Genomic DNA, 144,179 nt, shown 5'->3' on the forward strand with positions numbered 1-144,179 from the left:
TTCCACTAAGTCAGGAACACCATGAGCCTATGCCACCTGTGATTAGTACCACTAAGTCAGGAACACCATGAGCCTATGCTACCTGTGATTAGTACCACTAAGTCAGGAACACCATGAGCCTATGCTACCTGTGATTAGTACCACTAAGTCAGGAACACCATGAGCCTATGTTGCCCGTGATTAGTACCACTAAGTCAGGAACACCATGTGCCTATGTTGCCCGTGATTAGTACCACTAAGTCAGGAACACCATGAGCCTATCTTAACCGTGATTTGTATCACTAAGTATGGACCACCATGACTCTGCGTTGCCTGTGAGTAGTGTCATTTTTTGAGGAACACCACGGATCTGTGTTACCTGTGGGAGGTACTATAAAGTGTGATAAAACGTGGGTCTACATTACCTATGATTTGTGCCACTATGTGAGCAAAACAATGGATATACGTGGCCCGTGATTAGTGCCACTAAGTCAGGAACACCATGAGCCTATGTTGCCTGTGATTAGTACCACTAAGTCAGGAACACCATGAGCCTATGTTGCCCGTGATTAGTACCACTAAGTCAGGAACACCATGAGCCTATGTTGCCCGTGATTAGTACCACTAAGTCAGGAACACCATGTGCCTATGTTGCCCGTGATTAGTACCACTAAGTCAGGAACACCATGAGCCTATGTAGCCCGTGATTAGTACCACTATAGGAGGAGCACCATGGTTCTGCGTTACCAGTGATAAGTACAATTATTAGGTGCCGGTGACCTGCATATTGGACCCCTTTGGACAACAAGCATCATCCCATAATATGAGGCATTATGAATCGGATCCACTGATGGTTTTGGATTCATAGTAATTTTTTCATCACCATTTATTTTAGATTTTAGTCAGTTATTTTTGTTATAATTATCGTTTCATTTCGTTTCACCTTGTGCCGATAGGGGCCGATGACCTACCTGTTAGGGCCCTTCTAACATCATCATCATCATCATCATGATCACCACCGAAAGCGGGCTTGAAGTCATACAAAATATATGGAAATGAAATGTCGTTTGACTTTTAGTGCCGGGATATCCCAGGACGGGTTCGGCTCGCCAGGTGCAGGTCTTTCTATTTGACTCCTGTAGGCGACCTGCGCGTCGTGATGAGGATGAAATGATGATGAAGACAACACATACACCCAGCCCCCGGGCCATCGGAATCAACCAATTAAGGTTAAAATCCCCGACCCGGCCGGGAATCGAACCCGGGACCCTCCGAACCGAAGGCCAGTACGCTGACCGTTCAGCCAACGAGTCGGACAAAATATATGGAGTTAAAGAATGAAGGAGCCCTACAATGTGAAGCGAGATTGAGATTGTCGATGGTTCCAGATTCTTCTTACATTCTGATCTGAGAATTTCACAGCAGTATGATTTAATATAGAGGAGTGGTTTCATCACTCAGGATACGTCAACTAAGAAAACGGGTAGTACTGGGCTCACCAAAATCCCCATGTTATCTATGAAATACTCCAGCACTCTGGGAAGGTTGTAGTATTGTGCGCAGTGGCTATCTGAAACATAGATTATCCATTTCTCTCTGATTACACAGTCATCTATTAGTTTGTAATTATTAAAAATCAATATTGTTCAGATGTCGTTCTACTGAAAATAAGTCGTTGCATCGATTTGTGGAACATCGACCTGGTGGAAGGCTATTCCAAGGGTGATAGAACTACAAGACATGCATTGAACGAATCGATGAATTCAATCAAGAACACATACCGTTGTTCTAAATAGCTTATGGCCTCCAAGGTAACCGGACATGAGCTCCCCAGATGTTTTCCTTGGTATCCATCTTAAGGACATACTGTAGTATACAATAAACGTCTAAGGACACTTTCTAACCTCAGAGAGGATTTCGGGAATGAAAACAATGATATTGACGTGCAACAGGGTCAGCTAGAACCACAGAAGATGGTACGACTTGTGCATTTATGTTTGGGTGCGGATGGAGAAGGGTTCCGACAGCACTATGGCATGTGCCTGAATATCGTATTATTAAAGCGAGAATGCGTGACTCAGGCGGCAGCGTGCCGACCTCTCCGCTCGGTTCCGTGGTTCAAATCCCGGTTACTCCATGTGAGTTTTGTGCTGGACAAAGTGGAGACGAGGCAGGCTTTCCTCTGGGTACTCCGGTTTTTCCGTGTCATCTTCCATCCGAGCAACACTGTTTAATATAATTTCACTTCATCTGCCTCAGGGGAGTGCGATAGGCTTAGGCAGGCGGCACAATTCCTATCTTCGCCGCTAGATGGGGACTTAATTCATTCCATTCCTGACACGGCTGAATGTCTGGAAACGGGCTGTGGATATTAACTCTGTATTATTCAAAAGTTATTGTTGGCCTGATGGTTTGCTGTTTTCGTTCGAAAGTATGGAGGTACTAGGATCACCTGCGGCTGGGGTGGCTTCGCTTTCAAGAGCACCACACGTTTTACACTGCACAACATTTTCGAAAAGTTTTAACCAGCCTATATTCGTGATAAACTCCTCTTCACAAATCATAGTACCTTGTATTTATTCCTTCCTGTACATATAATAACAGCCTACGCTAAATCATTCACTGTTACAGCATCCCGACAATGGAATCTATTACCAGTGGACGTTAAAGTCATAGCTCACAATTCAGATTTTAGACATGCCTGTGTAGAAATAATAGGAAAGCAAGAATGAATCATCTATTTGTGACCATAAACTCCCGTTACTCTTGCTGCTCCTCTTCCTCTTCCTCCTCCTCCTCCTCCTCCTCCTCCTCCTCCTCCTCCTCCTCCTCCTCCTCCTCCTCCTCCTCCTCCTCCTCCTCCTCCTCTCTTCATCATTCATGGATTTTAAACCCCTTTGGAGAACAAGCATAATCTCAGACATTGTGAAGTGGATCCACTGATTGCTTTGGATTGATGGACCCTTTTTTTTCATCATCATTCGTATTATATTCTAGTCAGAGGATACATTTTGAAGTTTTAATTATCGTCCCATTTCATTTCACTTCGCACCATTAGGGGCGATGACCTAGCTTTTTGGTATCATCTTAAAGTTATTTAGGATATCTGTTCTCCCATGATGGTAGTATAGTAAGTGAGATTGAATTAGGGCGCAGGAAATGTAATGCAGTGAGCTCGCAGTTGCAATCAACAGTACTCTGTAAGAAAGAAGTCAGCTCCCGGACGAAACTGTCTTCACACCGGTCTCTTTTGAGACTGGCTTTGTGGTACGGTAGTGAAAGCTTGGTGGACTCTGTAAGTTAGAAGTAACAGGCATGAAAGTAGCGAGAATGTTCGCTGGTACAAGTAGGTGGGGACAATGGCAGAAGGGTACTCGGAATGAGGAGATAAAGGCTAAATTAGGGATGAACTCGACGGATGAAGCGGTGTGCTTACACCGGTTTCGGCGGTACGGTCATGTGAGGTGAATTGAGGATGATAGTGGAATAGCTCGCTTGGTCGTGGAGGGTAAGAAAAGTAGAGGAAGACCAATACGATGATAGTTTCAGTTTGTAGTGGTTTAAGGTGTATGGCACTAAACAAGTCGGCATGGAGGCGTTTAGTAAATTCACAGAGGCTTACAGACTGAAAGCTGAAAGACATAAATCTATATGGAGATACCATATATTATGTAGTGACTATTTTTTAATTTTTTTTTTACAATTTGCTTTACGTCGCACCGACACAGATAGGTCTCATGGCGACGATGGGATAGGAAAGGGCTAGGAATGGGAAGGAAGCGGCTGCGGCCTTAATTAGGGTACATCCCCAGCATTTGCCTGGCGTGAACATGGGAAACTAGGGAAAACCATTTTCAGGGCTGCCGGCAGTGGGGATCGAACCCACTATTTCCCGGACGCAAGCTCACAGAAGGGCGGCCCTAACCTCACGAATAACTCGCCCGGTGTGACTAATTTAATATTCTGAATGATGTATGTAACTTACGCTACATAATGATACGATTCTATTTTCACATCATTCTTCTTCTTTTTTTCGCCGGCCCCACAGTGTAGGGTAGCGTGCCTGCCTCTTACCCGGAGGCCCCGGTTTCGATTCCCGGGCAGGTCATTTTTACCTGCATCTGAGGACTGGTTCAAGGTTCACTCAGCCCACGTGATTACAATTGAAGAACTATCTGACGGTGAGATGGCGGCCCCGGTCTAGAAAGCCAAGAATAACGGCCGAGAGGATCCGTCATGCTGATCACACGAAACCACGTAATCTGCAGGCCTTCGGGTTGAGCAGCGGTTTCTTGGTAAGCCATGGCCTTCGGGCCTGTTGCGCCATGGGGTTTGGTTTTGGTTCCTCCTCCTTTTTCTACCGCTTTTCGCACACCTGTGGTGTCGCGGGTGCGATCTGTGTCGCACATGTGGATTTGGCCCTGTTTTACTACCGGATGCCCTTCCTGACAATCCTATATAGACGACCGTAAACACTATTGCTTGTTTGTGTGGTGGATGGTGGTGTAGTCTGGTGTCTGAATTTGAAAAGGAAAGTGTCGATACAAATACGAACATACAGCCCCCGGACCAGAAGAATTAATCCGAGGCGATTAAAATCCCCGACCCGTCCGGGAATCGAATCCGGGACCTTCTGAACCGAAGGCCACAACGGTGACCATTCAGCCAATGAGTGGGACTCTATTTTCATATCATTAAGGTACATTATTTTTTGATGATGATTACTCTTATCACCAGACATCGGATTTATATTCTGTATCAGTCATCAATATAGGCATGCAACTATTCTGAAAAGTCGTGAAATATGCATTTTTTGCCATGCTATTAAACTCTTGTTAGAAACGCAAACGTAGTATTCCTTTACTAGACTCTCGCGATTCACCCACACAATATATAAAATCATGATCCTGAATAAAACATTGAATGAAGAATTAAAAAAATCAGGTTACTTTCCGCGCATAGTTTGTGAGACGTATCTCAGTATTCACTGTAAAAAAAAAATGCACTCCACTGCTAGATAAGACGCAGTGTGTTAATGAACACACGTGATAAAACAATTAGTAAAGTTGTAAGAAAACCATGTAAAAACCCAAAAAACCTGAAGAAACACTCTTAAATACACATGCCTCTTTCATATTTTACGGCACATCCTACTTTTTCTGCCCATAATTTCCTTTGCAGAACACTAGAACAGTCTTCTACAAGTTTTCTGTTATAAATTTCCTGCATCTGTCTGTTAATGATCTTTCTACATCTAGGGATATAAGACAATACTTGAATTCGGGAGCGAGTGTAGGTGTTAAACATTGTGGTAGGAGCACATTATCAGTAGCAGTCAAATGTTTGTTTAGAGCTGTCATGATTTCGTAGGCCGGATTTCGTTTAAGAACATCACGACATTTTGTCTGCAGACTGGGTCCGAGGATTCCTGGGATCCTTCCAGTTCACGCTTCACGTTCCCCGTAAAGTCCAGCGAATAATCAAGACATAACACACGTGTTTCTAGCTTCTTGACTGATTCTGGTATGATACTGAAGTTTCTTGATAAGTGTCAGTTACCTTTGAACCGCTTCATTCCCGAAAGAGTTAACGGCAATTTTCTTGAAGACTGCTTGTAAAACATGTTAAAATATACATATTAACAGTCTTACTAATAATTTTATACACCGTTTATGTGCATTTTGTTACTAATAGACCATGTGTAAGCTTCCTGTGTATACATCTGTTATAGTTATTCTCTGAATTCGTTATACATTTGTATAAGCGTTGTATACCAGCGAGTGACAAAAAAGAAAAGCGTGATCAGTTTATTTTTGTGGCATTTACTGTCTGCAGTAATATAAAAGCGTTAACATACCCGACTTATCCATTAAGTATCCATTGAGAGAATGGAAAATAATGTTGATGATCGCAAAGATATTAGAAACAAAGAAGGAATAGAACATTTACAGATTATGGAGGCTGGACATTTCGTAAAAACACATTAAGAGACGGAGTGACACACTTGCCCTAGATGACAAAAGTTTTAAAATGAAGTACATATTTACGAAGGACTATGCTTGAATTATCAATACCACAGGCAGAAATGACTTAAAGAAAGATCCAAGAAGTGGCTCTATGTCTCGCGAACTTCTTGTTCGCACTGCAGTACGGACGTGAGCGTGGAATGTGGTTAGTAGTTATTAACAGTGACATAATTATTGCTAGTGAGAATAATATATCGCTGAAATATGTGCATTACTGTTCTGTTCTTGTTTATTTGAGTATTCTATTATATTCATGCTACTGCGCGGTTTCTTGAAAGGTTTTTCTCCTAGATAACCAGCAAAAGCGACCATAAAGACGGTGAACGTGAAGAAATACGCCAGTGAACTGCAGGTACAGGAAGAGATTCCTACAGCTTGGAATGACTGCACATGTGTAGTATAGTAATACAATCCGTATACAACGTTTATTACTCAGAAAAATATGCAACGATCATGCGAGAATTATTCATTGTATAACAATACATATGTTAAACAACTGTATAAGTACTTTTTATTAGTAAGGCTGTGGTTGCTGTTGTTGTTTGAGTGATCCGTCCATAGATTGGTTTGATGCAGCCCTCCACACCACCCTATCCTGTACTAAACTTTTTATTTATACATAACTGCTGCATCCTACATCTGCTCTAATCTGCTTGTCATATTCATACCTTGGTTTACCCCTACCGTTTCTACCCCCTTAACTTTCCTCAAAAACCAACTGCACAAGTCCTGAGTGTCTTAAGATGTGTCCTATCACTATATCTCTCCTTCTCGTCAAATTTAGCCACAACGATCTCGCGTCACCAATCCGATTCAGTACACTTCATTCGTGATTCGATCTATCCATATCACCTTCAGCATTCTTCTGTAACATCACATTTAAAAATCTTCTATTCTCTTTCTTTCTGAGCGACTTATCGTCCATGTTTCACTTCCATACAATGCCACGCTCCTAACGAAAGTCTTCAAAAATATTTTTCTAATTCCTATATCAATGTTCGAAGTGAGCAAATTTCTTTTCTATAGAAATTCCTTGCATGTGCTAATCTGCACTTTATGTCCTTATTACTTCTGCCATCGTTAGTTATTTTACTTCCCAAGTAACAATATTTATCTACTTCCTTTTAAGACTTCATTTCCTTATCTAACATTTACTGCATCACCTTACTTCGTACGACTGCACTCCATTACTTTTGTTTTGGAATTATTTATTTTCATCTGGTACTCCTCATCCAAGACTGCGTCCATACCATTCAGCAACTTCTCCAGAACTTCTGCAGTCTCAAGTAAAATAACAATATCATCTGCAAATCTCAAGGTCTTCATTTCCTCTCCATGGATTGTGATTCGCTTTCCAAATTCTTCTTTGATTTCATTTACTGCCTGTTCTATGTAAACATTGAAAAGGATGGGGGACAAACTGCAGCCTTGCCTCACCCCTTTCTGGATTGCTGATTCCTTTTCATAGCCCTCGATTCTTATCTCTGCAGACTGATTTTTATATAGACTGTAGATGTTTCCTCTTTCTCGGTACCTGATCCCGTTCACCTTCAGAATATCAAACAGCTTGATCCAATCAACATTATGAAATGCCCTTTCTAGTTCTACGAACGCCATATATGTGGATTTATCCTTATTAATTCGATCCTCTAACATCAGACGTAAAGTCAAGATTGTTTCACGTGTTCCTACATTTCTTCTGAAGCCAAATTTATCTTCTGTAAGTAAGACTGTAATAGTAAAAAATATGCCCAATAAATCCTAAATTTGAAATATACATACAAATCTCAAATAGGCTATATACACTATTGAACTTAATAATTCGTCCAATTACGCCATTAAGTGCACTTTGTTGTCGGTTTTGTAGGTATACATATTGGCATACAAAATTTGCATTTGCGAACAAGTGCGATCATAATCACCACCACCACCAATTTATCACATTTATTTTTCTTGTTCTTACTGGTAATAGTTTACTTGGTTAGTAGAGGTTTCGTGTAAGAAATGGAATACTTCCCTAACTGTTCCAGAATAAATGAAGGAAATTATTTTATATAATCATTTCTATGAAGGTCTGATTTAACTGGTAAAGATTTCAACAGACACCCTTCAGTTGTAGTTTGCTTGCATCTTTTAGGAAGAATGTGTGCTGTCAAAATGATAGTTGTGAATAATTCAGTCTTGAAGTGCACAAGAAGGCAATCACAGTGACAGTCTGCGAGGGCGTTCCGTCTTGCTGCTACAGGTCGATACTACACTGTCACCCGCGCTCATCTTCACGTTTGCCTGCAATTAGGTAGAGCAGGCCGCGACCCCTATATCTACCAGCCGTAATGTAATTTGCTCACTTACTGATCAAGTTAAGCAGTTAACATTGCCTTCCTTGTCGACTTGTATGAAGAAAGGAATGAGGCTGCTTGTGAACCCTCCAGAACAAAGTTGATTTTCTGATTTTTCTGCATCGTCTTAGTGTGATTCCAGCAGACACGCCCTCCAGAGGCGAAGATCTACTTTTGGAAGTTATGCATTCACGCCGCCACACACAAAGATTAGAATAGGGAAAGCGCAACTACTTTATATATTCCACACTAGCAGTTGTACCGGAACTGGAATGCATTATGCAATGGAATATACAGGGTGTATCAGAACTCTGCCGACAGAAAAGAATAAGGGATTCTCTTCGTGTTATGTCAAGAACGATGGCGCAGTCTGATTGGGGAGAAAACGAGGTTAGTTTGTTACTTCCGGGCGCGCGATTCAAATTGACAAACTCGCCGTATTTGATACGCCGGAGCACAGGCCGTAGCTGTGCTTTAGGGAAGAGAAGGGGAGGGAGGGGAAGTGGGGTGTATGATGAAGACAGAGATAATGCTCTGCGCGTATACGCAAGTTTCCTCGTTTCACTCTTACGGACAATATCCACAGTTCGTTTATCAAACAGCCGTAACTACACACAGAGGTCAAAAACACACTGTAATTTAGACACACTTATCAGTCAAAGAATGCACCAGATCTTTTCTCCTCTCGTCTGTTGGTCGGAGCAACGTTCTATAATATTTAAAGTGCTGAAAAATGCAAACTTGCCACTCCACGATTGTGTATTACTTCACTCACAACATCGTAAATGGAATGCAACACTGAACGAAGGAGACGAAACGCCCGATGGTTTTATTTACAGTAGATGTTCAATATGCTTCCCTCCTACTTCGATTCAGAGTTTACAATGGTGTAGTAGTGTCCTTTTAAACCGTACCATAGGTGCAAGATCCAACTAGGTCCATCTCTCCATTTCCTGTCGTAAAATTCCGACTAAGCTCAAGTGGGTAGAGAGTAGGTTAGGCTGCCATAGGGTAAAATATAAGTCAAAATACACATATACAACTAAGTAAAATGACAGGAATAATGGAGGTTTGCTGAATGAGAAATACAGTTAAGGGGTAAGATAGATTTATTATCCGAAAAATAACTGATCCATACTAACAAATATCAACAAAATAAATTAAATAAGCCTCAAAACGGCTCGAAAAATGTGACATGCCCATATCAAATGAAAATGAAATTGAAATAAAACTACACAAATGAACACAAATTTGGGCACCGTCCCAATATAAATGATACAATATTAAAATATGTATATAGACATGGAGACACGACACTAAGTTTGCGAGTTCGTAAGTGTGTGTAAGTGCATCGGTTAAGTGTGATGTCAAGAGGCTTAACGACCACGTTTCAGATATGTCCAAACATGAATTAATGATATGCGAAAGTACTAGTGAAACACTGACTACCCTATATTTACATCCGTTAATACGGTTACAAAATCATATAATACACATCGGTACAAGGTTGGCTACTATCCCATCCAAAAAGCATATAATCTACTTGTGAGACGCAGCTCACAGCAAAGTTCCAGTCAGAACTGGAAAACCACCATCATCTAACAGCATACGGGCTGTATCCCCAAATTAAACAACACAAGGTATATACAACACACACAGCATAAATAAAACAATAACATAACCAAATAAAATAATGCAGGCAATCGGAAACATTCCCATATCATTCAGCTGCATATGATCGTGTCACAAACCACACAATCGTCTCCTCATGCCACGTGCTTGCCTGTCAGCTGTAAATGACAAATACGGATCAATACATTAGACTTGGTTTGCTGTTTGGGGACAGGTCTTTGAGCGGAAACATACTTTCACGTTCAAAGGGCTAACAGTATCTCAGCTGACTGCACTGCTCTCTCGGGAGCTCGTCATACATCGGCCTATACTGGGCTTCCTTTAAACACAGCAGGGAGACAAGTATATCTCCCGTATACACAATGTTCCCATTGGCCTAGCATATCATGCACAGCTTAAGCTTCATTCACATTCCAATAAATATCAGTTCATGACTCTCTCTGGCCTTTCATATATAAATCATATTTATCAAACGTGCAACGGCACGAGCCCTTCAATTCAAATATAAATCACCTATATCAAACATTCAACGGTACGGGACCTTTAATTCACATCCATTGGTTCGATTCCCTGTTCGCCCTTTCCACAAACAAGCCTCGAATCCATATCAATAACCCTGTACTAAATCAAAGGCGCACATGTGACACTGAAGATCTCGTAAACACTGAAAATACACATGCAGATATAACATTCTTCCTGAAATTATCTAATCTTGAATTGAAATTTATTTCAACGCAGTAAGCGTATTGATTGTAAGTTATTTGATGAACGCAGCTAGAAAAACCTTTCACTCGTATCACAAAGAATACGAATACACTACCCAACACAAAGCACACAGAAAAATACACCATAAACCTACTCTTCCCTTGTATTACATGTAGCTAATTGTATACAGAAAAACTAAATACGCATTCCAACCCTATCCATATTTACATTAAATCAAGATTCAAAATAAGCAAGTGCTAATCTGGCCTATATTTGCATTTAAATAAAATATTCTATTCCTCACTAGCATTTTTCGTATACCAAGAATCATGCATGAAAAGACATCATTGCACTTCACTTTCAGCAGCTTACACGGCACCACCCAGCGAGTCACATCTATGCTGCGTCACGCCTCCTTAAGCCATCATTATCACAGGTATCACACGCAGATAGGTCCTGGCTTCACCTTCTGGTGTTGAAAACTTCTTCTGCGTCTCTTTCCTGTTGATATCTGCAAGATATGTAATATGTGAGTTCACTCTTCACCGCTTAGCGTGCTTTATGGATTTCACATGTCTCAGTGCAGTGTCGAGGAACTATTACTTGTTGTAAAATAAAATAGAAAATAAACAACTGTGAAGGTGAAGTGCAAGGAAAACATATGAAATATACAAACACAATTAGAATGTTGTTTATAGTCAGCGTAGTAAAAAGCAACTAATGACACTCAGTATACCGAATGATAAGACCTTTGTAAGGTGTAAGGAAATATTTAATAAGTAACACAAATTTAACTCACAATTAATAAAAGTGGGACATGTTTCAAATACTCACAGTGTTTAGCAAAGATGAAACATATTTATTGATTACAGAAAACGATACTCATATAAATCTCAAATACTGGCCAGTCATTAACATAATTAACATAGTTCCTTTTGATAGTTACAATTAAGTTACTTGGGTCCAATTGTAAATAAATATTAGATAGTGAAATTAATGAACTTTGTTTCAAACTAATTAACCTTCATATTGAATGATTAAATATAAAATCATAGTAAAATATTCCCCGATATAATCACATAATGTTAAACTATGAGTTTTCCACCAAAATCTCAGAATAAAATCACACAAGAAAGGGAATGATGCTGACCAAGCCAAGCTACTACTAACAACAGACAAGGCCTGCTTAATCAAAGAGTACTAAAAATAGAGGAAAATCTACTCTAGTAATAATGGAAAGGAAGATGACAGATGTGGATCAGATTGGTGAGTGGTTAGGTCAAGAAGAAAGTAAGAATTAGGAGAACCAAATTTCAACTCACTACATACCACGGTGAAGATAATAATGATAAGAGGAATTATATCAGATTGATTGATTTACATTTCATTGCATATCATCATTTAATTTAGCGGAGGAAAAAATCTTAGTGAATTTAATGTAAGGTGGCCTTGGAAGCGACATGATGGACTTATGAGGTAGAACTTGAACACCCAACACGAGAAGAACAAAAGAACGATCCCATTACGAGAAAATACCTAACACAGGCAAAACACAAAATATAATAATAATAATAATAATAAATGGAGTTCATTTTACAAGCATAGGAGTATTAGGTAAAATAAAATACACCATAATATGAATAAGAAGAAAGATATCCCAAAAGAAAGTTAGGAGAAAATCTCAAACACAAAAAGAATCCCAATTAAATAAAAAGACTTATATAATAACCTTTACACTCATAGGCCCACACACCGCGATTCCAAATCCCCTCAGTTGCACATTACAATATGACTGGTATTAAACAAATTTATAATTTAATTTGTTTAAACATTTCTGAAAAGAGGATACGAATAGTTCATCCACATACACATTCTGGGAATTAATTTCGAGTTAAAATCGCCGGCGGAAGTCTTCTTAGGAGATATGAAATCAACAATCACTTCTTCGCCTATTAAAAGCTTGAGTAGACACCATAAGGGTTTTCCTTAAGTTGACTCAAACGTGAGGTAAAATGCCCCTGCATTAATCAACCGGGCTGTAGAACAGGTTAGTTTATGAACATTTTTGAATTTACTTACATCAGCCGAGACGAAAATAAAAAAGGTAATCCACACCTTGTGGTATCATTCTCACCAGGATCGGCACACAGCCGTTTGTAAATTTTCAACACATCATCCTTCTATCCACACCCAAAAATAATCAAAACTAGATTTACATATATAAATTAAGTCTGAGAGCTTAGGTCAGTCTATCCTGGAGTATCAAACTCCATTCCGTCGACCACAGGACTTGTCCCAAACGAACACGTACAAATGCACATCCATCTTGGACCCCAGACACAAGGCAAAGTTAACAGTAACGAACTCGCTCAAACAAGAAGCTTTCAGCGCATGAGCGCCAGTATTGATTTTTCTTAGAGGCCAATCGCTGCATCTCATCAAGGATTCAACAATTACACACCACATATTTTAAATAATTAGGAACCGTAGAATTACACCAATTGATCAGGCGTACCAAAGAATGGATGGTTAAACAGGAATAATTTTCCAATACACGGGTTGAATATGCTCCAAGTAATAGTATTTCACTTATGCACGTTACAAAACACACTGCTGAAGTCTAGGACAATGAGCACGGTCACTTAACTTTCATCCACTGCTTTTCTTACGTCATCCGTAATTTTTATAAGAGCAGTAGATGTACTATGTCCTTTCTAAAATGCAGATTGCAAGTGATCAAGTAACGAATGGTGCGTCAAATAGTGGAGTTCATGCATGAGTTTTTCTAAGACCTTCGAAAGTGAAGAAAGTATACAGAGAGGCCGATAGTCAGATGGAGAATTTGCTAGAGATTTTCTTGGTACTGGGAAAAGTAAAGCATCCTTCCAAATAGTTGGGCAGTAGCATTCTGAAAGACACGAGTTACATATGTGGGTTAGAATTACCAATATTACATATATCAAGGTAACGACGAAGGATATGGGGATGTCGTCCACTCCGATTACTTGCCAGTTGTTTGTCATTAGTTTTCTCCTCACATCAGTTAGTTGGTGTCCGGTTAGTTCTTTTCACTTGTCGACTGGGCGTTTGTGTCTTTCTCCAAATACTCCTCTTCATGTACACGCATTATAGTGATTATGTCCATTCACATACGTTTGGCGTTAGGAAAGGCGTCCGGCTGTAAAAGGCAAGACCCCACCAGAGTGAATAAAAGAGTTGTAAGAAGAAGAAGGCATGATGATTTAGTATCTTTGCCCTGCACGTCATTTTCCATTCTCGGATTTAGCAAGTGATCATTCTTCTAACGCCTACCACAGGAAGCGGTATGTGATAACGGCCGGCGGAGATAATCAATGTATCGGCCAGGTAGTATCACAGCCACGAAGGAAGGGAAATCTCTTGGGAATGAGGACCAGGATTGATTTAGACGGGGAATTGGAAGGTACAGGCTATGGTGTATGACGAATACATCAGTAAAACAATCTCCCAACAGTGAAGGAACTGACCGAGTGACACTCAACTTTACAAACTATGCAGGGTGATTCAAAAATATGTTTACAAACTTTGAGGGTGGGTTCCTCGCACCAAAACAAGAACAAGTTCATATAAACGTATGTCCCAAAATCCTTCGTTTCGCTTTCGCGTTATTAATTAATTTAATGAAAGTTTTATATTTACGTTGAACGGCTTGCCAGGTCCAACCCAATAACTTCATTTCTCTCAGCATGTCTTACAGGTTTATTCAGAACACTCTCCCAGACTTACTAGAAGATGTGCCCCTGCAAATAAGAAGAAACACGTGGTTCATGCATGATGGGGCTCCAGCACATTTTACTCTCGTTGTTTGAGATCCATTCGCTGGTATCTACAATGACATGTTGATAAGTAGGAGAGGACCAGTTATCCGTCGGAGTATCCACCTGGAATTGCTCCTTTATTTACGCAAAAGCTATCTTCACCTGTTGTCTCTTCTGCATGGAGTTCTAAATTTATGTATGTATGTTCAGTCCGTCAGCGATGCCGCTGGTGGGATCCTCAACAGCTCTGCCATCAGCTGTCATAGATGGCCTAGGCATCACTGAAGAGGCGTACTAGGGAAATGAGGAGTGAGGTAGTTTCCCGTTGCTTTCATCACTGAGCCAGAGTTGCTGTTACATATCAGGTGCCAAGCCCTCTGAAATGCATACACTAACCAACCCTATGAGCAACATTTTCACACCATTCATAGCAGGGACTGGCTGCGTAAGGATTGGCATTACTAGCATTGCTCATACCTCAGTCACTTTCATATTTTAAAAACCAAGGGTAAGGCAGAGACAGATCTATGAAAGTAAAAATAATGCTCTAGCCTATACCAGAAGACATAGTGCACTGTATACACTAGGTCTTGCCAGCAAAGGCATGTTCTGAATGTAAGTACACCGAATTATATATATTGTGTCGGGCTCTATGGCTAATGCATCCTAAGCAATTAGCGTTGTCCTAGGAATTCAAAATGGATTGTCGAATTGTCTTTCTGACTGTATCCAGCTGACTTGTGTACTGTTGTTACGTTTACCTCGGTCCTTCACAACCCCGTGCGGGTGGGGGTCTCAGATGAAGAATACACCCATGGTATCCCCTTCCTGTCGTAAGGGGCGACTAAGGGATAATATTAGGATCATGAGACTACTTGTAACTAGTACCATTGCGTGCGGAACAACGTTACTTGTGACTTGTACTATCTTGCGAGGAAAACTATTGGTCTACGTTACACAGGAGCAGTACCATTATACGGGTCTGGGCGTTGCTTGTGATAGTGTCATCGTGAGCATTCCACTGTGTTCAGAACTGGACCGCGTTACCTGTGAGTAGTAGCATTTTATGACAAACACCATGGGTTTACGTAGTTTGTGGTTGGCACCACTATGTGAGAAAAACCATGGGTTTGGTTTGCGGCCGTGATTAGTACCAGTATGTGAGCAATTCCATGAGTATACGTGGCCTGTGATTAGTTACACTAAGTGAGGAACACCATGCACCTGCGCTGCTTGTGAGTTGTACTCTTATGTGCGAAACACCATGGGTTTGCGTTAGCTGTGAGTGGTGCCATTGTGTGTGACATACCATGAGTCTACAATACCTCTGATTAGTACCACTATAGGAGGAACACCATGGTTCTGCTTTACCAGTGATTAGTACTGTTAGGTGGGGCCGGGAACCTGGATTTTCGACCCCTTTAGATAATGAGTATCTTCCCAGTAATTAAGGCATCATGAACTGATTGTTGTTTACGACCATATTTTCATCATCGTTCGTTTTAGTTTCTAGTCAGTGGATACAATTTGAAGTTTTAATTTTCATCTCTTTCACCTCGTACCATTAGGGGCGGATGCCATAGGTGTTAGGCTCCTTTAAACAACAAACATCACCACCATCACCAACATCGGTCCTCGACACGCTGTCTGGACACCATCCACCTTATACGTGATGTTAAAATGACCTACACTACAAATGCAAGTATCGTACCTGATCTAGGTTTTATGTCACTCTATGTCCCAGACATAAGCGAACGCAGCGTATTGAGCCAAACCTCATTACTTTCGTATCTAATTTTAAAATTTTTATAAGATATCACATTCTTTACGATGTCATAGATCAGTCTTTTATGGCTGTTTACTGCTCTCTATACCTGACCTAACGTGTAGTTCGTCCGGATTAGACAGATGGCACCTCGTGGAACGCAGGATAGCCAAAGCATTTCTTTCTAGCTTATCTCTAATTCGAGTTGAATGAATGAATACTGATCTACATTTAGGGCAGTCGCCCAGGTGGCAGATTCCCTATCTGTTGTTTTCCTATCCTTTTCTTAAATGATTTCAAAGAAATTGGAAATTTATTGAACGTCCCCTTTGGTAAGTTATTCCAATCCCTAACTCCTCCCTATAAATGAATATTTGTCCCAGTTTGTCCCCTCTAATTCTAACTTTATCTTCATATTGTGATCTTTCCTACTTTTATAAACGCCATTCAAACTTATTCGTCTACTAATGTCATTCCACGCCATCTCTCCGCTGACAGCTCGGAACATACCACTTAGTCGAACAGCTCTTCTTCTTTCTCTCAATTCTTCCCAACCCAAACTTTGCAACATTTTTGTAACGCTACTCTTTTGTCGGAAAACACCCAGAACAAATCAAGCTGCTTTTCTTTGGATTTTTTCCAGTTCTTGAATCAGGTAATCCTGGTGAGGGTCCCATAAACTGGAACCATACTCTAGTTGGGGTCTTACCAGAGACTTATATGCACTCTCCTTTACACCCTTACTACAACCCCTAAACACCCTCATAACCATGTGCAGAGATCTGTTCCCTTTATTTACAATCCCATTTATGTGATTACCCCAATGAAGATATTTCCGTATATTAACACCCAGATACTTACAATGATCCCCAAAAGTAACTTTCACCCCATCAACGCAGTAATTAAAACTGAGAGGACTTTTCCTATTTGTGAAACTCACAACTCACAACCTGACTTTTATCAACATACCATTGCCTGCTGTCCATCTCACAACATTTTCGAGGTCACGTTGCAGTTGCTCACAATCTTGTACGTTATTTATCACTCTATAGAGAATAACATCATCCGCAAAACCCTTACCTCCGATTCCACTCCTTTACATATATCATTGATATATATAACAAAACATAAAGGTCCGATAATACTGCCTTGAGGAATTTCCCTCTTAATTATTACAGGGTCAGATAAAGCTTCATCTACTCTAATTCTCTGAGATCTATTTTCTAGAAATATAGCCACCCATTCGGTCACTCTTTTGTCTAGTCCAATTGCACTCATTTTTGCCAGTAGTCTCCCTTGATCCACCCTATCAAACGCTTTATACAGGTCAATCTCGATACAGTCCATTTGACCTCCAGAAGCCAAGATATCTGCTATATCTTGCTGGAATCCTACAAGTTGAGCTTCAGTGAAATAACCTTTCCTAAAACCGAACTGCCTTCTATCGAACCAGTTATTAATTTCACAAACATGTCTAATATAATCAGAAAGAATGCCTTCCCTAAGCTCACATACAATGCATGTCAAACTTACTGGCCTGTAATTTTCAGCTTTATGTCTATCACCCTTTCCTTTATACACAGGGGCTACAATAGCAACTCTCCATTCATCTGGTAAAGCTCCTCCGATCAAACAATAATCAAATAAGTACTTCAGATATGGTACTATAACCCAACCCATTGTCTTTAGTATATCCCCAGAAATCTGATCAATTCCAGCCGCTTTTCTAGTTTTCAACTTTTGTATCTTACTGTAAATGTCATTGTTATCATATGTAAATTTTATTACTTCTTTGGCCTTAGTCTCCTCCTCTATCTCGACATTATCCTTGTAACCAACAATCATTACATACTGCTGACTGAATACTTCTGCCTTTTGAAGATCCTCACATACACACTCCCCTGTTCATTAATTATTCCTGGAATGTCCTTCTTGGAACCTGTTTCTGCCTTAAAATACCTATACATACCATTCCATTTTTCACTAAAATTTGTATGACTGCCAATTATGCTTCCCATCATGTTATCCTTAGCTGCCTTCTTTGCTAGATTCAATTTTTTAGTAAGTTCCTTCAATTTCTCCTTATTTCCACAGCCATTTCTAACTCTATTTCTTTCCAGTCTGCACCTCCTTCTTAGTGTCTCTATTTCTCTATTATAATAAGGTGGGTCTTTACCATTCCTTACCACCCTTAATGGTACAAACCTGCTTTCGCATTCCTCAACAATTTCTTTAAAACCATCTCAGAGTCTGTTTACATTTTTATTTACCGTTTTCCACCGATCATAGTTACTTTTTAGAAACTGCCTCATGCCTGCTTTATCAGCCATATGGTACTGCCTAACAGTCCTACTTTTAAGACCTTCTTTCTAACCCATTTATTTTTAACTACCACAAAAACAGCTTCATGATCACTAATACCATCTATTACTTCAGTTTCCCTATAGAGCTCATCTGGTTTTATCAGCACCACATCCAGGATATTTTTCCCTCTGGTTGGTTCCATCACTTTCTGAATCAGCTGTCCTTCCCATATGAACTTATTTGCCATTTTTTTGGTCATGCTTCCTGTCGTTCTCATTTCCTTCCCAATTGACATCTGGCAAATTCAGATCTCCCGCTACAATCACATTTCTTTCCATGTCATTTCCGACATAGCTGACTATCCTATCAAATAATTTCCAATCCGCGTCAGTGCTACCCTTTCCCGATCTGTACACTCCAGATATATCAAGTTGCCTATTATCTTTAGAAATGAGCCTTACACCTAGAATTTCATGTGTCTCATCTTATACTTTTTCGTAGCTTACAAATTCTTCTTTCACCAGATTGAACACTCCCCCTCCCACCATTCCTATCCTATCTCTACGATACACACTCCAGTGCGGTGAGTTATCTGTGGTCTTCGGATAATAATGGCTTTAAAAAGAAAAGATGGACACGTTGGTATGCGAGATGAACTTCATCTCGTACAAATCGCTCTACAAAAGTATTCAATCATCAGCTTGTTTAGTTGATCTTAGTTTAGAGTCCATGAATATGATTACTTAGTGTCAGTAAATATGACTTCTCCAATCTCAAGGTATTTATCCTACTATTCCTTTCTTAACTTGCCATAGTTATGCTAGTTTGTTTTCTGAGAGATCACTATTTAGTGTATTATCTATATTAATATATAAAGAGGAAAAGTTTGTTAGTACGTAGGTGGATCAAAAGGTTAGTTGCACTAACGCGCTGCAGCAGCGCGCTGTGTGTCGCAAACTTGGGCACAGCGGAGAAAGGGACAGACATTGGCCACACGTCTGTTAGGCAGGTCGCTGTGGTGTCTCGTCTCGTATTGTGTGAATGGCGGCCAAATGCAATGGCGCGTCAACTGGACGTTCACTCCAAATATGAGGTGCGTGCGACAATCTGATTCCTATGGGCCAAAAAGAAGAATTACACGGACATTCATCGTAAAATTAGTGCTGTGTATGGGGAGCAGGCCATTTCCCGTAAATTGGTGTCAGCAAATCTAAGCCGGACGCACGGATATCACGGACAATCATCGCGAAAGCAGGCCCGCAACATCCAGGACCCGTGCAAAGGTCAACAGTGTGAATGCGATCATTAGACAGAACCGGCGTATTAAACTGAGAGAAATCGCGACGCAGCTGAACATGTCGTATGGCAGTGTGTTCCCCATTGTTCACGAGGACCTTGGATATCGTAAGCTGTGTCAAAGATGGGTCCCACGTCTTCTCACCGATGAGCACAAGGGACAACGTTTCCAATCCTCCCTGGCATTTTTGCAACGCTATGCCGCAGACGGTAACGGGTTTCTGCGGCGAATCGTCACAGGCGACGAAACGTGGGTCCACCACTTCACCCCCGAAACGAAGCGAACATCAATAGAATGGGTGCACCCCTCATCACCACAACGAAAGAAGGCCAAGGTTCAACCTTCAGCCGGTAAGATTATGGTGACAGTGTTCTTTGACATGGAGGGTTTCCTGCACGTGGAATTCATGCCGAAAGGAACGACGATCAACGTGGCGTCGCATTGTCAAACGTTTCACCGGTTGCTTAAAGCGATTAAAGAGAAGCGCCGGGGAGAAATTGAGCGCCGGTGTGATTTTGTTGTACGATAACGCAACACCCCACAAGGCCCGCCAAACGAGAGAACTGCTGCAGCGTTTCAAGTGGGAGGTCTGGCAACATCCACCCTACAGTCCCGACCTAGTGCCATGTGACTTTCATCTGTTCGGTAAGCTCAAAACGGAGCTCAGTGGTCGACGTTTCCAGACCGATGAGGAGGTGAAGGCCGCTGTCTCCGAGTGGTTGCAGAACGCTGGAGGTAATTTCTATGCATACGGCATCGACAAGTTGGTTGTGGGTTCGCAGAAATATTTGGAGTCTCTTGGAAACTATGTGGAAAAGTGACGTTACAGTGTATGTCGTTATAGTCGTGTTGCTGTTGTATAGGTGGTGTAATAAATGGCCATAACTGGGAAGTGCAACATATTTTCTGATCTGCCCTCGCAGGTAATGGCTATTCTCTGGAAGTACAGGACCGATTCAAAAATTACTTTACTAATATAAATATTCATTATCCCTGAGGGACAGGGGCTGTATTTTATTTTCAAAACAATTCGAGGGGGAGGGCGCGGGGGGATATATAAAATATTAGGCTATTACAGGCGAAATATGGAATTTGTCGTACAAGGACGAGACAAAGCTCAATTTAAGCCCCTTAACGCAAAGAACAAAACTAGGTAAGCCCTACTGCCCAAAACCCATGTTTTAAGGCCCTATAACTAACCGTTATGGAGATATTGGCACCACAGTACCCCTGCTCTAGAAATCGGATAAAGAAATAAACTGCCGTAACCATGCCAACGTCAGCTCCAGTATTCTTACAGCTGCGAGATCATCTGCAATATATCACAAAAACCTAACATGTTACAGACATGAAAATTGGTAATTGGAATCTCTTTTAAAAATAAAAGAACACACATTTGTGTTTTCAAAAATTCGACTTACGGGGCGAGAGGGGGGGTGAGGTGAAAAATGTGAGAAAGGGGTTGAATTCCTTATATGAGGATACATATAGCTCAGAAACTGAAGATGTTACAGACGTTAAAACTGGAAGGTGGAAAATCTTTTAAAAACAAATGAACACACTTTATTTGGAAAATCCAGTTAAAGGGGTGAAATATAAAAAAAGCGGGTGAATTTTTAAAATGAGTACCTTCTTCTTCTACCACTTTTCCCACACCTGTGAAGTCGCGGTTGCAAACTGTGTCACACATGTGGATTATACTCTGTTTTACAGCTGGATGCCCTTGCTGACGCCTACCCCGTGTGTAGGGATGTAATTACTATTGCGTGTTCCTGTTGTGGTTGGTAATGTGGAGTGTTGAGTGAACATGAAGAGGAGAGTGATTAAAATCCCTGAACCCACCTGGAATCGAACCCGAAAACTTGAAAACCGTAAGCCTCAACGCTGACCTTTCAGCCAAGGAGTGGGGTAGATTTTAAAATGAGTATACCTACAGTATATCTCATAAACTTAACATGTTACAGACGTGAAAGCTGATATTCCTAATCCCCTTTAAAAAAAGAAACACTTTTTTCGGAAAAAAACAACTTAAGCTGGAAATCGAAAATCAGTGAAGGAGGAGTTGAATTATCTTTATGAGAATACTTATATCTCAAAAACTAAGACGTTTCACAGGTGAAAATCTGTATTTGGAATCTCCTTTAGAAATAAAGAAACCCCCTCTTCGAGACTTAAAAGAGGACTGTTTCTCACACGTAGAGTTCCATGTCGCATGTTCCAGATTTAGCTCCACCAATAGCCTGATCATCTTTTCCGCAAAAGGCAATGCCACAAACGTGGTTTTCAAAGATGATCTGGTGTAAATGAAATGCAATTTTTCGTTGAGCTTTTATACTTTAGGGATAGATAATGTCTTATTGCAGTACTGAGGAACAATTAATTTTATCAACTTACCTAATCCTCGCGAACGAAGCTGTGGATAACAGCTAGTTTCTTTTATAATTTTGCTGCGGACTTATTTCTTTGTCCTCCTTTTCCCTTCGTGTCTGCTTGTTATGTAATCGTTCCTACATTGAGCGAAAGGTAGCACCGATTATTATTATTATTCGTGTGTGATGAGTTTGTTTGTGGTCTTGATTGGAGACCTTTTGTTTCTCTACGTCTTCGACGTTGGCTAGGGCTTATGTTCTGCAGTATGGTTTAACGTGAATACTGTACAATTCATGTTCACCTTGGTGTGCGATATGAATACGTGTCGTGCGGCGTGTAAGTTATTTACGTTATGTGTTTTGACTGGGTGAGCCAGACCTCTTTGCGGTGTCCCAGGTATCTGATATGTCCTCTCAGGTCAAGCTCATTAGCCGTTGATTGATTCACGTCATGCTGTTACGATTCTTGTCGTAACGTGTCTTGATATTATACTTTTATACACTTTGCTTCGCATGTTTGGTATCTGTGTGTGAGTGTGGAGTGGTTATCGGCCCTGTATTACTTTTCACTATCTTATGTATATTTGATTTTGTTATTATTCTTATTTTATCTCGTTATTGTTTCCGGCTTCCTCAGCCGATCAATATGTTCATTTCGGGATTTTTCTCTCATTTTACTTGCTTTATGGCTCATGTTTGTTTCCGTAACTATGGCAACTCCTTTTCTTACCTCCTTGTGTTTCATATTTGTTTACGTTCCTGCCAGCCTTGGTTCACTGGCGTCTTTGATTTCTCGGGATGCAGTCTCTATGGAGATTGTTGGGTGACATGTTTCTTTTTTGGACAAAAAGCCTAGACTTTTTCCGGGGAGCCGTGATAATTTTACTATGTGAAACCTGTTTCTTTCACCTCATGATTGCTAATTGTCCTTAAGGAAGAAATACTTTTGATCGCGTTTTAATTGCCACTGTCTGGTAATAAATAAAAATAATCGTATCACAGTTTATGATGCCCCTTTTGCGACGGTGTAAGATTTTCTAAGCTTCAGATTGATAAGTCAAGCGATTTGATTGTGATTGGAGTATATATGTATTTGACTCCCTGTATTCTCCATTTATATTTTATGCCTATAATCAAACCTTTTCTCTCTAGTTATGTTAATAAACCTAATTCATTTAAACTGACCTCAGCTCTTCGTTAGTGTCCCTACTTACGAGACATGCCTTTTATACTTCGGTTCTGTAGTCTAAGAGCCCCTGATTGAACTCCTGGCAGTTTTTAGCCAGTTTCGATCGATCCAGAGTAGGTAGGTCTTTTAGTAATATAAACATGAATGAGGTACAGTAATATATACAGAGTGAAATCGTACTATGCAAAACTTTCTTTGAGTATTTTGTATGGCGCTGGTGCCCTGTTCACTGCGCTGTCGTGCCCAGAGGGGTTCGAGGTTGGTTGGTTTACTGTGGTGACTTGTGGTTGCTGAGCTGTGTTTCTCTTGGCTGTTTCCTACCCCTGCGTGCGTTTAACATATTTATCTACGCCCTGAGATTAGTACCACTATGTGAGGAACACCATCGGACTGTGTTACCTGTGTTTAGTGCCATTATGTGATAACACCTCAGGTCTGCGTTACCTGTGATTAATACAATTAAGTGAGAAAAAGCACGGGTCTGGGCTTTGCATGTGAATAGTACCGCTATATGAGTAACACCGTGGGTTCATGTTGCCTATGATTTGTTCCACTATGTGAAAAACATAACAGTTCTTAGCTGGTCCTGTGATTAGTACCACTATGTGAGGAACACCGTGAGTCTACATTACTTGCGATTAGTACCAATATGTGATGAACACCATGGTTCTACTTTACTAGATATAAGTACCATTGTAAGGGGCCGGTGACCTGGATTTTGGACCCCTTTAGACATCAAGCATCACCGATTTAGGATTTTGATTTGGAAATAGTCCCTTGTTCAGTTTATACCATTGTTTTACATTATTTTTGGGTAAGGTGGGGCAATGCGGGTTGGACCTACTGATTGTTTGAAGTTCATATTCATTGTTCATCGTCTCGTTTTATTTTCTAGTCAATGGATGGATATTGGTATTATTTTAACTATCAATATTGTGATTTGGATGCGCTGATTATTTTAAATTCACATTCATTCATTCATTCTTCATCGCCATATTTTGATTTTTGGTCAGTGAATGAATCTGGGAATTTTAATTGCCATTACATTTCATCGCATCTCGTATCATTGGTGGCCGACGACTTAGATGTTAGGTTCCTTTAAACAACAATCATAATCATGATTGTTTTAAGTACGGATATCCAGGTTCTGCTTGCCCGTTGCTTTCTTACTTCCTGTTCTAATTGTTTGTGTTTGACAATTTATGTTGCTTCCCGTTGTAACAAAACGTGGTACTGTAATGAGGTTGAGAGTATGCCTATGCTTTCGTTGAAGTATTTCGTACCTGTCAAGTACGGAGTGTGGAGCCACAGATGACTTGTCAGTCTGTACTAGTCGGCTGTCTTTATAGTTTTTCTTGAGTCTGTCAGCGATGCTGTGCCTCGTAGTGCCCATAGAGGGTGGACGGAAATAACGCGAACTGGCTGTATGTGCGTTCAAGGATTGACCGTACTAAATAATAATTTAAAAATCTATATCTTGCGCCGTTGATATTTTATATGCTTCTGAAGTTATCCAATCAGATCGTTGGCGCAGGGGCGAATATGCAATATGGCTGCTATACATGGGCTCTTATGGGACCCACTCCCCGAGAGCTTGGACAGGGCTTATAGGGCATGCAGTAGGGTGGTCGAACGGTTTAACATGGCCTGTTATGACGCTAACTCCCGAGAGCTGGTCCAGAGTAGAATGACTGTTGGGATCTAACTGGGCTCTAGGAGATGGCCTAGGGGCTAATGCGGCACTCGATAACCACTAGACGCTTACCTGAGTCCTGGTAACTACTACGAGCTAATGCAGTGGTCGATAACCATGAGGCTCGGAGTTGAGTCTTGGTAACCCTGGCGTAGTGGCTAATGGGCAAGATGGTGACCGATAGCTTATATGGGCTCCTCCTCTTCCTCCTGAAGTAGGTTCTTATTGTCTTCCTCCTCCTCCTCTTCAGTGTATTATGGTTACATAGTACGCTTCAAGGCAATCAGGACACCAGAAGGTCTTACAGAAGTGTAGCCAGTACTTTACTCCCCCGCGAGAGCTCTATCATGGACCGATTAAAGCTTGGGAGGTTTGCTGGTGGTGATGTTGCTAGATCTGCACGTGGATTAATACCGGCTTGAGAGCCATGACAAGATAAATAACATCAAACTCAAACATACCATGACTTTCAGCCAGTGTCAGCGTAGAGCACTTGCTACGGCGCGATACTGCCTGCTCGAATGCACGTGCTTCAATTCCTCTCCGGGCGAAGATTTTTCTTTCATTGGTGCTCTCCTCCCAGTCTTAAGCTACGTTCAGATTGAGCAACGCCGCCTCACAAATACCATTTGAATTCGTCCGCGAAACGACCTGATTTGCTCACTTCAGCAGCTGATAAAGCGACAAAGGCGCTAAATACCAAACTTTTTTCAAATTATTTATCAGCATGACCAACGCTCTACTTCTCATAAACCCGCTTCACGTTGTTCCACCCCCTGCGGGTGGGGACGCAGGTATCCCCTGCCTGTCATAAGAGGCGACTGAAAGGGGTGAACAAGGGATGATTGTGTTAGAACAATGACACTACACGTTGGAACACCATGAGTCACTTTTACTTGCGAGTAGTACCACTCTGTTACGTACACAATAGCTTTGTGGTTAGTAGCAGCAGAGAATGGTTCACTGCGAGTTTCCAGCACCCGTGATTAGTACCACTATATGAGCGACACCGTGGGGTCTGCGTGTCCTATGAAATGAAATGGCGTATGGCTTTTAGTGCTGGGAGATTCCAAGACGGGTTCAGCTCGCCCGGTGCTGGTCTTTTGATTTGACTCCTTTAGGCGTCCTGCGCGTCGTGAAGAAGATGATGATGAAAACAACACATGCACCTAGCCCCCGTGTCAGGGAAATTAACCAATGATGGTTAAAATTACCAACCATGCCAGGAATCGAACCCAGGACCCCTGTGACCAAAGGCCAGCACACAACCATTTATCCGGACTACGTTGCCTATGATTAGTACACCTAGGTGAGGAACGCCATGCGTTGCCTACGTGTGGTGCTGTTATGTGAGAAAGACCATAGGTCTACGTTACCTGTGCGACGTGCAGTACTTGTGAGTAGTAGCATAATGTGTGCACCATCATTAGTCTACGCTAGTACCGCAACATGACGAATACCATGATTCTACTTTACTAGCGATAAGTACCCTTGTGACGGGCCGATGATCTGGATTTTGGACCCCTTTAGACAACAAGCATCATCCATTCAGGATTATACTTTAGAAGCAGTCTCTTGCTCAGTAATACTATTGTTTATGCTTGTTGCTGGGTCGGATCCACTGATTGTTTTAAATTCATATCCATCCATTCATTCTGCATATTTTTTATTCTGGTCAGTGGACGATTTCGAACTTTTATATTGTCATTAAATTTCGTACCATTAGGGGCCGATGACCCAGATGTTATACCCGTTTAAACAACAAGCATCATCATCACGTTCTTCCCGACCACCCTGTGTAGACTCAGACACAGTTGTATGTTATGCTGTGGACTCCCCTGGCTGCAATAGGAACCTGTGGTCGCCAACTGTCCGTCCTAAGTTGTGTACCCCGTAAAATCCATTTTAGGCGGCTCTTACTACAGACACGGTGTATCCTGGATGAACTCTACCATTCCCACCCACAGGGAGAATCTATCTCTCTGTCTAGATAGCTATCAAGGTACCCTATCTATGTATGTATCTGTCTATCTATCTATCTACCTATTTCTAACAAAAAACTACTGTTTTATTCTTGTTAAGAACTGTCCAGAACGTGCAACTGTGGTGTTACAAACAGACCTCGAGCTCTCTGCTATAGTTCTCTCGTGACGTCAGATTTGTTTGTCCGTCCCATCAGAGAGTGTAAGTATCTGCAGGTTAAGTGAAAGTGTCGTTAATGTGCCCTCGTCCCAAGTGGCTCAGCTGAGGTGACTGTCATACAAGTGAGCTACCCCCACCGCCGCTTGAGGGCGTCCCTGGATCAATACCAAGTGGGAGCAGCTGAGACGCTCGCCTCTGCTCTTGTTGCCTGCAACACTGACTAATCTCCTCTTGAGAGCCCTCTTTTGATTACACAGGCACAGACATTGTATAATAATAATAATAATAATAATAATAATAATAATAATAATAATAATAATAATAATAATAATAATAATAATAATAATAATAATAATAATAATAATAATAATAATAATAATAATAATAATAATAATAATAATCTTCTACGGCTTTTTCCCACACCTGCGGGGTCGCACATGTGGATTTGGCCCCGTTTTACGATAGGATGCCCTTCCTGACACTAACCCTATATGGAGGGATTTGCGTGTTACAGTGGTAGTTGGTAGTGTGGTATGTTGTCTCAATAAATAATAATACATAGACAGAGCGACACTTTTCCGTGTACTGGAAGAATTTAAAGTGGACAGAAAAACCAGAGAATTAATCATGCAAACATTAACAGGCACCACTTCGAAGTTTAAAACAGGTTCCGTCAAGGAGTTAGGTTGTCCTTTTATAGTTTAATCTTGTTTTGGTAAAAGTGATTAGGACTTGCGAAAAAGAAGTTAAATGAGTAATCCTTGGCAGATTACGTGAAAGCAAAATTAACTTACAGTGTTTGGCTTTCGCTGATGACTTAGCAGTGTTCTCCAACAACAGATAGGAATCGATTACATCCTTTGAAAAATTCCTTGAAATTTCACCCGGAACAGAACTCCAGATCTCATAACAGAAAACTCACTCCATGGAAGGATCTCGTCGATACCTAGATGGACAACCAATGAAAACCCAATATGGCAAAATATCCGAAGTGTCTAAATTCAAATACCTAGGGGAAGTCATCCAACCTTCAGGACTCAATCGTGAAGTAAACAAAGAAAAGGTTTCTGAAATACTCAGACTCACTTGGAGCAGATATAATAAAACAATCTATATCCCGAAATGCAATATTAAGACATTATAACACTGTAATCAAGCGTGAAGCACTATGTGCGTCTGAAACACTGATCATTGGGTCAGATCATTTATTAAAAGTATAGAAGGGCAAGAAAGAAAAATCTTAAGGAACATTTTTGGACCAGTCTGAACAGGGGGATTCTGGATGATAATGAAATATCACGAGCGGTACCAATACTCAGAGAATATCTCAGGCACATTTAGGAAAAGACGTTTGACATGATGTGGACATATTATCAGAATGAGTAATCGAGATCGACCAAGAGAATGAATTCAGAACCTTGCCCTATCATGAAAATAAAGGAAAACAATTGGCTGCTTGAAGTTGGAAAAGATCTTCAGGAATTAGGCATCATAGATGACATTGTGTTAGACAGACGTAAGTTCAGAAAATTAGTCGACAGTCACCGCTTTAAACATAATCCAAGCACTACCACCAACAATACCTGGTCAGGAGATCGCAAGAAAAGTCACAGCGAGAAGATTAAGAGATTTTTGGAGAAGAAAAAGGCAACGACAAGTTCAATCACACTCCTTAATTGGGCATAACGAAGAAAGAAAGAAAGAAAGAAAGAAAGAAAGAAAGAAGAAGAATTCATTTGCATTATAGACTAACTGGTTAATGAATTTCAGCGTTCAGTCTGCAAGTCTCTGTGAATTAATTAAATGCCCCCACAATTCTCTATGTGTAGCTAGCTGTGTGACCTCGTTGTGTTCTATACCTCTTATTATTAAATCGTTAGAAACTGAGTCTAACCATCGCCGTCTTCGTCTCCTACTTCTCTTACCGAATCCATTATTCTCCTACCCTCCTCCATACGCCTCGTATGACTCCATCACTGAAACCGGTTTATGGGTACAGCTTCATTAATTGAGTTAACTTCTAACTTGGCTTGTATCTCCTCGTTCCGAGTATACTCCTGCCATTGTTCTCACCTGTTTGTACCACCAATCAGTCTCGCTACTTTCATGTCTATTACTTCTAACCCATGAATAAGCTACCCTGTGTCCACCGTAAATCAAAGTTGGCCTGAAAAAAGACCGGTGTTAAGATAGTTTCGTCCGGAAGCTGACTTCTTTATTATAGAATACTGTTGAACGCAACTGCGATCTCGCTGTATTACCTTTGTTGCACCTAACTATCATCCTGGGAGAATGCACAACCTAAATACTTCAAACAAAAAACTGAAGTGAAGTGACGTATGACTTTCAGTGCTGGGAGTGTCCGAAGACCTGTTCGGCTCGCCAGGTGCAGGTCTTTTGGTTTGACACCTGTAGGCAACCTGCGCGTCGTGATGAGGATGAAATGATGATGAAGACGACACACACCTCCATCCCCCGTGCCAGCGAAATTAACCAATGGGGGTTAAATTTCCCGACCCTGCCTGGAATCGAACCCGGGACACCTGTGACCAAAGTCCAGCACGCTAACCATTTATCCATGGAGCCGGACTACTTGAAATGATCAACCTGTTTCAGCTTTCTATTCCCAACTTAAATTTTTTACGATTTGCTTTATATCGCACCGACACAGATAGGTCTTATGGCGACGATGGGATAGGAAAGGGCTAGGAGTGGGATGGATGCGGCCGTGGCCTCAATCGAGGTGCAGCCCCAGCATTTGCCTAGTGTAAAAATGGGAAATCACGGTAAACCCTCTTCGGCCTGCTGATAGTGGGGTTCGAACCCACTACCTGCCTGATGCAAACACACAGCTGCGCGCCTGCAACCGCACGGCCAACTCGCCCGGTGACATTTAATTCTCTTAGGTTTCTTACCTACAGTCATCACTTTGATCTTGGAAATGGTAACTTTCATACCATACTCATTGCACGTATTTGCAAGTACCGAGATGGTAGATTGCAGGGTTTCAGCAGAATCTGCCATTAAGACTAAGTCGTTGGCACAGGCCAAACAGCTTACTACATTTTCTCCTAACTGAATCCCTCCCTGGTAAATTTTACATTTCAGTAGATGATCCATGTAAAGTATGAACAAAAGTGAAAGATTACAACCTTGTCTAATCCCGGTAAGCACCTTGAACCAAGAACTTACTCTAGCATAAATTCTCACTGTAGCCCAGTACTGTCATAATAAATACCTTTGATTGCTTTTAATATATATGTGAATTGTCCACAATTATATTCTATGTGGATAAACTAATTATATTATATATCACGGGTTCTTATACCAACTCGCTTGCTGCAGGAAATGTCTGCTCTACGGATGGTCCATCTAGTTTATTTTCTCTGTCTACCGTCACTATGAGCCTTATGTTACGCGGCACCCGATACTGATATTATCATCCCCCTAGTCCAGATTTGTCACTCTCGCCTCGCAACGTCAGGCCTTCCCTTCATGACAGGAGTCGTTCGTCATCCCTCGATCCGCAGTATCCGGTTCCTCGCTATCGTCTCACCAATCTGCAAGGACTGAGGATCGCCTTTTACCGGACACAGTCAACTTTCGGCTTTCGTAACCCACCCCTGCGGGTGTGGACAGTAGAATTCATCCGCTGTATCTCCTACTTGTAAGTTGTGAGTGTGGGTTTGCCACCACGAGGTTCTGGCTGAGTCTAGCATTTATGCCAGGTTTTTCACTTTCACCTGTAATATCCGACCTCTCTTCGTTAACACCTGTTATCTTCTGACCTCGATGGTATTTGGTTTGCGAGACCTAGGGCCTCTCAGAGTGCTTTGCGCGGTGCAAGGTCCATAAGACGGCTTCACTAGGTTGACCAGAGTGCAGATCCCCGCACGCCTCGAGTTTGAGCAATAGCGCTGTCTCTCTCTTTACCTACGCCTGTCTCTCTCCTCTGCCTGTTTCCCCCTTCCTCACTCGCTCTACCGCGCCCAACATCCGAGCCGAGTTGAGCCGAGCTTAGCTGAGTCTTCCCGAGACAGAGCACTGGTCCGAACATAGCCGAGTAGGACCGATGCACTGTGCACAGAACCTCTGCGCCTTGGTTTGCACGCGTGAGATTTTTGGCGTTTGAGAGGCCGTGTTCTACGCTCTTCGTACCTCTCTCATTGCTTTTGCCGATACCTTCATCCTTCGAAGGGTTTGTATGTCCAGAGGATGGTCGTACAGTTGCAATTCCTCTTGAAACAATAATTACCACTACCATCGTAACCCAAATAATTATTACATATTTATAAAATATTGCTATGTTTCTTCAGCTTGAAATGGAACATAGTGAATCAGACGTAGACTGGATTGACATACAGCATGTCACACGAGGAATGATCAGTATTCAAGAATGACAGGAACGATCATTGGAAACGAAAAAGTTCATATGGACATATGCCCTATTCCGAATGGTTTCAGAGACAGAACCCATTAAATGTTTGTACATTTGTTTATGGACTAGGGGTACACACGCACCCACCAAACCTCTTTAACATTTTGAAATAGGTACAAGTTTTCTGCATGTAATGTTCGCCATACACGTGTTCATAGGATATTGATATGTGCAGAAAGTCGCCGCGTACTGGCAGTAGGACTACGCTTCACCATTCCCACAATGTGTTGCTGTTCCTCCGCAGGTTGTTGAACTACACGTTCAGAAAAAAACGGGAACTGAAAAGAATACCTGTTTCACGCAATGTGCTGAAAAGTGTACGATCAGGAATCCGACGGGTCGCAAAGCGACGATTGTATCCTCGACGGCATCAGGGGCACTACCATCGCACAAGTCGTAAACGCATAATCTGTATATTCTTCATTAGTGTAGATGTGTGGTACGTCTACAAACACAGCTAACCGACGCTTCTCTCTGGTACACTCTCACTCACAACACACCATGAACAACTGCACGTTCAACGGGGCTAGTTTAATGGCAGAAACACATCCCGAGCAAAGAGGTTGAAAGAAGTGAGGTAGGCTGTGCTGGAATGAAACGGCAATGAGGTTGAGTGCATAAGACGTGCCACTAGCCCCAGAAACAAATGTACATTAAATGTGTTCTATCCTGGAATAGAGCATATGTCCATATGAAATTTCTTGCTTCAAATGATCGTTCCTGTCTTATCCCTCAATATTGACCATTCCTCCTGGGACACACTGTATAGGTGGGCAATGAGAGCTGACTGTATGAGCGCGGGAAAGCCGAGAGCAGACGACGTCTATCTAATAGTTTGTATTGTAAATACAATATGGCGATATGCTGAGTCCAGGTACAAGCAAAGCCACAGCATTGTACCTGGCTAAGTTTATGATGTTTACGCAATACAGTTCGTTTATCATTCACTATGTCGTATTTATAAACAAGCTTTTATATTGGCCTAAAGTATTTCTATGAGTACAGGTAGTAATCAAGCGAGTATTTAGTTATCACATGTCAAAATAAATAATCTTATTTCTTACTGATAATCTAATGAAATGAATATAATTAAACGAGTTTAATTAGCACAAGGCGTTTGTATATATAATAATTTAGTTTCCTCACCATAATATAATGCACTGAATAGAACGAGACATTAGGCACAATGGAACTTTTAAAAGTTGAAATCCGTTTAGATACGCCTCTCTTCAATAGTTGTAATCGAGACATGTGCAAGCAGCTGCTAGGCTGCACTTTCCGCCAAAGCGCATACTCTGCTCCTTCACCTGCCCAAACTGGAGCGCTGCCCATTAAACCGAATATTGCCCGCCTATTGATTGCTGATACATAGGCTGTCCATAGCATAACCAAATTAGCTACTCTGAACAGCAATCCGGAAGTTTACTCGTTTGTGATAATAAGAGACTATACAGGCTGGTCGGAAACAATTAGAACTGGGAACATGAGTGTTAGAGGGTTGGTCACACTGATAAAAACTTTGAAAGAAATTATTCGATATCCCGCACTCTTGTCATTTTATCAGCTGCTGAAGTTAGCCAATCAGATCACTTTGCGGGCTCTGAGAAGCATTGCTGCACGTGGCCTAAGATCAGCTGGGGAGCCATGCCGAGACATCGGCATCAAACCAAACACACCGGATTTTCAAACTGGTGACTCCGTAACATACTTGGTATGGCGCGAACCTGTAAGCTCGAAGGTCCGTATTTAAATCCCTCCGCTGGTGAAGATTTCCCCCCCTAGATTGTTCTCAAGGCACTAGACTAGACAAGCTGCTTTTAGAGGCATGATAGACCCTCTCTAACTTGGTGCACCTGGCGTCTATGGCCAAAGTTTCGCTCTCGTTTACTGAGATCCTTTCTTCTAAGTACTTGACTGCGGGAACTTTACTTATGGTGTTGTCTCCTAGTGGGATTGTACTTTGTTTTTGTTTTTTGCCTCTTAGATATAGTCGGATTGTTCGGTCAGCTTCCGCTTCGAACGCTAGCGCTGTGCCACGTCCGGGGAACCATCTGGTGTCGAATGAACGTACCATTTCCACTTCTATTATAACGTCTAAATTTCAAAAAGTCATTGTTTAAAAATCCTTTCTCGCGGACAGTCGAGATTTTCTTCTGATGACGCAGAACACAGTTCTCTGCGAAACGTAAAGAATTTCACCTTATTTTCTTGACACGGCATAAGCCCAAAAGCCTATACAGTATCGTGTTTATAATGTTCATTGTTTCCTTGAACAGACTATTATTATTATTATTATTATTATTATTATTATTATTATTATTATAATTTGGTTTTGTTCTCTAATTCTTCGAGACTAGCTCTTTATAAATAGTCGTTTACCCTCCTTACGAAGCACTGATCTCACAACATTGTTGGTCAAGCCTGGATTGATAAGCGTTGGAGCCAGAACTAACAAGTGGATGATAGAGCATTTTCCTGTCCAGATTAAGTGACTCCTTTTATAGCCAGTTCGTTCCCTTCTGTTTTTACTATCCGGCTTACACAAGATGCAGCGAACTTTAGTTGAGCCAAGTTGTAATCCAAGTAGGAGAGCTATCACTTTCATATCCCTCGCATGTGCCAAGAATACTTCTCATAATGGAGAGCAAAAATATCGTGTATTCGTATAATTCATTGACACTTTCTTGGTAGAAGTTTAACATTGCGATAACACACTGAAGGTTTCCTGAACGAAGGTATGGGAAGGAAGCGGCCGTGGCCTTAATTAAAATACAGCCCCAGAATTTGCCAGGTGAGAAAATTGGAAACATGGAAAACCATCTTCGGAACTGCCGACGGTCGTATTCCAAACCACCATCTCTCACATGCAAATTTATACCTACGCGACCCTAACTTCATGGCCAATTCGCTCGTTCTTCACGCATCTTCATGGCAATCTAGAATTCCTCACTTCATAGTAGAAAAACTTGAACTCATTACACAATGGCAACAAAGTAAGTTATGTTCGTTAATATGAAAAGTATTCCCAGTTATGTTTTGTGAAACGGTGGTCGTAGATTTCTGGAACAATGTCAAATCGCTTGGAATTATTCGAGATGTAGTTTAAATCTGAAGATTGGCGTCTGTGTTCAGATTCCTCAAGAGCAAGTTTGAAAGCGGATATCTACGCGTTCCACGATTTCTTACGGTGGTGGTGGTGATTAATGTTTTAAAGGGAAGTACAACTGGGCAACCATCGTCTATATAACACAAATAAGAGAGAAAAAATAGAAGGGATCCGACACTTCGAAAAATGAAGGTATCGGGCAAAGAAAGGCAAGGGTCACGAAGGGTGTGAAAATAAAATACTCCCTAGGTCTCGTAAAGATAATACCGTCGGGGTCGCAAAAGAACAAGAGTTGACCAAGGGAGGTCGGATAGGATAGATGAAAGTGAGGAGCCTGGCACAAGTAAGTGGAAGCAATGTCAAGACTCAGCTGAGGGCCGCTTTTAGTTGCCTCTTGCGATAGGTGGGGATACTGCGGATGTTATTCTACCGCCTCCACCCATAGGGGGAGGCCTTAATTAAAATACAGCTTGGTGTGAAAATGGGACACCACGAAAACCATATTCATGGCTTGCTACGGTGGAATTCAAATCCACCATCTTCCGAATGCAAGCAAAAGCAAAATATATAGCGTTTGCCTTCTTCATTGTACCTATTTACACTACATCAAAACTACTCCAGCCTGTCAATAATTTCTGGTTTATTCAGTCTGTTATTGGCTAAATGGAACGACGCCGCCGAACTCTCAACTTCCGCTCAACTTCCATCTGCAATTCCATTCACGGGAAGGAAATGAGAGTTCAGACCTGTCTATTGATGGACGACAAAGGGCATAGATATCATCAGGCACTGTTACAGCAAGCGCTCTCTATCTGTCTGGCGTAGTACAAAATTAGCTTCACTGGAGGAATGACATCAGGTCATTTTCTTAATCAACAAGATAAACGTCAGGTACTTGATACAATGTTTTAATGAATCGTAAACTGCTACATTAATGTTTACTTGTTAATAATGCTAATGATTTTGCGTCCCACTAACTATTTTTCCTGTTTTCCGAAACACCCAGGTGCTGGAATTTTGTCACGCAGGAGTTCTTCATTCCGCCTCGGTGGTGTAGTGGTTAGTGTGATTACCTGCCACACCCGGAGTCTCGGGTTCGATTCCTGGCTCTTCCATGAAATTTGAAACGTGGTATGAGTGCTGGAACGTGGTCCACTCAGGGTCAGGAGGTCAACTGATTAGAGGAGGATTCGAGTCACCCTCAGCCATCCTCGAAGTGATTGTCCGGGGTTTCCCAGTTCTCCACCAGGCAAATGGCGGGATGGTACCTAACCTAAGTCCACGGTCACTTCCATCCCTCTTCTTTGTCCATCTCATCCGATCTTCCCATTCCGCCCACAACCCCTGTTCAGCATAGCAGGTGTGGCCGCCTGGGCGAGTTACTTGCTCTCTTCCCCAGTGGTATACCCCCGACCCAAAGTCTCACGCTCCAGGACACTGCCCTTGAGGTGGTAGAGGTGGGATCCCTCGCTGAGTCTGAGGAATAAACCATGGACGATGAACGGATTAAGAAAGAAAGAAAGAAATAAATAAATAAAGAAAGAAAGAAAGAAGAGAGTTCCTTGACGTGACAGTAAATCTGTCGACACGGGTCTCACGTATTTGAGGACCTTAAAATATCACGTAACTCGCCAAGTGTTACGACCAGATTTGCCAAAAACATCGCTCTGTGAAAGAGCGAGCACGAGTTTCGGCTTATCCGTAGACCCCCGACCGTTTCCAACAAAAACACGTTGCAAGTTCACCCGGGCGGTGGCGCAATGGCTTTCAGTGCGACGTGGTACATTTGCACCCCGTATTAAAAATCCCGGTAATTTGTAATTTTTTTAGTTTCATTTATTTACTTTCGTCCATTGCCGATTATAACACGAATGGTTTTGTTCAATGTATTTTAAAATATCGCTGTCCTTTTTCGCCTATTAATGTTCTGCCTGGTAAATGGATTTTAAAACATCAATTGTTCTACACTCATTGCACAGCAAAGGGTTATCGCGACTAGATTGGGTGCAATAAAATTCCACGCATTGATTCATAATCAACTTCAAGCGCCAGTTTGTGGGGAAATGATCCCTTATGGGTGGTTTGTCATAAACTTATTGCCAACTCATGAAATCTTGAGTAATATTAACGACGTTTCTTTCCCGAGTGACGTTCCCATCCAGAAATGTAACTCTGGAAAACCTGCCCCCGCGCGATTCTCGTGGTGTGCGAAATTTCTATGTCATTAATATTTCTACGATGGGTATTGAAAATTGAAATCCACATCCTGTTTCCAGTCATTCAGCTGGGTCAGGAATGGGGTGAATGAAGCCCCCATCTAGCGGCTAGGATACGAATTGTGTCGGCTGCCGAAGCCTGTCGCACTCCTCTGGGGCAATGATTAATGACCGACAGATGAAATGAAATTATATTCGAGAGTGTTGTTGGAATGAAAGATGACAGGGAAAATCGAGGTATGCGGAGAAAAACCTGTCACTCCTCCGCTTTGTCCAGCACAAATCTCACATGGAGTGACCGGGATTTGAACCGCGGAACCCAGCGCTGAAGGGCCAGCGCACTGCCGTATGAGCCACGGAGGATTTTCTACGGTCGGTATCATTCAAGGAAATGCGCCGGATCTCTCTGCAGCGTTAATATTAGAAACCCAATTGCAATTTTACAATCAACACTAACTTCATAAGAAACAATCAAGTAGTAATCGTCAATGGACATAAGAAGATAAATGAAACAAAAAATCATCGGGTTTTGAATGTGGAGCGCGGTGAAAGCAAATGCGCCACCCCGTCGGTTCAATTTGTTACGCTCTAAATGGCAGGTAACGTACGTCGGAAATTACCACCGTCATTTTCTCTGAAATTGTCGAGTGTCTACGGATAAGTCGAAGCATCCGTTCGCTTATTTCGACCCCTTTCACTGAGCGAAGTTTCTGGTAAATCCGTTTGTTACACTCGTGAGCCAGGATCGAACCTGCCAAGTTGGGCTCAGATGGCCAGGATTCTACCGTCTGAGCTACTCACCCCGGCTCTTTTTACTTGTTTTCATTAATACATCATTACTCGTAAAATGTGCCTTCCATCGCTGCTCAGTCAGTGATGGTATTTGAATGTGTTCAAATATACCAGACTCGTGTTTACTGGCACATAAATTAACTTCTGCAGGTCAAAATTCCTTCGTGCTGGGCATCAGTTGTTTTATAGACGAAAGCCCACCACCGCTGTAAAGCCATTGGTCTGGTTTGGAACAGTCATGAGAAATAGAAAAATAATTTTTTAAGTTCAGTTTGTTATGAGCAGAATTAGAAACAGCAATTTAATCTGCTTCATCAAACTTCCTAACGAGATGACAATTTTTCTTTATTTTCCTATTATTATGGGACACAGAGGTTTGAGGAATGTTCATTCAGTATGTGACTCGTCCGTAGATTGCGAACAAAGAAACCAACCAACCCCATTTAGCTACCTTGGCCTACCAAGCGGCCACTGTTCTGTCCGAAATCCTACAGGTTATGTGGTGACGCATACTCACTGCGAGGAGTCCTCTCAGCTGTTATTCTTGATTTTCTTAACCGGGGTCGCCATCTTACTGTCGGATAGCTCCTTAATTGTAATCACGCAGCCTAAGTAGACCTCGAGCCAACCTTGAGGTCAAGGTGAAAATCCCTGATCTGGCCGGGAATCGAACCCGGATTCTCCGGATGAGAGGCAGGCACTCTCGCCTTAAACCGCAGGGCCGGCGTAAATTGGGAATAGTGCAACTATTTTCAGCTTGATCAGTATCATTTATGGGGATGGAAGCCTAGGAAATACATCGTTTTTGCGCATCGAAATATAGGCATATGACAGTGTTGAGGGGAGGAATACTGACCCGCAGCACATGTATCACTTCTGAAAGGAGAAATACTGACCCGCAGTACATGTATCACTTCTGAGGGGGAAATACTGACCCGCAGCACATGTTTCACTTCTGAGGGGAAAATACTGACCCGCAGCACACGTTTCACTTCGGAGGGAAGAAATACCGACCCTCAGCACGTGTTCCACTTCTGAGGGGAGAAATACACCCGGAACTCATGTATGACTTCTGAGGGGAGAAATACTGACCTGCAGCACGTGTAGCATTCTGAGGGGAAAAATACTGACCCGCAGCGCATGTACCACTTCTGAGGGGAGAAATACACCCGCAGCACATGTAACACTTCTGAGGGGAGAAATACTGACCCGCAGCACACGTATCTCTTCAGAGGGAAGAAATACTGACCGCAGCACACGTATCACTTCTGAGGGGAGAAATACTGAACCGAAGCACATGTATCGCTTAGAACGATATAGTTCCTGCAAGATTGAATCTCAGACGACAGAACATTTCTAGTCAGAGTTCTAAGCTTAAATATTATCATATAGCGGTCTTTATAGACGAAAGGACGATATACAGTCTACTTGGGAGTTGCATGTATTAACGTAAAAAGTGGTCCTGTTACTTTATTTATGAACCGCCCTCGCATTTGGTGACACATTGGGTGTTCACTAGAAGAAAGTAAATTAAAACTCAAGAATAGGTTCGCCTGGGGTAGAATGTAACATCCAAACTGACCCTATGTAGCCAAAATGTTGCCAAATAAAAATATTTGCACACGGTACCTAAACTATTATTATTATTTCGTTTCGTCCAAATATGGACCACATACTTTAAACTGTTTTCTTTGAGCTTTAATTTTGGTCCAGTATTTCTTCATTCGTATACGGTGTTGCTCCTTTCGCTCCTTCGTCCATGCCTCTCTAGTTTTCAGCTTCGGCTTTGGTTGGAAACTCTGATACCGGGTGAGTTGGCCGTGCGGTTAGGGGCGCACAGCAGTGAGCTCGCATCCGGGAGATAATGGGTTCGAACTCCACTGTCGGCAGCCCTGAAGATGGTTTTCCGTTGTTTCCCATTTTACATCAGTCAAATGCTGGGGCTGTACCTTAATTAAGGCCACGGCCGCTTCCTTCCCATTCCTAGGCCTCTCCTATCACATAGTCGCCATAAGACCTATCTTTGTCGGTGCTACGTAAAGAAAAAAGCAAAAAAGTGAGATTGCAATCTCCTGCAGATCTTTCTGTACTCCACTGAACCATGCCCCCTTTGCCTTTTTCTGTTGGAAGAAAGTGAAAATGCGGTTGGTTAACCGCGTCGACTTCATTCGCGCCATGTGTCCATTAAAGGTAATCCTCCTTTTCCGTATCATGACGGTTATTTTCTCCACATGCGAGTACAATTCTTCTTCTTCTGCTTCTTCTTGCCATTTGGGGATTACTCCAAACATTTTTGTGGTTTTTACATAAAGCCGTCCTTTACCATGGTAGCACTGAACAGTTACTTAGAAAAGTAGCCGTGGCAGAATGATCGCACCGGACATTTAAATTTGTTATGGTACTTCAGATGCGATTACAACAATGACACTTTTGGAACTTGCCGTAAATGAATTCTACTACTAAATAATTTTGAAGCTTGACATTTGCGTCAATTTTAAGCACTCACTCCCCAATAATGCGATTTCACGCGAATTTCTGCTGGATCCTGCATAACTCTGCACAAGACTGGTTTCTTAAATTCTGTTTTCTTGATTAGAAATCTCATGATTGTCTTCGTTTTGAAATATGCAGATGTAATAAGATAGTTAGCGCTGACCTGACAATACCAGTGGTGATTTTGAATAACAACAGTAATAACTGAGTGAAAGAATTGTTCAAATATTAGCGCTCGTGCTGAGCTTTTGTACCTCTTTGACGTCAGGGGCTCTGCGATAAAAGACGAGCGGGAGAAGGCTCTCTTGCCGTAGGGAAGGAGAAACGGAAGAAATATAACTGAAACGAAAGCAATGAAATGGTTTAGAAGAGCAATTGATGAGAAAGCTTCTGGATTTGATTGGTAATATGAAAAGAAATATATTTTAAGTTATCGACGTCAGCAACAAGAGACTTCTCCAAGATAGGTCGAGAAGTTGGTGCTGTTGAATCGTGTATTGTTCTATTCTCTCATTTTTCTTCTTTCACTGGTCAATTACTCTTCTCACAAGTCATTCTACGCGGTCAGTAAATTTTATACAATGATCAGCTGTCGGTTATAATTGTTATAATTGAAGCATTAGGAGACACTGAATTGAATTAAACTACATCATGGTGGACCGATCTTCGCTCGTAGGAAGATGTTGATAACCGTGGACAATGAAGATATTATTTCTTTCTGTGCGTCAGTGTGAGAGAGTCGATCTCTGAATTCCAAAGTCGCTGGTTCAAACCTGGCAGAGGCTATCAGATTTTAGAAGGATGGGACAAAGACACTATACGTCGTAAGTTGTCAGCATGTAAGCGATCTCCGGTGAGAAATTTGTTGTGTAACAGATTAAATTAATTAAATCTCAGTCATGGATCGTCGAACGGAGATTGGTTTAGTCTGTCATATGGCAAACTAAAACGAAACGTCATAACTGAAGCACCGGTAGCCTGAATGGTGACAGATTAAAGTGCCTGCACATGGTAGCTTAGGTACAATAATAATGTCCGCTTCTCTGGTGTAATGGTTAGTGTGATTAGCTGCAACCCCCGGAGGCCCGAATTCGATTTTCGGCTCTGCCACTAAATTCATAAGTGGTACGATGACTGGAACAGGACCCACTCAGCCTCACAAGATTAACTCAGTGGAGGGGTGTTCAGTTCCCTGATCGGACATTCTCGAAGTGGTTTTCCGTGGTTCCCCACTTCTCCTCCAGGCAAATTTCTGGATAGTACCTAACGTACGGCCACCACCGCTTCCTTCTCTCTCCTTTCCTATCCCTTCCTATGCTACACAAAGGCCCTAATCAGCACAGCAAGTGAGGCCACCTGGGCGAGGTACTGGTCCTCCTCCACCGTTTTATCCCACATCAATACACTTCAGGAACTCACTGCCTTGTAGTAGTAGAAGTGGGATCCCTCGCTGATTCCGAGAGAAAAAGAACAACCTTGGAGGGTGAACGGAATAAATAAATAAATTAATAAATTAATTAATTAAACAAATAAATAAATAATACTTTCGTATCAATCACATTTTGGTTGCTATAATTATATATATATATATCTGAAACCTCAGACAGGAACGAAAGAGAAGAATCTCTTTCAGCTTACAGGTTGTAGTATGGTAATTAGAACTTCCAACTATGTTTTATTGTAACCCGACGGTCCTTGTGCATTTGGCATCTAAGGTACTGTATATTTTATTTACCCACCTTTCATAGCCATCTAATTTAAAAGTTGACCTCTTCCTCCTTCCTTTTATATGGATTCTAAAACACTCTGCCTGTGTTAAGGAAACTTATATCTAGAGCGACAGGATGCTTCTAACACACTACCGGCAGCGCTAAGTGGCCAACGCCCTTTGGGAATCGGGGTTACTGATATTCCGGACCAAAGTCAGCCATACTTCGAGTTGTTATGATAGAGAGCACTTGAGCTTTAATATCATTGACCAAACCAACAAAGGATAAGTTTTGTGTCTGTAATAGCTAGGCTTGCACTCTGCATAGCTTTGCATCACACGCCATTGCAGCTAAATCACAGCTGGATATCTGCTACGTAGACATTTCGAAAGCTTTCGACTCTGTAGACCATACTCTGTTGCTCCATAAACTCTCCGAACGATTTAATATACATGGCAGTCTTCTGACCCTTCTTGCTGGCTTCCTACATAACCGTTGGCAGAGAGTGGTAATATCAGGCACTTCATCCTCATGGTTACCGGTCACCTCCGGTGTCCCACAAGGCAGTACTCTTGGCCCCTTGCTGTTTTCTTTGTTTATGGACGATCTGCCGTCCGAACTCAACGAAACAGCGAATACCCTACACTTTGCTGACGACTGAAAGGTATTTAGGGAGATCAGGAATCCAGCAGATGCAGCTGTGCTACAGTCATCGCTTAATACCCTCTCGAACTGGTGCCGTACTTGGAAACTCATCCCCAATCCACAAAAATGCAGCCACATGACCATAACACTGCGTAAATCTCCTCTACCGACATCATATTACCTACTCGACAAGCCCATCACCGTGGTTACGCAACAGCGTGACGTAGGTGTAATATTCGATACAAAATTACAATTTAAGACCCACATAGAAACATACACAACCAAGGCTATGAAATTACTAGGCATTCTCTATCGCTTCACAGAAATTTCTGACCCCATTGCTCTTCGTCACTTCTTCCTCACGATCGTTCAACCTCTCTTAAACTACTGCTCTCCAAACAGTTAGACAGAGCAGTGTCCTTCCTTGCTGCAATTGTAAGGAACAGAAACCCCAAGCTCAGAAATCTGTCTACGCAACAGGTATTAAGGCAATTAATGTGTCACCGCTGCACATCAGGCGACAGGTAACTGACCTGAGTTTCCTCCACGAGATCTTAAATGGACATTACCGCTCGGAACATCTTGTTTCTCTCTTCTCTCTCCGCGTTCCTTCCCGCACCACCAGAACCAAAGATCTTCTCCACATTCCCCCCACTCAGCACTCAATACTTCAACGATCTTTCCTAATCCGCCTCCCAACACTCTTTAACAAAATTAATAGGAGACAAGAGCTTGATACAGCATCAAATAAAAGTGTATTCGAGAGGTGTGTAATAGTATCTTAAAGATAAGTTGATGTGAAGGGATTATACCGCCATCTTGACCCACGACGACTTGGCTATGAACATGGACATTCTCATGGTTTTCGATTTGGACAATTATCAGTAGGATGTGTACCTGATCTTGTTATATTTTGTTATGTTTGTTATATTTTATTATGAAAGTTTACGTTTGTTAAATAGTCTGTTGACAGTGCAAGTGAAATTTGCTCAGTGTAGCTGTATCTTGTGCTTCGTGAATAAATAAATAAATAAATAAATAAATAAATAAATAAATAAATAAATAAATAAATAAATAAATAAATAAATAAATAAATAAATAAATAAATAAATAAATAATAATAATAATAATAATAATAATAATAATAATAATATACAAACCTGAATGCCTCTATGTAGCAGAGACAATTGCCAGAAAGGGGTTTACCGAAATGGAAAAGAAAGAGCGAAAATTTCTGAGGAAAATTCCTGGACACAAGAAAGCAGCAGGAAATGAGTTTACCTTCCTTTTGAAATCAAATCAAGAACCGTATGAGAAATGCGAGAACATTTCAACCTCGATAAGAAAAGGACGACGGAATGTCTATGGTCACCTGAGAACAATAGGACCGGAACGCCTAGCAAATAAGATCCTCATCATCCAGGAAAGAAGAAAAACCCAAGTACCATGGCTGAAAGAAGTTCATCAGGATCATAAATAATGTGGCATTGAAGAGGAAGATATTACTAACAGAAGGAAAATTGCGGAGGTGACGGATTTGTTCGTAGGGAAACCCAGGAGAACAAGAAGGGTGTTCCCGGATGAGGAACGAGCAAAATAGAGCCAGAGAATGAACGAGTATTGGCGTAAAAAGAAAAAACATCAACAGTCAAGGAAGTTTAAGGAGAGGGACAGATGTCTTTCAGAATTATAGTAAATGTGAAGAGATGCATAAAATCGGATCGCAAGGGGTTGGTGGACCACCCGGTATACAGCTATTGTCCAAACTCCTTAATTCTTTTAATCCATCCACATAGACTTCCTGGGTTTGCTTATGGAGCGCTGACAGTAGTTGACTAGTGGCGCGATCTGTTGACGAGAACGGAACATGGAATTTTCACGAAGTCGCGCGGATGCAACAACTCAGATATTATTATTATTATTATTATTATTATTATTATTATTATTATTATTATTATTATTTTCAGTCAAGTCGATTGTGTTCCACTTTGGACCACGTTAATAAATCTTTATGATTACAGTTTTCTTTGGCGCTGGTATTACTTCATTCTCTTGCTTGCATTTTCTTCTCTTTTTGTTTATCCGTCCAATGTCTTTTCTTCCTGATCGCTATTTCTAGTTCCTGAAACCCCTCAAATGTCCGTACCTTATTTATGCATGTGGTTCTATCGTGGATGTCATTTTCCATGATGTCCATTTCCTGCTGGCTTCTTGATGTTAATTATTATTATTATTATTATTATTATTATTATTATTATTATTATTATTATTATTATTATTATTATTATTTAGTTTTGCCCATTCAGAGCGCGTTGGAACTTGTTCATTGGCTTAATGAGTTTCACCTTTCTATTTCTCCAAACTCTGCATGAATTCACTGCGTTGCCTTTTCCGTTCTTCCGACCACTTTGTACCAGTCCTTCTGCTAGTTTTCACCATAAATAATGTATATTTACTGAATTCCTGAAGATTTCTCATTATCTCTTCCTCGGTGTTCAATTCATTCAGGTTCCCGCTTGTTTCCTTTAGCAGACATTTCCCATCCAATCGTCTTCTGACCTGTGTCGGTGTCACGTAAAACAAATTTTAAACTCCTCGAGTCAATTTATTCTCCTGTTTTGGGAATTTATTACATTGAATAATCTTCGTGATAATCTATTATTATCCTTCCTAAAATATTTCCAAACATTCCAAAGGTCTCCTCTCTACAGTATGAGGAAATTATGTATGTAATTATCGAGGTCTGCAGTTCACCTTTTGGTCCAAATTCCATTTTCTTGTGTGGGACCACAAATATCCCCTACGAATTTTACGTTCTTGCTTTTCAGTATCTGCAGTTTTAGAATTAGATTTGTGATGCATTTAGAGCTTCCGATATGAGATTTCTTTTGTAATGTCTCATTTTTAGCATTACGTGACGTTACTCGTGCATTGTAGTGATCCCCTGTTAGTACCCCTCTGCACTTTTGAGACCCATTCTGTATTGTATCATTAATATTAATATTATTATCTTAATGAGAAACCAGCTTGGCATAACAGAATAAATAAGTTAAACAAAGCAAATTATATCACCAAGACTACATACAATAAAGAAAGCTTATCGATAGCAGCAAAATTAAGATATTATAAAACAGTCATACAGCCAGAAATAACTGATGCTAGTGAAACCATTTTTAAAACCACTAATACACCTGAAACAGAAAAAATACTCAACACAGAAAGAAGAATATTTAGAACACGCATAAATAAACAATATCAAGTTAATGGACAATCGAGAATAGCATCAAATACAATAGTTTTTAAGTAAATTGAACTAGTATTGAGCACGATAAGGAAGAACGTATATCATTCTTTGGACATCTTATCAGAACACCTGACACCAGAATCAGCAGAAGAAGAATTGAAAAATTATGGAATAACAACAGCAAGATTAAATAGATCACGGAAATTAAGAAGGATATTAAAGAAGTGCAAATAACAATAAACGATCTCAAAAACTAGACAGAAAAAATTAAAATTAAAATTAAGGTACAGCCCCAGCATTTGCCTGGCGTGAAAATTGGAAACCATGGAAAACCATTTTCAGGGCTAATGGGAGGGTATTTTCAACAGAACAAAGGAAGGAAGCATCTCTCAGAATGAAAAAATATTGGGCTGATAGTAAATCAAGAAATCCTTCGTATAATTCACTAGAGTGGTCCAATGCCGGCCATAAAATGTGTAATAAAATTATTATTATTATTATTATTATTATTATTATTATTATTATTATTATTATTATTATTATTATTATTATTATAGCAGGTCGTTTTGGCCATTTTATTGACTCAATAAGTATCTTTCTCTGAAAATGAATACATCATATAAAGTCAAGAATTCTCAATTCGGTTGATGAGTGTATCGCGGGTCAGTATCCTTATCTTTGTAATCGGCGCAAGAACTGTAAGTGCATATGCCTCATCCTCCAAACTTCTACACACCAGAGGCTATCAACCAACCGGAAAATACACCAGTGAAGATAACCGTGATATATTTCTCAAGAAATGTTGGTCACAGAGGAAAAAGCTATTCCAGATTTATCGCCAGCGAATTTGATGATGGTGAAGGAAATGTGTGCATAACATTGTCCCGCATGGAGAAGATGTGAGACGAGGCTTGCAGGAGAAAACATTCAGCTAATGGGGAACTGTCTGCGGTCTAAAGCGAGCCTCCCTGACCATCAATCGTGAACTTTTTACAGTCTTCCACTGTAGAGCGGTCTTTGCACGAGGATAAAATCGATGTACTTCTTACGCGGTCTTCAGTTTTTCTCCTTAACCGTAAGATAATTTGCGTCATTTCATCACCATCAATAACAAACTTAGTAGAGATGTGACAACAGTGTATCCGTTTTCCTCGGTTCTTCCCTGTGAGCAGATAAAACAATTGTTAGATTACGGACGTTCGTTGAATACCGCCAGTTGTCTGAAGGAACGCTGCTCTACGTTATCTGGTAACGAAGGATCTCGTCTTGTCCTAATTGAATACAATGCATTTCATTTAAGGAGAGTTAGGACTCTAAAAATAAAATATTTTGGTAATTTTCATCCTACGTAAAATGATGATAAATAACATATTTAATACGTTACTTAAAGAATCTTGATAAGTTGGTAGATTTTTTTTTTGCCAGTTGCTTTACGTCGCACCGACACAGATAGGTCTTACGGCGACGATGGGACAGGGAAAGCCTAGGAATGGGAAGGAAGCAGCCGTGGCCTTAATTAAGGTACAGCATTTGCCTGGCGTGAAAATGGGGAACCACGGAAACGCATTTTCAGGGCTGCCGATAGTGGGGTTCGAACCCACTATCTCCCGGATGCGAGCTCACAGCTGCGTGCTCCTAACCGCACGGTCAACTCGCCCGGTAGTTGGTAGATCAAAGCTGTGAACGGAGCAATGCGTGCGTCAGGACATCAGGACCTAAGAACTGGAAGATAGTGAAAATGAACAGGAAAGACTCTCAGGAATACCTGAGGAAGGCCAAAGACCAGTGGTATTAATGATCCTGGTGATGTGTGGAAAACAAACTTAAATTATTTTATATGTATTCTTCCAACTACTCCAGGGTCGAAACACATCTATTATTTTTAGGATAATATACATGTATGACGGTACTGAAAAGTCAGCCACTCCTAAATTCAGCGAACAACGTGTGAAGAATATCCCTACATAATGGGCGGGAAGTTATAGAGAGAACCAGCTTCAAGAAAAAAAGTTGCCAACTGTCGCAAGGCTACAGTGCTACTAAAAAAGGACGATTTCGTTAGTTCTATCCCAGAGAACACTGGAAAAGGAAATCCAGAAGGAGATCAAAATGTCACTGTCGATACAAGTCACTTTACAAACTACAATTAAAATTCCCATTATTATTATTATTATTATTATTATTATTATTATTATTATTATTATTATTTATTATTATATTTACTGTACATACTCTCTACATGAGTAATACTACATGCACTTACAATACATTTCCTTACATTTGATTACATTTGAATAATTACATTTCTAGATGACTTAATCTTACCAATATAAGTCAATATCAGTCTTCCTTTTTTCCTGAGAGCTTGAAAGTCCAGAGCATTAACAAGTTTGTAAAATTCCTTTAAATACTTTTTTAATAGCACAGATTTCTGCATTGGCCAATTATCACTTCTATTAACACTATTTATCAAGAATTGCCTAATATTTTTCACTTCACTGGACTCGAAAATTATATGATCTATTGTCTGAGGGCTGCTGTTAAAGGAACACTCGGAGTTACGTATAATTTTAAGTCTGCATAAGTACGAAGCAATATTTCCATGTCCAGTCAGTATTGTAGTCATATTTGGTGTTAAGTTGATTTTGGATTTTAATCTGCCTGCAACTGTTGGAAAGAATTTCTTTGTAGGTGTGCCTTTTGAAGTTTGTTCCCATTTTTGCTGCCATTCATGAATTGATTCTTCTCTGAGATTTTTCTTTAATGTAGAGATGGGTATCCTATCGAAACAGATTTCACTTAATTTTGCAGCCTCCTTTGCAATTTTATCAGCCAGTTCATTGCCTTGAACTCCTATATGTGCCTTAACCCATTCAAATTTTATTCTCCCATTATTCCTTTTGAATAGCTGTAGTCTTTCTTATATTCTCAATCAGTTGGTTATGATTTCTGAAGTCCGCAATGGAGTCAATTGCTATCTTACTATCTGTGTAAATAATTGCTTTCTTATCTTCGTCATCCTCTGTCCTAGTAGTTACTAAGAATTCCAGAGATTTTAATATGGCTACTTGCTCCGCCTGATTATTCGAACAGTTGCCTTGCAATTTCAATTTCAATTGATCTATTAATTCATGAGATCTGTATATAGCTATGCCAGCTCCCACTCCTTCTTCGCTTTTGCTTCCATCTTTGTCTTGATATCTATTGGAGTAATTCCTGTGATGATGCACAGTGCCTCATCTTGCTATTCTCGATAGAATAAGTCTTTGCACTCTCACGTATTTAATCAGATTGCATTTCTTTTCCAGGGATTCTATCCAGATCGGTGCAGCATATATAAGCATTGGTAATATTGCTCCTTTATATATTATTTCCGAAGCCTGGTGTTTTAGACCCTATCTTATTCCTGCCGATTTTGATAATGCGTTTATTAATTTAATACATTTTTCACTGACTTTATTGATGTGGTCATTGAACTTGAAGCGAGAGTCTATAGTTATTCCTAAATATTCCACCTTGTCTACTTGTTCAAGACGTTTCCAATTCATAAAGATGTCAAAAAGGTGTCAATTGTCTTCTTTGCTTTCCTTCGTCTTGAAATTAACATAACTTTTGACTTACTTTCATTGAAACGGGTTTTGTTGTCTGCTGACCACTTAGTAACTTCCCGTAACTCCATATTCACAATATTTTCTGCTTCAATTTCAGTTTCAGCCCTGACTGCAATTATAAGGTCATCAGAAAATGCTATAGCTTTGGTATTTTTCCCGTATTCCAAAGTTAGCAGTGCATTATACTGTACATTCCAGTACCCCGGTCCACAACATGAACCTTGAGGACATCCTTGATCAACTACTGTTTCGACTTGGTTACTATTGGAATTCATGAATGCTGTTCTACCCTTAAAGTAGCTCTTAGTAAGGTAGTACAAATTTCTCGGGCATTTAAAATCTTTTAGGGCCTTTAGGACACATGGCCACCACGCAGAGTCAAAAGCTCCTTTTATATCAAGACTAACAATAGTGGTTATTTGACCATTTTTGAACGCTTCAGTTATAAATTCCGTAAGTGCCATAGCTGGATCAGGAGTACACTTTTGAGCTGTGAAGCCATATTGATTTTCTTTCAGTAGTTTACTGGTATGAAGGTAGTGATTAATTCTATTTATTAGAAGTTTCTCTAGTACTTTGCCTGCCACATTTAGCAGGCTTATTGGTCGGAATTTGGATGGATCCTGAAACTTCTCTTTCCCTGATTTTGTGATTGGTATGATTCTCGCATTTTTCCATCGCGTCGAGAAACAAGCATTCTTCAAGCAACCATTATATAAAGATGTCATAGTTTTAGGGATACTTTCATACGTCCACCATAATATTTTGCTCGTGATTCCATCTTCACCTGGTGTCTTTTAAAGACCTATATCGGCAGCCCTGAAAATGGTTTTCCGTGGTTTCCCATTTTCACACCAGGCAAATGCTGGGGCTGTACCTTAATTAAGGCCACGGCCGCTTCCTTCCAACTCCTAGGCCTTTCCTATCCCATCGTCGCCATAAGACCTATCTGTGTCGGCGCGACGTAAAGCCCCTAGCAAAAAAAGACCTATAACTTTGATTGCAGATTTTATTTCTTCTTCTGTAAATTCCCAGTCGTCCGTAGTGTCTATTGGTTCCTCTACTTCCTTCCTTATTTGCCTTTGCTGAACAGTATCTTCCATTTCATCATCTTTCTGAATGAGATGGTTCAATATGCACTGCATCGTTTCCTTTAAATCTCTTGTGTAGTGACCTTCATAGTTCATAAGAGTTGATACAATTTGAGTGTTATTAATTTTACCTGACGGTGATTTATAGACTATGTCCCAGGGATTTGAAGATATAATACTACAGTATTCTTTCCAAGACAGTATCTTTGCGTTTCTGATTTTTGCTTGGTATTTGGCTTTTTCAGCAAAGTATTCGGTTTTGCGCTGATCTCGGAGGACATCGTTATTTAACGTTCTCTGGAATTTTCTTCTAAATGCATTTACTTTCTTCCGCATTATCGTCAGTTCTTCATTCCACCAAGGCACTGTTCTGTGTTTTGGGCTAATAGTTTTTTCAGATCGTCTACTAACTTTGAAAGCCTGCATACAAGCTTTTATTTGGGCAGTACTAAATTTATTTACTATGCCCTCCATATCTTCAGAATTATTTATGTGCACTGATGGTCTATTGACAAGATCTTCAGTAAGTTCTTCGTGACTTGTTCCCCAGAACTGTCGTACTATTTATTTATTTAATATTTCTTGATACAATTCTCGATCCTCTTCTCTCGTTATATATTTTATACCAGTGAATGTGGTTTCTGTTGAATCATAACACAAGTTTTGTGCTACTGAGAATTGTAAGATTCTGTGATCTGAACAGCTCTCTTCTTCGCTTATCCTCCAGTTATATATTTCATTAAGAAGTTTATTATTGCTGATGGTCAAGTCCACATTACTTTTCCCCCTACTACTTTGGAAAGTGGTTAAATTACTGCTTTCGTTATGTACAAACAGCTTATTTATTATTAGGAACACCTCTAGATTCTTTCCCCTTTCATTGGTGAGTATATCGTGCCCTGCTGTAGATCTGGAATTACTGTCCATTGCAATGAGTAGCCCTTGTCCACTTGTATACTTCAAGATGTTGATTTTGTTAAGGTCCCTTTCTATTGTTACTTGACTATCAAAATACATGTTAACAGAATAAAATTTTAAACCCCTGTATGTTAATTCTACAACTATTGAGTCTTTGTCAGTCAGTTCATTTTTAAGTAGAGCATCTATTTGTGGGTTTGTCTCCAACGTTACTGTTCGACATCGACCTTCACTTGCCGCAAACTTCCTGTATCTGTTTGTGATACCAATAGGCCTATTGCTGATAATTCGTGGCTCTTGTATAAATACCACGTCTATTCCTCCATGTACTATCAGATTCATCAAGATATCAGTTGCTGCTATCGAGTGTTGTTAATGTATCTGTACCGAGCTTGATAGCTGCAGTCGCTTAAGTGCGGCCAGTATCCAGTATTCGGGAGATAGTAGGTTCGAACCCCACTGTCGGCAGCCCTGAAAATGGTTTTCCGTGGTTTTCCCAACTTCACACCAGGCAAATGCTGGGGCTGTACCTTAATTAAAGCCACGGCCGCTTCCTTCCACTTCCTAGTCCTTCCCTGTCCCATCGTCGCCATAAGACCTATCTGTGTCGGTGCGACGTAAAGCAACTAGCAAAAAAAAAAAAATCTCTAGACAGTTGATATTATCATAATTATTTCAGTTTTTAAGACCCGTTAATTTCTTGGTCTTGGTTGCTGTATCCATATTAGTAGTCTGTATTCCGAATTTGCTTCATAATTTCAGTTTGCAAGCTTGGGCAATTCTTGTCAAGGGACGTGTGATTTATGCACGTTGTGTGATTAGGGTTATATTTATTGTAGGTTAAGCAGTTGATGCACTTGTATTCTTCTTCTGAAACTTTGCATTCCTTTAAACTAGGAGGGCCTGTACATATGGGGCAAGTTACTTCTCCTTGACAATCTGTATGTCTATGATTGTATTTACTAAACTTAAAGCAACGATTAATTCGAAAATAATCTTCAACATTCCAAATCAACCATCCTATTTTCATCTTTATTGTCTGGATCAACATTCGGGTTTGGGAGTTAACTTCAGTCACCAAATTCCTTTTATTTCGCTTAGTGTTAAATATGAATTTTGGCGTGATCCTAACCTCTTCCGATTGTAATTCAGGGTTTTGATTTATTATTATATTATATGCGTTTTCCGTTGTAATTTCTTCAGGGATATTATATATAACTAGTCGTGGCTGAAGTAATTCCTGTACCTTAGCTTCCAGTTCTCTCCCACACTTTTCTTCTACAGATATACTTATTTTCTCTATCTCTTCCTTACTATATGTTTCTATTAATATTCTTCCGTCTTTAAGAGTTTTGAATGCGCTGATGCCGACTTTCATCTCAACTGGATTAAGGTTCGTTTTTAGAACATTCTTAATTGTTTCCGCAGAATGAATTTCCTTTAGTAATTACTGTAAGCCTAAACTTACTCTCTTTCCATTTATTGGCAACAACGTCTGCGAATGATTTCTTGTTTATGTCACCAGATGGACTCTTACTCTCCCTGCTTGCATCAGCATTATTATTATTACACTTAAGAAAATGGAAATAGCAACACCATGAAGGCATTAGTCGTTTGTGTTTATTTTCAAGATATGGAACGATGCCATGTAGGTATGTAAACGATCAAAGTTTCAGACCCATTGGATTGTTGCTACAGGTCTCCCCACGTGGTTGGCCGCGGAGGAATCAACTCCAGTATACGGACTCTGGTGTAGCGTAGCTGACTTGCAGTCTGTGCAGTGAAGTGTTCCCCGTCAAACATGCCTCGACGACAGAGAAGAGCACACTATCCACAATTGTCACCGTTTGAGAGGGCTCGGATAATTGGTCTGTGTGAGGCTGGATTATCGCTAAGGACTGTCGCTGCACGTGTTGGCCGACAGGCATCTACGATACAACGTGTATGGCAGCAGTGGTCAAATGAAGGTACCCACACTCGTAGACCTGGCACAGGCCCAGTGCGACAGACAACTGTTAGAGAGGATCGCCGCATCCTTCAGATGGCCCGGATGGAACCCCATGCAACAGCAGCGCAAATTCGAGCAGCTGTGGCACACCACGTTACACAATAAGCAGTTGGTAAACGCCTGCGTGCAGCTGGCTTACGACCTCGTGTCCCTGCAGAAGGTGTTCCATTGACCCCACAACAGCGACGTGTAAGGCTGGCCTGCTGTCGAGAAAGATCGACCTGGGTCGACGAAAGGCATAGGGTCGTCTTTAGTGATGAATCGCGCTTCTGTCTTGCCCGCAGTGATCTCTAGAATCGTGTGCGCCGACATACCGGGGAGAGGGGCCGCCGAAATCTTATTGTCGAGAGGCACACAGGGCCAACGCCAAGCATTATGGTCTGGGGAGCTATTGGCTTAAATGCGAAATCACAATTAGTGCTCGTTGAGGGCACTGTGACTGCTCGACAGTACGTTGATAGGGTACTCAATCCAGTGGTTGTCCCTGTGACGGCGAACATTGCTAATGGGATGTTTCAGCAGGACAATCCTCGGGTTCACACTGCACTCATCTCCAGAGAAGCTCTGCACGACATCACAACCTTAGAATGGCCCGCCAGATCCCCGGACCTCAGTCCTATTGAGCATGTGTGGGACATGATGGGCCGACAACTGGCCAACCGTCCTCAGCCACCGACAACTCTGGAACAACAGACCCGTGCTGTTCAGTAAGCATGGGCCACAATTCCTCAGGAATAGATCCAGGTCCTTATTGACTCCATGCCTCGACGAATTCATCAATGTATTGCAGCTCGTGGTGGGCACATCCTGTATTGATTGTTGTCCAAACTTGCAGTCAGAGGGACTTGAAAGTGTAATCATCGAAGCACAACCAAACACTCGTCCTGCATGTTCAATTGCAGCAATGTAGCGCCATTCCTTCTGGATGTTGCAATTTCCATTTTCTTCAGTGTATTATTATTATTATTATTATTATTATTATTATTATTATTATTATTATTATTATTTCCGTCTTTGTTGAGTCCATTCAAAGAGTGCACTTGAACTTGTTCGTTGGCCTGATGGTATTCGCCTTTTTGTCCTCCCAAAATCTCTACATGAATGCACTGTGTTGCATCATGCGTTCAGTGGACCACTTCCTAGTTTTCTTTCTAGATTTCCCCATTTTACGTGGTTTCCCATTTTCACACCAGGCAAATGCTGGGGCTGTACCTGAATTAAGGCCACGGCTGCTTCCTTCCAACTCCTAGGCCTTTCCTGTCCCATCGTCGCCATAAGACCTACCTGTGTCGGAGCGACGTAAAGCCCCTAGCAAAAAAAAAAAAAAGATTTCTCCACGAATTTGTGCTTGGCTACTACTGTGCTAAAAGCTCCACAATGTCGCCCGTGATGTTCATTTATTAGAAGTCGGCCTTAATTTCTTCCAGCCAGTTTAATTTTCACCTTCTTTGAGTCGATAACTGTAAATAACATTTTGGTGAGTCTGTTGCTGTCCATTCTATAGATATGGCCATATAATTTCACGCGTCTCTTGTGTGCGGAATCAGTGAAGCCCTATTATGATGATGATTATTATTATTATTATTATTATTATTATTATTATTATTATTATTATTATTATTATTATTATTATTATTATTACCGGTAGCGTCGTCAATGTTGAACTTGCCAGAGGAGTAAACCAACGAATATCGCGATAGTGTAAATATGTGTAGTAACTCCGGCACTAAATCACGTGATCGATCACAGGAAGCAAGGGACGGCCGCTCAGAAACAAGAGTGACACGCAAAGCGTCAAACTAATGGCGTCCTGTTCTCTGCTGTTACTGTCATGAGTGTTGCTAATATACCACACCAGGGGTGTCCCTCATGATCATGTACCACAGTAAACCTCTTCAATCAATATTCACACTTCAGATGGTTGGGAATTTATCCTTAGCAGGTTATATCTAAAGAATGGGACACAAAGAGATTAAACTACATTTAGTACACATTTCACGCCTAACCAAAATTTGTATTGTATCATCTTTGCGGCAGCCTGCAGATGCTGTAGGAAGAATTTAAAATAATAATAATAATAATAATAATAATAATAATAATAATAATAATAATAATAATAATAATAATAATTGTTGTTGTTGTTTTAATGTCCAAATAGGTACTTTTTGACAGTTTTCAGGGACGCCGAGGTGCCGGAATGTTGTCCCGTAGGAGTTCTCTTACGTGTCAGTAAATCTACCGACACAAGGCTGACGTATTTGAGCACGTTCAAATACCACCGGACTGAGCCAGGATCGAACCTGCCACGTTGGGACATAAGGCCAGAACCTAAACTGTCTGAGCCAATCAGACCGGCATTATTATTATTATTATTATTATTATTATTATTATTATTATTATTATTATTATTATTATTATTATTATTATTATTATTATTATTGTACCAGGCGGTACACCTCCACGCCGTTAATTTAAAATGTGCGCCAATTGAAACTCCTCTGCTGGAGGAAGTCTGAACTTTATTGACGGTATTAATTTTCTACTTTCTCAGAAGATGTCACCACGTGGAAAAGTTTGAGTTTTTGAACTGTGTCATTTTTGATGTGTTTTTGTTTCACTTGTAGTTAGAAGTGTGAACTTTCTCTTCTAGAGGACACTACTGAAGATCAACAACGGTGCACTCTAGTGCGAAGTGAAAGAACTGTTTTTTGGAGAAAATTTAATTTCAAGAGTTTGTTCTTTGTTAAATTTCTTTCAGTCATTGTTTAAGTTGGCAATATTCACCCCTTCTTTCCCCTTGTGTTGAACCTAACCAATCCCGAATTTCTTAAATTAATTTCTATCCAATCAGATGTATCTTCCCCCAACTTGAATATGTTGCTGTGTCCTACCCAATAAAGTGTTTGTGGGAGGGTGTTTTCATTCCCCTAACGCCTAGAAACTTCCGCGAGAGTATTTAAACTGCTGATTTTTGGGTCTCTGCGCCACTTCTGTTCCATCTTTCAGTGTATTAAGTACATAGCAGGAGGCGGGAAGCGCCTCTTTCCTCGGCAGCGGTCAGCAACAAGGTAATGGCCGATTAATAAATTCTTTCCTTGCTAGCTCAGCAGTTTAACTTTCGGGGCGGGTTCTAAGCGTTCCACTATGTAACCTTTTCCTAAAATGTAACTTCTCTTTTCATCTATTCTCTTGTAAAGCTACATACTGGGATAGAGAGTGCTAACCCTCTCGAGCTCCCACTCACATTGTCTTGAGGTGAACTTATTTTCTCAACCAATTTTTCCGTAATGTAATGTAAATTGTTATTTTCTTAAGTCACCTCTGTAGTATGGGATTAGCCCTTGCACTAACGGCCTAAGGTCAAGTAGGTTTTAAACAAAGTGTATTAGGAGTGCAAGTTCGCCTCCCCTCAAATTGTATTTTAGAGGTCATGTATTAACCTTCTTGTCATTTAATAGACCTCAGTAGGTTGGGTATTTTACCCCTGTGTATATGTCCTTTGAGGACAGCTTAAAGGTGGAGTTTGGTGTGGCCTGGGAGAGGCTTAAATTTGAGAGCGAGTGGCTCTTTTGAAAATTGTATGTTGTATGCCTCGAGGAGGCTTTTCAGTGTAATGTGGAGCAAGGGCTCCTAGGTATGAATGGGGTTTTCTGCCCCTCTGTTAAAATTGTGTTTGGGGTAAAACTGAGCTGATTGCCCAAGAATTATGTTTCTGACTTTTGAAGCCCCAAATGGGGTACCTATGTAAATGTATTTTTTTTCAATCGTGTTTCGGCTACTAAGTACCTGTTCTATTTGTTGTTACCTAATTTTGCAAAGAAAATATAACCTTGTTAAATTTTAAAATTAATTTCACTTTAGTAGCTTGAGACCTATTCACCACCCAGCACCTTCTTTCATGCATAACTACCACCAAAACACGGTAACAAGTGGTAGCAGAGCGTGGTTGAATGGGTCTCAATTTAGCCCCTTTTGACGGCTAGACATTGTTTAGATCCGAACTCTAACCATTTTCTCAGTTGCTGGAATTTTTTTTTGATTTTTCAAAATTGTTCGGTCATCATGCCCGGCCCTCGCGATGTTCTCCTTCTTAACTACTTGCGCAAGGAGGAGTTGATCTATGAATTAACTATCAGAAATGTGCAATCTGGAGGCACGGTTGCAGTAGACACTAACAAGCTTAGAGAGTCCCTTGATTTGCCCATTTCCATCCCCAATTTGGGAGAGAAAGAAATTGACGACTCTCTTTCCACGATCACGGAGAATGTTACTGGGCTAGCTTCTGTAGTTTGTTTTTTTGATGAAAATGATCCGTCTCCGAATCAAATTAAGCGTGTGCAAGGCAGGCTATATCATTTTTCGAATAGGGTTAACGATCTGTTGTCTCTAAAACTGAATGACGTTCAGAGGAAGGAAGCTAGTACGCTCCTGGAAAATATTTCCGAATTATCTAGTAAGGTCACTCAATTGTTAACTGGGGAAGTTCCTCCCAAATCTGATCAACCCACCATAGTGAATACTGGTAGTGAGGAAGCGCCTCCCAAGGGAGAAGTTAATAGGGTAACCGTTGCTGCTCAAACTATCCCTGCCCCATTGGACAATGAATCTGAACGTCGCGCATCATTGAGTAACATCCGTTCTGAATTAACTTCTTTGCCATTGAAGCCTTTACCTACTATGTCACCCGGGTTTAGCAGCTTGCCTCATCCATTGGCAATGTTGCTCAGAGGTATTTCTAAGTTTTCTGTTAATACCACCAGTGATGTAATTTCATTTTTAAGATTTCTAGTGGAATTTCAGGATCATGCCCTTGTGTTTTCTCTGTCTCCATGTCAAATTTTGCAAATTATCTATCCGTATGCTATTGGTATTCTCTCTGATAAAATCGTAAGAGCCATTGCCGAGCAATAATCTATTGAGGATTTCCATGCCCACTTGCTAGCTAACTTCATCCCTGCTAGGGCCAGGTCCTCCCTTATTCAGAAGTACTATTATCGTGTACAGCGCTTGGATGAAAACTTGGCTGATTTCATACAGGACATTAAGTTTTATACTAGGGTGTTTGCCCTTCATTTTCCTGAAGATCAGATTGTACAGGCTATTGTAGAGGGAATTTCACCTCCCTATAGGTCATATTTGTGTTTCGCGGCGTGCCCGCAAACTTTCTCGGAACTTGAAGCCTTGGCCGTCTCAGCGGAAGGAGTTAGATACGCCGATTCTTTGCGTGTCGCGAAAGAACCCCCACCTTCCTTTAGTAACACTCGGCCTCCACCTCGCCGACCAGTCAATCCCCGTAAATGTTATGCTTGCGGGTCGCCTGACCATCTGCGCGACAAGTGTCCACTGATCAAGTCAAGTGGGACAAGGAATGGAGCCGGGTCATCACAAGGCTGTTTTAAGTGTGGGGCCTTCTCACATATCGCCAAGAATTGCCCAAACTCAAATAGCACCCCCTCCTGCTCAACTTCTGGTGCAAATTCCAGCTATGCCAATAATAAAAAGTGACTAGTGGCTTCGGCTGAGTCGACTAATCCATCTTCCCGAGACCCAGCCCCTAGTAAACAGGTTGTAAATGCAGAGGACGATCAGCCTTCAAATTCATCTTTTGAATGCCCTAAAGAATGTCTTAGGATTGCGGCGGATACCCCCGCACCTGTTCCTTTTCTTAAGATTGAGTTAAATAACGAGCCTATAACAGCTCTCTTAGATTCAGGCAGTGTTTGTTCGATTATTTCGGCTGAATGGTATTCTAAATTGAAATCGGTTTGTAAACTTCCTGACTATGTCTCTTCTCCTGTTCAATACGTTTCGGCTAATTCATCTCCATTAGAAATTCTAGGTTCCTTACTGGTCAAGATTCGTATTTTTAAGTTTACATGGAAAATTAAATTGTTTGTGGCCAAGCAATTGTCTTGCCCCATTATATTGGGAGCTGACTTTATTTCTCACACAGGTCTTGTGCTCGATCTCCAGTCTAGGTCGTGCACATTCGAATTTGCTTCTAGTTGTAAAATACCACTATTAAAGTGTAATTCTGTGTCATGTTCTTCTATTTCGCCTACCCAGGATGAGATGTTGTTAGACCTTAGACATCTACCTGAGGAGCAGGCTGATAGTATTCGCAAACTGTGTCAGTCGTTTCCCGAGGTGTTCTCTGATACTCTTGGTGTTACTGACCTTATTGAATACAAAATTGAGGTCACGGATTCGATTCCTGTCCGTTTTCCACCTTATAGGCTATCTCCACCTAAAATGAAGGCTCTGAAAGAAATTATCGATCAGATGTTGAAGGATGGTATTATTAGGCCCTCTAAGTCGGCGTATTCATCGCCTATGTTTCTAGTCCCGAAACCCCAAGGAGGCTTCAGGCCTGTCATTGATTACAGGGCTCTCAATCGGAAGGTGGTGTTGCAATCTGTGCCCCTTCCTGACCTTCATTCTTGTTTTTCGTGGTTTCGTAAGGCCAAGTTCTTCACTATCTTGGACTTGAATCAGGCCTATAATCAAATTCCCCTTGCCGAAGAGTCTAAACACCTTACAGCGTTTGCCACGGACTGGAATTTATACGAATACAACCGCGTGCCTTTCGGGCTCCCCACCGGAGCAGCTGTACTCACTAGGCTACTAGATAGGGTCTTCTCCGACATCAAATTTGAGTACTTATATCACTACTTGGATGATGTCGTCGTATTTTCAGAGACTTTTGAAGAACATCTAGATCATCTGCGAGAAGTTCTCGATCGCCTTCGTAAGGCTGGGTTAACTGTTAAGTTGTCCAAGGTTGCCTTTGCTAAGCCCTCTATGTCATTCCTAGGGCATATTGTGTCACCCGATGGTGTAGCAGTCGGTCATTCTAGAACACAGGCCATCCGTGATTTTAAACCTCCCAAGGACATTAAAGGTATCGCCAGGTTCATTGGTATGGTGAATTTCTTCAGAAAGTTCATTCCTAACTTTGCTAATAGAGCGGCGCCCTTAAACCTTCTTCGTAGGAAAGGCATCAAATTCGAGTGGGGACCTTCTCAACAAGCCGCTTTTGAAGATCTGAAATTAGCTCTCTGTAATGCCCCTGTCCTTGCTATGCCTGATTTCTCAAAGAAATTCATCGTCCAAACGGACGCGTCATCGTCAGCTGTAGCTGCAGTCCTTCTTCAAGAGACTGAACTAGGGAGGCGACCCATCGCCTATGCATCTAGGGCTCTATCGGCTCAAGAAGCCAAGTATTCCATCTACGAGCTCGAAGGTTTGGCAGTCTTATTCGCCTTAGAAAAGTTCCGTCTCTATCTGGAACACGTCAAATTCGACCTGGAGACAGATAATCAAGCCTTAAGCTGGGTCTTAGGTAGGCCGCGTCGTACTGGTCGTATAGCCCGTTGGGCCATCCGTATTTCTGCCTTCCAATTCAATGTCAGGCATATCCGAGGTACCGAAAATGTTGTCGCTGATGGACTCAGCCGTATGTTTTCAGACGACGTTGAGAACCATGAACAGGTCGACAGTTCATCACCTCCCGAGTCCACGCTATCTGAGGTTAATGCCATCCTAACAGATGCTCCCATGCTTTTTAGGGATATCGAGAAATACCAACGTGAAGATCCGACGCTGGCTCCGATAATGGAAACCCTTTCTTCTGGGGAACATGTTGTCCCTTATGTTCTGAGGAATGGTGTTTTATGTTGCCCTTCGAGGCATGACAAGATGATGAAAGTTGTCGTTCCAGCTGTTCTGGTACCTATGATCTTCATGTATTATCATGAGACCCCACTAGGAGGGCATCTGGGTATCTTTAAAACTCGTGAAAAGATTCGTGAAATGTTCATCTGGAAAGGTATGGACGGTGAAATCCGTGAACTTGTAAAAGCTTGTAAATCTTGTTTGCTCAGTAAACCCACCATGTCCACCAAGGTAGGCCTTTTGTCTTCGCATCAAGCGTCGCGCCCCATGGAACGCCTGTATATCGATTATGTAGGACCCTTCCCCCAGTCAAAGGGTAATGCCAACAAGTTCATCTTTGTATGCGTAGATGGTTTTACAAGATTTTCGTGGTTATTTCCGACTAAGCTGCCTACCGCTCAGTCTATAATTACTTGCTTAAATTCTATTTTTGCTTCTTTTGGTCCGTGCCAATATGTTGTATCTGATAATGCTAAGGCTTTTACATCTAATCTTTTTCGTAAATTCTGTTTTGACTTGTCCATCTCTCATGTAACTACTTCTGCTTATTACCCTCAACCATCCCTGGCTGAACGGGTTAACCGTAATCTCAGGTCCGCACTTATTGCCTATCATCATGAAGATCATTCCAGGTGGGACACGTCCCTGCATTGGATAGCTTTTGCTTTGAATTCGGCGGTTCATGAATCTCACAAGTTTACTCCAGCTTCTTTGATGTTCAAGTTTGTTCCCAACTCGCCGCTCTCTAACCTCTGGTCTCTGAATGACATTCTACCCGAGACAATAGATCCGGATAACATTAAAGATCTTTGGAAGAAGGCTAAAGCCAATCTTAAAGTGTCTCATGAAAAGGTTAGGGAAAGGTATGATCGTGGACGGAGACCCACCCCTTTGAAGGTAGGTGACCAGGTTATGGTCAAAAATTTTGTTCCCACGGGCAAGCTTGCCCCCAGATTTCATGGGCCATGCATCATTCTCGATTTTCTCACCCCGGTTACATTGTTAGTAAGTAATCCAGCCACCGAGAGGATATTTAGGGTTCACCTGTCCCAGGTGAAACCGGTGTAAATTTTGTGTTAACTTGCTTCATATAATTTGATAGGAATATGATGGTTATATTTTTTTTTTTGAGTTCCACACTTAAGGCATTCTGCTCCTTCTATAATATTTTGTTTTATATGTAAGCATTTCTTGTAAACCTCCCCCGACTGTTAAACTGCCATCCTGTCCTTGCCACGGCCATTACCACGCTCCCGTCTCCTGCTCCAATACACACTGTGGCTTCATAATATTAAATGCCATGGATATCTACACGCCGCTGGCCCCTCAACCTCTCCATAATGCCTGTGCCCTCAAAAAAGATGATGGTCCAACACAATTCTGCCGCCTAGCTTTATGTTTCAGTGCCCCCGCAGCCGCGCGGCGCTGTGCCGCGGCTGGGTTCGAGGACGGCCCCCTCGGCCCCAGCGAGGACGACATGTGCACGGCGAGCCGGAGCTCTCCTCCCGGCCAAGGCTGATGTGCGGCACACGACCTGCTACTTGCCCGCAGCCTGTATATGTTCACCGCGGGCGCGGCGTGCTTCAACACCTCTGCTCCCCTCATAGTGCGGGCGAGCGGTATCTCAGGGTACTTGAGGGGTCCGAGCGGCCTCCGTTGGACGCAAGCTGCAACGGCCGGTCTGGCCATCCAACTTCATTAACCTCAACTACATGAACAGTTACTATAAGTAATGACTACACTTGGGAAACCAACAAGCAATAGTTGGTGGACATTGCAAAATTCTTCATCACTTTTAAGTATTAAAAGTTTATCTTCAGAATTCAACTTCTACAACTTAAAGACTATACTTCACCTGCAACAAGAAAATTTTGAAACCGATACAAACCAAATTAAGAAAATCTTATAAATTTTTTTTTGGCAATCAATCTCCATATCTACATCAAACCTGGGACCTGGTTTCATATATCACCCCTGGTGGAACTTTTGGGGGGGGAGGTCTGTACCAGGCGGTACACCTCCACGCCGTTAATTTAAAATGTGCGCCAATTGAAACTCCTCTGCTGGAGGAAGTCTGAACTTTATTGACGATATTAATTTTCTTTTTTCTCAGAAGATGTCACCACGTGGAAAAGTTTGAGTTTTTGAACTGTGTCATTTTTGATGTGTTTTTGTTTCACTTGTAGTTAGAAGTGTGAACTTTCTCTTCTAGAGGACACTACTGAAGATCAACAACGGTGCACTCTAGTGCGAAGTGAAAGAACTGTTTTTTGGAGAAAATTTAATTTCAAGAGTTTGTTCTTTGTTAAATTTCTTTCAGTCATTGTTTAAGTTGGCAATATTCACCCCTTCTTTCCCCTTGTGTTGAACCTAACCAATCCCGAATTTCTTAAATTAATTTCTATCCAATCAGATGTATCTTCCCCCAACTTGAATATGTTGCTGTGTCCTACCCAATAAAGTGTTTGTGGGAGGGTGTTTTCATTCCCCTAACGCCTAGAAACTTCCGCGAGAGTATTTAAACTGCTGATTTTTGGGTCTCTGCGCCACTTCTGTTCCATCTTTCAGTGTATTAAGTACATAGCAGGAGGCGGGAAGCGCCTCTTTCCTCGGCAGCGGTCAGCAACAAGGTAATGGCCGATTAATAAATTCTTTCCTTGCTAGCTCAGCAGTTTAACTTTCGGGGCGGGTTCTAAGCGTTCCACTATGTAACCTTTTCCTAAAATGTAACTTCTCTTTTCATCTATTCTCTTGTAAAGCTACATACTGGGATAGAGAGTGCTAACCCTCTCGAGCTCCCACTCACATTGTCTTGAGGTGAACTTATTTTCTCAACCAATTTTTCCGTAATGTAATGTAAATTGTTATTTTCTTAAGTCACCTCTGTAGTATGGGATTAGCCCTTGCACTAACGGCCTAAGGTCAAGTAGGTTTTAAACAAAGTGTATTAGGAGTGCAAGTTCGCCTCCCCTCAAATTGTATTTTAGAGGTCATGTATTAACCTTCTTGTCATTTAATAGACCTCAGTAGGTTGGGTATTTTACCCCTGTGTATATGTCCTTTGAGGACAGCTTAAAGGTGGAGTTTGGTGTGGCCTGGGAGAGGCTTAAATTTGAGAGCGAGTGGCTCTTTTGAAAATTGTATGTTGTATGCCTCGAGGAGGCTTTTCAGTGTAATGTGGAGCAAGGGCTCCTAGGTATGAATGGGGTTTTCTGCCCCTCTGTTAAAATTGTGTTTGGGGTAAAACTGAGCTGATTGCCCAAGAATTATGTTTCTGACTTTTGAAGCCCCAAATGGGGTACCTATGTAAATGTATTTTTTTTCAATCGTGTTTCGGCTACTAAGTACCTGTTCTATTTGTTGTTACCTAATTTTGCAAAGAAAATATAACCTTGTTAAATTTTAAAATTAATTTCACTTTAGTAGCTTGAGACCTATTCACCACCCAGCACCTTCTTTCATGCATAACTACCACCAAAACACGGTAACAATTATTATTATGTCCACCTCTGTAGCGTAGCGGTTAGTGTTATTAGCTGCCGTCTTCGGGGGTGTGGGTTCAATTTCCGGTACTGCAAGAAATTTCAGAATGGTAGGAGGGCTGATAGATGGTTGAAATGGTACATGCAACTCACCTCCACTGGGGGTGTGTCTGAATAGAGCTGCACTACCTCGGAATGAGGACAAGAGTTTAATTTATTATTATTATTATTATTATTATTATTATTATTATTATTATTATTATTATTATTAACGATTAAAAAGAGGACATCACAGAGGAACCGTATGAGTTAGACCAGACATATTTCTATGAAACTTGGCTGAATTATCAATTAACATACGTCCCCTGTGGGTGGGCTTGGTAGAATACATCCGCGGTATCACCTGACTGTCTTAAATGGCACCTTGGGAGCGTGATTTGGCGACCACGGGGCCCTTAGCTGAGCCGTGGCATTGCTATTCTCCGGACCACCTTTTGAGCAGACTAAAGCGGAAGTGACGCCATTGTCTCCTCACACTGGCCGTGGTTGCCAAATGAGCCGGCGCGCGATTCAAAGTTGTACTCCACCACTATAATACAGCACAGCTCACGGATTGAATCTCGAATGAATGTAAAATAATTAATACATTAACGTATGCGTGTTAGAATCCCATACAGTTTTTTAACGGCTTACATCTTTAAACAATTAATTTACTGAATTGCATTTTAAATGTGAAAACTTACTATCTGTTTTCCAGTCAATGACCGGGTCAGGGATGGAATAAATAAAGCCCCATCTTGCGGCGAGGATAGGAATTGAGCCGGCTGCCTCAGCCTGTCTCACTCATCTGGGGCAATGATTAATGACTGGCAGATGAGATTAAATGATACTGGAGAGTGGTGCTGAAATGAAAGATGACAGGGAAAACCGGAGTACCCAGAGAAAAACCTATCCCGCCTCCGCTTTGTCTCACATGGAGTGACCGGGATTTGAACCACGGAACCCAGCGGTGAGAGGCCAACGCGCCGCCACCTGAGCCATGGAGGCTTTTACAATTTTAACGTACTAACTACAATTTCACGCTTAAAGCATTGCGAACGAATTCTTTTGACATAAACAGTGAGCATTACATTCATTAAATCATTACTATTATTATTATTTTTAGTATATATATAATATTTCATTAATTATTATTCACTATTATTATCTAAATATATGGCCTGATTCCTGATTGAAATGAGCTGCTACTCGCGGGCGATTTATGAATAAGCGAGAGAAGTGAAGATTGTGTACTACAATTTATTATTATTATTATTATTATTATTATTATTATTATTATTTGCTTTACGTCCCACTAACTACTCTTTTATGGTTTTCGGAGACGCCGAGGTGCCGGAATTTAGTCCTGCAGGAGTTCTTTTACGTGCCAGTGAATCTACCGACACGAGGCTGTCGTATTTGAGCACCTTCAAATACCATCCGACTGAGCCAGGATCGAACCTGCCAAGTTGGGGTCAGAAGGCCAGCGCCTTAACCGTCTGAGCCACTCAGCCCGGCATTATTATTATTATTATTATTATTATTATTATTATTATTATTATTATTATTATTACAATCGTCATGCAGGAGGTCTCAGCGTCAACTCACCTTGTGCGGCAGTAATTAATCTGTGTAACTATCGAGTGGCTGCACACCCAAGTCGGAATCAGAGCCGGGGTCAGCACACGAGGTAAACTAATCCCGCCGTCAATACTATTCGCTCGGAAATGGTTATAAACAGACAGAATCATATTTCTCTAGCCGGACGTAAAAATCTTGCGTTTCTTCTTCAACTGATAACAGTTTGGTGAATTTTTGTTCGGATCCATTGCACAATAATATCCAATAACGAGTAAGAAGATACCTACAAACGTACAACAGTCTACAAGAATTATGAATTAGCACACAATACGCACATACACTGTACTTGTAAAAGCGAAGCAAATTGATAAATTTTTCTCACTGCTGTTTTAAACAGACTATGTTAGGAACTGCACCCACGTGTTCAGGACATCCACTGAGTGAGTAAGTATGGCAGCTCCGCATTGACTGCACCATTGCCAAAACTCGTTCTGAGTTGCGCACCCCCCTTGCCCCCTCACCTATCGTGTGACAACACCGTAGGCGGTGCCCCTGTCGCCCGCGCCATCCCCTGGTCTATACACTCACTTCCGCTTTAGTCTGCTCAAAAGGTGGTCCGGAGAATAGGGCGTCTGATATTTTCATCCTCTTCCAATTTTTTCCTCTGTATATTGAATACTTAGCACGAAGGCTGGTTGAATCCTCAACAGTTCCGCCATCAGCTGTCATAGATGTCCTAGGCATCACTGAAGAGGCGTACTAGGGAAATGAGGAGTGAGGTAGTTTACCGTTGCTTTCCCCACCAAGACAGAAATTCCTATTACATATTAGTGTGCCAAGCCCACTGATATGCATGCATCAACCAACCCTGTGAGCAACATTTTTACACCATTCATAGCAGGGACTGGCTGCATAAGGAATGGCATTACTAGCATCACTCATACCACAGCCACTTTCGTATTGCCAAGGCCAAGGAGAACACAGAGACAGATCAATGAAAGAAACAAAATTGCCCCAGCCTATACCAAAAGACATAGTGCACTGTAAACACTAGGTCCCGGCTTACCATCAGGTGTCCTAGATAGGCTAGGAATTACTGAAAAGGCTTACAAGGGAGATTAGGAGTGAGGTAATTTCCCGTTGCTTTCTTCACCGAGCAGGGAGCCCACTGAGATGCACGCACCAACTGATACTATAACCGATATCGTCACACCATTCACAGCAGGTACTGGTTGCATAAGGGATAGTGTTACTAACATCACCTATACCTAAGTCACTTTCATACTGTCAAAGTCAAGGATAGACTGTGACTAGTTCATACGCCCTGGCCCAAAATGTGTCCACGGTCACTGTTCTCACTAGCATTGTCTTGTTATCCTGCCGGTAGCGTTCTGAGTGGTCGTAGCATATGCCATACCGTGTACCCACCGCGATGCATTCTTACGCAGATGATCTTCTCGTAACATTCTGCAGAAGGCTCGTTCTTCAATGCCTGTTTCGGTTTGTATAAGGGGTGATCAAAGTGTTTCCGCTCGACGGCCCTACATTCCTGAATCGGGACGCCAATCAGGCAAAGTTGCCGTGAGCATTGGGGCATTCATCACACCGACGCACCAGGTTGAAGATCTCCGTGCACCGAGCTCGATAGCTGCAGTCGCTTAAGTGCGGCCAGTAGTCAGTAATAGGGAGATAGTGGGTTCAAGCCCCACTGTCGGCAGCCCTGAAGATGGTTTTCCGTGTTTTCCCATTTTCACACCAGGCAAATGCCTGGGCTGTACCTTAATTAAGGCCACGGCCGCTTCCTTCCAATTCCTAGGCCTTCCCTACCCCATCGTCGCCGTAAGACATATCTGTGCCGGTGCGACGTAAAGCAAAAAAAAAAAATCCCCGTGTAGTAAAACACCGTGTCCTGCTGTGTGACGATGACCGTAACCACCTGCTGCACATCCTCGTCCAACAGGAAACGTCGACCCTTCAAGGCCTTTTTGAGGGTGGAGATCAGGACTATAGGGCGAGTACTCGAGTGTCTCCCACTTGTTGTCCGTAATGGATGAGGCTGGCCTCCCAGATCGATCGGCGTCTTATGTCAAAACGCGACCCGCACGTAACTTGGTGCACCATTCCACAACGGTGGTTTTCGACAGACATGCTGCCCCACAGACAGCCTTCATTCTCCGATGGATGTCCACCGGTATTTGTCCTTCGGCAGCCAAGAACAGAATAACAGTACATTGGTCCTGTTTGGACGTATTTGGTAATAACGTCGCCATAGTTTACGTGGCCGTATTTAACACATGCACCTCGGCACGACACGACTGCCACACTCCCTTTGCCTACTTCTACGTGCTTATATACCCGTATGGGAGTCGCGCATGTTGCATGTCCGCTGTAGCAACGCCCTCAAATGGAAACTTTTGAACACGCCTTATAACTCAAGTAGTGTCCATTTTCTGTCCATATCGATGCACTCGATAATTACTGCACGTGACACGTCAGTCCGGACACCAAGAAGTCTTCTGGGTCGTTGGACGATGCTGCTTGTTTCACGTCTACTGTCCACCTTGCAACGGTTCGGTACGGAAGGGCATTTTTCCCCACAGTTTCTACTAACTCTGTGATACTTTCTTTGGCCAAGGAACGGCCAGTTTGATGTACGCACGCTGTTCTTGCCTCGCCACATCCATTCTGCACGGAGCCTCACTGACTACTGGAGTCCCATGGCCTGTGTGTGGTACGTGTCCAATGCACCGCCACCTCGTGCTGTGTCCATGTACTATGAGTGTCATGGTGAGAAAAAAATCCTCATGATTTATGCCCCATCCCTCGTTCAAAATCAGGCAAAGTGGGCAAGAGTATTGTTGAGAAATGGTGGGATAACAGTCTCGCTCCCAATGTTGGAACAAAATGTTGTCTGGTTCTAGATTTATGTTCACCCCATCAACAAAATCTGTTCATAATTAACCTCTTGTGGGTGGGGGATGCGGACGAAGAATACACCCACGGTATCGCCTGCTTGTCCTAAGAGGTGACTAAAAGGGGAAACCAAAGGATGATAAAATTAGAACCATGAGACTACTTGCGATTAGTACTATTACGTGAGGAACACCATGGACCTACATTACCTAGAAGTAGTACAACGGGTCAGGTCGTTGCCTGTGGTTAGTACCATCGTGTGTATCCCACCGAGGCGTGGGGGGAGAGGGAGTGGATTCGGCTGCGCGGACTAATGTCCATGTAAGTAAAGGTGCCGTACGCTGCGCTGGAACGTGCCGGTTCCCCTTTGTATTCAGAACGGGTCTGCGTTGCCTGTGGGTGGTACCATAATATGTGATACGCCATGGGTTTGCATTGCCTACGATTAGTACCACCAGGTGAGCGGCCCCATGAGTATTACGTGGCCTGTGATTTGTTCCACTATGTGAGGAACACCATGGGTCTGTTTTGACTGAGAGTGGTGCCATTATGAGTGACATACCACGGGTCTGCATTACCCGTGATTAGTACCACCATAGGACGAACAATATGGTTCTGCATTACCAGTAATTAATAGTATCACGAGAGGCAGGTGACCTATATTTTGGACCCCTTTTTATAACAAGCATCATCTAAAGAATATAAGGCATTGTAAATTGGATCCATTAATTGTTTTGGATTTGATGTTCAGTGTTTCATCATAATTCGTTTTGGATTTCAGTCAGTGGATACATTTGGATGTTTTAATTATCAGTTACACGTCGTACCATTAGTGCCCAATGACCTAGCTGTTCGGCTCCTTTAAGCAACAAACATAATAATAATCATCATCAATTCCGACTAAACACATGCAGGTCACAACCATCCCACCTGGTGCAACTTTCCTTGTTCAAACTTTCGATGTATACAGTATTTCTTTCCTCAATGGATCGCATAATTTTTGAGTGAATGTTACTCGATAACAATGACATTGATCTCCAGAGCCGTAACATGCAAGCGCTTACCTGTAATCAGTTCAGTGCTGCAGTATTCAATAACATGATTAAGCATGTCCGGAAGAAAAGTACATTTCCAGTTGAATGTGATACCCTTGATGATCCTGATAATGTTATCTGTTATATTTCATGCAATGTGCTTATTGTCGTTTAAATTTTTGCTTAACTGACTTCTACATCAAGACCCACAAACTTGGTTGAGTATACGTAAGAAGAGCTAAAATTAGTAGAATAATAACTATTTGTCAATGAATTCCCTATCTTATTATCCCAATATCTATGCAGGTTCATAGCAGAGCAGAGTGGCCACGCGTGTTAATGCGCTATGGATACTGAGCCAATATCTGCATTCGGGAGACACGTGGGCTCGATCCTCACCGTCGGCTGTCCGGAGAATGTTTTCTCTGTCGTTTTGCATTTTCACTTCCAGGCAAATGATCGGACAGATTCTATTCATAGGCCACAATCGATTCTTTCAATACCGGGTGAGTTGGCCGTTCGGATAGGGACGCGCAGCTGTGAACTCACATCCGGGAAATAGTGGGTTCGAATCCCACTGTCGGTAGCCCTGAAGATGGTTTTCCGTGGTTTCCCATTTTCACAATAGGCAAATGCTGGGGCTGTACCTTAATTAAGGCCACGGCTGTTTTCTTCCCACTGCTAGGCCTTTCCAGTCCCATCGTAGCTAAAAGACCTATCTGTGTCGGTGTGACGTAAAGCCAAAAAAATAAATAAATAAAAAAAATAAAGCAACAGTAGGAGAGGTTGACGATTCTGGAATTCCTATTGGTTCAGATAGCTCATTAACATCATGATTTACTCACCATGTGAGACACAATGAGAGATATTAATAATTTATATATTATATTCTTCATACGGGCGGTAACGAGCATAATTACTGTTTCTCGAAGACTTCTTCGGTTAAACACTTACAGATGCATGAATTTGAGCTCACATAAGAACATGTTATGCGGGAAATAGACTTGGTAGTGCTTCATAGTACTAAAGACTAAAAGAAAAGAAACCATTATTTCCAACGGAACACATACATGCTGTTGAAAAATACTGATTCAAATAGTCCACGAAAGATGATTCAAATAGCCCCATCTAATACATTCTACTAAAATGTTAACAGTTTATAACGTTGCCAATAGAATGTGCTAGTTGTCATGGTGGGTGGCCTGATAGGCCCCCTTCCCACGCCTACAAACAAGGCACTAACATATTCTCAACAGAGCGGATACAATGTCTTAAATATTACATCAAGATAAATTACCAACAACTGTCTCCTCCTTCAGTTTATTGAAGATAGTATTGGTGGGATATGGTGATAGATGTACTGGTATAGTTAACTCTTGCTTCCAGTCAGACCGTCCGGCTGCATGGCTAAATGGTTAGCGTACTGGCTTTGGTCACAGGGTCCCGGGTTCGATTCCCAGCAGGGTCGAGAATTCTAACCTTAATTGGTTAATTTCGTCGTCTTCATCATCATTTCATCCTCATCACGACGCGCAGATCGCCTACGGGAGTCCTATCAAAAGACCTTCATCCGGCGAACCGAACTTCTTCTCGGACACTCTCGACCTTAAAAGCCATACGCCATTTCATTTCAACTTTACAGTCAGACCTCAGCCCACACACTTCTAGCTCGCAACGAGTCCTTGAGAGCGCAGTGGACAAAATACTTGCTCTGATCCGAATAACCCGATGTCTCACTGTATATCCGATTCTCGTTGTATCCGATCACCCTGTATAAGTACTATTAAACTTAATAATTCGTCCAATTTCACCTTGAAACGCACTTTCCTGTCAGTTTTCGAGGTCTACATATGGGCAAACAAATCCGATGTCTAGTTATAATATGTACGACCCGATGACTGAATGGTCAGCGTACTGGCCTTTGGTTCAGACGGCCCCGGGTTCGATTCCTGACTGGGTCGGGGATTTTAACCTTCATTGCTTAATTCCAAAGGTTTCGGGGTCTGGATGTTTATGCTGTCCTCAACATCCCCGCAACTCTCACTCCACAAATAACATTATCCTCCACCACAATAACACGCAGTTACCTACACATGGCACATGCCGCCCTCACTCATCGGAGGGTCTGCCTTATAAGGGCTGCACCCGGCTAGAAATAGCCACACGAAATTATTATTAGTAGAGCCCGGATTTCGATGCACTATCAAATCTCAAAATATGCCTGCAAACAGGGCCGACAGACAACAAGCAAAAAGCATGAAAAACATGCTCATTAAACTACAAAATGTGCACTATCAAAATTCAGTTCATTTTAAAGCATTGTACAACAACAAATTTCTCCAAATTGTCTTGATTCAAACTCATGCGTTCATCTGTCAGTACATTCTTAAGCACAGAAAATCATCTTTCTACGTCGCAAGAAGTGGCAGGTGGATACTTAAATGAAGACATTTGAGACAAAGTGGGATCATACTGAACGTCTTTTGCATTTTCACCACAATACGTACTTTATCAGTTTGACGAATTCAAAATCAGTATTTGAAGGGATGACTTTGTTCGACCTATCTCTAGCTCTCGCAGCTACTTCTCCGTGCGATGATTGCCGACACATTTGAATGTCCTCAATAACTTTTAACGATTGCGATAACAAGGACGTGTGACGAGTGAGAGTTCCGGGTAGGAGGAGAGTTCAGTGTAAAACCGAGGTTTGTAAGCAGTGTTGCCAACTTATATTTTCAAGATCCGCTAAATACTACAAAAAATCCGCTAAAATTCCGCCAAGAAATCCGATCTCAAATAATGAGCAATAAAAATGAGCAATAATAATAATAATAATAATAATAATAATAATAATAATAATAATAATAATAATAATAATAATAACCGGCCGAGTTGGCTGTGCGGTTAGGAGCGCGCAGCTGTGATCTCGCATCCGGGTTCAAACCCCACTGTCAGCAGCTCTGAAGATTGTTTCCCGTGGTTTCCCATTTTCACACCAGGCAAATGCTGGGGCTGTACCTTAATTGAGGCTACGGCCGCTTCCTTCCCATATCCTTTCCTGTCCCATCGACGCCATAAGACTTATCTGTGTCGGTGCGACGAAAAAGCAAATAGCAAAATAATAATAATAATAATATTAATAATAATAATAATAATAATAATAATAATAATAATAATAATAATAATAATAATAATAATAATAATAATAATAATAAATGTCAACACTCACCTCATCTGTGAGTTTCACTGGGATTAACCTCCTGCCTGCGAGCCAGCGAGATAAAAAACTTGTAGGCGTTTCAGTGCCGGGTGCAAACTAGGTGAATCCCCTACCTCAAGGGCCACACACAGAATAGGCCAGTTCATTAAACGGTCTTCCTTCATAGCATAAATATAAATGTTACTCTCTCACAGTTTCATTAACAGTCGTCATTCGTCAACTAAGAGAGAAGTACCCTTTCCCCACCCATTACAAATTTATGATAACATGATCTCATAACATCAAATCCAGATAACATGTTTTCCCCGTGTGACTGCTAGGTCGTGATAAGAAATACGGAATAGCTCGGAGACAGACTGGAATACAAATTTAAAAAACGTAAAATGGATAAAACACTAAATTCCGCTATAATAAATCTAGAATTCCGCCAAAAAAATCCGCTGTCCGCTAAATGATATATTTCACCGCCGGCAGTCTTCTAATTCCGCCAAATTTAGAGGAAAATCCGCTAAATTGGCAACACTGTTTGTAAGCTGCTATCTCAGCAACACGGCGTCACAGAAGTATGATACAAGTTTTGTTTTGTTTGTCTATCATAGACAAACAAATGAACCGTCGATGAGTGATGCACAATTTAAGGTTCAATTTATAGCAATGTATAAGTGGGACACCTTATTCCTAAGAAATACAGGGATTGACGTGGGGCCTTCCGGCTTACGTCAATGTTTACTCAGGCAACAGATAACAAAGTGCTTGGTTATTTAGATTATAGAACCTCTACCCTGTGTACTAACTTTGGCTGTAACATAGGATGCCAGGAATACATTCTCTCCGTCTCTCAGTAATAGACGTTCTGTATAAAATGGAAAAAAGTCACAAATGCTGCATACCAACATTCATAAAAGGCATTATCACGCACATTATACATACGCTAAAGTCTGGAGAAAAGTCAAATATTCGCTATTAAAACCAAAATCTTCAAAATATGCATTATGCATGAATTGCCTCCTAAAAAGGGAAAGATGCAGGGAAAAAGAACGATTATTTGGAATCGTTAAGAGATAAAACGAATATTTGCAAAGTTTGAGAAGTGTAAGCAGCTTATTTAAAAATGCATATGCATGGAAATCCGGGCTCTAATTATTGGTTTTAATATGGTAGTGGAGCGCGCGAAAATGGGCCATGCCCAAGGTGCAAGTGGGCCTGTAGTACACGTCAAATAGCCGCGGATTACCTGTGTCTCTCTTTTTAACTGGGATTGAGTGATGACAGGGTTATTTCACTGTGGGGTTTAGAGACATGTAGAAACTAACACACAATTAGGTTATTGCTGTGTAATGCTATCGTGTTAGTATCACTCTCGAGTAAACTTGGTTCGAGCCTGGCTAGGACTGTTGAGAGACTCACTGAACGGATGTAATGGGAAGGCCAGCTCTGTTTGTCACAGCCCAAGGCAAGAGCTGTATTCTTGGATGAGACAGGAATTGATTCGAAGTTTCCAGGACAGTTATCTGTTCAGGCCACATGGACGGCAATTTATCGGTATTTGAACAGCGGAGTCATGGGAACCAATTGGTTGTTAAATTACTAATGGTACATAGACAGTGTTTACACACAATTGCAAAGAACCATACATCTGTAAGGAACATCTAGACTGGATTGTAAAAAGAAAACATTCCTTAGTAAGCAGAAACATTTAACGAAGTAATAATAATAATAATAATAATAATAATAATAATAATAATAATAATAACTGGGCAAGTTGGTCGTGCCATTTAGGGTCGCACCTGTGAGCTTTCATTTTGGAGATAGTGGGTTCGAACCCCACTGTCGATAGCCCTGAAGATGGTTTTCCGTGGTTTCCTATTTTCACATCAGGCAAATGCTGGGGGTGTACCTTATTTAAGGCCCCGGCCGCTTTCTTCCCACTGCTAGCCCTTTCGTATCCCATCGTCGCCATAAGACCTGTGTCGGTGCGACGTAAAGCAACTTGTTAATAAAAGTAGCTCTTTCCAGCCGGCCTAGCGATGTAGAGATAACGTGCCTGCCTCTTACGCGGAGGGGCTCCGGCTTCGATTTGCGGCCAGATCAGGGATTTTTACCTGGATCTGGGGGCTGGTTCGAGATCCACTCCGCCTACCTGATTGCAACTGAGGAGCTATCTGACGGTGAGATAGCGGCCACGGTCTAGAAAGCTAAGAGGAACGGCCGAGAGGATTCGTCGTGCTGACAACATGGCACCTCATAATCTGCAGGCCTTAGGGCTTAGCAGCGGTCGCTTGGTAGGCCAAAGCCTTTGAGTTTGTTGCGCCATGGGTTTGATTTTTTAAACTCATTCCGAAAGACAATGTGCACTATAAAACCTTGGCTTCATAGCACATAACGTTGTTGCATGCTCCCTACACGATATAGCATATCTAAATTAATTTTCAAATATTTTCGAATAATTGAGAAAGACTTGAGTGAGTCGGTAATTATGGAATAAAATTAAGCATGGGTAAAAGCAAGACAATCATGTTGACTCCGCCCGTTATTAATCGCACGGTCCAGTGTGCGCAGAACTTCCCATCGATATAACTCTTCATAAACTGAGTATCACACTGTACAGTTACAGTGGTTGTAGTTTCTGTTAAACTGCTTCAAAACAAGCGCAAGTTTTCTGTTGTAGGGTTATCCTGGGTTTAAACATGTTGCGCTAGAAAAATGATTAGAAATTACTTTAGGGTGGTTGAAAAAGGAGTGCAACTTGAGTATTACATTACGAATACATGTGGCTATAAAATATAAAAATGGCATTACCATCAGACAAGTAGTTTTCTATGTATATATTTTTAGGTGCGTGGTCCCTAGAGAAGAAGCCAAAATCTCGGACATATGTTCTAAAACAACAAATAAAAATTAATTATTGAACATCAAAAACGAAGCAGTGTTAAGGTTACTCAAGCATCACAGAAAGTTCAAGAAAGGCGGTTGCTCTGGTATGGTCACATTCGGCGCAGGAATGAGAACTATGTAGCAAGAAGAGTGCTTGACTTGGAGGTGAAGGGCAGGAGGGAGAGAGGCAGACCTAGAAGAAGATGGAGGGATTGCGTGTGGGAAGACTTCGCAGAAAAGCAGTTAACGGAAAACACCATTTTGGACCGAGGGAAATGGAAAAGACTTGTCCAAACATCAACCCCGCATAAGCGGGAAAAGACGAAGAAGGAGAAGAAGAATAAGAAAAACGATTTGTCTCATACACTGTAATTCAGAATTAAACAAGGAAAATATTGTTATAACTTATTTTGCAATAGGCTTATCGGTTCGTTAGTAATTAACGCCTAAACTCAAGTGTCCATAATAAAATATCCGACAGTAGGAGAGAAAGGAAGGGAAAGATACTACAATAATTGGGGACAGGACCTTGAAATTGTGGAAAGCTTCAAGCACTTGGGAAGCGAACTGGTGCTGGACGCAGGATTGGACATAAAGATCATTAAATGGATACAGCAGAGAAATTTTACAAGAGCATGTGGAACTTGATGTGAAAGAAGAAGTGTAAAGGAAATGTGATACAATTGTAACTTGGAACCAATTCTCTAACCCATGAGTAACTAATAGAAATATCGAGCTCGACAATAATAATAATAATAATAATAATAATAATAATAATAATAATAATAATAATAATAATAATAATAATATAATAATATGACTTGTGAGGTGTGGCTATGAAGTTGTCTACATGTAATAGTATTATTATTATTATTAACGTAGATATGTACGGACTGTACGGAAGAAGGGGAAGAAGAATAAAAACGATTTGTCTCATACACTTTAATTCAGAATTAAGCAAGGAAAATATTGTTAAAACTTATTTTGCAATAGGCTTATCGGTTCGTTAGTAATTAACGCCTAAACTCAAGTGTCCATAATAAATTTTCCGACAGTAGGAGAGAGAGGAGGAACTTGTGAGGTTATGCCATGAAACATCTGCTATATGTATATTAATATGAGTTTATTTAGTATAAGAACACCTAATTAGTACTATATAATTTAATATTACCTGTATATATGATGTATAAATTCACGAAACACACGGTAATAGTCCATAGCAATGTATCTTTGGAACTAGAGAGTTACATAAAATTCCATTCATTGTAAATAAGTTATTGGAGACTCTGGAAATTACGAGAAAACATGTTGTGTCATATTCTTCTAGAAACCTGGACAGGCGATGCATATGAAGAGGCAGTCTTGAGGGTTGAGTGGAGTTGTTTCACAAGATTTGGGAGTGCAAGTCGTTAATCAAGTATGTGAATTCATGTTGTGATTGGTATGACGTTGACATGCTATTGTGTCAGTCTTCTTATTATTATTATTACTCGTAACAGTGTTTTGTTCAAGTGCATAGTAGGCAAGTGTTCAAAATGACAGGGTGTGTAGAATATGTATATATAATTTGTAAATTAGTTAGTGTACACAATTGACAGCATTTTGCGTGTGCGTCTTTGTGGTAACAACAAGTGTAAAGAGGTGATAATTGTTGTATTGGCGTTTAGCCTCAGGAGGCGCCCGGTGCAGGTCTTTCGATTGAGATGGACATCTGTGAGGATGAAACCTTTCTAGGATGAAAACTAATCCTGAAGATGGCACACAAATATATATCCAATTCCAGAGATAGACGAATTAATCATTGACAATTTTTTCCCTGACTTGGCTGGAAATCGAACCTTGGACACTTTGGATCAAAGGCTAACTTTTCAACCTGTTATAGTCACGGAGCCATACTAAAGAAGTTATGTATAAGATGCTGACATGTCTGAATTTACAACGGAAGTGGGGAGATGAGATGCTCCTACGTTTGCTGTTTCGACGAAGAAACCTGGGAGTTGTTCCCGTCTCTGAGTACAGATTTCCGTGAGGGGAGAGGGGAAAGAGAAGAAAGGAAGGGAATCGGTGGTGGAGTGTCCCTCCCCATCCGGCTAACAACAGGGCAGCCGTTTGGTGGTGGTGGTGGTGGTGGTGGTGGTAGGGGGGGGGGGACAATCCTAGAGAGGGAATATCGCGTTGACTCAGTCAAAGTTCATTGCCATAGGCTCGAAACGTGTAACTTTTTTTGTATTTAGTTTTGCTTATATTTCCTCTACGTAGCTGATGGAGAAATCTGCTGTGTTGTAGAAGGAAATAAAGGTATGCTATATTAAGTTATAAGAAGCTGACTAATGAAACAGACACTTGGACAGTTACTATGATCGTCTGACGAGGAGTCGCGTGGATGCGAAGTAAGAGGTGCGAGGAGTAAACATGGGTGCCGCCCATGCGCCAATCTCAAGTCTCAAGGCCTGACAATAGACACCTGCTCCGTCCGCGGGGACTCTTACGAATTGAGGTGCTGTTGTGAAGTTTCAAAGTGGTAGTGCAATTGTGCTTTAGTTACACATTTACTGTATGTACAGCACAATGAACAGTTTAATAAGAAATATAGAGATTTCACCTTGTCTGTCACAACTAATGTTTGTAGCTAAGAGTGTAGTCTCTGTTACTCTTGCCGTTTCTACAAGCTCCACCAACTTCTCGCCACACGCAGACGGTACAAAAACACAGGAGAGTAAAATCCTGACCAAACAAATGAAATTTTTGTGAAGTGTCATGGAAAAGAGAACACCACCGAGTGAGTTGGCCTTGTGGTTTAGGGCGCGCACCTATGAGCTTCCATTCGGGAGCCAGTGGGTTCGAACCCCACTGTCGACAGCCCTGAAGACGGTATTCCGTGGTTTCCCATTTTCACACCAGGCAAATACTGGGGGTGTACCTTAATTAAGGACATGGCCACTTCCTTTCTACCCTTACCCCTTTCCCATACCATCGTCGCCATTAGACCTATCTTTGTTGGCGCAACGTAATGAAAATTGTAAAATAAAGGAAGAAATATCAAAGATAACAAAAAACATAGAAATAAAAATGTCAAGGAAGGAAATCACAGCCGATGAGGTAAAAATCATTCCAGTACAATGGAGAGAAATACACTTAGGGATGCCGCATGACCAACCTAAGAAAAGAGGGGACAGTCTACTGATGGAATCCCTTTTATCGGTTTCGCTTTTATCACAGACCATTGGCCTATCGCATTTGTCATTAATGCGTTCTTTTTGCTGTGCCATTCGTACTTTTCTGAATATTAAATCTTCTGTAAAAAATATCTTCTTCCCCTACACATAGTGGTGAAACTGGAAACAAATTGAATGTCTGAAGATATACTGCAAACACACTACACCTTTCACTGTCTCAATTGTGAACCTGTTTCTGTTCTTGGTCGACTGTGAATTAAGCAATGAAAATATTCGCTCTGGATTTACATCGTGACTTGGAACACAAAAGGATAATTCGTATTTACAGCAAAATAATAATTAATGAAACTTACAGAACTCAATGTATGCACAGACACAACCTCTAAACAAATCTGAGCTAGAAAGAAAACAGAAGCAAACAATAGTGCTGCCTATTTGAATGTGGCGGTGAAGTTGATAACTAAACACCGCGTGAAGTTCAAATCATTTTAACCCCCCCCCCCTAAAAAGAGGACATTTCTCAAGTTATTCGGAAATCCAACCGGACTCTTTTCCGGCTGTTAAAAAGAGAACATACCCGAGAAAAAGAGGACATTATGGTATCCCTAAATATACTGAGATGATGGAGGCTAGGAAGGAAGGAAGGGAAACAAGCAGTAGACCCGGACTAAGATGGCTGGAGTCGAACAAGAACAGCATTATAAAGACCGCCCTGGTTTGGAACACTCCTAATGAGGAGCAATGGTCGTTGGCTAGAGGAAGACAGAAAGGTGATATTAACATCCCGACCTGGCACGAGTTAGAAAAGGGAAATTGATTATGAAGCTGTGAATGAAGAGATGAGATTGCTCTGAGACGAGGTAGTGGAGTGGTGTGTACATGTGGTGTATGGGGAAGGAAAGTGGGAGTTTCTCATCTCAAGATGGATAATAGACAATAAAACGATAGCCTGTAACAAGTCCCTGCAGGAAATGTTAATGGATGAAAGCACTTAATTGAGTTTAGCCGTAGATTACAGCAAAACATGTTGACAACGGAATCTCCGCATGGCAAGTACGTACCATCAACCACCTCGTTCTTGTGTCCCTTTTCCTAACATAATACGATACCGTGCTTCTTACTTTCCTTTCCAGTGTCCTTGTTTATTCTCTCGATGCATGGTCTCTCACAGACTTTGGAGCGACGTACAGTGTCAAACAACGCTTTGGACAGTTATGTTAAGGATCGTTGAATATCATCTGTGAGTGGATAACAACAGTTATAACTAGAGCCCGAAAATTCAGGCATTTATTTTTGCTAAAATAGGCAGGCAAATAAGCACTAAACTTTTAGGAAATAGGCAGTAAAGTAAATGAGCATTTGTAATGACAAAAATGGGCACTAAAATAATAAAGATGCTGTAATGTAAGCTACGTAACACACACCTGCGTCACATTTTAGTATTGAATGTTATCCCCCCTGTGGGTGGGGATGATAGAATATTGTCAACGGTATCCTCTGTCTGTCGTAAGAGGAGGCGACTAAAAGGGGAACCACTAGCTTTGCTTCCACTTGTGTCAGGTTCCTCACTCTTACCTTTCCTGTCTGACCTCCCTTGGTCAACTCTTGTTCTTTTCCGACCCTGACGGTATTAGATTTGCTGTTTATTTTGCCGATACCTTCATTTTACGAAATATCGGAGGACTAGTGTTAGTAGAGGATGGTTACCAAGTTGTTCTTCCTCTTAAAACAATAATCACCACCAGCAATTAATTTTACGTAGCAAGGACGGGACCTGGCAACACACTCCACCATTTGGCTTGTGGAGATTTCAGTGCAGATTTGTGTAATATGAAAGTATCGTTTATGTAAATGTTATTCTTTAATTATTATGTTAAAATGACATTTGTTCTTTATTATTAAGACAGTGCATTGGAACAGGACAAAGAAAAGGTACTGTATTATCACCAATTTTGTTTAGTTGTACTCTGGAGTACTTGTTGAGAGAATGGTATAAAGATAATAACAAAAATATAAACATTGGATTCACTAAAGATTAAATTAACCCAAATTGCTTAGGATTTGCAGATGATCGGTCACTACTAGCTAATAACCTTAATAATAATAATAATAATAATAATAATAATAATAATAATAATAATAATAATAATAATAATCGTATGGCCTCAGCTACCGTTTGCAGACATTTCAATTTGACGCCATCTGGCTGTCTGCTCGTCAATTTCGACGTTCTGTTTTACTCTAGGCCCACTAGATGGCAGACCGAGTAAACCGAAACTCTCTTGGGCGTCTATGGCTGAGATTTAATTAATTTTGTCGGGTAAACACCAAATGTGTCACCAGAGATCTTTTACATGCCGACATCGTACGACATGGAGTGTCTAATGGACTTTTTTCCGCCCTTCAAAAATCCGACTACCTCTGCCGGGTTTGAACCCGCTATCTTGGGATCCGGAGGCCGACACTCTTCCAACTGATCCACAGAGGCAGCTAATAACCTTAATGAAGCTCGGAATCAAATCACAAGTCTCCAAACTATTGCTGGAAAAATAGGATTAACAAATTCATTTGAAGAAACTGAAAGAATGGCACTAGATCCTCTTTTAATGAGCATTGTTCTGATATGTGGGAATGAAATATAAATTGTAAAACAATTTAAATACCTTGTAGAAAGTATAACATACAATTTAAATTAAAAACATCTTGGACAGAAAGTACGAGTAAATTATCAAGAGGCCAAAATATAACCAGAAATACATACAACAAGAAATGTTTTTTCAATAAATACAAAAATGAAACATTATAAAGCTGTACTTCAACCCGAAATAACTTATGGAAGTGAAATATTACTTAAACTAAGGTAAAAGAAGTCCGGCCCCGCGGTGTAGGGGACAACGCGTCATCCGGTGGCCCCGAGTTCGATTCCCGGCCGGGTCAGGGGGTTTTAATTGTAAATGATTAATATCCCTGGCCTGAGGTATGGGTGTTTGTGTCGTCCTTAACGTTCCTTTCCTCACATTCAACACTTTACACTTCCGCCATTTACAAAATACACGCAGGTTCCTCACATACGGGGCAAACGATCTTTCTAGCTCGACGCCCCGAACAAATACCATTTAAAAAGGGCAAAAGAATAACATAGAAAAACATTTAAAAATAAGAATAGTAACAACATGAATTAATCAGAATTACCAAAAAGGAGAATGGCGTATCAACCCAAATTCAGCAGTATATCAGGAAATAGAACCTAGAACGGATTTCGTGAGAAAGGAGAGAATTGCATTCCTTGGTCGTCTGTTGAGAACACCTCAAGACAGGTTAATACGCAGAATTTTGGAGAAGCTTTGGAAACAAAAACAACAACCTGTCTGGATAAAAGAAATAAAGGAAGACATGAAAGAAATAGACATCACACTCGGGAATTTAAGGAATAAATCAAAGAAGTAAATAAATTGAAGAATAGTAAAATTAGATTCCTACCAAACATTCATAAAGGAGAAACTGCTAAAAGGGTACTTTCAAAAGAACGACGAAAACAAATATCAGATATAATGAAGAAATACTGGGAGAACAGAAAGAAAACATCATAGAAGACCGGACAGAAATTGACTACAGTGGTCCTATGCGGTCGTAAAAGCACAATATTAACAATACAATGGAATTCAGTTACATATTTTTTCTTTCCATTGATGCATTTTAATATATAAATAACAACAGAGGTATTCACAACTTAAAAAGGGCGTAAATGGCATTAAACTATCAATTAGGCTACGGATGGCAAAATAGGCAAAAAACACAAAATAAGAACTCACCTTACCTTCCCAAATGTACGGAAACATGTTTGTCTCTATGTGACACTTGATAGATACATCCAGATATTTTTAAAAAACTTCAGGGCTCGATTATAAATATTTGATGAATGTAAGCAGTGGGGGAGCTGGATCTTCTGAGATCTTTCAATTTAACTCTTAAAACTTAAATCACGTTATACACCTTATCAAGGGATAACAAACGCCTGTTCCTATTCGTTGATGGGAACATAATTTTTTTACATAGAAAAATATAGCGTTCACAGAAGTCTGAGTCCCATTTATGGCTGTGACGGTGTTGAAGTGCTGAGTCATGGTGCGGAGTAATGATATTCGGATACTGTAAAAGTTGTCAGTCATAGCGTTAGTCGTGCCGCGATGACAGGAAAGTAATCTCGAAATACCTCACTTCTCATCCTGCTTAGTACATTTAGAAACTGTCTGAATAGGAATACATATGGTAAGAGAATTATACCTGAATGAAATTATAAAATGTATTTATTAAAATTAGTTTCGGAAGACTGAAGAATTGGGAAATTCTCACACATTTGATCCCTGTATAGGTTTGCTCGTAAAGGTCGTGGGGAAACTGTTGTGGTTCCATCATCGCGGGCTCCTAAGAGAGCCTTCTAATGGTACTGTTCGTGAACTCGTCGCTTTTTCAAATTATTTTTCAGTTTCCTTTCTTAGGCCTCTGCCTTGGCGAGCTATTCGTTTGGGATTCAGACCATTTTCTTATGCTAACCTAAGGCACCAAAAGCTCTGTCCTGATACATCTTAACCATCTTAGTATGAGTTTTGATTTCGTAATAATTAATAGTGAACATTTTCTTAATGCACCGCCCTTTCGCGCATATTTAACTAAGGCCTATTGAGTGTCATATTTTCTCACATACCTCCACGAATGCTATCTCAACTCTATGGATAAGATCGTTAATTCCCGAGTTGTAAGCCGGAATTTGAACACATCACTCAATTACACTAAGGTTCGAATGTATGCTGCCTGATTCTGTAGACGCTGTCACGTCAAAAGGCGAAATAGCGTCCATGGCGTAAAAAAAGAACGTGTGGTTCGACCCCGTCATTCCCTGAATGCGAGTTTGGAGCCAACGTAGCCAACGCCGTTGGTTTCATGATCGTCGCACCATCTTTTCTCGCTACACGGTCGCTTCCGTTAAGCCAGTCTAGAGTCCATTAAAATGAATGAATGAGTGGCCCATATGATCGGATACTGGCATTCTGCGGTCGAATATTTCGAGTATTCCTCTGGTTTGAGGACTGGGATGTTTGTGTCTGCATCAATACACACGTCTCGTACATGATGTACGTCCATCTAACAGGTGACGGAAGAGACTATTCTAATCACCGTATGCGAGAAAAGTGGTCCTGAGAGTCGGGATACCAGTTGCTATGGAATGGGAGTGGGCATCTCGGACATATTCTGAGTCGTGGCCCTCCTTGTGCTCAGGCGGTTAGGACTATACAACTCACCGGTGGTCTATAACCACTATGTGCAACTAGGGCAGCATCCTGCTTCATGAATTTACCGAGCTCAGAACACTTTAAGCAAGCCTCGGACTTATGGGAGTAATGGAGTCCCACTCCCATTTGACAGGCGAGGGACTCCTTGGAAACAACTTGGCGAACGAAATGGAATTCGATGGGGAGCTATCAATATTAACGGGGCTTATGGAAGAAAGAAGGTAGAACTGGCTGAGTCAGCAAAGAGGATGCATCTGGATGTGCTAGGAGTAAGTGATATTCGGGTAAGGGGAGATAATGAGGTAGAGATAGGAGATTATAAAGTGTACTTGACGGGTGTTAGAAAGGGAAGGGCAGAGTCTGGGGTAGGGCTCTTTATCAGGAATACCACTGCACGCAACATAGTTTCTGTTAGGCACGTAAATGAGCGAATGATGTGGGTAGATTTGTCAGTTGGAGGAATTAGGACAAGAATTGTGTCCGTGTATTCACCATGTGAGGGTGCAGATGAGGATGAAGTTGACAAGTTTTATGAAGCATTGAGTGACATCGTGGTCAGGGTCAACAGCAAGGATTGAATAGTGCTAATGGGCGATTTCAATGCGAGAGTTGGGGATAGAACTGAAGGATACGAAAGGGTGATTGGTAAATGTGGGGAAGATATGGAAGCTAATGGGAATGGGAAGCGTTTGCTGGACTTCTGTGCTAGTATGGGTTTAGCTGTTACGAATACATTCTTCAAGCATAAGGCTATTCACCGCTACACATGGGAGGCTAGGGGTACCAGATCCATAATAGACTATATCTTAACAGGCTTTGAATTCAGGAAATCTGTTAGGAATGTAAGAGTTTTTCGGGGATTTTTCGATGATACAGACCACTATCTGATCTGTAGTGAACTAAGTATCTCTAGGCCTAGGGTAGAGAAAGTGAAATCTGTCTGCAAACGAATAAGGGTAGAAAATCTCCAGGACGAGGAAATTAGACAGAAGTACATGGATATGATTAGTGAGAAGTTTCGAACAGTAGACAGTAAGCAGGTTCAGGATATAGAAAGTGAATGGGTGGCATACAGGGATGCTGTAGTAGAAACAGCAAAGGAATGCCTAGGAACAACTGTGTGTAAAGATGGGAAAAGGCGAACATCTTGGTGGAATGATGAAGTGAGAGCAGCCTGTAAACGTAAAAAGAAGGCTTATTAGAAATGGCTCCAAACAAGGGCTGAGGCAGACAGGGATTTGTACGTAGATGAAAGAAACAGAGCGAAACAAATAGTTGTTGAATCCAAAAAGAAGTCATGGAAAGATTTTGGTAATAACCTGGAAAGTAAGGTCAAGCAGCAGGAAAACCATTCTGGACAGTAATAAAGAATCTTAAGGTAGGGAAAAAGGAAATGAACAGTGTTTTGAGTAATTCAGGTGAACTCATAATAGAACCCAGGGAATCACTGGAGAGGTGGAGGGAATATTCTGAACATCTTCTCAATGTAAAAGGAAATCATCATGGTGGTGTTGCAAACAGCCAAGCTCATGGGGAGGAGGAAAATGATGTTGGTGAAATTATGCTTGAGGAAGTGGAAAGGATAGTAAATAAACTCCATTGTCATAAGGCGGCAGGTATAGATGAAATTAGACCTGAAATGGTGAAGTATAGTGGGAAGGCAGGGATGAAATGGCTTCATAGAGTAGTAAAATTAGCGTGGCGTGTTGGTAAGGTACCTTCAGATTGGACAAAAGCAGTAATTGCACCTATCTATAAGCAAGGGAACAGGAAGGATTGCAACAACTATCGAGGTATCTCATTGATTAGTATACCAGGCAAAGTATTCACTGGCATCTTGAAAGGGAGGGTGCGATCAGTAGTTGAGAGGAAGTTGGATGAAAACCAGTGTGGTTTCAGACCACAGAGAGGCTGTCAGGATCAGATTTTCAGTATGCGCCAGGTAATTGAAAAATGCTACGAGAGGAATAGGCAGTTGTGTTTATGTTTCGTAGATCTAGAGAAAGCATATGACAGGGTACCGAGGGAAAAGATGTTCGCCATACTGGGGGACTATGAAATTAAAGGAAGATTATTAAAATCAATCAAAGGCATTTATGTTGACAATTGGGTTTCAGTGAGAATTGATGGTAGAATGAGTTCTTGGTTCAGGGTACTTACATGAGTTAGACAAGGCTGTAATCTTTCACCTTTGCTGTTCGTAGTTTACATGGATCATCTGCTGAAAGGTATAAAATGGCAGGGAGGGATTCAGTTATGTAGGTGGAAATGTAGTAAGCAGTTTGGCCTATGCTGACGACTTGGTCTTAATGGCAGACTGTGCCGAAAGCCTGCAGTCTAATATCTTGGAACTTGAAAATAGGTGCAATGAGTATGGTATGAAAATTAGCCTCTCAAAGACTAAATTGATGTCAGTAGGTAAGAAATTCAACTGAATTGAATGTCAGATTGGTGATACAGAGCTGGAACAGGTCGATAATTTCAAGTATTTAGGTTGTGTGTTCTCCCAGGATGGTAATATAGTAAGTGAGATTGAATCAAGGTGTAGTAAAGCTAATGCAGTGAGCTCGCAGTTGCGATCAGCAGTATTCTGTAAGAAGGAAGTGTGCTCCCAGACGAAACTATCTTTACATCGGTCTGTTTTCAGACCAACTTTGCTTTACGGGAGCGAAAGCTGGGTGGACTCAGGATATCTTATTCATAAGTTAGAAGTAACAGACATGAAAGTAGCAAGAATGATTGCTGGTACAATCAGGTGGGAGCAATGGCAGGATGGTACTCGGAATGAGGAGATAAAGGCTAATTTAGGAATGAACTCGATGGATGAAGCTGTACGCATAAACCGGCTTCGGTGGTGGGTTCATGTGAGGCGAATGGAGGAGGATAGGTTACCTAGGAGAATAATGGACTCTGTTATGGAGGGTAAGATAAGTAGAGGGCGACCCAGACGACGATGGTTAGACTCGGTTTCTAATGATTTAAAGATAAGAGGTATAGAACTAAATGAGGCCACAACACTAGTTGCAAATCGAGGATTGTGGCGACGTTTAGTAAATTCTCAGAGGCTTGCAGACTGAACGCTGTAAGGCAAAACAGTCTATAATGATAATGTATGTAATGTATGTATGTATCTATGTATGTATTTTTGAAAATATTTTTAAAATACTATCTTCCACTGCCAATCCCAAATGACTGACCTTATTTCAATTACACTCTGTACATACAGAATACAGCTAGTACAGATACACACAATAGTGTAGACGTCCCTGCGTCGAGTTGTTAGAATACATCCATCGAGTCCTCTGCCTGCCCTAAGAAGCGACTAAAGGGAAAACCCCAGGGGCTCACAACATGGAAGCGTGGGTTGGCTACCGCGGAGCTGCTAGCTGAGTCTCACGTTACTTCTACTGACTCGTACAAGGCTCCTCCCTTTCACCTTTCCTGCTCGACCTCGCTTGGTCAACTCTTGCTCTCTTCTGACCCGACGGTATTAGTATTGCAAAGCCAAGGGAGTCCTTCATTTCCGCCGGGCTGAGTGGCTCAGACGGTTGAGGCGTTGGCCTTCTGATTCCAACTTGGCAGGTTCGAGTCTGGTTCAGTCCGGTGGTATTGTAAGGTTTTCAAATACGTCAGCCTCGTGTCGGTAGATTTACTGGCACGTAAAAGAACTCTCGCAGGAATAAATTTTGTCACATCGGTGTCTCCGAAAAAACGTAAAATAGTTAGAATGGCTTAAAGCCAATAACATTCTTCTTCTTTTTCTTTTTCTTTTTCTTCTTCTTCTTATTCTTCTTCTTCTATCTTTGATTTAGACCTACTTTGGGCCACGGAAAACAAGTAACTTGCTGGTCAGTCCTTTTTCCTTCTCCCAGAACTTCTTCATAATTTTGCTGTGGTTCCTTTTCCTTTCTCTGACCACAAGTTCTTGGAAATTTCTTTTTGTTTTTTCTGAAACCTCTTGAATTTATCAATGTTAGCTCTTAACATATCTCTTTTAAAGATTTCTTTTGGACTGATGCCGACTTCCTCCATGTCTTTTCTGGTTTCTTCTACCCATTTGGTACTTGCTTTTAATTTGAAGATGTAGTTAGAGATTTTCTTTGTTACTCGACTCTCCTTCATTTTAGTGCGGTGCCCATTCAACTTCAGTGTCCTGTTACGTATGGTGTCTGTGGTATCCTCTGTCTGTCTGTATAGATCTTAATTTCTCTTATTACTCCATGTACCACCCTTTCTTTCTTTTCAGGTCCTAACATCTTTAAGAATTTTATTTATTTATTCTCTACTTCATCCATTTCTCCTTTCGTATTCAGTATCAGACATTCTGAACCGTAAAGTCTATTTAACTCGATAACCGTGCTGTAGTGTCTGATATTTGCTCTGTAACATATCGTTCCTTTATTGTTTTCTATACTAATCTATAGGGTACCTCCATATTTCTGGTCTTCCCTTATTTGCTTCATCATCAAGCCCATTCTTCTTGATGCATTCACCAAGATATTTAATTTTATCCGACCTCTTGACTTTCCCATACTTTGTTTCCAGATGCTTTTCTTTATTACGTTTGTATTCTATGTACTCTGTCTTTTGATATTAGATTCTGAGTTCTGCTTTCTCTGCGATTTCATGTCATTTTTCAAGCATAATTTGGGCTTCTTCTTTATCTCCTGCTAACATTGTCATGACATCAGCGAATGCTAAGCATTCCACCTTGACATTCTACTACTGAGTACCTAAGTTGATTCTTTCTTTTATGGTCCTCCTCCAAGTTCTCATAACTTTTTCCAAGAAAATGACTTCAACAATATTATTATTATTATTATTATTATTATTATTATTATTATTATTATTATTATTATTATTATTATTATTATTATTATATAATTCGCTGGGGCCATCAACGACCACGTTAAGTCTTCTTGCATTTGACACTGAACGTGGCCTTCTTTAGAGCCCAAATTTCCCTCATTCTTTGTGAGTGGGCCTGCTTGCGCTCCACTGTCCAAGGGGCGCCGTGTCTTCTCTTCGGTTGCTCGTCTCGGTTTAGCCCGTTCGTCAATATTTTCTTGCGGAAGCGATCTCTGTTAAGGGCGTCTTCAGCTGAGATATGTAGCATTTGCAGGTCTTCTTTGGTATTTCTAAACCAGGGAATTGTGGTTTTGGGATTTGAATCAAAAAAGTGAAAAATCACTTTAGTTAACTTTCTTCCGTCCATTCTTTTCAGATGACCGTAAAATCGTGCCCGTCTTTTTCTGATTGTCTCGGTAATTTTCTCTATTTTGCTGTAGACTTCCTTGTTGGATCTCTTTTGATGGACTCCATTTCTGTACTTTGATCCCAAGATTCCTCTCACAATTTTGCGTTCTCTTTCCTCCAGTTTTTCAAGGAGTCCTTTGTTGGCATTTAGAGACAGGGTTTCGGCTGCATATAGAACTACTGGCTTCAGAACTGTTTCATAGTGACGTATCTTGGTGTTTTGGGTAATGGATTTTTTGTTGTAGATTGCGCGGAATGTTTGGTAGGCTATTTCCAGTTTGCGTACTCGCTCCTGAAGTGCTTCTTTGTCCAGTCCATTTTTCATGATGATCTCACCCAGGTATGTGAATTTGTCTACTCGGGCGATGTCCCCGTATTTTGTGTGGAGTTCTGGTGGGGCCTCTTTGATGTTAGTCATTACTTCTGTTTTTTCAAGCGATATCTGCAGACCAGTTTGTTCGGCAATTTCCTTTAATATTTCAACTTGAGCTCTAGCGGTTTCTACGTCGTTTGAGAGAACGGCAATATCATCGGCAAATGCTAAGCAGTCTGTTGTGATCCCCTTGATTTGGTTCCTATTCTTAGTGGACTGTAGTTGGTTTTCTGTAATCTCGCCCGCCAGGTTCTGATGATCTTTTCAAGAACGCAGTTGAAGAGTGTCGGGGATAGCCCATCGCCTTCTCGGACTCCTGTTTTGATGTCAAAGGAATGCGAGAGACATCCGTGGAACTTCACTTTGGATTTTGTATCGGTCAGGGTGGCTCTAATTAATGCCAACAGTTTCAAATCAACTCGAAATTCATTTAATATGTTTAGCAGGACTCCCCGGTCAATGGAGTCGTACGCTTTCTTAAAGTCCACAAAGACAGACACATACTGCTTGGACCTTAGTGTACAATATCTGATGACGTTTTGAGATTTGGAATCTGTTCGGCCGTTCCGCGACTTTCTCTGAACCCTCCTTGGTATTCACCTATTTGATGTTCGACTTGTGCTTCCAAACGCTCCAGGATTGCAAGTGATAGAATTTTGTAATTCACGGGTAGCAAAATATTCTTCTGTAGTTGTTGATGTTTTCCATGCTGCCCTTCTTGTGTATCGGATGGATCCAAGCTATTTTCCAATCTCCGGGTAGGGTCTCCTTGCTCCAAATGTCTTCTATTTGCTTTTGCAAGATATCAAGTGATTCCTCTGGAGCATACTTCCATAGTTTTGCTACTACTGAGTCTTCCCCCGGCGCTTTGTTATTTTTGAGACGGGCAATGTGGCGCTTGATTTCATCTCTGTCGGGTGGTCTGGAACCTGGGTACCTGAGTAAGGGTTCCTTGGTCTCAATGGCGCTTTGCGGTTTAGAGAAATTAAGTAAATTCTTGAAGTAATCTGCCAGAATGCTGCAATTTTCTTCACTTGACGTTGCCAGTGTGCCGTCCTTCGCTCAAAGCAGAGAGATGGTAGTTTATAGCCAGTGAGCTTACGTTTGAAGGCTCTGTAGTAGTCTCTGCTTTAATTCTTCCTAAAGTTTTGTTTTATCTCATCAATGAATGATTTTTCGTATTTACATTTCTCAGTTCTGAACACCCTAGCTGCTTGGGCACGTTGGGTTTTGTAGGATTCCCAATCAGTTTGTGATTTCGTAGAGTAGTACTGTTCGCACGCATTGAGTCTTTCTTTGAGGACTGATTCGCAGGTACCATTCCACCAGGCATGCTTTTTGGTTCTCTTGATTTCTGCAACGTCTTTGGCGGCCTCAACAAGGAGACTTTTGGTGTCGTAAAAAGCCACAGTCATTTGGTCTAGCCTTCTCCTGGAACTCTCGACCATTTGCAGAAGTGTATCGTTGTCGAAGCGTGTGATCTGTTTGGTTGTCTTTCTTGTGTTTGCAGGAATTGGTTTGAATTTGATCAGAGACATATAGTGACCTGAGGCCACATTGACGCCTTTCTTTACTTTGACATCCATAATCTCCTGGAGATTGCCACATGATCTATTTGGAACTCTCCCAGAGTTTGGACGGGAGAACGCCAAGTCATTTGCTTTCTGGGTAGATGGCGAAAGTGGGTTGACATGACCTGCAGGTTGAGATTTTCGCAAATGGACACTAGCCTTTTGCCGTTGGGATTGGTTCTTTTGTGAGCAGGGTAATTTCCTATAACTTTCTTGTACTTATGTTCACGACCTAGTTGGGCATTGAAGTCACCCAAAAGAAGCTTGACATGGTGTTTGGGGATTTTGTTTAATTTTTCATCCAGTAGGTCCCAGAAATTATCAACTTCGTCTGGATCAGACTTGTTCTTATCGTTTGTCGGAGCATATGCGTTAACTAGGGCGTAGGTTTTGTTCGCGCATTTAATTGTTAGTATAGACAATCTGCCCTTCACATGTTCGAAATTTGCAACCGACTTAAGGATCTTGGTTCTAACAGCAAACGCGGTTCAAAGCATCACAGCTCCATTGAGGATTCCTTTTTTGCGCTTTGCTCTTGAAAAATCGGTAGCCTTCAGATTCAAAAATCTCTTCATCCGGGTACCTTGTTTATTGTGGGGCCATTATGGATATCTGATTTTCGTGAAGAGCTTTGTTGAGGGTTTTCAGCTTGCCAGTTTGTGTGGGTGAATTTATATTGAAAGTTGCTAGAAAGGTTTTGGATTTTGGCCTCAGTTTTTGACTCTTCGGGGTATACCGAGACGCTCCGACTCGTCTCTTGCTTGATGTCGAGTCTCCCCCAGAATCCGAATGAGACTCGTGCGCTGTGGCGTTCACGACGACGGATTTATCCGAAGATTTACCCCCTGGGGTATGTTTCTTGAAATGTTGTGTTTCTGGACTTTACTTTGTTTTGGACGGGTACCCATCCTTTTACAACTAGGGTTGTTAGCCCTAGAGGTTGCCTCAAGATGTTTTCTGGCTTCTGGTCATTTACCAGTCTTCGCCGTAACCCTGGCAAGGGACCAGTTTTTTTTTACGGTGGTATTTTATTTCCCTACTACCCTCTGACTCTGCTGGCAGCAGAGCCAGCGAGCTTCCCCAATTCCAATGGGACGCGCCCGATGGAGGTAAATGGTAAATCCCCGCACGGGTATTATTATTATTATTATTATTATTATTATTATTATTATTATTATTATTATTATTATTATTATTACTTAATCTTTCATTTTCGTGCTCTTCGTGGCCGTTCCCTTCCTGCTGCAATTACCTTAATTATTTTTTGAAACGTTGGATCTCTTCCATGTTTCCTCGAGAGAGGATTATTGCCCAATTGTACTTCCCATTACAAGGATAATCACTACCATCACTCAACACATTCCTTCTCATAGCGCTAGCATCAAGAAGGGCGTCAGGTAGTAAAAGAGGGTGAAAGCACCGAGTTAGTTTTCTGCTTTGTATCCGTAAGGTTGGATTCGGGAGTTGGTGGGCTCGGACCCCGAAACGGTAGGCTAGAATATGGATTCCCTTGGTTTCCCCATTTCAATACCGGGTAAATTTATGGGTTGAACCTTAAAGCCACGGTCGCGTCCATTGCAGTCCTAACCCGTTCCTATCCCATTGTTACCGAAAACCTATCTGAGTCAATGTGACGTTGAAATGAAATAGCGTATAGCTTTTAGTGCCAGGATATCCCAGGACGGGTTCAGCTCGCCAGGTGCAGGGCTTTCTATTTGACACCCGTAGGTGACCTGTGCGTCGTGATGAGGACGAAATGATGATTAAGACAGCACACACACTCAGCCCCCGTGCCATTGGAATCAACCAATTAAGGTTAAAAACCCCGACCCGACCGGGAATCGAACCCTGGACCCTCTGAACCGAAGGCCAGTACGCTGACCGTTCAACCAACGATTCGGACAATGTGACGTTAAACCACCAGCAAGGTGAAATGCAACAACGTCAGTACATCCTAAATTCCCTATTACCAATCCCCCAACTCTCTACCTTTTGTTAAAGTAATTCCACATATAGGGATATGGACGTACATGCTTTATTAATAATAGAATTAATTTTACTTCAAATTCGAAAGAGCTCACCGACGAGGAATAGTTGTTCGCTAACCATCTCCCGGAATGTTTCCTCTTTCCTCTGTTATTTGAAGCCAATTTTGAATACAGTCTTAGAGAAGGAACACAAGATGCAAATAAACAAATAGAAATGTAATGAAATGCAGAGTTGTACGAAGTCTGCATATGCGGGAAATCTTTCAACATATATCCATATTAGAGAGAGTCCTTTGAAGATATCATTCCGGAGCGTGGCATTGTATGAAAGGGAAACATAATAAATACCTCAGAAAGAAAGAGAATATCAACTTCTGAAATGTGTTATCACATAAGATTAATAAAGGTCAGAAGATGGAAACATCCAATCACAAATGAAGTGATTCTGAATCGAGTTGGTGAGAGAACGACAATTTGGTGAAAGTTGAACAGAAGAAGAGATAAATTGATAGGACACATTTTGAGGCACCCAGGAGGATGTGGTCTTTGAAGGAGTTGTTGGGTTTAAGAACGGTAGGGGTGGACCAAGGCATAATTACCGAACGAGTTGGCCGTACGGTTAGGATCGCGTAGCTGTGAGTTTGTATTCGGGAGATGCTGGGTTCGAATCCCATCGCCCGCACCCCTGAAGATGATAATAATAATAATATTAATAATAATAATAATAATAATAATAATAATAATAATAATAATAATAATAATAATAATAATAATAAGACATAGTGATGTAGCCGAAGTTATACATCACGAAATTGCCCTGACCCGATCTTTGATCCAGAACAGAGTGCCTTACTACAAATACCCCCAACTAGGTGTACTGGAAAATGACAATTTTGAACTCTACTGGAATCGAAAGATACAAACAGATAAAACAACTCCGCACACTAGACCAGGCATAACATTATCAGACAAAAAGAATCAACACACACCTCTCATTGACATCGCCATCCCAAATTACTACAATATGAAACAGAAATACTGGAAGAAAGTCGATAAATATACTCCCCTGGCTATGGAAGTAGCAAGGATCTGGAAACAAGATAGTGTCAATTCTTCCTTTTCTGCTTTCTCTCACTGGACTCACACCAAAATCATTTCCGGAAATCTTAATGCCACTACAGCTCCCCCTCTACATTCACAATGTGGCACAAAGTGCTGCAATCTTAAGACCTGCAACATTGTCGGAACATTCTCGAATGCTCAGTAACGGCCATAAATAGCAAAGGCTGCAACCTCTATTAGGAAGAGAATAATGAAGGCTTATATTGCAAAGTTATATAAATTATGATTAAACTGTATTTCTTATTTCTTTTTTGCTTCCTCTTCATGGATTAGGCTAATACCCTGTTTCGACCTCCCTTCCCGTAGGATGGTATTCCAGGGCAAGTTTTGGGATTCTGTTGTTATCCATCCTCGGAACGTGGTTTTTCCAATTTATCCTAGTTTGGAATACTTTCATTCACTGAGGATATATATTTAATTGACATTTCGTATTTTATCATTTAGGGAGTATCCTTTCACTGATCTTAGGAATCTCATTTCAGATGATTGTACTTCATTCCTATAGCTTCTTTTATCTACCCATGTCTCACTTCCATATAGCAAAGTTGGTACAGCCATAGTCTTATAGAATTTAAGTTCAGTATCTTCTCGTACCTTTCCTTTCAGTGTTCGGCGAATTGTCCCACACACATATGTTGAAATAGATGAAGCTTCTTCTTCACCTCGTCATCCACATTAAAAGATATTTCACAACCAAGGTACTTAAACTTTGAGACTTGTTCTAGTGGTTGTTTGTCAATTACTATCTTCGCTCTGATAAGACATTTCCCTTGCCATGCCATAACTTTGGTTTTCGTTCTGGATAGCCGAAGATAACTTTTACAAATGGCTCTATTTCTTATATGTAAAATATCAAAATACTTTCTATGTTACCAACTATAAATTTGGGAAATAAATTACTATTTTTATTTATGTATTTATTTATTTATTTATTTATTTATTTATTTATTTATTTATTTATTTATTTATTTATTTATTTATTTATTTATTTATTTCGATTTTTCATAACTGGAGATTGCCCCTAAGGACCAAAGTATACCGAGCGAGTTGTCCGTGTGGTTACAAGCTGTGAGCTTGTATTCGGGAGACACTGGATTCGAATCCCACCATCCGCAACCCTGAAGATGGTTTTCCGTGGATTCCCATTTTCACACCAGGACTGTAACTTAATAAGGATAGGGCCACTACCTTCCCAATCCTTATGTCGCCGGAAACCTTTGGTGTGGTATAGCAACGTTAAACTACTAGTCATGGTCATATTTTTCTCTTTTCCCCTAGCTAACCGTTGGACAAGTTTGACCCCATATTCTATGCTCTGCCACTGAGCCACGAGCGCAGCATACAGTGATTTTCCAGGCCTTGTGACTAAGGGATGTTTTTGATCGAGAAGGTAATCCTCATTCTGTTTTGCCCAGGTTTTCTTAAGAGTAGCTAAGAATCTTCCAATATGCAGGTGTCTGACGTTGCTTGGGCATTCGACATTCGTGGCTAAACCCTCACATTCCCCAATCTTGAATTAATTCTTCCAACGCTCGTTGGTTTCTACATTTCAGTCTGATGGTCTCCTTCCGAAGCCGATCTCGTAGAGAGACCCCCATATTATTCGCCGGAAACATCGCATTTGAAGTACTGTAATTCAGGTTTGCTCATAACCGCTTTCAGCAATGCCTATGCTTCAGAATTATACAGCAGAACAGAAAGAATGAGCGAACGGAAGATTTAGTTTAGATTCATGACGTTGCTTTTTCTTTCACACGCACCATTCTTCAAGAAGAACAAACCATCGAGGAGCCATTTAACATGAAATACGTTAATCCTCATGAATTTTGAAAAAATCCCGAAGACAACCTGTTATACCGAATCACAGGACTTGCTGAGAGCGACCCTAATTGAAGAGTTAATACACAACGAGAGAATCAAAGATGCAGAAGCTATGTGTGAGGGAGATAATTGCGCCTGAGTGAGGTAAAGCGCACATAGACGGACAGACAACCCGGCCGGCTATTTCACGCGCCAGGTAAATATAGCCCCACATCGATCAATAAGCAGGGGTCGCACCTTGCAAGTAGGTCGCAAGTCCACCCCCACAATTCACACAAGGTAAAAATTGAGAATGTCTTCCACTTACTTTCCTTCACTTAACCGTCGTTCTGCTTGTTTCCTTCTTAGCGTGCTTCATCCAGTGAAAGTGTATAAACATAGAGGTATATAAGAGCTAGCTAGCCTTTACCTACTACACCTGTGGCTATTTCTAGCCGAGTGCAGCCCTTGTAAGTGAGACCCTCCGATGAGGGTGGGCGGTATCTGCCATGTGTAGGTAACTGCGTGTTATTATGATGGAGGATAGTGTAATGTGTGGTGTGTGAGTTGCAGGGATGTTGGGGACAGCACAAACACCCAGCCCCCGGGCCACTGGAATTAACCAATGAAGGTTAAAATCCCCCGATCCGGCCGGGAATCGAACCCGGGACCCTCTGAACTGAAGGCCAGTACGCTGACCATTCAGACAAGGAGTCGGACTGCGCTCAACTGAAAAGTGTAAACAGCTTCTTAGGAACTTACAAGCTTTTTCAAGGATGTGTAGAGGAAGTTAGGATCTCCAAAGGGGAAAATAGATCTCCTCACCTGCTAGGCTGGATGGAACTGAAGGAATCACTACCACCTAGCCACAATGAGAACTGGACGAAATATAACCTCGTTAACAGAATAAGAACTGAAGTTGGCAGATGTGCCCGCCGCGCTGTGTAGGGGTAGCGTGTTTGCCTCTTACCCGGAGGACCCGGGTTTAATTCCCGGCCGGGTCAGGGAATTTTACCTGTATCTGATGGCTGGCTTGAGGTCCACTCAGCCTATGTGATAACATTTGGGGAGTTATCTGACGATGAGATAACGGCCCTGGTCTAGAAAGCCAAGAATAACACCCGAGAGGATTCGTCCTGCTGACAACGCAACATCTCGTAATCTGTAGGCCTTCGGGCTGAGCAGCGGTCGCTTGATAGACCATCACCCTTCGAGGTTGTTGCACCTCGGTATTTTTTGGTTAATTGGCAGATGTAGAGCACGTTTACAGAAGTGGAACTTCCATATAGATACAACCTTTAGTGATTGTTTAGACCTCTAAACTACTGAGCACTTGCGTCGTAAGATTACTTTCCCCGCCAAGAAACATGGTATTGCATGTTCTTCGCATTTAATTTTTTATCAGACTTAATTATAATTATTATCAAAATATAATTCACCTCTCACGTACATTGTGGATACTTACAACAAACATTATGTCTGTAGTTCAATTTTCATCTGAGAAATATTTACCTGGGAGGAACTTACGCATACAATGCGCTGTAAAGTAGACAACCTGCTTTCTTCTCACACATCCACTCATTTAAATCAATATAAAATCAATAATTGCATGCAGGCAAAACTCAGTTTTAATTTTAGCCTGACATTCTCATAGCCTTCATAAGAAGCCGATTTTTTACGACTATGATCACCCAGCGATGAGAAAAAGGTGCTTCACAAAATTTACAAGAACTTTTTTCACAAATATGAAATGAAATAAAAACTTGCTGTAAAGATAAACAATAAGTTTTAAGTTATATTAAAGATTGCTAACTATATCAACACTTTTAATTTTATGAATGTTCTAAGTGAGTGCCCCGTTAGAAATGAAAAAAAAATACCGGCACTTTTTTGTTCAACATGGGTTAGCATTTTAACCGATTACAATGAAAATCCCTACGTCTCATAATTAAAAGTAGAATAAAATATGCCTAAATCTTGATGTACCTTGCTTGTACATGGGGCAAAATATAAACTGTTTATTAATGTATTAATTCGGCTGCCTACACCTTTTTCCCACGATGGTAGTACTAGCTAAGCCTAATGGAGTTGAGGTTCTGGGCAGGAAATGCCTGACACCAAACATCTACATGTTTTATTTGCTTTCAAGTCTTTTGTGTTTCCTTGCTTCTGTCTAGTTTGCATGAAACTCTTATTATTATTCTTGGCTCTTTTTTCATGTATTGGATATACACTTGGTGCGGATTTGGCTCGATTTTGCGGCTGGGTACCATTCGTGACACCAAATCTATGTGTCGCCATTGCGGTACGTAAAGTCGGGGAATGAGGCACAACAGTACAGACTATAAATAATTTTATTCACGCTGATTATTCAGGTGAGCCTTGTGGAGAAAAAACTGACTTACTATAGACAGCTGATCGGTGAGTAGGTATACTTACCATTACTGGGAAGACTTGGGAGAAAGGAGATGAGCTGCTCGACTAAGTGGTATGTTCCAAGCTGTCAGTGGACTGATGGCGTGGAATTACATCAGTAGACGAATAAGTTTGAGTGATATTTTTAAAAGTAGGAAAGATCACAATATGAAGATAAAGTTGGAACTTGAGAGGACAAATTGGGATAAATAGGTAGGGAAGTTAGAAATTGGAATAATTTACCAAGGCCAAGGGAGATGTTCAATAAATTTCCAAATTCTTCGCAACCATTTAGGAAAAGGCTAGGAAAATAACAGATGGGAAATCTGCCACCTGGGCGACTGCCCTTAAAGTAGATCAATATTGATTGATTCATTACCATGGAATCAGATAAAAACTTCGTTTGTGGGCTTGTAAAAGTAGATATGTAAAGAAACTGACAGCCATTCGATTTCGATTAACGCTAGAAAGATGCGATCGAACAGTGGTACGTCAAGGAAAAATCTAACACATACATTATCGGCTCGTTGAAATTTGTTGGAAACTGATGTGATTAGGTTAGTATAAACTACATCACAGTAATCAAAGATGGGCGTTATACGACAGTGTACTCGTAATGCCCTTAATAATAATTGTGAGTTTTTCATAGAATGTATGGAATGAAACACCCGCTGTCATATAATTACGACATGCTAATGCCGTCCTTAAGAAGTCCTAGGTTTTTATCTTCAAGTTGCAGTCAAGTTCCATTGAGTACTATTGGCTTAATAGGGACTCCTTTAAGCTGTGCGTGAGCTTGTTGGAAGGTACAGTCCCACCATTTGCCTGGTATGAAAATGAGAAACCATCTGCAAGGCTGCCCTTGCACAATGTGTTATTTTGGCAATCTAGGTGCAAAAAAAAGTCAATTTTCCAACAACGCGCAACTTATTGCTGCATGTTATATCCTGAAAGTAAAATGTCCAGTGTGTCTGAGAACAGAGGTCTATTGCCCTGAAGGTCAGAGGGATTGCAAAATTCAACGTGCGAAATTTTCGGCTCCATGGCCAAATGTTTAGCGTGCTGGCGTTTGGTTCAAGGGGCCCCGGGTTCGATTCCCGGCCGGGTCTTGTATTTTAACCTTTATTGGTTATTTCCACTGGCTCGGGGACTGGGCGTGTGTGTCGTCCTTAAATAGACAATAAAATGAAAACGAGAAAAAATAAAATTAAGGTAACAAAGATAACAACTGCCACGTATCCCTCTGTTTACTGCACGTTATTGCATGTCGTTTGCGGGGGCTTTCAGCACAATACGGGGACAGTGTTTTGCCACAGCAAAGTGTTTACCAGTGGATTGAACAGTTCAAAAGGGGTCGCACGAGCGTCAAGGGTGAGGAAAGATCCGGGCGTCCATCTGCATCCGTAACTGATGCTAATATTCAACAAGTGCGTGATATCATCCTGACTAACAGACAAGTGACTGTTCTATAAATTTCGGCTCCTGGTACACCCTCAGATCACAAAAACCGGATTACGGAACGCTGTACTTCCTTGGTGCAGACAAAAAGTGGCGCGGCCATCTTTAAGTCGCAACAGCGCAAGCTGTACTGATCTGATAACGCTGAAGCCTATCACAGACGTAGACAACGTTGCCATCTAGCGGCTGGTGAGCACACAACGAAATAGAGCCAACCTAAAGACAATTACAGCAAAATTGCGGATACTTATTGACTTGCCATCATAATTTCTACAGAAAGAGTTTCGAAGAGGTGAAATATGGAATTTACGAACGAGGACGAGACAAAGCTCACTTTAAGCCTCACGGAGAGAGGAATGAAATTCGAGAGGTGGTAATTGTACGCAGAAACCATGTTTTAAAGCCTTAAAACTGACAGTTTTGGAAATATTAGCACCACACTAACCCTGATCCACGAATCGGATCAAGAAACGACCGGCTATAACCATAGCAATGCCAGATTAAGAGTCTAGAATACAAGCCTGCTGTTCGAAGTGGGCATGTGCGTGAGTGCAGACAAGAATAAGAAGAGATTCTGCTTAAACATTTTAAACTTATAGCTAGCGTTAATCTGCGGAGACCCTTACGGATATTCAATTCACATTTCCATAATCTTGTCAACATAATTGTTGTAAATAGCACCAAACTGTTGCTTTAGCTATTTGTAACACCGAGAACAAGAAGGGATATCAACAAAAACTTGTCTTATTTCCAATGAACGTTGGAAGAACAATGAAGTTATATCCGCCAAGTGTGTTGTAATAAATTCCATGCCGTTGTCAATAGTTTTCGCGCCTAGGCCAGGGTGCTCTTAATGTAATGTCAGATAGAATGCTATATCAAAGTTCAAGAAATTTCAGTGAAATTCCACAGCCTGTTTCCAATTTCAACCCAGTCAGGAATGGTATGAATGAAGCCGCCATCTAGCGGCTAGGATAGGAATTGTCCCGGCTGCCGAAGCCTGTCGCACTCCTCTGGGGCAATGATTAATGACTGATGGAATGAAATGGAGAATGTTGCTGAAATGAAAGGTCACAGGGAAAATCGGTGTATCCGGAGAAAAAGCTGTCCCGCCTCCACTTTGTCCAGCACAAATCTCACACGGAGTGACAGGGATTTCAGCCACGGAACCCAGCGGTGAAAGGCCATCGCGCTGCCGCCTGAGCCACGGAAGCTTAGAAATGCCAGTAAAATTTATAAATTCCCTCTGTAGAAGTAATACACAATAATACATATATATAAGTGGGAGTTTTATTGTGTGTTGCATCATTTACAGTAATGCGAGCAGACGTGTTTCAGTTTTCTATGAGACAGCTTCATACTGCTCATTTAAGTAACTTTTATTCGTCATAATCATTAATGTAGACTATATATATGAGCTTTATTGTGTGTTCTCACAGTTCATTGTCTCAGCCTGCTTTGACCTTCATGTTTCTGTTAGATCATTTGTACTTTAATTATGTCCATATGGCCATTTAACATATGATTTTGAGTCTGTACAATATAATTTAACAAGACGTGTGCTATTTTATAAGGCAAGGGACATAAGACAACTTCGAGAAAAGAGCCGATGGCAGAAACGATTACTAGTTTTAAGGCTTAGACCATGTGTACCTAAACAACGTCTAAGTCGAACACGATCTTCCAGTTTATAAACAATGTTCAACCGGTGTTTAGCTAGACGTTGTTTAAAGTTTCAATATTGGTTCGAAAATGGAAATAGAATTATCTTCCATGCAACTCTTTTCTTGTCGCAACCAATGAATTTCGTCGGTTTGCGCGACAAACGTTAGTCAGCTGTCGTGTCCCCATTACTCAAATATGGCTAAGCATGAGAATGATGTGCCCACAGATAAGAATATCGCTCTCGGTAGAAATGAAATCTCGTAATATTATCAACAGTAAGGCGACACGCCACCGCACGAGGAAGTTTACCTGTGTTGGTAGAGTTGTTACAGTGAGTGTAATCGAAATAGTTTCTGGGAAGGAAAGATAAAAACTGTATTACTGTGTAACCGAATGAGTTTAACGTTCCATATAAATATAGCTTGCATTCTAGAGATCGCATACGTACGAAACACACCATCGGCAGTCTTGAAGATTGCTTTCCGAAGTTTCCCCATTTTTACATCAGGCAAATACTGGGGCTCTTCTTACGGCCACAGGACACGTGTATAGCTAAGAATGCCAGGCCGCCGTCAACGGAGGCATTTCCAGCAGACAGACGACTTTGGTATGGTGATCGGGCTGAGAAGGGCAGGTTGGTCGCTTCGTCAAATCGCAGCCGATACCCATAGGGATGTGTCCACGGTGCAGCGCCTGTGGCGAAGATGGTTGGCGCAGGGACATGTGGCACGTGCGAGGGGTCCAGGCGCAGCCCGAGTGACGTCAGCACGCGAGGATCGGCGCATTCGCCGCCAAGCGGTGGCAGCCCCGCACGCCACGTCAACCGCCATTCTTCAGCATGTGCAAGACACCCTGGCTGTTCCAATATCGACCAGAACAATTTCCCGTCGATTGGTTGAAGGAGGCCTGCACTCCCGGCGTCCGCTCAGAAGACTACCATTGACTCCACAGCATAGACGTGCACGCCTGGCATGGTGCCGGGCTAGAGCGACTTGGATGAGGGAATGGCGGAACGTCGTGTTCTCCGATGAGTCACGCTTCTGTTCTGTCAGTGATAGTCACCGCAGACGAGTGTGGCGTCGGCGTGGAGAAAGGTCAAATCCGGCAGTAACTGTGGAGCGCCCTACCGCTAGACAACGCGGCATCATGGTTTGGGGCGCTATTGCGTATGATTCCACGTCACCTCTAGTGCGTATTCAAGGCACGTTAAATGCCCACCGCTACGTGCAACATGTGCTGCGGCCGGTGGCACTCCCGTACCTTCAGGGGCTGCCCAATGCTCTGTTTCAGCAGGATAATGCCCGAACACACACTGCTCGCATCTCCCAACAGGCTCTACGAGGTGTACAGATGCTTCCGTGGCCAGCGTACTCTCCGGATCTCTCACCAATCGAACACGTGTGGGATCTCATTGGACGCCGTTTGCAAACTCTGCCCCAGCCTCGTACGGACGACCAACTGTGGCAAATGGTTGACAGAGAATGGAGAACCATCCCTCAGGACACCATCCGCACTCTTATTGACTGTGTACCTCGACGTGTTTCTGCGTGCATCGCCGCTCGCGGTGGTCCTACATCCTACTGAGTCGATGCCGTGCGCATTGTGTAACCTGCATATCGGTTTGAAATAAACATCAATTATTCGTCCGTGCCGTCTCTGTTTTTTCCCCAACTTTCATCCCTTTCGAACCACTCCTTCTTGGTGTTGCATTTGCTCTGTCAGTCAGTGTATATCGATTGCCAAGAATTACGGTCAAGTTGACAGTTACCGCTCTGCCCCTTGTGTCATATCTTTCCTGATTGCGAATCACTCCTAAAATTTGAGCTTAAATAATTTTCTCTGCATCAGTTTTAGACAGTGTCTAAGTGATGAATAACGTCCTTGAAATGCTGAAACCATACTCAGACAATATTTAACCGTAAACATCGTCTAAATACCGTTTCTGCAATCGGCCCTTTGTAATCATTAGACTGAGTGAAGCCGGATACGACAGCTAGTTGATTTATACTTTATCTAGCCGTATATCCTTTAGATGCATCATAATAAAGGTGTTTTGTTGTTGTAAACGGGGTTTTAACGCTATATATACTATTCCGTTAGGTTATTTAACTTAACTTTGACTGTCATTAATCCAGTTAACTTATCCCCCCAGTTAGTACGGATTAATGAATAGCTGTTTTAATAATAATAATAATAATAATAATAATAATAATAATAATAATAATAATAATAATAATAATAATATGTGCGATGTATTTAGACTGAGGTAGTGGACGAACCTACGAGATGGCCATCCAATCAAAGTAAACCTCATCTCAAGTGACGCCTCCCTCTTGACGAGTTCTCTTTGCTTTAGTAATCCCGGGGGATGATGGGCAGCACTAAGATTCTTTTTCTCTTTTTTTCTTTTTAAATCTCTCTTTAACAAGTAAACTTTGGTGAAAGTTGAGGCTCTTGGAACAAACAGCGATTACGTGTTCCTTGTTATTTTATATTTAGGATAACCTCAAGACCTCGTGAGGGAATTCTTGACTACAATACTCTGATGGAATTTCTACTAAAAATAATCTTTGTCAGTGAAGAAGTTTAAAATTAAATTACTATCAATTATCATTCATGACATTAAAAAAAATGAAAATCCACAGCCAGTTTCCATTCATTCGATTGGGTCAGAAATAGGATTAATGAACCCCATCTAGCGGAGAAGATTGAAATTGTGCCGGCTGCCGAAGCCTGTCGCACTACTCTGGGGCAATGATTAATGACTGACAGATGAAATGAAATTATATTGGAGAGTGCTGGCGGAATGAAAGATGATAGGGAAAACCGGAGAACCCGGAGAAAAACCTGTCCCACCTCCGCTTTGTCCAGCACAAATCGTACATGGAGTGACGAAGATTTGAACCACGGAGCCCAGCGGTGAGAGTCCGACGCGCTGCCGCCTGAGCCACGGAGACTTCCTCAGATACACTGAGGTACTGAAATTAAAGTACAGTACTATGGCTTTTATAAAGCATTTTTTGTGCGGATAGTTTCACTCGATATCTCCTAATTCCGAGTGGTTGAGTGCCTTTAATCTGAGTACTTCAACACTATCGATCAGTGGTCTTTTGAATGTACATTATTATTGCCTCCAGAGTTCCGTTATGTGCCTAGCATCAGAGTGAGCACCCCCATATAGGCCTACGTTGGGCAATTTGATCAAAATTAAGAAAATAAGAATTACGAAAATAAGTAATTAAGAATTAGGAAAATAAGCTCGTACCGTATGACAGAAGATGTTGGAAATGTTCTCCTGAATTTCACATTTTCGTAGCCCGCCATATTGAGCTCTTCGAAACCCCGGCTTCTTGTCCAAGTACACGTATTTAACACTTCACTTCTTATCGAGTAAAGAACCAGTTCCTCTCAGTTTGTTTACGAGTTTCCGCACGGTCTCTCAATGTGGAGGGCGTACACCTGGAAATTGTGTTACAAATCACCTAGCGACTTCCCTGCAAGACTCTGTTTTCACGTAATTATCGTATATAAATACCCTTTCTCGTACCATGTGTAGGCTATATAAGAATTAAACCCCGAAGTTTCACTTCACAACTGGAGAATAGTTGGAGCGACAGATCAATACTTAATACACGTTCTAAGCACGGACATGAACTGCGAAGTGCGGGCATTCCCGTGCTGTCACTGCGCTGTATAACGGGAAGTGATGAGTCAGCGGGAGGCAGATAAGCTGGGCGCGCCTGCCGGCCAACCAATGAGAGAAACTCACAGTATATTAAACAATAAAAAGGAAATATCACTGATATCCACAACACCTCAACTGTCAGGGGTCTATTGCAAACTCCTAGTTCCATACTTGTAGTGTAGTCATATTGCGGTATATTACGCCATGAGTAGCTGTACAAGTTGTTCAAAAGAATGGGAAATTGTGGAATGTGTAGTGGAGATGAGTACATTTCATTTCAACTTTTGCCTCTCTCTGTCGCATGTAAACGACATAATTAGAACTGCGAAATTACCGACGTCATGAGAATAAATTGGTTTACATCAGATTAATTTCCTCTGATAAATAGGCAGTTCTATTATGGCATACACTGAATGAAATAAAAAGGAATCATCCATTTGAAAAATATTGAATCCTGCCAGTTAAAATATAGCATGCATACAATGAAGGTAGAAAATTCAATATATGATTATCTTCGCAGTCATTAATATTTCTGACATATTAAATGGTTGGATATATCAAACTTTCTAGATTCAATCCAGTTAATACACTTTATTCCTAGTACTGTAAAATGCGTTTCAGTGAATGAGGATATGGAAAAACTTTGTTGACATGTACAGTGAATGAATTTCATTCAAATGTTAGATTTTATGCTCGCGAAGGTAGAACATTTAATAGAGAAAGTAGTCAAAATATAGATTACCACAATATAGCAAAACCTCTGGGATATTGGGTTCAAATGAAATTAATTACCTGCAGTAGTATTTTAGGCTTTCCCCGAAAACGTTAGACGCAAGAACACAGTTCAATACCCTGATCATTTTGTTTAATTCTCTGTGTGATATGTTGTATAGACAATGCTAAACTGGTAGTAAGTCACTTTATCACTCAATCAACTTTAATATATAGTTTTAAGGGATTGGAATACTTAATGCTATGTGTGAATTGCTGTGTGATTGCTTTGTAGTTATTATTATCCATTATTTGTAAATAAATATGTTAATTATACTCTGTAAATCTTGTATGAACTATACTTAACCGCTCTGCTATTATTGTGTTATGCTACTTAGGTCCTGTATTGAAAAGTTGCATGTTGTAAACTTTGTGCGAGTCCCCTGATGGTGATTTAAATCACATTACACTACTACCAAGTAACCTCTAATTTCCATTTATATATTTCACGAATATATTTGTTGCTTTTTTTTGTTACGATGTAAGACGGAGAACGAATATGTTGAAAATTCTGCTTCCTCCAACTGGAGTTTACTAATACAAATCATACTAAATATACAGTATGTTAATGATGACAACTCCAATATATTAACTACAAACAATATTTTTATTGTTGTTTACAAAACTTCCCTCAGTTCAAGTTTGCCACAGTGGACAGTGTATAACGAGACTGTTACATTTATAATATCGGTTTAAAGTCATTTTGTTGATTAAATTACCCTTATAATGTAATTAAACTACACGAATTATAGGAATAATATCTAAGCAATAAAAGGGAACCTCGTAAAGTTAACAATGATATAGTTAGCAATCCTTGAAGGTCTAAACTGAACTGTTTCCAAAATGTATTCTTAATCGAGAAATAGCTCCTAGAGCTCCTACCATCATCACTTTGATGTTCTTCAATACAAATTTACCTTTATAATAAAGTATGTTCGGTTCAGATATCAACTTCTTTTCCTAATCATCCATCAATTTCTGGTTGGTCTGTGGGGATTTTGAAGCGAACTGTGGGGTCTGTCATATATCTTACAGTGTATAGTTACCCATTCCCTGCAGGAAGGAGCACAAATATAAGTTTAGTACAAATGAGTGCATGGATTATAGTCTGTGAAATACAATCAAAGTAGACTTGTTTAAATTTTGAGCCCTCAGTCCGCAGTCTGAGAGAATAGCATTTCTACCAAATAAAATAAAAGGAAATGCGAGGTGAGCTTTACTAATATTAGTTTTTACAAATTTGAACATTTATTTTAGAGTGAGAGAATTGTTCCTTTGCCAGTTGCTGTGAAGTGTACAGAATACCTGAAAACAAATTTGATCGCGATTTGGCAAAGAAGACGAATTTCTTATTTCGTAAATTGCAGCACGGGCATTTGACCAATTAACTATGGCATGGTTAATGTTCATGTTAAATCTGTCAATGAAAAGTTTCGTCAACTATTTGAAGGAAACCAAGCAACTCTGTCTAAGTCTGACGGAGAAACCTTGAGCGGTCACACGTTGCTACTTCCATTTCCTGGGTGCGGCCGAGATCCGGCCCGGAAATACGTTTAAGCCATCATGTTTCCGCTTGCGCCACCTATCCGTCATCAGTCGAGATAATTGGCGATTAGTCCCTACTAGAGCAATGCTCCCTCCAAGGAACGGAATGGAGCAGTTATTCTTATTCGAGATGAGCTGAGCAGTTACGCCACATACTTTCTCATGAAAGTACCAGTGAAATATATCTTCTACTTTCCACACTTTAGAGTTATCAGTGAACTCTTCCGTTGATAGGCCTATACGATAAAGCAACGTAAATTCAATGCTGTGGTTTTCTCACACTTATTAATCGTATATAATATTAATAAAAGTAATAAAATAATAATGCCTTCAACTACTGTGAATATTTCCGTTTTGATTTCTTTCTTTCGTTTAAAAAAATACAGTTTGCTTTACGTCGCGCCGACACAGATATGTCTTATGGTGACGATGGGATAGGAAGAGGAAGGAAGAAAGCGGCCGTGGTCTTAAGGCACAAGCCCAGAATTTTCCTGGTGTGAAAGTGGGAAACAACAGAAAACCATCTTCAGGGCTGCCGACTGTGGGGTTCGAACCCACTACCTCCCGGATGCATGTTCACAGTTACGCGCTCCTAATCGCACAGCCAAATCGCCCGGTGGTATTTCCGTAAGGCACCATTTGGGCTGTTTGGCTGTCCATCTCGACATTCTAGTTTACTCTGAAAACGAAAAAGTAAATGGAACTCGATTGGGCGACTTGTAAAGAAGACAAATTACTAAAAGTCGTCCCGCAAGAAGAATTTTCCTTTCATTTTGTCCCTTGATGAGGCCAATTAAGCGAACTATATGAACTATATCAACGAATTTTCGTTCTAAGTGATAGCTGTGTTGCGGGTCTGAGTTTCTCCCCAGAGCATGTCACATGGCGGTATTTCGAAGCGCAGCGACGATGTTATAAATTCATTCTATTTAACACAGAAATCAATACAGTAGATAGCCGAGAACTGTAGACGTAATAGTTAAATACTTCTAACTAAAAATAACTTACTTAAAAACCTTTTAAAATTTATTTTATGCTTGTATTTTCTACAAATTTATTAGCACAAGAGAAGTAAGAACATTATATTCAACGCTGAAGACAGATCAGCTTCATACTTGAGCTGTTTCTTGGAATAAACTACATTAGTATTATTATTATTATTATTATTATTACTATTTATTTCTTAATGTGTTTACCGTCCAGGATTGCATTTTACCTCGTATTAAGCGAGGGATCCCAACTCGACTGCTTCACGGGCAGTGTCCTGGAGCGTGAGACATTTGGTTGGGGGATAAAACTGGGAAGGAGGACCAGTACCTCGCCCATGCAGCCTCGCCTGCTATGCTGAACAGGGGCCTTGTGGGGCGATGGAAAGTTTGGAAGGGATAGACAAGGAATAGGGAAGGATGCGACCATGGCCTGACGTTAGTTACCAACCCGGCGTTTGCCTCGAGGAGAAATGGGAATCCACGGAAAGCCATTTCGAGGATGGCTGAGATGGGAATCGAACCCACCTGTATTCAGTTGACCTCCCAAGGCTGAGTGAAATCCCGTTCCAGCTTCCATACCACTTTTTAAATTTTTGTGGCAGAGCCGGGAATCGAACCCGGGCCTCTGGGAGTGATAGCTAATCACGCTAACAACTATAGGACAGAGGCGGACATTATTGTTATTGTTGTTATTATTATTATTATTATTATTATTATTATTATTATTATTATTATTATTATTTAGATAATCATTAACTTATTAAAGTTCGTCGTGAATCAAGATAGTTATATCGAATCGAATAGCCTTGTTTGTAGGAATACAGACTGTAACGAAATGCAGAGCAAAATTTCTCGAATAGATTTCTGGTATGTAGAAATGAAATATAGGTTATACCGATTTCAGATAGGAAATGTCAAATTTCTGAGAAAATAAGGATAGATAACTACGTATAAAATATGTGGTCGTAAAGAACAAAAACAAGGTATATGATCGTTATAGGGTTGGTCATGCTGATAAATACAGTATTTTGAAAAGAGTAATTCGATATCCCGTGCCGCTTCTTTATCAGCAGCTGAAGTTAGCCAGTCAGAACGGTTGGCGGGCGAATTCAAATGGGCTTTGTGTAGCTAAATCTGTGCGTGGCTTAAGATCGGCACGAAAGCACTAGTCGAAGAATAAAACTTCCCCGGAGTAGGGTTTTGAATTCGGACCTCTGTGCTGACAGCAAGTGCGCTACAGTGACACTGGCTGAAACCAACAGTATATATGTGTTTGGTGCTGATTTCTTGGGCTGACTCTCTAGCCGTTCTTAAGTCACGTAGGCCTACCTCCCAAAGCGGTCTGATTGGCTAACTTCAGCAGCTGATAAAATGTCAATGGCACGTGATATCGAATTATTTCTGTGAAATAATTTATCAGTATGACCAACTCTCGACCACTCACCTTGTTTACGACTACACTGTACATTTTCATTATAGACTGTTATGCTTTTCAGCGTGCAGTCTGCAAGCCTCTCTGAATTTAATAATCCTCTTGTTCGTAACAAACGCTGAGGCCTGCTTTAGTCCATACCTCTTACCTTTAAATCATTAGAAAGTGAGTCTAACCATCGTCGCCTTGAACTCCCTCTACTTCTCTTACCCTCCGTCACCGAGTCTATTATAATTATTGCCCTTTTGCGGCCGCATTGGACCACTGTAGTCAATTTCTGTCTGGTATTTCATGATGTTTTATTGTTTATTCCTTTCTGTTCTTCCAGTATTTCTTCATTCTATCTGATCTCCGTCTTCGTTCTTCTTCTGGAAATACCCTTTTATTTGTTTCAATTTACGAATTTTTGGTAGAAATCTAATTTGACTATTCTTAAATTTATTTGGTTTTATTTATTCTTTAAGCTCTCCAGCGTTATGTCTAATTCTTTCATCTCTTCTATTATTACTTTTATCCAGTCAGGTTGTTGTTTTCTTTCCAAAGCTTTTCCAAAATTCTGCGTATTAACCTGTCTTGAGGTGTCCTCAACAGATGACCAAAGAATTATATTCTTTTTTTATTATGAAATCCGTTATAGGTTCTATTTCCTGATATACTGCTGCATTTACGATGATACGCCATTCTACTTCTGTCTGATACTTCTTATTAATTCATGTTCTTACTATTCTTCTCTCTATTTTTAAAATCTTGTCTATGTTATTCTTTTGCCTTAAATAATATTTCACTTCCATAAGTTATTTCAGGTTGGACTACAGTCTTATGTTTCATTTTTGTATTTATTGACAAATATTTCTTGTTATATGTATTTCCGGTTACTTTTTGGACTCTGGATAATTTATTCCTCCCCTCTGTCCAAGAAATATTTTCATTTAATTGCATGTTATACTTTCTGCAACGTATTTAAATAGTATTACAATTTATATTTCATTCTCAAATATCAGATCACTGCTAATTAAAAGGGTATCTATGCCATTATTTTAGTATTATCAAATGAAATTGTTGAGACTATTTTTCCAGCAATATTTTGGAGACTTATGATTTGATTCCGAGCTTCATTAAGGTTATTAGCTAGTAGTACCAGATCATCTGCAGATCCTAAGCAATTTAAGCTAATTTCTTCTTTAGTGTATCCAGTTTGTATATTTTTCTTATTCTCTCTATACCATTTTCTCATTAAGTATGCCGGAGTACAAGTAAACGAAATAAATAAATAAATAAATAAATAAATAAATAAATAAATAAATAAATAAATAAATAATTTAGTCTGATCAAGGACACCCTAGATTTGCCATAAGACACAGAATAATGCACAATAACAATTTTGAGGGAAGATAAAAAGATTAATGTTTTAAAAAAATGATAGGTTACTATTAACCATGTTAAATGGCATGAACTCCATATAAATGGTGACGAAGAATCGATAAATAAATAAATAAATAAATAAATAAATAAATAAATAAATAAATAAATAAATAAATAAATAAATAAATAAATAAATAAATAAATACATCTTATGGCTTCAGATACCATGTGCAGGCACTTTTATCTCACGCCGTTTAGGCTACCTGCTGGTCATCTTCGTCGCTCCGTTTCAGTGCACAACTCGCGTGACCTATAATAACAGAGCTGGGTTTTCTCCAGCGGTTTAACGTTCCACCAGCACATCAAAGGATGTCAGAGGCTCAAGAAAGGGAGAGGCCTAAGATTGGAAAGGTAGCGACCGTTGCCTTAATTAAGGTACAACCCCAGCATTTCCCCGGTGAGAAAATGGGAAACCGCGGAAACCATCTTCAAGGCTGCCGATAACGGAATTTAAAACCACCTTCTCCCGAATATAAATACCGAAGTCCTTAAAGAGATACGAGGTAAACGGAATCTGATAACTGAAATTTAAAAAAAAGGAAAATAATGTTTATTGGTCACATTCTGCGTCATGAGGAGTTCCTATGTATCATCACTGAAGGAATAATTGCAGAGAAAAGGGGAAGGGGATGACCCAGAGTGTCTTATTTCAAGAATCTGCTACTGAGGATGAACTGCAAGACCTAAACTGAGTTGAAAAGACTGGCTCAAGATAGACATCTATGGTTTCGGCGACAACGCTTAGCCTTTAGAATATTATGATGACGATGATGCTCTCCGGAATGCAAGCTGGTATCTACGTGACTATAACCACACAGCCAACTTGGTTGGTGTATTAAATTTAGTTATTTACATGCCTATATCGTACCTCATGGAGTGTCGAATGGTCTTCTGTCCGCCCTTCTGAAACACGACTACCTTTGGGATGGCCGGCACTCAACCACCGATTCAGAGAAAGTCCATGCCACAATTACGTTATTATATTTATGCCAGCTTGTTATAATATGTGTCCCTTCTTGGCTGGACTAAATGATGAGGCTGTCAATTTCCGTAAGTGGCCCCCTGATACGGTATTTAAGCCTATACACTAAGCCATCAATGTAGTAGCATGTTAGTAATTCAATGAAGGGACAAACTGAGGTATGTACTGTATTTAGACACTGCGTGCGTATTTTGAACATGTATTTCAAACTAATGTAAAAATATTTGTACCGAAACTAATTCTACCATCAACTGTCCACATAAATGCTTTGGATTGATTGGAATAACTACACTTAACCCCATAGCCCCCAAGTACGGCGACAACTTTCCCCTCAGTACTCTGTCATATGCCTTCTTTAGATCTACGAAACATAAATATAACTGTCTATTCCTCTCATAGCATTTTTGAATTACCAGGCGCATACTGAAAATCTGATCCTGAGAGCCCTTATGAGGTCTGAAACCATGGTGGTTTTCATCCAACTTACTCTCAACCACTGACGGCACTATTGCTTCTAAAATATCCGCCATTTGTTTCAAAGAAACATCGTGTCGGCACATTTACTGGAACGTAAAAAGAACTCCTGCAGCACAAAAGTCCGGCACGTCGGTGTCTCCGAAAACTCTTAAAGCAGTTTAGTGTTGCGTGAAATAAATAACATTATTTTATAAGCCTGATAACCTGTTCTCGAGGAGTGACAAGAACAAGAGAAATGGTTTTTGAATCAGTACTGCAAGTGAAGTGCATCAGAATTTAGTTAAAAAGTTATAACGAACAATATTTTGATATGCACGGCATAATCGAGGCACGGATCCGAAAACTTTTATAAATATGTGCCCGAGAAAAAGTTGTACTGTGCCATTTTGTGAGCCATAGTCAGTGCGACTCTGAAATATGCGATAACCTAGAAACGAGGCGTAAACGAAAACTACCTCTGAATTTAATGGGACCAGTGTAAGAATATGGGATTTGGAGGCAAGAGAGAAATGGTTTGCTGCATCTTAATGGGCTTCCAATTTATTTTCGAGGTGGCTGTCAAGAAAATCAATTCGCGTCCGAATTGGCTTCTAAGAACTGGATCGACATAATCCTTCCCAGTTTAACAAACTTAGCACTGTCTACATTTCACTCGCCTGGTTAGAAAGCATTGTGTAATACAGCACTAGAGCCATTAGGCTGGTCTATTGTAGTTGTTGTTTGTCTCCGCATTGCTCTTATGCTATTACTTAATTGGTATCAATAAGTAAGACCGAGCGAGTTGGCCGTGCGCTTAGGGGCGGGCAGCTGTGAGCTTGCATTCTCGACATAGTGGGTTCGAACCCCACTGTCGGCAGCCCTGAAGATGGTTTTCCGTGGTTTCCCATTTTTAAACCAAGCAAATGCTGGGGCTGTTCCTTAAGGCCACGGCTACTTCCTTCCCAATTCTAGCCCTTTCTTGTTCCATCGTCGGCATAAGATTTGCCTTGTCAGTGCGACGTAAAGCAAGTTGTAAAAAAGTCAATAAGCAAGAAGGAATATAGAAAAGGCAACAAAAGCGACTAAAAAGGACTTACTGTAATGAGCCGGACATGCTCGAACTTGTCCACCAAGGCAACTATTTTAATGAACTGTTTATGTATCAGTAGCGACATACGCTAGCTTTCCACGGGAACAATTTTGAATTTATGGTGATAGACCTTGTAAGATTTCCTTGTAAATGAAATTATTTTTTACTCCTTATATACGTACAGCCAACGGCCGAAGCCGTGTTGAAACACCGGATGCCGTGAGATCTCCGAAGTTAAGCAACACTGGGCGTGGTCAGGAGTTGGATGGGTTGCCACGCGCTGTTGGTGGGGGTAAGGGAATGGAGGACCGGAAAGGAACTGGCCACCCTACCACACGTAAACTCCGGCTCAGGAACACCTCTGCGGAGGTTCGGACCTGCCTTCGGGCAGAATAACCCTTACCTTACCTATATACGTACACTGAACCACACAAGCATTGGGTGTCTATAAGGAAGATCGTAGAGAGGCCTGAATCCTCGGTCCAACTGTCAGATTTGAGACTAACACCAAGCAGCCTGAATACGTTGACAGGTGGAAAAATCTAACTTATATGCGAACTCACTGTAGATTACTACAAACAGAAGAATAATCTGGACGAAATAGAACTTGTTGGCCTATTAATTTGAATGTAGGATGCTAAAGGGTTAGTTTTTTCCACCTATTCAATACATATAAATTTTATAAATTAGGAATTTATTATTGATTCCACTTGAGACATGTTTCGCCCTTCATTGAGGGCATCATCAGTCAAAATATCACCTCAAGGTAAAAAATCAGGTAACTGGTTGGTAGTTGACATGTACAAATTAATACATATTATTAATACAATTACAAAAATTAAGTATGGGAAATAGTTGTACAAAAGTGATGGTTGAACATATAGGTTTATAGATGAAAAGTCAGCACCAATGCCTAAAATTAACATAGAAGAGTTCGGCAGTGGTGCTCTGGAGAAACAGTTGACGCAATCATAGGAAAATAAAAAGTTAAAAAATATTTACATTAAAACAATTAAGGGAGAAAAGGTGTAGTGTTCGGCGTCAATGTTTGTAACCAAAAATTAATGTCAAAGGTTGGTAACTATACAGTATTTACATTGTTCAATTGAATAGTTGAGATAAAGTTTTAAAAATATTTACATTATAACATTCTGCGTAAATGTTTGTAATACAAACTAATGTCAATAGTTGGTAACTATATAGTAATTACATTATCTAATTGAATAGTTGAGAATTTACAAATATATACATAATTACACAAGAGCAGCTGGTGTGCAAGGGTAAAATTTTTTTTTTTTTTTTAGTACCAAGTGCGTCCTGTTGTTTTAGAGGTTGGAAGAAGGAATTAGTATTGACATTTCGGAAATATGTAGAGTAGTTTATTTTAGTTAAAATCACCGGGGGTAGGGAAATATTTCATAGGCAAATGAGGTTTTATAGGCATCAAGCTGGAAGTTTTTCAGTTGCAGTGCCGAGATCGGTACGGAGACTGGTCAGTGTGGATGGAGATTCATGGGTATTCCGTGCGTTTGAACGGCAACAATGGTGACAGTTATTAGTGGGTAATTGCTAGTTATATGAGTAATTGCTAATTAGGAAAATGCTGCGGGTTGAAACTTTCGCTTATTCTTTTAGTTGACTTCTGTAGCATCGAATGTGATGAGAAGACATCGGTGTGAAATGCTGATGAGACAAATTGATATTGAATTGATATTGAGCCAGAGAAAACGTCCCAAAATTCTTCTTCGGTATCTGCAGAAAACTAGGCCTTTCGGTAGACATTATAGACATTTTTCTAAAAAACCATTAAGGCTCCATACATACCGGGCGGGCAAAATCAAGCTGGCCTGGAAAACATTTACAACAGGACTGACCCTTGTTAATGAACACCACAGAAGATACTGGAAATGGCCTCATCTGAAGAAATGAAAACTGAGCATCCGAAATTCCTCTGACTCCACTTCCCCCAGAAACCAACGGCAGAACTCAACACGCGTAGTTTCGTCTGGACACTTTGGCGCATGCACAACATGAAATTTGTTAATTAATGTTATTTGCTTTACGTCCCACTAACTACTTTTACCGTCTTCGGAGACGCCGAGGCGCCAGAATTTAGTCCTGCAGAAGTTCTTTTACGTGCCAGTAAATCTACTGACACGAGGCTGTCGTATTTGAGCACCTTCAAATACCACCGGACTGAGCCAGGATCGAACCTGCCAAGTTGGGGTTAGAAAGCCAGGGCCTTAACCGTCTGAGCCACTCATTCCGGCATGAGATTTGTAAATCCCACTTGCACATATAAACGACGTTGAGATTTCGTCGGAATTTGTTCCAGGCTTTCCCTCACTCGAGCAATGTTTTCTGGTGTTCGAACTCTTTTCGAATGGTTACGGTTTTTATTCGCTACAGAGCCCGTTTTACACCTTTTGCCACTAAGATTTGCATTGCAGACTTTGCTGGAGGTTTTGCCAAAACACTTCCGGTCTTAAACACTAGCGCAAACAGTTCTGCACAGGTTTCCCACGAATCTTGCTTCGCATAACTTTCTCTGAAAAGAGCCCTACGACTGTTCGAACTCAAAGTTGAACCTGTCGTAACATACGGATAAATCTGAAGAATGCGAACCTCAAAATGATAGAGAAGCTGAAGGCAACATACTTGAAAAGGGTGCTCTTTCTCTCCAAATACACACCCTCTCGGCTCGTGTATGAATTGACCAGAGAGCACTTCTAAGAACGGCTACGACTGAAGCTCTTACTACCAGCGACTTAGCCTGTCAGGACTTACTGAGGAAACTGCATGAAAAGAAACGCAAGATATGGGAGGATTTCTACGTTACTGATGCTATGAGAAGCCGTGAATGGACGCAGGGAGGATACGAACTCCTTTTTTTTTTTTTTTTTGCTAGTTGATTTACGTCATACCGACACAGATAGGTCTTATGGCGACGATGGGATAGGGAAGGGCTAGGAATTGGAAGGAAGCGTCCGTGGCCTTAATTAAGGTACAGCCCCAGCATTTGCCTGGTGTGAAAATGGGAAACCACGGAAAGCCATTTTCAGGGCTGCCGACAGTGGGATTCGAACCTACTATCTCCCGAATACTGGATACTGGCCGCACTTAAGCGACTGCAGCTATCGAGCTCGGTGATACGAACTCCACCACACGGTGAGAAGACTCTCAGTGCATGGCTTTCATCACAAGCTGTGCAACATCCAGAGTTTTCGCGAGGCCGGTACGAACTGTACAGGCGCAAGGTGCGGTGACCAATGTGAGAGATACCACGAGTTAAACTGTAAGATGAGAACGGAGTCGCTGGTGAAATTCTGTAGTGAATAAGAAATGTAAATAAAATTTGTAAATTCATGTACTTCACATACTAAATGGTCAGATTGGCTGCAATAAACATATTATTAATAACACTCCACAAAGAACACGCGCTGTTTTATCGTGAGCACGATTTTGTTTTGTATTCAACTGGCCTCAAAACACGTCTGCTCCTTTCACTCACTCACACGTAATGACACAGCGACGTACTGGGGAGGAGCGCACGCGCATACGTGTGACAGCAAGCGATTGGTACATGGAATTGCGGTTTTCAGCATTTTCTGTGATGGACAGTTCTCCTGTTCATTAGCAAGTATTAATACTGCGTCAGTCTTGTAAATATTATCCGGGCCAGTTTTATTTTGTCCAGCCTGTATATTAAGACAATTGTATGTTTCCTAAGTTACTCTTCTATATAACATTGCAAATGTCCATGTATCTACCATAAAATTATTACGCTTTTTAGCAGGTTTGAAGGTCATGAATAAATAAGTGTATGTAATAAAAATAAGGTACAGGAGTTTAGAATAAGTTAGTTCTAGGGGGCGCTCACGTGAGGATTAGTCTCCGCTCATGTGAGCGTCCACATGGTAGACTTTGTATAGGGGTGGCGCTCACGTGAGGATTGGTCTCTGCTCATGTGAGCGTCCACATATTAGACTTTGTATAGGGGTAGCGCTCACGTGAGGATTGGTTTCCGCTCATGTGAGCGTCCACATAGTAGACTTTGTATAGGGGTGGCGCTCACGTGAGGATTGGTTTCCGCTCATGTGAGCGTCCACATAGTAGACTTTGTATAGGGGTGGCGCTCACGTGAGGATTGGTTTCCGCTCATGTGAGCGTCCACATAGTAGACTGTGTATAGGGGAAGCGCTCACATGAGGATTGCTTTCCGCTCATGTGAGCGTCCACATAGTAGACTTTGTATAGGGGTGGCGCTCACATGAGGATTGGTCTCCGCCCATGTGAGCGTCCACATAGTAGACTTTGTATAGGGGAAGCGCTCACATGAGGATTGCTTTCCGCTCATGTGAGCGTCCACATAGTAGACTTTGTATAGGGGTGGCGCTCACGTGAGGATTGATCTCCGCTCATGTGAGCGTCCACATAGTAGACTTTGTATAGGGGTGGCGCTCACGTGAGGATTGGTCTCCGCCCATGTGAGCGTCCACATAGTAGACTTTGTATAGGGGTGGCGCTCACGTGAGGATTGGTCTCCGCCCATGTGAGCGTCCACATAGTAGACTTTGTATAGGGGTGGCGCTCACGTGTGGATTGGTCTCCGCTCATGTGAGCGTCCACATAGTAGACTTTGTACAGGGGTGGCGCTCACGTGAGGATTGGTTTCCGCTCATGTGAGCGTCCACATAGTAGACTTTGTATAGGGGTGGCCCTCACATGAGGATTGGTCTCCGCCCATGTGAGCGTCCACATAGTAGACTTTGTATAGGGGTGGCGCTCACGTGAGGATTGGTCTCCGCCCTTTTGAGCGTCCACATAGTAGACTTAGTTTAATTTCTGTCCACAGGGTAGATTTAGTTCATATTTCTTTATCTTTTTTCTCTTTGTAACGGGAACATGTATTTGGGCCGAAAGCCTGTAATGTTCTTCAATAAATATTATAATATAATAATGATTACCCTTTTTACTGTTTTCACTCTTCACCCTTTCGTTTATATCTACGGTTGATTTTATTCTACATGACTCATTGTTTGTGAACCTGGTAATAGTTTTGAATGGCTGGGCTGAGTAGCTCAGACGGTTGAGGTGCTGGCCTTCTAACACAACTTGACAGGTTCGATCCTAGCTCAGTCGTGTGCTGTTTGAAGGTGCTTAAATACGTCAGCGTCGTGTCGGTAGATTTACTGGCACGTAAAAGAACTACTGAGAAACTAAATTCAGGTACCTCGGCGTCTCCAAAAACCGTAAAAGCAGTTAGTGAGACGTAAAAGAACTGGGCGAGTTGGCAGTGTGGTTAGGGGCGCGCAGCTGTGAGCTTACATTCGGGAGAGTGTGGGCTCGTACTCCACCGTCGGCAGCCCTGAAGATGGTTTTCCGTGGTTTCCCACTTTCACACCATAAAAATTCTGGGACTGTACCGTAATCAAGGTCACGGACACTTCCTTCTCACTCGTAGGTCATTCCTCTCCTATCGTCGCCATAAGACCTATCTGTGTCGGTGCGACGTAAATCAAAATGGTAAAGAAAGGGACGTTAAAACAATAACATTACTATTAGTTATTTATTGGATTTGGTAAGCTTTGATGAGAGGCATCCTTGAATTCAAGGAAGCATTTAAGGGCGGATGTACATGAAATACACACACTTATATACAAATGTACCAGAGCCACAATTTTGAAGATAGGATAATGAAATTTAGTACCGTGCTTCTTAGGACGCTTGATGTAATGGATTTTGCACTTAATTTAACTACCTTTCATCCTGTTTTAAGTTATTTTAAAATTTAATAACTGTACCATTTTCTCATACACTATTCAACTGATTTTTGCGTAATTTTTCATGTATAAGATCCATGTATATGTTAACATTCTCACAAAAAATGATATGTCGTATGGCTTTTAGTGCCAGGATATCCCAGGACGGGTTCGGCTCGCCAGGTGCAGGTCTTTCTACTTGACTCCTGTAGGCGACCTGCGCGTCGTGATGAGGATGAAATGATGATGAAGACAACAAATACACCCAGCCCCCGTGACACTGGAATTAACCAATTAAGGTTAAAATCATCGACCCTGTCGGGAATCGAACCCGAGACCCTCTGAACCGAAGGCCAGTACGATGACCTTTCAGCCAACGAGTCGGACAGATTCTCACAAGATATTTTATGAATACATCATGTAGGATAATTTTAAATGACTGAATATTTGAACTTCTACAATTCACCACTTATCACAATCAAAATTAAAACACAAACATATATCAATAAAATGGAACACGACATAAAATGTGAAGTTGATTAGTTAATTTGTAGCAATGGCATTGACAAATATATAGTCTATATATTTTTTTGTATGTTGCATGGAAAATTCTCCTTGCGGTACAGTCTCCATTATTCTTGGGTTATAATTCGACAGACAGAACAAAAATATGAGGGCAATATTCAACTGATAATAAAGTACAGAATTACTTTTAATTCCTGAGACTTTATCAGAAAATATCAGGTGAATCTGATTAGAAATCTGTCGCGAGCATGATTTTATACGTGGCAATGAGCTGATGATATTTTTTTTTTTTTGCTATTTGTTTTACGTCGCACCGACTCAGATAGGTCTTATGGGACGATGGGATAGGAAAGGCCTAGGAATGGGAAGGAAGCGGCCGTGGCCTTAATTAAGGATCGTCCCCAGCATTTGCGTGGTGTGAAAATCGGAAACCACAGAAAACATCTTCCGGGCTGCCGACTATGTGGTTCAAAACTGCCGGATGCGCGCTTCTAACCGCACAACCAACTAGCTCGGGGATAATATTTCAAGGTAGAAAAATGTTGCTTTGGACTCTCTCAGATTCCTTTCTTCTCTTATGTACAGCGTAGGCCTACTGCCGAGTAAATAATTTCCAGCGGGATTATTGAAATGGTAGTCCGAAAGTTCTTTGAAGCTGATATTGTCTGACAGCGTGAGAAAGGGGCGTGGGCTTGTTCTATTTTCGCCGTACCGCTACACTTTAAATCCGGTATTTAGGACTTTAAAATGGCGTTAGGGAAAACTGATAACGGGAACTGAAGAAATGTGCGATTTTCAAGGATAAAATTGAAAATTAGATTTTCTGGTAAAACAAAAATTGCAACTTTGCAGTCATGACTCCCCTTAATAATGTTGTAAAATTCTGTAAAAGTAAAATTACATTAATGCACAATTTCAAGTACTCAGCCCCGTATCTCAACTTACACACAGTTTTTTTTTTAATGTTCTTTTGTGATAAATTTAAGTGTGTATGGGAAAAGGTGTGCAAAATTTCTCTCAAAATTCTCTTGTGTGAAGTAGGATGAACATATTGTTCAGGTGGTAGGACTCCGAGTATCATCTCCTCGGCTGTCCACAGTTTACTAATATCAGCGCATTTCTAGAATTTATAAAATTAAATATTTATTGGCCGACCAATATTTATGCACGTATCTCAGCGAGACGTTTCTCCCTGCACTGCTCGCCGAATGCTTGATTGCCTGCTCCTTTCTTCACATGCGGTACAGTATTTAAACTATCCCTCTGCTTCCACTAAAACGCCGAGAACTTTTAAAGGATTCAGGAAAATAATCCACCGAGCTCGATAGCTGCAGTCGCTTAAGTGCGGCCAGTATACAGTAATCGGGAGATCGTGGGTTCGAGCCCCACTGTCGGCAGCCCTGAAGATGGTTTTCCGTGGTTTCCCATTTTCACACCAGACAAATGCTGGGGCTGTACCTTAATTAAGGCCACGGCCGCTTCCTTCCATTTCCTAGGCCTTTCCTATCCCATCGTCGCCATAAGACATATCTGTGTCGGTGCGACGTAAAGCAAGTAGCAAAAAAAAAAAATCCATATATTAGAAAAGTTTACTAAAAACAGCTTTGGCCAATCCACGCGTTCGTCCGTTCGTTCTACTGTAGCGATTTCCTTTGTTTCTGTTTTATTCTCTCCGTAATTACCTGCAGGTGAATCATGAGGCAGTCATAGGTCTCTAAGTTCAGCCAACTTTGAGTAATCATAAAATCAAATCTTGAAATGATCACTCCAATAATTGCAGGTGAAGGCTTACCCTAACCCGCAATACATTCTGTACTTAGCAGGTTGCTAAAAGACTAACACTATCATTGATATTCTTACATGCGTGATTTTCATCCTTAGTAATGCCATTGCATGCAGCCATGTTTGATTACAACCTGTCAAGCCAGAGAGTTTACACTTCCTCTGATGACGGAAGAATACTATTACCCGCTAGATGCTCTTTGATTTTCTAACCTTTTCTAGCTTTTAAATATATTCAACAGATGGCAGAGCGTTCCTAGTTACTTATAGATGCTGCTAAGAGAAAAAATTCTACGTACAAACAGACCCCATCATGACATACGCCTTAGACATTATCTGGAAACACCTATCGAAGAATAACCTAGCTACAATAGAAAACGCTCCTTCGAGGCTAACCTAAGACATGCAATAGTAACAGCCTACCGCCATTTTTAACAAACAGGTGGGAATAATGGCAGGAGGTTTCTCGGAATTAGGAGGTAAAGGCTAAATTAGGAATGACCTCGATGGATGAAGATGTACGCATAAACCGGCTTCGGTGGTGGGGTCATGTGAGGCGAATGGAGGAGGATAGGTTACCGAGGAGAATAATGGACGCTATTATGGAGGGTAAGAGAAGTAAGAGAAGATGATGAAGGACACACTCAATTCCTAACGATTTAAAAATAAGAGGTATAGAACTAAATGAGGCCACAGCACTACTTGCAGATAGCGGATTGTGGCGACGTTTAGTAAAATCACAGAGGCTTGCAGATTCAACGCTGAAAGGCATAACGGTGTATAATGATGATGGATGAAGAATTTGTATGCTTAACAGTACTTTTACACACACTTAGTTTCTAACGCTGACGGTTCAGGCAGCCTACCTGAGCAAGCGTTCGGACGTTTCTTCTTCTTCATTACATTTTCCCCAATTTCTTTAGGGTCGGCACTTGATATGGATATGGCCCCATTTGACGACCGGATGCCCTTTCTGACACCAATCGTAAGTGGACGAATGTATTCGCTACTACATGTTTCTGTGGTGGATGGTAGTATAGTGCTGTGTATGTAGTTCAAGATAAGTGACTAAAGACGAACACATCCAGTCTCAGAGCAAGAGAAACTAACGAAATGTGGTTAAAATTCCCGAGTTGGTTCCAATCTCACTACCTGCAGCCCTGAGATGATTTTTCGTGGTTTCCCATTTTCGAACAGCAGGAAAATGCTGGGGCTGTAACTTAGTAAAGGCCACGGTGCTCCCTTCGCAATCCATCCCTTCCTCCCGGAAAATCTTCGATGTGTTAACGCGACATTAAACACTAGCAAGAAAATGAATACTTGCCCGACCGGGAATTCGAACCCGGGGCTCTCTGATTCGATGACTAGTACGCTGATAGAGAGAGACGCTTACTGGAAACCTATTTAATGATAACCGTCTGAGCCACACAGCCCAGCTCTACACATGACGCGCTCGTTTTCTGACCCCTATTTGGCACGTTCGATCCTGGCTCAGTCGGGTGGTTTTTGAAGGTGCTCAAATACGTCAGCCTCATGTCTGTATATTCACTGGCGCGTAAAATATTTCCTATGGGAAAAAATTTCGACACCTCGGCGTCTCCGAAAACCGTAATAAAAGTAGTTATCGGCACGTAAAAAGAATAACATCATTATAGATGATGGCTTTCATCCCGAGTTGAAGAGTGCGATCAAAGGAAATCCACTTCGAGGATGGCGGACGTTGGATCTTTAATACAGGTGCTTCTAATCACTATGCTCATATTGTCCCAGATGATGTAAACAGTGTATAATATGTCCAGGAATCGACCCATGGTGACCGGGTGGGAGGCTTGATGAATAGATGATTTGAGTCGCCTAAAAGCAAAACGGATAAAGTCAACTTTTTACAAAAAATGAGATAATGGTAGAAATATATCGGTGAAAGATGTGTCTACTGAAGCATGAAATAATATACTAGCAAAATCCATAACATCCTTAAGTATTTCCCCTTTAAAAACTCAGGTTAGATGCAAAACGGATAAAGTCCACTGCGTTTTAAAAGCAAAATGAGTAAAAGGCACTTCAACCAACCAGAACCTGACTTCTATGGCATGTGACAACAACATATTGCAACCGTTAGGGCGTTAAAAAAATGCAACCGTGCCATGGGCATAGTCGTCGCACCAAATTAAGTATGAACCAGCTCTGAGCACATCGGGCGACAAAATGAAACTGGCCCCAAAAATTGGGCAACAAAAATAAGGCTTACATTAGGTATATCAAGGCAATATTACTTAATTTGGTTTCACAAACAGACGTACAGATGGAACATTCCGATGAGAACCGCCAGAAGTCACTTACCAGGCTTGAAGTCTCATCCTCCCTACTTTCATAAGATCACCGGCTGAATTCGTAGAGCAAGAAGGGTAATGGAATGTCCGATAAAGAAATAAAATAGGCACTATCTAAAATAATGAAAGTAGGATTCTATAATATGAGAGGAATATGCTAATATTTGTTAAATGAGAAGAATCTCCGTTCAAGTTTATATTCTAAACATATTTATTATAATGATACGAACCACACTAATAATATTGTATCTCAACATATGAGTAAAAGAAACAATTAAACTGATAACATTATATACACTGTATGCCTTCTTTTCTTGAAATTGTCTTGGCATACTTAATTCTTGATGTACACCATTCGATCAACATACACTGATACATGATATTAAAAGGAATGGATATTGAATTTATTTGTTAAACTCTCGACACAAATGGATATTAAATATGGTTCCGGTACCGAGGATCGAACTCGAGACTCCTGGGTAAGGACCAGATATCCTTCATATGTTAATCATAACTGGATATTAAATAGTGTCCTTTATCTACCGTCATGATTTAGAGAAAAGAAATTATAACACAATATAAGCACATCTGATATACACACGAGATTGCATTGCCGTGTATCGAACATGTGATCCATTTGACCACGACAAATGTATATTTACATTGAACACTACGATGAACATACACTCTGAACATATATGTGCGTATCCTGGGTTTACCTAACAAGTTAACATTTAAAGAAAATCAGTCAAAGCTGGAATCAAACCCATCACCATATCACTGGGAAATAATAAAACACACAGAAACATATATATATATATATATAAATATCAAATATATTTACACAACACATCTTGAAGATATGGCTTAACCAAGCCATAATATCTGGTTAAATCTTCGCTCCAGCATCATTCGAACCGACGGACTTCGGATTCCAAGGTACAACTTTTTGGACTCCAATCAGAGGCTAAATTAATACTTAGTACGAGAAGGGATCTATCCTTCACAAAATCCGGAAATTATCCGTGTCACTTGCAACGTATAATTAGAATGGGATTGAGATTACTCTGGTAAATGAAAAGAGCTTGGCACATTAACATCGTTTGCTAGAGACTGCAGATTTCGCTTGGCGTACGGTCGGCCAGCATTTACCTTTTCATCACAAATAACAGCTGTGACTAGTCCTGGGTAAGATACCATAAATCAATCACCCATCACTCTCCCTTTCAATTCTCTTACATATCCTCTCGGCTCATTGTCAAGGATGCATTCACTTGAAGGCCATTATTTCTTATTACTCGTTATCTGGCTATATATTCAGCCCAATTTTATATCTCTCAACAGCTATAATTATTTATTCTTCCTTATCTCTCCAACAACAAAACATGTTATAGCTTCGCCCTCTCATGTCTTGGCATCGTATCTCAATCCGTTCAATTAATTCACAGAGAAAACCCATTATTTCAGGTTAATTATTCTCACAATTTCATATATGATTATAAATTAATTACGCCTCGATTTGGATCAACTCCAATCATTATCTAATATTATCCGGGATTACAACTACCCGAATCTCCAAGTATCATTTATATCCAAACTACTCTGAAGATCTTTACCAGACGAAGAAATATAAATCTAGCTAACTTGCCGTTCTTCCCAAAGATAATTCATATAAGCTAAGAACTTTGAAATCTATATAATAATTCATGCAAATGAATTTTGTTAAATATCAATGATTATCTTAAAAATCATTTGATGATCCTAACTAATAGTAATAAATCTTTCCCAATTATACGCGCATAATGTTCCCTACATATTTAATATTTAATTATAACATTATAATATTTACAAATATTATATTTGTTGGCATGCATATCTCGTGTTTAGGGTATATTGAAGTATGTACTTAACATTTGGTGAGTAAGGCTTGCTGTCATCTGGGGTACATCTTAGATCTTTATACGAACATGATGAATATTATTGTTCCTAGTACTGCTTGGTTCTTCTCCATACGACGATCCATGATTCGAACTGCTGTTTTCTCAGTTGAATTTCGGGATGATCCTTGTAAAGCTGATTGCAGGCACTGAGGCGCGACTCTTGTAGGCTCCGAGTCTTGAGTTCGACGACCACTCACGAACATACAGAAAAATGGAGAATGAGTTATCAAATACTGTTTATGCACTTTCAAAGGGGGTCTACTTGTAACAAGATCCACTCTTAAGTTCAAACAGATTAACATAAGTAGTGATACGTTTGTAAAAATCACTTTTCATTCCCTGACCGTCAGACAGACTATCACAACGAATGTCCCTGGAGGATGCGAATATTAATGTTGTCAAGAACAGTTATTTAATTTTTGCTAAATGTCACTCGTTCTTAAATGCTCAGGAGCTATAATAATTAGCCCTTGCATATATTAGTTAACTGTCTCACCACGCTAAATAACCTGAAGTGTTTGCCTTCCGTTGGTGATTGCACCATAAGTCATAATTAACTAACTTCGACGATTGTGATGTTGAAAATGCCAAATTAAGGCTTCTATTCGGCAATTATGTACATTAACTTGTACCACACGGCTTATTCCGTAAAAATATTAAATCACATCGATGTGTTTCTTCAATGGCACAACACTTGATACACTGATATCCAAGTAACTGATATCCAAGTCCGCTTCTGATATGTTGAGCTGCCACTATACAGACGACAATTAAGTAACGTGTTACCACTGCAGCTACTCGGATGAGAATGAGATACAGTGTCTCGGTCCAGGCTATATTTATAACCTTCGGAAAAATGGTCAGGGGGGAAGTGAAATATGTCGCTGCTGAAAATATGGGTCCGGTAATCGAAGCTTTTGAGCGACGTGATAACAATCGAATTAAAGCTCATGACCTCTACTTTCTACTGAACATCTGTGAAACCAAAGCGATCAGTAGGTTATTCATAATTTCCAAAGCGTCCTTTTGGAAAATCATGCGTCATGTTTCATCATGCAATATCTCCCACTTTTTTCCACATGTTGCCGGATTTCAGTAGTCGCCTCTGATCTGCGTACTACTGTATAATAGGCGTCATTACTGATCCATATTTAAAGTATTGTGTTTATATGCATTGACAGTCAGCATAAAATACACTGGTTCGAATAGGACCTGATTTATAAATTTAGGAAAATTATTTCATGTAGAAGTATTCTTCTTCTTCCTCTTTTTCATAAATTATGGTGAAGTGGTACTAATGAATGCGGTGTTGAATTTATAGTGGGCATTTATTTTTCAACGGTTAACACACCTTAATTCGGCCCGGTCTCAACAAACCTCCATCTCCGTGCGTAGCGTCATCATCTCTCCTCACTCGCTCAGAAAGAGAGCGCGATTTCAAGGTTAAGAATACTGCGCTGTCTTCTTCTCGTCACAGCGTAGGGAAACTGCTCCCTCCGGACTGGCGCGTCGCGGATCATACCCCGGTTAAGCATACAGAATGCTAACTACTGCGTTATATGTCACAGGATGTTGCGGAAAACGGCATATATAATTAGCCAGACCTCCTAACATCTCCATGGCATGATGGTGAACGGTCACATCATAACATAGCTACGATTATGCTAAAGATGCATGCTTTCTACTAGTGCTTTATTCCTAGTTTTATATCAGAGATTGCCTGCTTTCCATTTTTGAAAATGGAAGTATCACCTTCTGTAGTGTCTCCATCAAAGGTGAGAAAGAAAAGAGTCAATCCCAGTGCGACTAAGAGAGCTTTCGTACAAGAGAACACACTAATGCTGACGATAGGACGATGATAGCTATGCTCCGAAGGTGGCTTCTGCAAGCACCAAGAGACGTAGAGGAGGTACAGTTAATTTTTCCAGTAAGAGGTCATTCCTTCATTCCCTATGATCGGGTATTCGGTCTCTCTGAAAAAAAAAATTCAAGAAGAGAGAAGAATCGAAGATTCACAAACCTACATTAACATCATTGAAAGTTTTTTAACCATTCGTCAGCCAGGGATTGACATGAATATATTTAACTGGAAACAAGAGGCAACAGAGCACATGAAACCTATTCAACAATGGCACTTTAAATGCATGCCTTGCAAGTGCTACTTTTTCAGACGATTAAAAACGTCTCATCACATGGTCCTTGTGGATGGGGAGCCGTTTTACTATCATAGAACTGGAACCTACAGATCCCTGATGAAAAGTAAGAAGAATGTGTTGGCTATAAACCCTTCACCTGTTATAAAGAACACTACTTCAGTCAAAACAAGAATAAAGTGTCAGATGTGAAAAGGTTTCTTGAATTGCACTTTGGCTCTGACTGGAAGTTGAGCCCATCACTGAAATTCTACGTTGACTTCTTCGACTCTTGGGAGTGTCATCAGTCGTCAACGAAAATGCTGCTAATGAACTTTGCAGTGCAAAAGAGGAAGCTCCTGAACTGTGTGTTTAAATATCTACCCAGGGCACTCTTAAACTATAGCAAAACGAGTAAAATCCATACTGCTAACAATAAAGTCCACTTCTTAGAAGCAAAATCAATAAAGTCCACTTTTAAAACAACAATAACAGTCTAAATAATAATACTACGAGTATTATTACTTGCTCTAATAATCAGTGAATTTTTGTGATTTTATGCTTAATTTTTGTAAGCAATGGAAGGTGGTAGTGGTTTTTTTGCCATTTTCTCAAAATGTGCTGGAGTGGACTTTATCCGTTTTGCTTTTAAGCGACTCATTTAATAGGCTACAGTAACGAAATCTATTTCGTCACGTACAAGTCAGTCTGTGCCTGAAACACTGACAATCAATTCTGAATTTTCCTCGCTCTTCCCAATATTGGCAGAACACAGACCTTGATCCACCTTGAGGTGTTTTAGATTCATAGCACGCCAAGGCTTGTCGCAGCCAATAGGATTCTACTAACATTATATGGCGCCCGCCCATCTCTTGTAGAACAAGAAACATCAAAGCGCCGAGCTATTGGTTATTTACTTCCTGTGCACGCCACCGTGACTAAGAGTCACTGTGCTTGCCTCTCAGCCATCCAGTAATCAAACACTGTGCTACTTCCACTGCGACGAGTTTGCGAGTGTCAGTCAAATCAGTCTTCAAGTTATTATTTTTCTCCTTCTTAGCCTTTCCTTACAATTTACTGGAATCGGCCTTTCATTGGATTTTGCCAGTTTTACGTCTGGGTGCTCTACTTGGTGTGGAAAGGAATGAACTCACTATTGCATGTTTCTGTGGTGGTATGATTTGTTATTTGTAGATGGCGGCGTGTATTAAGACGGACACACATACTCAGTCCCCGAGCCAGAAGAATTAACCATACACAATTAAAATCCCAGACCCAACCGGCAGTCAAATTTGGGACTCTATGAACTGAAGGCCTTGCCGTTGGCCTTTCGTCCAAGCAGCCAGACTAATTAAAAACCAAACCAAACACTATGGAGTAACAGTCCTGAAGGGCCTTGGCCTACCGAACAACCGCTACTCACCTCGAAGACATACAGATTACGAGTTGCCGTGCGGTCAGCCATCTCACCGTCAGGTTGCTCCTCAATTGTAATCACGCAGGCTGAGTGGACCTCGAGTCAGCCCTCAGATCCAGACAAAAATCACTGACCTGATCTGGTCGGGAACTAAAGCCGGGGCCTCCGGGTAAGAGAAAAGGCACACTACCCCTGGACCGTGAGGCCTGTGTTTTGTATTAAGACGGACATAAATCCTCAGTCCCCGAGCGAGAAGAATTTTCTATTCGCAGTAAAAAACCACGATCCGACCGGCAGTCAAACCTGGGACCCTTTGAAATTAAGGCCCCGACGCTGGTCATTCATCCAAGTAGCCAGACTAATTATTAAGTAATAAATATTTAATTTATTCATTAAAAATACTTCATCATTCATGTCTTCTATAAATGAAAACATTTTCTTCCGATCTTGTTCGACCAAGTAGCCAGCCTCACTTTTTTGGTATTTTCTATCTACATGTTAATGATATTTTCTACTTACATGTAAAAGAACTCGTGCGCAACAACATTTCGGCACCTCGGCGTCTCCGAAAACTATAAAAATAGTTAGTGGTACCTAAAATCATTATTATTACCCACAAGTTATTTATTTATTTATTTATTTATTTATTTATTTATTTATTTATTTATTTATTTATTTATTGTGAATTGAAATGGCGTATGGCTTTTGGTGCCGCGAGTGACCGAGGACATGTTCGACTTGCCAGGTGCAGGTCTTTCGATTTGACTACCGTAGGTGACCTGCGCGTCGTGATGAGGATGAAATGATGATGAAGACGACACATACACACAGTCCCCGTGCCAGAGAAATTAACCAATTAAGGTTAAAATTCCCGACCCTGCCTGGAATCGAACCCGGGACCCCTGTGACCAAAGGCCAGCACGCAAACCATTTAGCCATTGAGCTGGACATTTATTGTGAATTGACATTACAAAATGAACTTATACATTTAAGACGGACACACACACACACACACACCCTGCCCAGGAGCTACAGAATTTAAGTTAAAATCCTCAGTCCGGGCAGGAATCGAACCCAGAGCTCCCCTAAACCGTACGCCACTACGCTGACCTTCAAGCTAAGCAGATGGACCGTCATTCAATTAGTCCTAACTGGATTGTTATGGCTGAAAATTTGAGTTCAGTTACCTCCAACATTGTTGACAAGAAGGTAAACTACTCGGTTCTCTTCCTGGCACACTGAAACTCGACGAGAATTCCATTTTCTTCTCTCTTTGTTTATGGCGCGCTCATATCGGCGGAGTCCCTGCTTGGCTGCCAGTCAAGTGAAGTGCCTCAATACACTTGTTCACTGCCCAAGTTACGGTATAGTAGAGTCCACAAAGTTTTGATAATAAATTCTAGACCTTTCACTCAGCCTTCTGTACTGAATGAATTAAATATTAACTTAGAAAGGAGCACACTGGAATATTCTACATTAATTTGGAGCAACAAGTGAATGCTATTGCAATTGTACAAAACGTGTTTTTACTTTATCTTTACTTTCAAAACTGTTAATCCTTTATGCCCTTCTTTCAACACATCAACCCATTTATTGAGAAATATAGCCCCTGCTTTAATTTCCTTCATTGAGAACTAACGGTCCTTAATTTCTGTGCAATTACTAAGAAAAATTACAATGGGAGGATTTGATTCTTCGGACCTATTAAACAGCATTTCATTCCATATTCCGCAAATAAGATTACGTCAGCTCCCATTATTTCACGTTCAAGGTTCAAAAACATTGAATCAGTCAAATTCACCTTTCGTAAAAATGACAACGCTTTATAACACTGCAACAAAAGAAGTCGACGTATTCACCGAATCGGATAATGAATTCAATAAGAAACTGAAAGCCTGCCTTTACAATTTATGTTTTATCATTCTTTCTTTCTGGTATTCAACATATTTCCCAGTGTAGCAGTGGGAGAGGTGATACTCCCACGTGGCGCGTCCCAGGTGGCGGATACGGGGGTCCTAACCGGCTTGCCGGCGGCCTTGAAGGAAATGAAATACCTCTCGCGAACCAAACACACCCCCCCTGTGGGTGGGGGAGGCTGACGAATAATACAACCACGGTATCCCCTGCCTGTCGTGAGAGGCGACTAAACGGGGCGACCAAGGAATGATTGTATTAGAACCATGAAACTACTTTTGATTAGTACCATCACGCGCGGAACACCATCGGTCGCTTTTACTTGCGAGTAGTACCACTCTGTTGGGTACTCTATAGTTTTGTGATTCGTAGCACTCGAGTGGGGTTCAGTGTGGGTTTCCAGTACCCGTGAGTCGTGCCCCTGTGTGCAACACCGCAGGTCTGGGCGTAGCCTGTGAGTTGTACGAGCGACACCGTAGGTCTGCGTTGCCAGTGATTAGTACCCACTCTGTAGGAACACCACGGGAATACCGGCGCCCGTGATTAGTACACCTAGGTGAGGAACACCACGGGAATACCGGCGCCCGTGATTAGTACACCTAGGTGAGGAACCTCATCGGTTTGCGTTGGCTGTGAGTGGCGCCATTGTCTCAGAAACACCGTAGCTCTGCGTTACCTGTACGACGTACAATACTTGTGAGTAGTATCTTAATGTTTGGAACACCGTGAGTTTACGCTACCTTTGATTAGTACCGCAGCTTGAGAAATATCATGGTTCTCCTTTACTAGCGATAAGTGCCATTAGCATCATTGTGCTTTATAAGTGGTCCCTTGGTCACTAATACTATTATTTACAACCTCTTTTGAGTCTGATCCACTGTTTTGTTTTTTTTTTTTTGTTTTTGTTGTGTTCATGTCCATCCATTCATTCTTCATGACCTTTTTTTTGGTCAGTGGATGCTTTTCATTTTTTGTTGTTATCTCATTTCGTACCATTAGGGGCCGATGACCTCGATGTTAGGCCCCTCTAAACAACAGGCATCATCATCATCATCATCATTTGTGTTTTAAGTATGTTTCTTTGTTTGTTTCATTTCTTTGCTTTGTGTTACCGTATGATTTTATAGCCCATTTTTCTTCTTTCTTTCTTCTTTCTTATTCTGTTTACCGTCCAGCGACGGCCTTTCCCTCGGGCTCAGCAAGGGATCCCACCACTACACCCTAAAGGGCAGTGTCCTGGAGCATGCTACTTTTGGTCGGGGACACAACTGGAGAGGAGGACTAGTACCTCGCTCAGGCGGCCTCACCTGCTATGCTGGACAGGGCCTTGTGGAGGGATGAGAAGATTGGAAGTGACAAGCAAAGAAGAGGGAGAGAAGTGGCCGTGGCCGTAAGTTAGGTACGATCCCGGCATTTGCCAGGAGGAGAAGTTGGAAACCACGGAAAACCACTTCCAGGATGGCTGATGTGGGAATCGAACCCCCTCTACTCAGTTAACCTTCCGAGGCTGAGTACACTCCGTTCCAGCCCTCGTACCACTTTTCAAATTACGTGTCATAGCCGGGAATCGAACCCGGGCCTCCGGGAGTGGCACCTAATCACACTAACCACTACATCACAGGTGGACTAGTCCATTTGTTATTTATTTTAAATTGTACGTAATATTCATATTCATTTAGTTTTGTTTTTTGTTGATTTTTAATTTTCTTTGTGAAAATTAATTTCATAGATATAGATTGATAATCAATGTTCATAAGGTAGGCCTACTTAATTGGGTGTAAAACCTGTGTACTTTCAAATAAATAAATAAATAAATAAATAAATAAATAAATAAATAAATAAATAAATAAATAAATAAATAAATAAATGGAAACAATAATGGAGATATTCACGCATTTATATCTTCATGGTTAAGTCTACTCAATGACAAAGCATTGCTGACTATGAAATATTACATAGTCGTCATGGTAATGAACTAACTGTAGATGGAGGTGGTTGTCCTGTCTGTTTCTATAAACTATAAAACCAGGCGATCGTTAGCCCTCTTTGATCAGGAATATAATGAAGATGACTATTGAAATGAGACAATAAACGCAAAGGAATGATTACTCGATGAATGAGGGAGAAAAAGCAATCATAAGAAAAGGGGTTGTGTGATGACAAACAATGCCCTAAGCGGCTAAAACTTATCAAGAATAAGAGTAACTGACTGCCTGTTGTTGCTGGTTAAAGTACAGGATGCTCTATCTGTCCACTACTGTATGTATGTATGTATGTATGTATGTATGTATGTTCAGTCTTCAGCCCTAAGGCTGGTTGGATCATCAACAGGTCCGCCATCAGCTGTCATAGATGGCCTAGGCATCACTGAAGAGGCGTACTAGGGAAATGAGGAGTGAGGTAGTTTCCCGTTGCTTTCCTCAAGAAGCCAGAAGTTGCTATTACATATCAGTCTGCCAAGCCCACTGAAATGCATGCACCAACCAACCCTATGAGCAACATTTTGACACCATTCATAGCAGGGACTGGCTGCAGAAGGAATAGCATTACTAGCATCGCTCATACCTCAGTCACTTTCATATTGTCAAAGCCAAGTATAAGACAGAGACAGATCTATGAAAGTAACAAAATTACTCTAGCCCATACCAGAAGACATAGTGCACTGTAAAGAATAGGTCCTGCCAGCAAAGGCAACTGTCCACTACTACTGCAATTATAAAACCTAACCCGTCAAAGTCGGATATAAAATAGCTAGTTGTAATTATTATTATTATTATTATTATTATTATTATTATTATTATTATTATTATTATTATTATTACAGAGCAAAGTGGCTGATCGCATTAACGCTATATGGCAATTGAACCAAGTTCTGCATTCGGGAGACGAGTGGGTTCGAACCTCACCGTCGACTGTCCTGAGAATAATTTTCCGTGGTTTCCCATTTCCACTTCCAGGCAAATGTCGGGACAGTTCATATTCGTGGGGCACAGCCGATTTCTTACACTTCTTTATCCAATTGAATTGACCATCAATCATTTCATCGTCACTAGCTTTTCAACTGCAGCTAGCGAGAGCACCTCTCTTGATTTTTTGGGCACCCTGAAGTTTATATTTTAATTCTCCTAGGATTTAGAATGGTTTCTCACATTATTAGTCAAGAAAGAGGAAAAAAGAAGCTTCTGGTACTTTAGGTATAATTTATGCAATAATAGCAAATGGTCTTCTCGGATTTCTTGTATGAGCACACCATATATTTACTGGTGAACACGCTCCGTCCATTAGAACATGTGCGACATGGTTTCGACAATTTAAACGTGATGCTTTCAGTGCTAAAGATAGCGCGCATTGGTAAACCACAAAGTGTGAAGATGAGCAATTGCTCGCCGAAACCGTTAATGCACAACGCTATCTTCAACAAATGATTAATTTAAATCACGCATTGATGGAAAGACGAACGGAATGGACAGAAGACATGTAGCAAAGTGGTCTTGTTACACGACAATGCGCAGTCTCACAGATAAAAAAACAGTCAAAGACACCTTGAAATAGCGTGGATTGGACACCTCGCACCCTCCGTACTACCCCGACTTGGCACCATCTGACTATCATCTCTTTGTGTCAATGCAGCACGCTCTCTCAGAGCAGCACTTCAGCAATTTCGAGGAAGTTGGAAAATTAATCGACGAATGGTTTGCCACAAAAGATAAGCAGATTTTCTGGCATGGTATTCTTAAATTACCTGAAAGATGGGCGAAGTGCGTAGAGGCTGATATAAACAAAAAATGAACTTCTCTTCAAAATTTCCTGTTTTCCTTACCACAAAAGCCAGCTAAGACTTATGCATACACCTGGTACTGGGACATACAAGAACTCCTGCTGGACAAAATCCCGGCATCCCTGCAGACGTAATAATAATAATAATAATAATAATAATAATAATAATAATAATAATAATAATGAAATGAAATGTCGTGTGGCTTTTAGTGCCGGGATATCCCAGGACGGGTTCGGCTCACCAGGTGCAGGTCTTTCTACTTGATACCCGTAGGCGTCCTGCGCGTCGTGATGAGGATGAAATAATGATGAAGACAACACATACACCCAGCCCCCGTGCAGTTGGAATCAACCAATTAAGGTTAAAATCCCCGACCTGGCCGGGAATCGAACTCGGAACCCTCTGAACCGAAGGCCAGTACGCTGACCGTTCAGCCAACGAGTCGGACAATAATAATAATAATAATAATAATAATAATAATAATAATAATATTTCTCGTTCATAGTAAGTCGAACAGATTCTCTTTAAAATTAATTACACGGAGTCAGCTGTGTATCGATCGGGTCAAGTAGCTCTGAACTTGCATTTGAAAGATGACGGTTTCGAACCTCGCCATCGACAGTCCTGGAGATGGTCTTCTATTTTCGCAGCAGGTAAAGGCTGCTTTATTCCAAATCCTATCCCTTTCCCATTCATTCTTCGCCAAAATGTTGTATGTGTCACGGCAACGTCAAACCGCTAGCAAAAACAAAAAAACAAAAACAAAAAAGTTGCGTTATTTACAAGTGTCATTAAGCGACTCGAGAGGTGTTAAACCTCCTTCATCCTGCAGCTTGTGTACTGAGGAGTGAGGCTGTGACAGTGTTGGGCGAATAACTCATATGTCGTCTACAATTTCACGGCTCTATAGGAAAAGAAATACAGTTGTATATCAAGAAAGAATGAGTTTCTAAATCGTGACATTTGCCATGAATATCAAGTTAGTAATGGCAGAGAAAGCAACGCCTCACACGTGTTTATATGAATAAAACATGGATTTATGATACTTGTCTGCCTTAAGCTCGTATTTACTACGAATGTCTGCCAACGCTCTGAACTACACGATGGCTGTCTGTTCTCACACGAGAAGACCAGCGGTAACAAGCTTAACGATATCTTTATAGCACAGACCTCGGCCTCTATAACACGTCAATGAAAAGAAATAGGGGACAGATTATGTGGATAAAACTACAGATCCAATACACGTCGACAATTCAGAAAAACATATTTTGGAAATAATTCAGAAGTTCGCCTAATTAGGTTTTTTCATTTCCTCAATAACTGACGTCCGCTTATTTCGTAGCCATTTACAGCGATATTCCATGTAGCATGCGAGCTGCATTACGTTCAGCTTTCGAGCGAGAGAAGAGTATTCCACAGTAGGAGTTTAAAAAAAAAACGGGCGAGTTGGCCGAACGCGTAGAGGCGCGCGGCTGTGAGCTTGCATCCGGGAGATAGTAGGTTCGAATCCCACTATCGGCAGCCCTGAAAATGGTTTTCCGTGGTTTCCCATTTTCACACCAGGCAAATGCTGGGGCTGTACCTTAATTAAGGCCACGGCCGCTTCCTTCCAACTCCCAGGCCTTTCCTATCCCATCGTCGCCATAAGACCTATCTGTGTCGGTGCGACGTAAAGCCCTAGCAAAAAAAAAAAAAATTATTGAAGTACAATTTTCGTTCATAAATTTAAGCTGACGTAGCTTGGAACCGTATTATTTAATTACTTTTAAATATTAGATTAAACGTTTCTCGGAAAACATTAGAACCATTTTATTTTATTTCCTTTGAGCTTTTCATTAAAACTGGTGTTGATGATGTGACTTGATGTCTTGGAGCCAAATTCCTTTCGATTATAAAGTAACTTTCAATTTGTAGAACATTAATTGAATTAACGTGGAAATAACTTATTTCATATATTTCAAACATTAAATTACATTGAAGAACTAATTATGATAAAATACATTTATATTTATTTTATTCCCTTTATATGTCCAACGAAATGACCATGTGGTTAAGGGCGCGTAGCTATGAGGTTGCATGCGAGAGATAGTGGGTTCGAGCCCCCCTGTCGGCATCCCTGAAGATAGTTTCCCGTGGTTTCCCACTTCTACAACAGGCAAATGCTGGGGTTGTACCTTAATTAAATGCCTTTGCTTGCGGACCTAGTGTTTACAGTGCACTATGTCTTCTGGTATGGGCTAGAGCAATTTTGTTACTTTCATTGATCTGTCTCAGCTTTATCCTTGGCTTTGACAAAATGAAAGTGACTGAGGTATGAGTGATGCTAGTAATGCCATTCCTTCTGCAGCCAGTCCCTGCTAGGAATGGCGTGAAAATATTGCTCATAGGGTTGGTTGGTGCTTGCATTTCAGTGGGCTTGGCATACTGATATGTAATAGCAACTTCTGGCTCCTTGAGGAAAGCAACGGGAAACTACCTCACTCCTCATTTTCCTAGTACGCCTCTTCAGTGAGGCCTAGGCCATCTATGACAGCTGATGGCAGAGCTGTTGAGAATCCAACCAGCCTTCCGGCTGAGGACTAAACATACATACACCTTAATTAAGGCTAGGGCTGCTTCCTTCCCATTCCTAACCCTTTTCTATCCTATCGTCGCCATAAGACCTATCTTTGTCAGTGCGACGTAAAACAAATTGAAACAAATGTATCCAACGAAACGAGAATTTAAAAATGAAAGATTTTCTTTCAAAAGGTGCTATCGTATGAGACAACTAATAAAGGGTCCCAAGGGCTTTCAACTTGGGAGAAGTGCGGCAAGTATCCAGTAATCGGGAGATAGTGGATACCGCCAACTGTCAGCAGCCCTGAAGATGGTTTTCCATGGGTTCCCTTTTCACACCAGGCAAATGCCGGGGCTGTACTTTAATTAAGGCCACGGCCGCTTTCTTCTCTTCCTAGGCCTTTCCTATCCCGTCGTTGCCATAAGACGTATCTGTGTCGGTGCGACGTAAAGCAACTTGTAAAAAAAATCAACTTGGGAGCGTGGGTTGCCGACCACCGGGCTCTAGCTGAGTCTCGTGATAGTTTTTCAAGAGGAAGTACAATTATTACACATTGCACGTCCGTCTAAATATTATATTTTACGAAAATTCACAAGAAAATATACAGTATGTGGAGTATAACACGTCTATAGTTTTTGAATCGACTTTGGACGGCGAGCGTTACAAAAAACATGAACATTTTTAAAGTCGGAATAATTGCTAGAAAAAGCAAGCGACGACAGAGTTCATTATTTCATCGTGAAGAGGCATGACCTAGCAAAAAGAGTTAGGCCTCTCTATAAATAATAATTTAATGATATTTATATAACTACTTTTATGGTTTTCGGAGACGCCGTGGTGCCGGAATTTAGTCCCCCAGGAGTTCTTTTACGTGCCAGTAAATCTACCGACACGAGGCTGACGTATTTGAGCACCTTCAAATACGACCGGTCTGAGCCAGGATCGAACCTGCCAAGTTGGGGTCAGAAGGCCAGTGCCTCAACCGTCTGAGCCACTCAGTCCGGCAGACGTCAGTATGACGTCATCGTCTGTTGTATTAGCTCCACCATCTTGATGTACTAAATTTCTCGTGCTACACAGTTAACAGCGTAGCTCCGAACTCCGGTGTGGTAGCTCAACTTGTGAGGTGCCATTTGATTTATGGTGGTCAGTTCTGCAAGTATATAGCAAAAGTAGTCGATAGAGCACTGTTGTTACCTTGCATTTGGAAGATAGTGGGTTCGAACCCCATTGTTGGCAGCACTGAAGATGGTTTCCCATGGTTTCTCATTTTCACACCAGGCAAATGCCGGAGCTATACCTTAATTAAGGCAAGGGCTGCTTCCTTCCCACTACCAGGCCTTTTCCCTCCCATCGTTGCCATTAGACCTATTTGTGTTGGTGCGACATAAAGGCATAAAAAGAGAACTTTCGCTTAATTTTTGGTGTGAAACGTGCAAGAAAACAGCCGGACCAAGTGGCTCAGACGGTTGAGGTTCAAGCCTTCTGATCCCAACTTGGCAGGATCGATCCTGGCTCAGACAGATGACACTGACACGTTAATGAACTTCTACGGGACAAAATTTCAGAACCTCGGCTTCAGCTCTGAAGACGATTTTCTGATTAATACCGGTCACCCTGTGATACTAAAGCCTGCTGGCTGAACGCCGCGTCCTGTCACCTCCATATCTTCACCATCTTGAGGGTGTGTAATAAAATAATTTTATTCATTAAAAGAGGTTTTTAAGCGAACTCATTAAAGTCAATACAAATAATCCGTAGCATTGAAGACTAGGTATGACAAATATTTACAGAAATTTGACAGTCCTGTAAGAATCCCAATTTAACACCGTGTTGAACTTTCACCATATCCGGATTATAACTCGCGATCGTGAATGTGAAACTGATGAAAGCTGAAAATTATATGCCGTGGTAGCATCATTAATTAGAATCCATGAATTTGACGGAATAAATTGTTTACATAATACTTTGCCTCTGCACGAACGTTAGCGATTACCATTCGCGAACAATGGAGAGTAAACGGCTTTAAATTCTACCCAAAATGACAATCTGAGCGAGTACGTTATGTAAACGACCATAAAATTGTTCTGAGGAAGGGTACATCCACGCAGATTTTAATCTTCATCCACTCGCCTGGGCGGCAAGCCACCTCCCTTTCTGAAAAAAAATTAGTTTACTCACATCTTCACGGAGGGAGGCTACGGCACCTGGACGCGATAGTATTCTCTAGTTACTTACACATCGTTCGGATAGACAGTAGATTATTCCTAATTCCAGTTTTTCATTTTTCCTCTAAAGTTCCTTTCTTACCTCTTTTCTGCCAAGTGCCTACTTTCCTTTTACACGTTCACACTGAGGTATGCCTCCAGTACGAATAACTTAATTTTAAACTGTTCTGGATTAAACTGTGATTTACATTGTGATGTCATTCAAGTCGCGAGTAAGCCGGGAAGAACTGCGTTCATTTAAACTGTTACGTTATTTAAGGATTGACTTTTTTGCACTTGAAGTTATTTGAAAATCTAACAATATAATCTGCTATCCCTTTTTGAATAGATGATCTCACTGAAATAATCAAAATTCAAATAGCCAGTGGCGGTGGCATGAACAGCGTCACGTGTTGAGTGATCACTATGCCGCGTACTCATATCAGCACATGACAGAGTTTGTGGTCTAAACTTGGCCGGCTGATCGAATTGTGTAATTTCCAGATTTGCGGGGCATTCGGATGCGACAGTGGCCCAATGTTGGAGTGCATGGGAATGTGAGGACAAGCTTAAGTTACTCGTCGTCAAGGTTCCGGTCGTCCGTGTCTGACCACCATAAGGGAATATCGCCGTATCATACCAAGTAGATCGTAAGCCGATCACATCTGCGACTGCCGTCCGAGACGAAGTAATGGACTCCCTGCCTGAAACATTCTGTGTTGTCCCGTACTATTGGTCGGAGACTAACAGCAGCCGGACTAGGTAATTACCATCCATTGAGTAAGCTGCCAGTAACACCAAAAGGCTGCGTTTGGAGTGGTGCTGTGTAGTGAAGGAATATTCGATTCATTTTACTGAATCAATTCATTTAGTTCCGTTCACATCACCGAATCGATTCAGTGATCCGATTCACAGCTCATTAGAGTCACCGTACCTATTGCATCCGTTTACTCATAGACAGCAGCAACAGTATATAAAGCTCGCTACTGTCATCAGGTCTTCTTTATACGAATTACTTTTCTATGCGTCATCCAGCTTTCAGATTCAGGTTTCTACTTCAGCCACCTCTTCCCATCATGTATTGTTGTTACAAAGCCCTTTTCTCACAATGGCAAATCAGTTAACGAGGTATATAGAATTAGATGAAAAAAGCTATTGGCCTATACACAATCATCAATGATCTGCAGGCGGAAGATTCTCTATCAGTTGATTGCCTGGTCTTTTCTTAAATGACTTCAAAGAACTTGGAAATTTCACTATATTCACGGTTTTGTGATTCAACATCTTTATTAAAGTTATTGCGTCAGTCAGCTCAGTTGCTGTCCACGTGCTCCGGTCATCTCGTCATTCGATTATTGAAATCCTGTGCAATGATGTGAGTTACGAAGTGAGAGTATTCTCTCAGCGGTTCTTCCGAGTATGAATCAGATAATTTTGAGTGGTCATTGGTATGACTCATAGTCGTATGGTATTCTAGAGAGATGCGTTGAATATCAACTAAGTTATAATACTATGATTCTTTAAACTGATAAATAGAGTAACTTAACAGCCTACCTACTTACTAGCTACTTTGGAATTGTATTTTGACTACCTTTTTAACACTGGAGTTAAATTGAAGTATTAATTAAGCCTCCCTTTAAGAAGAGGACAATGAATGCAAGTGAGTATTATATTCAAATGAGCGGAGAGCGAGAGTTCGTAATAGCGTACGATTCTTTCAGTATGTCTCGCCCGCAGCAGAAGTTCGTCTCCCCGCCAATGCCCAGTGCGCAGTGGGTTCCGATAATGCACTATTTGTATGTTCTGTCTCGTTGATCCGTGAGTGAGCCACTCAGCACTCGCTGCTGTGAGTCATTTGAATCGTGTGCCGGAGCTCACCGTTACTGCGATTCGTTTCACTTGGACAGTTGAATGAAATGATACACTGCTTCGTATCATGCACTCACTAGCCAACACATTAGTGCTGTGACCGGGAAGCGTGGACTGCTGCGTCGCATTGTGTTCTGCACTACCGCGGACGACCATCGTGTGCGAGTGAGGCGGTATCCTGGGGATTGATCCCATTCTTCCGGTGTTTTGGAAAGGCACTGTGGCGTTTCTTCTGGCGTCATGGTGTGGGAAGCAATCGGGTGTGACTTCAAATCAAGGTTGGTAGTGATTGAGGGAACTCTGACCGCACAACTATACGTCACGGACATTCTTCGTCCTAATGTATTACCTCTCCTGCGACAGTATCGTGGTGCCAATTTTAAACAGGAAAATGCTCGTCCACACACGGTACGTGTGTCTATGAAATGTGTGAATGATGTTGAAGTACTCCTGCGGCCAGTAATATCGCCAGATCTGTCACCGATAGAACATATGTGGTCCCACCTCCGACGTCAACTCCGTACCAATGCCAGTATCCAGGATATCAAAGTCTAGTTACAACAATTGTGCCTCAGGAGAGGATACAACGGCTTGAAGACAGCGAATCAGTGCATTATCCAGACCAGGCAGTGTGCAACGTCATACTGATATGTGGGCACGTACTGCCAAGTTCTTGGTAAATTTATCTTTATTTTGTAAGCGCTGAACTAACGTACGTGAAGTTTCACTTCGTTTCCTCCTCTCGTTCCGGAAGCTTCAATTTCTTTTGGCAGGCAGTGTAATTAGAAGGGAGTGTGGGATCAGCCTATAATTCGGCATCATCAAACAGAAGCCTGTGGAAAATTCAAAGTTGCTCAAACATTCTGGAAAGTTCAGTCATTATCTCTGGCAGCACCAATTAGCGCATCAACATCCAAAGTATTACCTTAGTCATTGTGGTGAGGGTCCAAGTGACTGACAAATGTGAACACTAAGGTGCTACTTCCTTATGCGAGATCCCGTGATGAGTCATGAAGACGCGAGTGCCTTCCGGCACATGTTACTCCTAGACCATGTGCTCCGAATCGCACAAAGCTTAATGTGAAGGGGTCGAGATGTTTCATGCTTGAACACTCAGATCTGTGTCTCGGAGCCTACTTTGAAAGAGGCCT

The sequence above is a fragment of the Anabrus simplex genome, chromosome 7 (assembly GCF_040414725.1).
Source record: "Anabrus simplex isolate iqAnaSimp1 chromosome 7, ASM4041472v1, whole genome shotgun sequence".
NCBI classification, from domain to species: Eukaryota; Metazoa; Arthropoda; class Insecta; order Orthoptera; family Tettigoniidae; genus Anabrus; species Anabrus simplex.